Source organism: Magnolia sinica, chromosome 7 (assembly GCF_029962835.1).
Source record: "Magnolia sinica isolate HGM2019 chromosome 7, MsV1, whole genome shotgun sequence".
In the NCBI taxonomy this organism is placed as follows: domain Eukaryota; kingdom Viridiplantae; phylum Streptophyta; class Magnoliopsida; order Magnoliales; family Magnoliaceae; genus Magnolia; species Magnolia sinica.
Window position 1 is genome coordinate 51,763,425 of NC_080579.1, and position 144,179 is coordinate 51,907,603.

A 144,179-nucleotide genomic window follows, 5' to 3' on the forward strand; every position below is an offset into this window, starting at 1 on the left:
TTGATTAAATAAAAAATGCAATTTTATAGATGTTATATGCATGATTATGGTTCATATGTTGGCCAAAGTAATGCTTAGTATCATCTGATTCAGTTCTATTTTTAGTTTTTGGACATTTTAAACTTTGGGCCACTATTTTGACGGTTTAAATTGATTCAATTGTACCTATTCTGGGAATAAATGTGTGTGTGTGTGTATGGATCATGGTAGTATGCTTACTACAAAATAATTTCTACTTGCTGTGTACTAAGGAGTAGGGGTTGAGATCTGTCAGGGGGAGTAGCCAATCCGTTTCCCCTCCTAAACATTGTAACAGTGGTACTTGTGGTGGGATGGTTGCAATACCACAACACCCAAACGGCCAACTTGTTGGGTATGGGATTGGCGTCTACACCCAAACCACCTGACCATCCACCGATGCCAATAAATGCACCTGACAGGGTAATTCCATATGCCTCATTACACCCAAAGCCATTTTCCCAAATAGGCCCTAAATTTATTGTCAAATCCCTAAACCTAAACCTAAATCTAAACCTATAACCTACGACATTAACATAAACTTATAACCTAAACCTATAACCTACAACATTAACCTAAACCTATTCTCAAATCCCAAAACCTATAACCTAAACCTAAACCTTAACCTAGACCCAAACCTATAACCTAAACCTAAACCTTAACCTATAACCTAAACCTTAACCTATATCGTATAACCTATAACCTAAACCTATAACCTATAACCTAAACCCAATTCCCTAAACCTTAACCTATAACCTAACCTAAACCTAAACCTATAACCTACACTTATAACCTAAACCTAAACCTAAACCTAAAACCTAAATGTATTCTCAAATCCCTAAACCTAAACCTAGACCTAATCCTAATCTCAACTCCCTAACATAAACCTAAACCTAAACTTGAAAACCCAAACCTAAACCTGATCCCGAACCCGAACCCGATTTCCTAAACCTAAACCTGAACCTATTCTCAATTCCTTAAAGCTATAACCTATAACCTATAACTTAAACCTAACCCTTAACCTAAGCCTATAACCTAAACCTAATCTTTAACCTAAACCAAAATTATAACCTAAACCTAAACCTATGACCTTAAACTAAACCAAAACCTATAACCTAAACCTTAACCTATAACCTATAACCTAAGCTTATAACCTATAACCTAACCTTAACCTAAACCTAAAACCTATAAGGTGATAAGGATCACCTCTCATATGTTCTCTCTCTTTTCATTTGTTTTTTTTTCCCCATAGGATTGTTTATTTTATGTTGTCTTCTCAAATATATGTACAACATTTTATCATGTTAATATAATTATAAGTGGCCTAATCTCACCTTTCTAAAAACAACTAATAATAATTTCTACCTGATGAGAAATCACCGAGTACCATTAGGCTCAATCAAAAAGATAAATCAGCATTTTCTTTCTTTCTTTTTCTTTTAACATACACTCACACACCAGAGTCACTTACGGCCACAATGGGTACTTGAACTCGTGACCTTATATTGAAACTATTTTGAATCTACCATGAAGGCATGAGTAAGGACCTAGGTGTGTATGCACAATCGACGATGTGTTCACCACACTGAATTTTGTGAGCTGCACCAGGAAATAGGCTATGAATAATTTTTTATATTTTATTTATGATGTTAAAGATATATGTATTTATGCGTGGATGAATGTGATGTGGATAACATTGTTTGTGTTTGGATGGATGTAGTTTATGTTTGGATGAATGTAGTTTATGTTTGGATGGATTTATGTAGTTTGGGTTTAGATGGATGTGAACGTGAATATGATGAAATATATTATATAACAGGTGTATATCAGGAAGAATATAATGTAACAGGTGTATATCAGGAATTTTGTGCTGGAATATTGGAAAAAAAAAAAACAGAGACTTTTACCTATGAAATATTTCGTAGGTACAAGTCTCATCCACGTTTTTTACCTACGACAATATTTGTTGGTAAAATTTAGCGTGATAATTTTCTATCTTAAAAATATATGAGTTTTACTGACGAAATGTTTCATCGGTAAAAGTGGTTTTGTTATTTTTACCGACGAACGTGTTCGTCGGTAAAAGTCTTAGTGGGAAATTTTCTAAGTGAAAAATATAACACTTTTACCAATGACAATTTTCATCGATAAAACCATTATTCCTGATGGTTTTAGTTCGTTGGTAAAACTCAGCGCGAAAATTTTCAGGGCAGCGAGAAATTTTCATAGTTAAAAATTATATCATTATTCCTGATGAAAATATTCGTCGGTAAAAGTGGTTTTGTCATTTTTACCAACGAAAGTGTTCATCGGTAAAAATCTTAGTGGGAAATTTTCTATCTTAAAAATATAACACTTTTACCAACGAAAATTTTCATCGGTAAAATCATTATTCCCGACGGTTTTAGTTCATCGGTAAAACTCAACGCGAAAATTTTTAAAGTAGCGGGAAAATTTTCTAAGTTAAAAATTATATCATTATTCCCGACGAAAAATTTCGTCGGTAAAAGTGTTTTTGTGCTTTTTACCGGCGAAAATATTCGTCGCTAAAACTCTTAGTGGAAATTTTTTTTATCTTACAAATATAACACTTTTACTGACAAATATTTTCGTCGGTAAAAGTCGTTTTGTGCTTTTTACCAATGAAATTATTCGTCGGTAAAACTCAGCAGGAAACTTTTCATCTTTTTGGTTTTTCAAAAATTCAAAACACCCTTTAGCGACAAAAATTTTCGTCGGTAAAGATGGCTTTTACCGACGAAATTATATTTTGTCGGTAAAAGTAAACTTTTTGATTTTTTTTTTTTTCAAAAATTCAAAACACCCTTTACCGATGAAAATTTTCGTTGGTAAAGATGGTTTTTAACTACGAAATTATATTTCATCAGTAAAAGTAAACTTTTACCGATGAAAGTAATTTTTATCGGTAAAAGTCATTTTTACCGACGAAAAAAAATTTCGTCGGTAAATGTTTCATTGGTAAAAACCATATTTCTTGTAGTGAGATTTTGAGTTGATCCTGCCATGTATACAACAACCTCTCCACTTCCTGACAAAGCAGTTGCTGGAGTGGGACAAGAGTGCATCGGTGTTCACAACCCCAAGTGTAGGGTCGGAATGTATTAATAATCTCAGGAAGACCGAGGTCAAATCCACAAGGACTGAACTTGTGTCTTCTGAATTTAACTATAACTAGAAGTAGATGAAGAACTAAAATTAAATCTGAATAATTGAAAGAGTAATTGTGATTAAAGTGATTAAAATTAAGAATTCAAAGGTGAGAACTAGCGTTTCCAAGGATCCACTTGTAGAGATCAGGGAGCCCTCTTACTTGATTCAAGTCACACGATTGGAATTAGAGTCTTATCCTATCCAATTGTAAGATATACAATAAAGATCAATCTGAACTTTCCTTGACCTAATTCTCAATGGAGGAGAATTGTGATAATTAAAAGAGATTCCATCACCAAACCATGCCCATGGGACAATGGCTAACAATAGTATTTAGCATTCTCACAATCTTAAATCAGGAAAAGAAGATACTCAAAGCTATTGCAGATCTACTGTAATTTGAGTCACAATAAACTATCAAGAACTGATAGTATTCCTTTAGAATCGAACTAGAATTAAAGAAGGTTCAACATAAACATGAATTAAAGTAAAAGAAACATCCAATCACGCTACAAGTTTCACCTATTAGCCCTATCTAAGAGGTTTAGCCAACCATAGACATGATTGAACTAAAGTCTCTTAAGAAAAGCATAAAAACAAGCTAAAGAAGAAGAAGAAGAACTCACGGATGGCGGCTCCACCCTTTTGCTCCACTCTTCAAACCCTAAAAAATGCCTAGGAACATCTTAGGAACTCCTATTTATAGTTGTGCATCACCTCCTTGCGAACCGACTTGGAAAAATTCAGAAACTGCCTCAAATTTACGCAGTCCGTGCAAAATCTGTGTAACCTTCGACTGGTCAAGGATGACGAGATTTTAGAGGATTTTGATCACTTGAGTTCGAGTCAAAGTTCCTTTAACTAGTCGAGGCAAAGCTTACACTGGTCAAAGAAGGGCTTATTGAAAAGGTCTAGCTATATGTCCTAGGAGGGAGGAGGGGGGGTGAATAGGACTATGCCAAATTAAAATGATAACGGTGGAATTTAATCAATTAAAGGAAAGATAGCACTTTAAACAATCACAATACAAAAATGTAAAGCAACCTCAAATTTCTAGTATTGAGAGGTTGATACCAATGTTGTTTTAAGGACAACCTTACACCATAAAAACCAAGGGTTTATGGCAGGATGACCTTACTAGAACAGTTTTTGTATCAAAAACTCAAACTGAAGAGGAATAAAAAGGAAATAGCTTGAAAGGAAATATAAGCTATTACAACATTCATCACAATGCTTGAAATGTAAACGATTACAACATTCACATCCACAAATACATCCCAAAAACTTGAATGATAAAAGATATAGAAAATAAACCACACATCCAAACACAAAGAATTATAGTGGTTCGCCTGTGTGTACACCAACTGCTAAACAATAGCCACATAGCTACTCCACTCCTAATATCGTCACATAGTGGATATTAGCATTCACTATCAAAATAGATTTTTCCAGGTTCACCTAAAACTCTCACAATTGTGTCTTTCAAATGGGCTTACACCATTCAAAAAACCCACACTCTGAGTTTTCTGGATCTCCTCAGATAACCAAAATAATGAGATTTTTTTGGCTTAATCTCAAAAGAAGCCAAAAACAGAAGATTTACACAAATGTAAAATACCTGGATATTCTCCTTTTGTTGCAGCCCGGAAGAACCAAATCGTAGTAGAAGTTCGAATAGAATTTCAATGTCCACACTCACAATTGAAATGGTTCTAGATTCTAAATTGATTTTAAATTAAATCAAGTTGGGCTAGATCTATTTGATTTTGATTCCAAGAAGTGAGAACTCTTTAATCCCTCTTTCAAATCAGATTAGAATGCAGAATACAAAATCAAATATTAAAAGCTAATAAAAGAGAATATTAAATAAGCACAATATAGCTTAAGAAGTTTACAAACTTCTCTCTAAGAGTGATGCCTTAATTTTACTTGAATTGAATATCAAACTCTAAAAATCGTGCTCTATTTATAAGTGCAGAAGTCACATTTACGACTAGTCCGGTGGATACCACGACTGGTTGTGGGACCAACAGATTTTTTAAAATTTGAGCACAATCGGATAAAACCGTTCCACAACTGGTCGTATGCCATCCATGACCAGTCGAGGGACCTCCACGACTAGTCGTGCAGTGCTGAAATAATCGCTGGAGTTCGAGTTGTAACTACAGGACTGGTCGAGGACGAGTCGTGCACTGTTCACATGACCGGTCGAGCAGTCTCCAGGACTGGTCGTGGCTCAACAAAAACTTTTAAAAATTTGCAACAAACTTAGGACTGGTCTTGGAATTTCTTAGAATAGTCGAGCTAGTGGTAGGACTAGTCGAACGGTGTTCAGGACTAGTCTAAGAATAGGTCAAATACTTATAAAATGATTCAATTTGAGTTATGTATCCGAAATAACCTACCTTAAGGTCAATCTAAGGTCTTTCATACCTTGAACATGACGTATGAACATTGAACCTTCTTTTCTTCAGATGATAGATGATCTTTGAAGTTCATGAAGCTTGATATCGTGACATATAATGAGCTTGAACTTGTGATCTTTTGAAGCTTGATTTTGTAGTACTTGAGTTGTACTTCATCTTGATCTTGAGTATGAACAGTTCACTTGTCTTTTGATGTCGCTTTAAGACATTGAGCTTTGAAGCTTAAAGGAGTGAATAATGTACTTGATCTTACATTTCTTTTAAGTAGATCTTGTTCTTGTCTTAAAGCATTGTCCTTGTACATGTGATGCATTGCCTTGAACACATATATCAATGTGCTACACAAGACACATATTATGGTTTTGGCACTACAAAATTTATCAATCAAAGGAGCTTGAGACCATAGTACTTACAATCTCCCCCTTTGTCAAATTTGTGACAAAATACACTACACAATAAACTTAACCAATTTACACAAAGAATCATGCACCAATTATCAATAGAAACCACTTACAGCCTGGTTAAAGAATCATACACCAGTTATCATCAACTTGCATCAACACTACTCCCCCTTACTTAACTCCTCCCCATTTCACAAATTAAAAAAAAAAAAAACTACATATCCACAATCCATATATAATCCACATATTCCACATGCCAAACATATATACCATAAATCACCACATTCTCCATATAATAGGCATGCCAAACTTCTCCCCCTTTTTGTCACAATATGACAAAGGAAGGAATCAGGATATGGAAGATGAAAAGTAAACAAAAGAGGAATAAGAGAGCAAGCTAGTCAAGTTATAAGCAAATATTGTGCATATATAAGAAACCAACAAGAATCTAGTTCATCCAAAGTCAGTCCCACAAACTGAAAGAAAGCAAAGTATCATAAGAGTTATTACAGGCCATATGAGAAAACACTTAATTAGATCCAGAAGAGGGAGCAAGAATAGATGGATCAATTTGGTGTAAACCCATTTTAATGTGCCTCATACATTTGCACATATAAGCAAATTGAGAATCTTGGGTTACATGAATCTAAGCCACCTGTTCCTCAAGAGAATGTAACCTCTCAGCAAAATCAAAAGGCTGATAGGCAGGGTCAGCGTCAGAATCTGATTCCAACTCATTAAATATATCATCCATGTTCATATCATCAGGTAAACTAACTTCTTCTTCATTCACTGCTTCAGTTCCACCACCACCCATGTTCACTTGGCCATCAACCAATCTCAAATTCATCTTGTTTATATTTTTGTTGTTGAAAATAAGGTGTTGAATGGGTGCCTTTCCAACAGGCATAGCCACTAACATATTGGTGGCCAACATAGTTATAAGGTATACAAAAGGAATATTGTTGTGGCTAGGATGGAGACAGAATTGGATAATGGAATGACAAATTAATGAAGGAAGACAGACATTAACACTAGATATGATGGAATGCAAAATCCAAACCATGAAAGAAGTGAGTTCGATTTTGTTACTAGATCGGGGATAGACATTTGAAATAAAAATCATATGAAAGACTCTATATTTGGGTAATAAGTACCTTGAAGCAAGCGCATTCCCATTCTGACTCCGTTGCGCATCTATATTGCATAAGCCCTAGTAAGCATACGTTTTTCTAATTCAGATGGTTTTTCAACTAGAGAACTAATAGGAATACCCTCATCATTGACAGGTAAGTCCATTAGGCCAGATATCAGATGACGATCAACTTCAAATGGGCCTTCTCTAGTAGCAATTTTAAAATTTAAATTTTTTGTAGAGAAATCATAAATGCATGCGAACATAGGCTACCCAATAGACCGGTATGCCGGCCCACCCTAATGTAGAATGTTATCCCATCCTACAGATTGGAGAGGTTGAAAGAGATAAAAAGAAATAAGATATACAACATCTACAGGTCACTCAACTATCACATTGCGCAACCACAAATCCCGCACATAGGAGAGATCATCTTCGGGTGATTGAAGGTGGTGCCATGTGATAGGTGTTAATCTAGATGTTGACGGACCACGAGAAATTTTCTTCCTACCTCTAGCATCCATTTGCAACTAATAATATTAAAAAAATCAAGCGATTACAAAGGATGTAGAGTAGGCTTTCCTAGATCAGATTTTACAAAAGAAAACCCCAAAAACCTCAATGAATCACAAAATAAATAACTCCAAGAGTGAAAATGAAGTGATATGGACTTGAATCTACAAGAAAAATGCAAATAATGCACTAACCTTGAAGATTTAGGAAGTGGGTATGACTGGTCGGGCGTAGGCTCATTGGAGAAGAAGAGGGTTTTTCCTAAAATTAAAAGCACTAGTGCACTACACGACTGGTCATGAGATGTCCTCGACTGGTCTTGACATGACTGGTCGAGTACGTCCTCGATTGGTCATGCACAAACAAAAACATGCATTTTTCTCATAAATTCAAAATTTAAACAAATAAATTAACAAATATATAAACTATAATACATAAATGCATAAATAATCAATTTAAATTGAATATTCCAAGCTCAAATTTCAATTTATTAAGTCTGCTTTTGTCGAGCAGTTTAGTGAAAATGTCAACAAGTTGAGTCTCGGTCGGAATGTATTCCAGTGAAATTGTCTTTTCTTCCACCAATGTCAATGTGCTTGGTTCGTGAATGTTGTATTGGATTTTTAGATATATTAATTGCATTGGAATTATCACAATATAAAACCATTGAATCTTGTGCAATTTCATAATCGTTTAACATTCTATTCATCCATATAAGCTGAGTACATGAATTTTCAACTGCGATGTATTTAACCTTAGCAGTTAAGAGCGATACGAAACTTTGTTTCTTGCTAAACCAAGATACTAAACAGTTTCTAATATAGAAACAATCACCACTGGTTGATTTTCAATCATCGATATTACTAGCCCAATCAGCATCTATATAACCAGCCAATTGAACACTAGTATCATATGGATAGCAAAGACCCAGATTAGCTGAACTTGTGACATATCGCATAATCTGCTTAACAGTAGTTAAATGAGACTCTTTAGGGTCAGATTGATATCTAGCACAAATTCCAATGCTAAAAATAATATCAGGTATACTTGCAGTTAAATAAAGTAAACAGCCAATCATACTACGATATAATTTAGGATCCACACTTTTACCTATAGAGTATTTTAAGAGTCTTAATGTTGTACTCATAGGAGTATCAAAAATTTTCTCATTCTAAAATCCAAAGTTTTTAATTAAGTTCAGAGCATATTTGGTTTGAGAAATAAAGATACCATCAAGTTGTTGTTTTACTTACAACCCTAGGAAATAATTCAATTCCCCAACTATGCTCATTTCGAAGTTAGATTTCATAAGATCAGCAAACTCAACATTCATGATAATATAGGTAGATCCATAAATAATATCATCAACATAGATCTGCACCATTAAGATATGATCGTTATGTTTCTTAATAAAAAGAGTCTTCTCAACACTTCCCATTAGAAAATTATAACTTAGTAGAAACTTAGTCAAATTTTCGTACCATGCCTTGGGAGCTTGTTTCAAACTGTAAAGAGCCTTTTTTAGGCGATAGACATGATCAGTATTCTTAGGGTCTTCAAAACCCGTTGGTTGTTCAACATACACTTTTTCATGCAGATCGCCATTTAAGAAAGCACTCTTTACATCCATTTGATATATTTTGATCTTTCTAAAGTACGCAATGGAAATAAATAGTCTGATTAATTCAAGAAGAGCTACTAGGGCAAAGGTTTCATCATAATCAATGCATTCAATTTGAGGGTACCCTTGTACAACCAGTTTATCCTTGTTTTAAATTATATTACCAATTTCATCAGACTTATTTTTAAAAATTCACTTAGTTTCGATAATATGTTTATCTTTAGGTCTAGGAACAAGATATCATACATCATTTCTAATAAATTGATTAAGCTCATCATGCATTACAACTATCCATTTTTCGTCAGTAAGAGCTTCTTTTACATTTTCTAGTTCTATCTGAGATGTAAAGCACACGTAATTACATATATCTTCTAGTTGCCTACGAGGGCGCACACCAGCGAAAGGGTTTCTAAGAATTTGAGTGGTTGGATGATCTTTGACAGTCCTTAGTTCAGAGTTATTTTGACTTGATGAGGTATCTAGTTTGTCAATTAGAAGAACATCATTATCTAAACTTGAGGCAGGTGTATTCAGGTGATCATCAATGACCACATTGATGGATTCTTGAATTACACTGGTCCTCTTATTCAGTACTCGATACGCTCGACTATTCAAAGCATATCTTAAAATGATCCCTTCATCACTTTTGGTGTCAAACTTACCCAGATTTTCACGGTTATGTAAAATATAGCACTTGCTGCTAAAAACTTGAAAGTATTTGATAGTAGGCTTCTTATCAAACCACATCTTATAAGCCATTTTATTTTTTGACTTACTTGTGTAAACCCGGTTGATTATATAGCAGGCAGTATTTACGGCTTCAGCCCATAGATTTTTAGGGAGCTTCATACTATTCAACATTACATTTGCCATTTCTTAAAGCACTCTATTTTTTTTCAACAATTTCATTTTGTTGTGGTGTTTTGGGTGCAGAGAATTCATGTAGTATTCCCTGATCAAAACAAAATTTCTCAAAACTCCTATTCTCAAATTCTAATCCATGATTGCTATGGATCTTACTAACTTGAGAACCTTTTTCCATTTGAATTCGTCTGAGAATCCTTTTTACTTCATCAAGGGTTTTTGATTTATCCCTTAAGAAGGCTACCCAAGTGAATCTGGTAAAATCATCCACGATTACTAGTATTTATTTTTTACCACCTCGACTCTCTGTCCTGGTTGGTCCTATAAGATCCATGTGGATGAGTTCGAGTGGTTTTGATGTGGCATTGGAGTCCACCTTTTTGTGAGTACTCCTAGTTTGTTTACCAATCTGGCATTCGCTACATATTTTGTCTACTTTCTATAATTTAGGTAGACCTCTTATCAGTTCTCTTTTGCTCAATTTATACAAATTGTGGTAGTGTACATGTCCAAGGCATTTATGCCATAACACAATTTCATCGATATGGACCATGTAACACGATTGTTTAGATGAGATAGAATCACTTACGATGTAGCAATTTTCAGAAGTTCTATGACCAGTTAATATTACTGCACCATTTTTATTTAAAATTTCACACCCTAGGTTATAAAATTTTATGCTATGATTTTTATTGCATATTTGAGAAATGTTTAACAAGTTGTGTTTTAACCCTTCTATATATAAGACATTCTCAAATAAAGGGAGGTTAGAAAGTTGAACCATACTTTGGCCAATAATCCTGCAGTTACTACTATCACCAAATGTGACTGATCCATCAGTCATGTCTTTAAGAGTGGTGAACAGACCTTTGTCACCAGTCATGTGCTTGGAGCATCCATTGTCTAGGCACCACTTTAAATGGCTTAATGCTTTGAAAGTAGTGTGGGCAACCAAGCAAGTAACCTTAGGAACCCATTTCATAATTGTTTTAGGTTTAGGAGTATAATTGGTCTTCTTGTATTTGTAGTTGTTGTGAGAATGACCTACTGAGTTACATTTTAAGAGCTCCTTAAGTAAATCAACTATTTTCTCAATTAAAGGGTTTCTGTTCTGATTTTTATAATTGATATGGTTGCATTTGGGTTTTAAAGATTGAAAAGTTTAATCATTTTTATAAACATTTTGATTTTAACTATTCCCTTTTGAGTTTGAAGATTCTCATTTCACAAACTTAGGAGGAGTATACTTCTGTTTAGGAGGAACATTTTTATCGTAGCCCAAACCAGATCGGTCGCCACATTTTCTTGATCCAGAGTAAAGCTTTTCTAACTTTGGATCACCTTGGGCATACCTCCATGTGTCCTTTAAACTTAAAAGTGAAGAGACTTCAAGTTTAAGTTTTTCATTTTCAGATTTAAGATTTTCAATAAGGGAGGTTTTGAAATCTAAATCGCATTTTGATTTTTCAAAACAATCTGAAATATGATATTTTTTTAAAACAAGAGAATCAAAATTTTCTTTAAATTTTAAAAACTTTTCTTTTTGAAGTTTTAGTCTAACAACAATTTTACAACTTTCCTTGTATAGGGCATTATAAGCGTCTTGAAGATCTTCTTCATTTTCATGATCACTATTCAGATTTTCTTCGCTAGCTGAATCTTCATGATCTGAAAAAGTGAACTTGGCTAGAGTTATAAGGGCTTTGACTTCATTACCCGACTTGGCTTCAGAATCTTCTGATTCAGAAGAAGCTTCAGTGCCAGAAGATTCATCCCAAGTAACCAACATACCTTTCTTTTTAGGTTTGCCCTTATTAGGACACTTGTTTACTAAATGCCCATATTCTTGGTAGTTGTAACATTGACTATCTTTTAAAGATTTCTAGGTTTTAGATTTGGATCTTTTCTTATCATTAGATTTTTGAAAATCAACCCTCTTTTTACTTTTAAAAATTTTGTAAAACTTTTTAGCTAAAAGGGCCATATCATCTTCAGAATTTTGTTAATTAGAATTATTACTATTTTCTTGAGAAACGTTTTTAGAAGATTTAAGGGTGACAGATTTACCTTTAGGAGCTTTAAAAGTTAACCCATAAGTCTGTAAAGAGCCAACTAATTCTTCTACCCTCATATTGTTTGTATCACAAAGTTCCTGAATCGCGGTCACCTTTGAGTTGAATCATTCAAGTGGTGAGCGTAGTAACTTTACACACACTTTACTTTCTGGGATTTTATCGCCAATACCCCTCATAGAAATCACAATGTCATTTAATCTTATATAGAAGTTCATAAACATTTCATTTTCTTCCATATCTATTTCCTCAAATTTGGTTGTGAGGATTTGGACTTTAGATTTCGTGACAATTGATGTACCCTCGTGTGTCATTTCTAAAATATCCTAAGCTTGCTTTGCAGTATCACAGGATATAATTATTTTTAATTCATCCAGTGATAGTGTGTAAGTGACTCCAATTAGTGCTTTTGCATTGGCACTGCTCTCATTTTTCTGAAGAGTGGTCCATGAGAAATAAGGTGTTACTGTCATAAATTTTGATCCATCGATACCAGTTACTTCAGTGGTAGGAAGGGTCCATTCAGTTACTGTGGCTTGCAACACACTCTCATCCATGGATTTTAAGAAAATTCTCATCCTGGCTTTCCAATAGGCATAATTGGAACCATCAAATAGTGGAGGCCTAGTGACTGAAAGGCTATTAAAATTTGACATCTTATATAAAGCTTAGATCGATTAGCTCAGGAAATTAATCTAAAAAGAAATAACAATTAAAATGAGCTATTAGGCTTTGATACCACTTGAAAAGGCCAACCTATATGTCCTAAAGGGGAGAGGTGAATAGGATTATGCCAAATTAAAATGATAACGGCGAAATTTAATCGATTAAAGGAAAGATAGCACTTTAAACAATCACAATACTGAAATGTAAAGCAACCTCAAAATTCTAGTATTGAGAGGTTGATACCAATCTTATTCTAAGGACAACCTTACACCATAAAAACCAAGGGTTTATGGTAAGACAACCTTACTAGAACAGTTTGGGTATCAAAAACTCAAACTGAAGGGGAATAAAAAGGAAATAGCTTGAAAGGAAATATAAGCTATTACAACATTCAACACAATGATTGAAATGTAAACGATTACAACATTCACATCCACAAATACATCCTACAAACTTGAATGATAAAAGATATAGAAAATAAACCACACATCCAAACACAGAATTATAGTGGTTCGCCTATGTGTACATCAACTGCTAAACAACAGCCACATAGTTATTCCACTCCTAATATCCTTACACAGTGGATATTAATGTTCACTATTAAAATAGGTTTTTTCAGGTTCACCTAAATCCCTCACAATTGTGTCTTTCATATGTGCTTACAAAATTCAAAAACCCCACACTCTAAGTTTTCTTGATCTCTTTAGATAACCAAAACAATGAGATTTTTCTGGCTCAATCTCAAAAGAAACCAAAAACAGAAGATTTACACAAATATAAAATACCTGGATATGGATATTCTCCTTTTGTTGCAGTCCAGAAGAACCAAATCGAAGTAGAAGTTTGAATAGAATTTCAATGTCCACACTCACAATTGAAATGGTTTTAGATTCTAAATTGATTTTAAATTAAATCAAGTTGGGCTAGCTCTATCTGATTTTGATTCCAAGAAGTGGGAACTCTTCAATCCCTCTTTCAAATCAGATTGGAATGCAGAATACAAAATCAAATATAAAAAGCTAATAAAAGAGAATATTAAATGAGCATAATATAGCTTAAGAAGTTTACAAACTTATCTCTCAGAGTGATGCCTTGATTTTACTTGAATTAAATATCAAACTCTGAAAATCGTGCTCTATTTATAAGTACAGAAGTCATGTTCATGACTGGTCATGTGGACACCACGACTAGTCGTAAGACCAACAGATTTTTAAAATTTTGAGCGCGATTGGATAAAACCGTTCTATGACTAGTCATAGGCCATCCATGACCGGTTGAGGGACCTCCACGACTGGTCGCACAGTGCTAAAATAGTCGCTGGAGTTTAAGTCGTAGCTGCAGGACTAGTTGAGAATGAGTCGTGCACTGTTCACACGACCGGTCGAGCAATTTCTAGGACTGGTCGTGACTCAACAAAAAATTTCAAAAATTTGCAACAAACTTAGGACTGGTCTTGGAATTTCTTAGACTGGTCGAGCCAGTGCTAGGACTACTCGAATAGTGTCCAGGACTAGTCTAAGAAAAGACCAAACATTTATAAAATGATTCAATTTGAGTTATGTATCCACAATGACCTATCCTAATGTAATGACCCGAAAAATTTTATGCCAAGACCCAAGTACTGCCTCTATTTTCCTTAGAAGCTATTTGTGGGTTACTTAGTGCTAAACTCGATTGCTTGTGAAATTAGCATCAATCACTTTAAATTTGATCTGCATTACTCAAAACCTGTAGAATCATTAGCGCTATGTTACTCTGAAATCTGGGATTCATCGTTAAATCCAGTTGCTCTTGGAAATTTTTATAAGCTTTGGATCAGACTTGGACCACGCGTCGAAAGTCCGATAGCGATGATCTTAGGTAGTTGTGGTCACCATGTTGGACTTGACCATCACCTCAAAAATTAAGTCCAGATGATGTCGATGATGTCCTGGGTCGATTTGATTGAGTCCGGAGTGAAGAGTGTGAGAACGGTGAGAAATTTAATGTGCTATTATAAAATCTGAGTCGTGTCGCTTGCGTAATGATTTTAAGCAATCTGACCATTGGATTCTGACCCAATTTCACCCTCGGATCAGGGAAGATGGTCCAGGCAGGTCATAGTACTTGTGGACCTGATCGAGATTCGGTGACCGTTAAATTGAGTGTGGTCCACCACGGCTGATCTGTAGATCCGATCAGTACAAAAACTCAGCTTGACCTAAATCTATGGTCAGTGAGCTTAAGTCCGACCTCTCGTGGAAAAAGGCCCACCAGAAGTGTTCCGTTGGATCGAGAGAGGCCTTTTTTGGTTATAACCTAAGTATACTTTGGCCCTGGGGTTATTTTCATCAATGTTAGGCCTATATATAGACCTTAAAACCCTAACTCTCTTTTCCATACGAATTTCCTAACCCTAGCTAAGAAAGAGAGAGGAAAAGAGAGAGAAAGTGAGAGTGAAGTTGGTGAATCATCCTTAGATTCTTTCTTGTTACTCTACATCCTTAAACCATCACCTTTGAATCATTTTTTCGACGATTCTAAGCTCATCTTTGGGTAAGTTAACCTAACCCTAATCTATTTTAGAGCTTAGAATAGTTTATGTGTGTTGTAGCTCATTTCTATTCTTGCCTTAGGTTGTCTAGTCGCCATTAACGAAGACATATCGTCTGAATCAGTTCGGTGTTCTATTTCTAGTTTAAGGTGTGGACTTTAATCGTATAGGTTATGGTTTTCAAGGCTTTCAATGCCAGTGAATGGTTTATTCTTGTTATGGATGAGATTTCACATGCTAGATGCAATGTTTATTTTGCATTCCTGATATGCATGTGTTATATTGAGATTTGTGTATTCTATGTGTATGTAGGAAGTACCGTATACGTATAAAATATGAACATATACTTGCCATGATTATCTGTCGTGTACCTATGCTAATTGTATTTGTGACAACTCATTGGTAAAAGGATTGTTCAAATGCATGTATTTTAACATGCGTCATGCATGTTGAACTGTGTATTCTAAGTGTTTGTAGAAATGTCTGAATGATCTAAAGTGTAATATATTTACCTAATTACGGGCGTTGAGAAGCGATTCTCAACACTCCTATTGATGTGTATGATTTACCACATGCAAGTCATATTCCTTGTTGTTTAAGTTCAAGTATTACTTATGTGAGAATCCATGTTAAGTTGATACTCTTCAAATGCTTACATACCACATGATTTGAGTTGTTGTTCCATTACTATTCTAAATTGTTGATATGAATATCTGTTGTAGTGGAATGTGTTTGGGACAATGGAATAGTCCAGGAAATCGGTAATCGGCCTTGAGTTCATGGCTAAGGTTTCTTTTGCCATGAAGGACGCGATTTGACGAACCCGAGTCGTATTAGTGTTGTCGGCAGTAGTTTGGCCACACGGAGTGTTTACGCACTCTATGTGGTTCAACCCAACGTGCGCTCATGCTAGTCGAGTTCGTCAAGTAACCCGATTGTCCGATGTATGTTCACCATGTATGGACGCTATTGTTTGAATCTAGGGTACTAAACTTATCGATGAAATCCTATTAACCGTTGTACCTTGATCTTCTAAGACTCATGAACCGGACATAGTGGTATGGGATACCGTGGTCGAGCTGTCGGCCTACGATGGGTTGACGAGCCTCCCCGTAATGACCAGTGAGCAACCAAACTCGTGACCCAATTATGGTGGTATGGGACACTATATTCGTGCTGTCGGCCTACATTGATTAGTGACGAGCCCTTTGTAGTGACCTCGAGCATACCTGGATACCGCATTGAGGTGACGAGCCTTATTGTAGTAACGAAGGTATGATAGGCGTGCATTGATTGGTGACGAGCCCTTTGCAACGACCTAAAACCATATGATCGTATGGGATTGTCTAGGACTGACGACCCTAGAATGGATCACTGTTTAGAAATTGATATGAGGAAGGTACCTTAGCTTCCCAATCCTACCGTATGAAAAGGACTAATAACAACTTGGTAATCATGTGCATGCACCGCATTGCATGTGCCTGGAAGAGGTGGAGCACTTTGAGGTGATGTCATGCGTAATGTAAGATGAAGATGCTGAGGGTGTACGCGCGAGGGCACGCATCATTCTACATACATCCTTGCATTAACAAGAGTACTTAGGACATGTTTGATTGTTCTGCTTTATCATTACTGCTTGATTGAATTGATAACATGTTAACCTTTGCTTTATTGTTCCACTGAGTTGATCACTCACTCCCACGTTCTGGGGCGGTGTTTAAACACCCACCAGACTGTCTTAGTTGCAGATGCTGATGCGACCTCTGAGACAGAGCAGGAGTTTGAGGATGATGAGGCTGCATTTTCTTTCATGCAGTTTTCAGGCCGGTTCTAGTGAGCCATGTCCTGATGTGCGTGGGATTTTGGAATTTCTTTTTGGGAATAAATGATATAATTTGATACTTGTAATTTTGATAGCAACACTTATAATACGACCTGGTATGTATATGTATTTCAGGGATTTGCACATGTATACATATATTTCTTTAAGTCTTCCGCTTGCGTTCTTCACTTATCCCTGAATCATATTTGCAGTTTGGCTTAATCTATTCCATGTTTTATGCACTCATACAGACAACATACATCCATCATTCAATATGTTGCATAAGTGATGTTTTGAAACTCAGGAGCTGAGTTATGCTCGACCCCCGAATTTCAGGGCGTTACAAGTTGGTATCAGAGCATGAATTGGATTAAACCGGACCTGCGTTATGGTCACACACTGCACGCTGTCACCACCTTAGTGTATTTGGGTGCGAGTTTATCGTAGAATTTGTGTATGTGTCCTGTTGCTTCTATCGGCGAAAGTTTACTGAAAATGATCACCGAGATCGAGTCTGTCCGCACTCCTGATTACACACAGTGACCCAAAATCTCTTCTAGACCATCCCTTGATGAGTCTAGATGGTTTATCTTCCCATCTCAACCCTTCAATTGTCAAGAAATCTGTGTTTGCATCAGATTTTAACCCGAGTGGCCCGATAGGGGTCGAATCAAGTAAGGGGGCCGATCGGGGCATTTTCAGGGGGACCCAGGGGGGACCCACATCATTTTCCACATAGGGGGCTAAGAGACCGGAGATGTCCTCGCCGATCAGCGGGACAGGCCGGGCGGGCCGGCTCGGGCCAACGACTTTGTGACCTAGTGTAGCCCACCCCTCCACGGTTTACTGATTAAAACCTTCCCTAAACTCTACTTCCTTCACAAAACACCCTCCCTAGCTCTCCTTTTCTTCAAGTTCCTCTCAAAACTCCACCAAAACCCTTCCCAAATCTCCTTATTCTTCCATTTTCGTGCACACCCAACCAACCCATCTCAAAACCTCACCCCCAATGCTGATTTCACCCTTTTTTTCTTCTCATTTGAGCTCCTAAATCCTTCTTTGGGATCTCAAGTGTGTGGAAGCTTCACCATCCTTCCTATTTCTCCCTTTATCTCATTTTTCATGGCCTTGTTTGAGTTTACCACGGCCATATTTTCCATCTCCACTCTTCTTTCTTTGATGGGGAAGAAGAGAGCCCCCATGGATGAAGCCGAGCCTAGCCGCCCAACCCGTGCACGGAGGCCGAGAGGTGCTGCCGCGAGCACGACCGCCACTCGTGAGTTTCAGACCAAGCGGGACCTTGATCCTCAAGCTCCCATTGGAAGAACCTTGTTGGTGGAGTTATCGCATGGAGTCTATGAAGGCCGTAGGGTCCTTTTTGAGGCTCATGTTGATCCGCGGCTATTTGACGAGTTTCTATTGTTGGAGCGCCTGGAAGGAGCTGGTTGGTGTCCCTTGTTTGAGGGCGAGTATCGCGCCAATGCAAGCACTGTTCGAGCTTTTTATGCCAACATTTGTGATCCTTCGCTGGAGCCTCTGCAGTTCAAGATTCCTTGTGGTAGTGGTCGGGAGGCCACGGTCAACGTCGCTTTGATATCCTGACTCCTGAATGTGCCACTTGGAGAGGTGCATGCCAGTGAGAAGAATTTGAACAGTATGCGCGAGAGGGATCGTCGCACCTGGCTCTTGTGTGGTCATCTGGTCGAATGGTAACCTAATAGAAGTCTTCTAGCTACCAACATAACGGATGATTTCTGCTTGCTTCACCACATGTGTACATTTAATGTATATCCAAGATGGAGCAACCGCAGCGAGTGTACCGCCTGGTGGTAGATTTTTTGTATCAGGTGGGGCAAGGAGCGAAGCTATGTGTGCCGACGTACATCTTGCGTCAGATTATCCTTATCGTTCGTTCGACTAGAAGGACTGAATCGCTCCCATTTAGCCTACTCATTTGTAAGCTTGCACATGAGTTTGGCTATCGGCTTGGGGCAGAAAAGCCGGTTCCTGTTCGTCACATTAATCTGACGACCCTTAAGCCGATAAAAATTAGTCCTTGTCGACAGGCCTCAGAGAGTGAGGATGAGTCAGAGAGTGATGAGGATGAGAGTTATGCTGAGGGTGGAGCTGAGATTGAAGAAGAAACAGAGCAAGACGAGGAAGAGGTTGAGGCACAGGATACAAGTGAGAGTTCTCCTCCTGTGGCACCAGAGCAGAGCGCAGATCAGGTTACCAGGGATGCTCGTATCGCTCGGCTTGAGGAAGGGCAGGCTGTTCTACGCCAGGATATCATGGATCTTCGAGGCCTTGTGAAGCATAAGTTTAAGAAGGTGACTCAAACTCTGAAGTCTATCCTGTGTTGTTTATAGGATAAGGGTGTCCCACCTCCATCTCCTGATTCTGACGAGTAGTTGTCGTTGTAGTCGTCCTTTGCTTTGTTTGGTTGTTTGCTCTTGTGTGTTGCCTTTGTTGGCATTAGTAATTGGAAGTTGTTTGTTGTTGTTTAAAGTTTTAGATGTTTAGTTCACATGCTTTCCCTGTCGTGATTCGTGTAATGCTGAACTTCTTGTATTGCAAAAATTTTGTTAAATGGAATGCATGTTGTTTATCGTTGAAGTTGTGCTGTGATTGCTGTATGAGTGGATTATGTGGATGTTGAGTATGGCTAAATCGGCGTTTGAAAGCACGCCTGTAGTTTGGGAGTTTGAAGATGTGTTTGAGTCAATTCCTAGATTATCTCCTCAGCGCGAGATTAATTTTACCATCGATCTCATGCCTGGTGCGGCGCCCATTTCTTTGCCCACCTATCATATGCCTCCGAGTGAAATGGAGGAATTGAGAAAGCAGATAGATGGTTTGTTGAATTTGGGCTTTATTCGGCCTAGTGTGTCTCCTTGGGGAGCACCTGTCTTGTTTATGAAGTAGAAAGATGGTTCCTTACGATTATGTATTGATTATCATAGGTTGAATCTGGTAACTGTGAAGAATAAGTACCATTTGCCCAGGATTGATGATTTATTTGATCAGTTGAAGGGGGCACGGTACTTTTCGAAGGTTGATTGCAGTCAGGGTATCACCAGTTGCGCATCAAGAATGAGGACGTGCAGAAGACTGCTTTTAGGACTAGCTTCGGTCACTATGAGTTCCTTGTGATATCGTTTGGTCTTACGAACGCACTGGCCGTGTTCATGGATCTGATGAGCAGGGTGTTTCGGCCATTCTTGTTCCGATTCGTCATTGTCTTTATAGATGACAACTTTATATATTCTGCGAGTCGGGAAGAGCACGAAGAGCACTTAAGAATGGTCTTGGATGCTCTCAGGAAGAATCATCTATTTGTGCAGTTCAAGAAATGCGATTTCTAGAAAGAGGAAGTCAAGTTCCTGGGACATGTGGTGTCTAAGGAAGGGATAGCTGTTGATCTCGCTAAGGTAGCTACAGTGCAGGACTGGAAGCAGCCCGGTTCGGTTACTGAGGTGAGGAGCTTTCTGGGTCTAGCAGGCTATTATCGACGCTTCATACAAGACTTCTCGAAGATAGCCAGACAGTTGTCTCAGTTGACATGGAAAGATTTGAAGTTTGCTTGGATGAGAGGGCGGAGGTAGCTTTTCAAGAGCTGAAGGACAAGTTGATGTCCGCCCCTGTGTTAGTATTGCCAGAGCAAGGGGTTAAGTATACGATATATACTGACGCCTCTCGCGTTGGTCTGGGTTGTGTCCTTATGCAGAAGGACATGTTGATTGCTTATGCTTCGAGACATTTGAGGAAACACGAAGAAAATTACCCTACACATGACCTGGAGTTGGCAAATGTCATTTTCACATTAAAGCTTTGGAGACATTACCTCTACGAAAAGGAGTTTGAGCTCTTTTACGACCACAAGAGCCTTAAGTATATTTTCACGCAGTGTGACTTGAATATGAGGCAGCGCCGATGGATGGAAACATTAAAAGACTTTAAGTTCGATATTTCTTACCATCCGGGCAAGGCGAACCTTGTGGCAGATGCATTGAGTCGCAAGAAGGCTATAGAATTTGCGGCTCCGCTAATGATAGCAGAATGGGACATGTTGGAGTTTGTGCGAGACTTTGAACAGAAGCTTACGGTGAGGTTATCGCACACATTCGTGTACAGCCCCTTATTGATGAGAAGATCATTACAGCTCAGGCAGATGATGAGCTTTTGGCGAAGATGAGAAAGCGGGTTGGTACATATGAGAACTCCGAGTGGAGTGTTGGTTCTGATGGGGGCCTACGATTTCTTAGCCGGTTATGTGTCCCAGACATTCCTGACTTGAGACGGGAGGTTCTCAAGTCAGCTCATACTTCTAAGCTTGCGATGCATCCAGGTAGCACGAAGATGTATCAGGATATGAGAAGATCATATTGGTGAGACAGCATGAAGGTTCATATTGCTGAGTTTGTATCTCGTTGTCTCACGTGCCAGCAGGTTAAGGCAGAGCATCGCCGACCTCCTGCGTTGCTTCAACCCATGCCCATACCAGAATGGAAGTGAGACTTCATCTCTATGGATTTTATTTCTGGGTTGCCGAGAACGAAGAAGCGACATGACTCTATTTGGGTGATCGTCGACCGATTGACAAAGTCGGCTCATTTCTTACCGATCAGAGTCACAAATTCTGCAGACGAGTTGGCTAGGTTGTATATCAAGGAGGTTGTACGTCTGCATGGAGTTCCCTTGGAGATTGTGTCTGACAGAGACACGTGTTTCACGTCTATCTTCTGGACTCGTATCTAGGAAGCGATGGGTGTAAAATTGAAGTTCAGCATCGCGTTTCATCCGCAGACAGATGGGCAGACGGAACGTGTGAATCAGGTTCCAGAAGACATGTTGCGAGCTTGTGTTTTGGATTTCAAGGACAGTTGGGATGATTGTCTCCCTTATGCAGAGTTCGCATATAATAACAGTTTCCAAGCGAGTATTGGCATGGCTCCCTACGAGGCATTGTATAGTCGCCCGTGCAAAGCACCGCATTGTTGGGCAGAAGTTGGTAAGCATAGTTTGGTTGGCCCAGAGTTGGTGCAGGCGACTTCAGAGAAAGTTGACATTATTCGACATCGACTTCTGACAGCTCAGAGTAGGCAGAAGAGTTACGCTGATACGAGGCGGCGACCGCTTGAGTTTGAGGTTGGAGACCATGTGTTTCTTAAGGTTTCCCTTATGAAGGCAGTTCTACAGTTCGGTAAGAAGGGAAAGCTTACGCCAAGATTTATTGGTCCATTTCAAATTCTGGATCGAGTGGGAGCGGTAGCATACCGCCTTGCTTTACCCACACCTCTTGCGGGCGTGCATAACGTATTTCATGTTTCTATGCTGAAGAAGTACATTCCTGATTCTTCGCATATTATCAGTTGGGAGCAGGTGCAGTTGAGCGAGGATGCCACATATGTACTGCGACCGACGCATATTCTAGACAGGAAGGAGCAGGTGTTGCGTAGTAAGGTCATCCCTCTTGTGAAAGTTCTATGGACGCATCATAGTGAAGAAGAGGCTACTTGGGAGACCGAAGCTGAGGTCAGAAAGAGCTACCCTCAGATCCTTGAGGAATATGAGAAGGTATGAATTTCGAGGACGAAATTTTCTTTAAGGGGGGTAGATTGTAATGACCCGGAAAATTTTGTGCCAAGACCCGAGTACTACCTCTATTTTCCTTAGAAGCTATTTGTGGGTTACTTAGTGCTAAACTCGATTGCTTATGAAATTAGCATCAATCACTTTAAATTTAATCTGCCTGACTCAAAACCTGTAGAATCATTAGTGCTATGTTACTCTGAAATCTGGGATTCATCGCTAAATCCAGTTGCTCTTGGGAATTTTTGGAAGCTTTGGATCGGACCTGGACCGCGCGTCGAAAGTCCGATAGCGATGATCTTAGGCAGTTGTGGTCACCATGTTGGACTTGACCATCACCTCAAAAATCAAGTCCAGATGATGTCCTGGGTCGATTTGTTGAGTCCGGAGTGAAGAGTGCGAGAACGGTGAGAAATTTAATGTGCTATTATGAAATCTGAGTCGTGTCGCTTGCGCGACGATTTTATGCAATCTAACCGTTGGATTCTGACGCAATTTCACCCTCGGATTAGGGAAGATGGCCCAGGCAGGTCATAGTACTTGTGGACCTGATCGAGATTCGGTGACCGTTGAATTGAGTGTGGTCCGCCACGGCTGATCTGTAGATCCGATCGATACGAAAACTCAGCCTGACTTAGATCTATGGTCAGTTAGCTTAAGTCCGACCTCTCGTGGAAAAAGGCCCACCAGAAGTGTTCCATTGGATCGAGAGAGGCCTGTTTTGGTTATAACCTAAGTATACCTTGGCCCTGGGGTTATTTTCATCAATGTTAGGCCTATATATAGACCTTAAAACCCTAACTCTCTTTTCCATATGAATTTCCTAACCCTAGCTAAGAAAGAGAGAGGAAAAGAGAGAGAAAGTGAGAGTGAAGTTGGTGAATCATCCTTGGATTCTTTTCTGTTACTCTACATCCTTAAACCATCACCTTTGAATCGTTTTTCTGGCAATTCTAAGTTCATCTTTGGGTAAGTTAACCTAACCCTAATCTATTTTAGAGCTTAGAATAGTTTATGTGTGTTGTAGCTCATTTCTATTCTTGCCTTGGGTTGTCTAGTCGCCGTTGACGAAGACATATCGTCTGAATCAGTTCGGTGTTCTATTTCTAGTTTAAGATGCGGACTTTAATTGTATATGTTATGGTTTTCAAGGCTTTCAATGCCAATGAATGGTTTATTCTTGTTATGGATGAGATTTCACATGCTAGATGCTATGTTTATTTTGCGTTCCTGATATGCATGTGTTATATTGAGATTTGTGTATTCTATGTGTATGTAGGAAGTACCGTATACGTTTAAAATATGAACATGTACTTACCATGATTATTTGTCATGTACCTATGCTAATTGTATGTGTGACAACTCCTTGGTAAAAGGGATTGTTCAAATGCATGTATTTCAACATGCGTCATGCATGTTGAACTATGTATTCTAAGTGTTTGTAGAAATGTCTGAATGATCTAAAGTGTAATATATTTACCGAATTGCGGGCGTTGAGAAGCGATTCTCAACACTCCTATTGATGTGTATGATTTACCACATGCAAGTCATATTCCTTGTTGTTTAAGTTCAAGTATTACTTATGTGAGAATCCATGTTAAGTTGATACTCTTCAAATGCTTACATACCACATGATTTGAGTTGTTGTTCCATTACTATTCTAAATTGTTGATATGAATATCTGTTGTAGTGGAATGTGATTGGGACTATGGATAGTCCAGGAAATCAGTAATCAGCCTTGAGTTCGTGCCTGAGGTTGCTTTCGCCACGAAGGACGCGATTTGACGAACCCGAGTCGTATTAGAGTTGTCGGCAGTGGTTTGGCCACACGGAGTGTTTGCGCACTCTATGTCGTTCAACCCAATGTGCGCTCGTGCTAGTCGAGTTCGTCAAGTAACCCGATTGTCCGATGTATGTTCACCATGTATGGACGCTATTGTTTGAATTTAGGGTACCAAACTTACCGATGAAATCCTATTAACCATTGTACCTTGATCCGCTAAGACTCATGAGCCGGACATGGTGGTACGGGATACCGTGGTCGAGCTATCGGCCTACGCTAGGGTGACGAGCCTCCCCGTAGTGACCAGTGAGCAACCAAACTCGTGACCCGATTATGGTGGTATGGGACACTATATTCATGGTGTCGGCCTACATTGATTGGTGATGAGCCCTTTGTAGTGACCTCGAGCATACCTGGATACCGTATTGAGGTGACGAGCCTTATTGTAGTAACAAAGGTATGATAGGCGTGCATTGATTGGTGACGAGCCCTTTGCAATGACCTAAAACCATATGATCGTATGAGATTGTCTAGGACTGACGACCCTAGAATGGATCACTGTTTGGAAATTGATATGAGGAAGGTACCTTAGCTTCCCAATCCTGTCGTATGAAAAGGACTAATAACAATTTGGTAATCATGTGCATGCACCGCATTGCATGTGCCTGGAAGAGGTGGAGCACTTTGAGGTGATGTCATGCATAATGTAAGATGAAGACGCTGAGGGTGTACGCGCGAGGGCACGCATCATTCCACATACATCCTTGCATTAACAAGAGTACTTAGGACATGTTTGATTGTTCTGCTTTATCATTACTGCTTGATTGAATTGATAACATGTTAACCTTTGCTTTATTGTTCCACTGAATTGATCACTCACTCTCACGTTCTGGGGCGGTGTTTAAACACCCACCAGACTCTGTCTTAGTTGCAGATGCTGATGCGACCTCTGAGACAGAGCAGGAGTTCGAGGATGATGAGGCTGCATTTTCTTTCATACAGTTTTCAAGCGGGTTCTAGTGAGCCATGTCCTGATGTGCGTGGGATTTTGGAATTTCTTTTTGGGAATAAATGATGTAATTTGATACTTGTAATTTTGATAGCAACACTTGTAATACGACCTGGTATATATATGTATTTCAGGGATTTACACATGTACACATATATTTCTTTAAGTCTTCCGCTTGCGTTCTTCACTTATCCTTGAATCATATTTGCAGTTTAGCTTAATCTATTCCATGTTTTATGTACTCATACAGACAACATACATCCATCATTCAATATGTTGCATAAGTGATGTTTTGAAACTCGGGAGCTGAGTTATGCTTGACCCCCGAATTTCAGGGCGTTACACCTAAGGTTAATCTAAGGTCTTTCATACCTTGAACATGACGTATACACATTGAACCTTCTTTTCTTCAGATGATAGATGATCTTTGAAGTTCATGAAGGTTGATATCGTGACACATAATGAAGCTTGAACTTCTGATCTTTTGAAGCTTAATTTTGTAGTACTTGAGTTGTACTTCATCTTGAGTCTTGAGAATGAACAATTCACTTGTCTTTCGATGTCGCTTTAAGACATTGAGCTTTGAAGCTTAAAGGAGTGAACAATGTACTTGATCTTTGATTTTTTTGAAGTAGATCTTGTTATTGTCTTAAAGCATTGTCCTTGTACATGTGATGCATTGCCTTGAACATATATATCAATGTACTACACAAGACAGATTGTGGTTTTGGCACTATAAAATTTGATAATCAAAGGAGCATGAGACCATAACACTTATACTTTTCACTAGTCGAAGCAGGCAAATTTTAAGGCTCTTTTTCTTCACTTCAAGTCTTCAATTTTCTTCATTTCTCACTTGGTTTTCTTGGATCTTTGGGTTGTGAATTCTTCATTCTTAGTCTCACAAGATCCATCCTTAGCCTTGATGATTCCTGAGTATTAAATCCATGCTTTTAGCATCCTTTTTAATCCAAGCTCTTAAATTCACCTTGCAACACAAACATGATTAAAATCGAACATTAAGCATTATCATGTTCATAAAACCAAGTAATAAATGGGGGATAATATACAATATTTAACCCTCAAAAATCAGCATGAGAGGGCTTAACAAGAGAGGACTCGCATTCGATTCTTTGATGCTTCCATGAGATTCAGTTGATCTTAATATAATTTGAGGAGGTATCATTCGCGGAGATGCGGCAAGTTCTTCGGAGGATGATACATCTTCTACGGTCAACTTTCCTTTCTCTTTTCTAGTCCATTGGATGTTTACAATAGGCAGGGATGGGAAGTCCTGTGATGTGAAAGAGCAAGGGGATTTTCCTATATATAATGCTGACAGTGCGAGTGCTGGATTTCGTCTCATAGCATTTCTTGTTACTGTTAATACTCAAATATTGCATATTTCCCCCCATTTATATCTTGGTTTTAGGAACATGATAATGCTTAATGGTATATTTTATACATGTTTGTGTTGTAAGGTGAGTTTAAGAGCTTAGATTGAAAAGAATGTTAAAAGCATGGATTTAAGGCTCAAGAATTTCCAAAGCAAAGAATGGATCTTTGGAGACCAAGATTGAAGATTTCAAGACCCCAAGATCCAAGGAAACCAAGTGGAGAAGGAAGTCGAAAGAACTAATCACTGAAATTCACTTTACTATCTATGTCATCGACCATTGTTCAATGACATCGAAGCCATCGTTTAATGACATCCAACCCAGCTCGATGACATCAAATTTGTAACACCCCAAACTTTTCAATACCCGAATATTGAAAGTTCTCGAGTGTTACCATGAAGTTTAACTTAATATGTACATGCGTGTAATACCAATCTAGCTATCCTACCCATACATCTATCTCCCAACTTAAACTTGACCATTGGGAATGACCTCTTTACAATAGACCAAGCCATATGACCGTTGATTTTAAGAAAAGACCATCACTCATATGGGTCGATATAGGAACCTTCCCTTAAATATATTTGTAAATAACTCCTTATCCATAATGATCTAAATGTAAGTTCTTTTATAAGAATTGTGTGAAAAGGTTCATATAACCATGTAGAACCATTAGATTTCACAAAACCCTTAGATCAGAAATAATTACGAAAATGCCATCAACCTATACTCCTAAATTTCAAATCATATGGTTCTCATGATCTGTTGTAGGTGAAATTTTATACCAGGCCTAATTATCATAAATTAACCATACACATTGAATTTTAGTCCATAGATCATAGTAAACTAGCTACTTGACCTCTACATTCGTCCTTACACTTATCATATCAAGATTCTGATCCGTTCATCTTGTTCACCCCATATGAATATGCTTAACTCACCATTAGAATTATAATCCGAGGAACTTACATATGTAAACAAGAAACTTTAATCTAACGATACACATGCTCTACCTCTAATCACTCCAAAAACCCACGTTATGTCCATCCGTTTACTAAATTGACCATACATTCACCTACTTACATGGCCAGAGTTCTAACCATCAAGTCCCCTTATTTTTAGCAACTTGTTTGACCATCCGTCATATTTAGATCCGCCAAAAGGGCCACACGAACATCACAATAAACTGATCATCATGAATATCTTAGGGTCTAGGTCCATATTGCCTGGTAACTTGTCAATCATAGGTGTACAAATATTATTTTGGAATTTTGAAATATATTAGTCATTAAAAGAGCATCTTAGTCATTCTCCAGAGATTAGTGTCCAAACTGGGGCGTTAGAAAGAGCGTGGAAAATAACAAATAGTGGTGAAATTTCATCTCATTTGGACAGTGCAATCAAGAGGTATGGATGACACAAGTTATGATAAAGGAAAAGGGCGAGGTTGTAATTATAAGCTTAAAGCTTCTATACACAGCAACATGGTTTTACGAAGGTTTTTAACCATGAGTTTCACCCACACACTTTTGCAACATATGGTTGTCACACCCCCAAACCCAGAAATCAGATTCAAAGGAATCCTGATCACCGAATTCATTGCCGACAACCTCCATAGTACCCCATTCTCGGCTCCTAGTGTCCATACGCCAGATTTCGATCCTGGGATCCTACAAGAAGGATTTTTTTTCAATGTACATTTAACTCATAATAAGCACAACCACCAAATTACCCAATTCACAAAGGCAACATCATCATCACATATCCACTAATATAATCATTTGAGTATAATGCTGAAAGGAAAATACATAAATCGAAAATCAAGCTCCAGAAGACTGCTGCATGCTCCAAGCTCAACACTGCTGCAACCTAACATCAGCTGCACACATCTATCATGCATAAGCTTATAGAAAGCTTAGAGGGTGGTGTAAATGTGTGCACAAGGTAAGTGCCAAGTATTTAATACAATGTCATCATCATGCAATATCAAAAATACTGGTAATCCATAAATCATACAAAATTGGAATAAGCAGAAATACTGACAAGATCATGAATTATTTGTGTAAACAGAAATACTGACAAGATCATAAATCATACGGTAATAGATTAAGCAGAAATACTGACAGGTCCATGAGTCATATGCCTGCAGATGCAATATGTGATGCAAATGAAATGACCAAGCAGAAGTGTGAGGTCGGGATGGTAGTACGTAGTATCGCAGACTGCGGGGTCCATCACATGGGACTTCTATCTAAACCAGTCTCATACCTAAATTTGGATAGTCAAACTCAATGTGGTGAACTCCTGATCTCAGGTTAGTCGCGCGCCCAACCGAAATCCTGGCTATGCGAAGGTACACGTAACAAATAGTTGCGCACCACTAGCCCAAGTGGATAGTGAATGAATGAATGAATGTACAACTCCTGCTCAATAAGTTCACATATCAGTACAATTCCACTTTGAGATCATCACCGGGATTTAGTACACTCCAAATGGCACTGCCCCTCTCCCAGCAGCACAATCCAAGTGACGCAAGAAACCTCACTATCCGCCTGACCAATAGCCTGCCAATACCTATCCAGTACGTCGATTGCGGACCCATTTACGAGCTGATCAAACTTAACCTAGTTATACCCCTTACCCTCAGGCGGGTAAGGCCACACCCCCTCCCAACCAACTATGACACAGTGGGAGATGCGGCCTCCTGGTATTCAGCACTCGGGCTCTCATATATCCACTCGGTCTCGACATTGGGGTGTCCTCTGGTACTAAGAGGGTTTAGAGATTTTTACCCAAGGCCATCTATGGCAGCCCGATGCTAAAACAAATTTTCGGTGTCCCGTCTGGCCATCCACGATGTGCCTGTGGAGGCTACGACCCTGATGTCGTTAGGGCGTACAGTAATCATAATGCAAAATGCATGAGTCATACAATCCAGTCATGCATCAATCCTGCGCATACCGTGCGCTCATGTGAGATAACCTCCGCCTATCAGGGAGTCTCATAACATCCTGCCCAATGACATATGTAATGGTCAATCTCATTTCATAATAAACATGCAGATGATGCATATGGGCATATATCATGATGTTATGCTATCACATACTCATAATCGGTATCGACAATGTGGACATTTAACCAACATTGCCCCCAAGGAATGGCCCACATAGAGTCAAACATATAATGGGCCCATGGCCTCACACAAGGGCCTAATATACATCACAATGGGCCTTATTCAAAGGCCACGTATACACAACAGGTGAGCCCTGCTCATGGGCCTCAAATACATAACATAGGGGCCCTACACATGGGTCTTGAATACATCAAATGGGTCACGCATCATGGGCCTAATACATATCACAATGGGCCTTAACTACGGGTCGCATGTACAGCATATAGGTCTCGACAATCGAGGTCAGCCTCAACAATCAAAATCGACACTCGAAATTGGCCTTGATACTTAGCCTCGACAATCAAACTCGGCCTATACAGTTAGCCTCGACAATCGGAGTCAGAATCGACAATCGGCATTGAAATTGATAATCGACCTCGACAATTGGAATCAGCAAATCGGCCCAGTTAATCGGAATCAGCAATTGGCCATGACAATCAGAATCAGCAAATGGGTTAGAACAATCGAAATCTGTAAATTGGTCACGTCAATCAAAATTGGCAATCGGTCATGATAAACGGCCTTGATTGCTAATCGGTAATTAGCCACAACAATCGGAATCGATTGATAATTAGAATTGGCAAATCGATCACATCAATCGGCATCGATAATCAGCATCGATAATCAACACCGATAATCAGTAGATAAACAAAGCAGGGTCCGTAGATGATCAGTCGATCAACCATAGTATAAAGATTGGCACTTGGCCGTAGTTATATTAACTCCGATAGCACGGAGCCATCCGTCTACAGCAAATGGGGCCCACTTATTTGGGTTAACCCACTAAGGGAATGATGAGAATGGGTCTAACAAGGCCTAAGGGAAGGTCACAATGTGGACATCCAACCATCATTGCCCATCAATGTGGACATCTAACCAACATTGCTCCCAAGGAGTGTCCTACATAGGGCCAAACATATAATGGGCCCATGGCCTTACGCACAATCACGATGGGCCTCATTTATGTCACATAGGCCTCATCATATGGGCCATCATACATCTCATCAGGCCTTGAATACAGAACAAGTGGGCCTCATACCTGGGCCTCAAATGTATCATAATGGGCCTCTTATGTCAAGCGAGCCACATCACATGGGCCGCATTATATGTGCCGCACCAACGGGCTTCATGTATATCTAATAGGCTGCACTGATGGGCCTCATTTATATCAAGTCGGGCCGCACCAATGGACCTCATATATATATCAAATCAGGCCCACCCTTATGTATTTTTGAGATCCGACCTATTCATACGTTAACATGAGATAGATGAAATGAAAATAAATATTAACTAATTGGAAACTAATGTGGCCCTTAGGAGTTTGAACGGTGGATGTCACGGTCCACTATTTAAATGGTGGGGGGGTCCACTTGAACTTTAGATCTGACCCATCCTTTTTGCTCCTACCATAAAATGATATCTCAATATGGTTGGGCAGTTTGGATACAACGTATGCATCATGGTGGGTCCCACCGTCCAAGGGCTGGACGGTGTGGATATAAGGCTCATACATCATGATTTAGACCCACATACTTGCTGCGCCATTACAACAGCTATATATAACTGGTGTACGGCACCCAGCCAAATCACTTTCCCACTGCTGGTGGGTCCCACCGTCCTAACCTGATTGATGGTGGATGCAACACAAGCATCAGGTGTGGCCCATCTAAATGGATGGACAACATGGATGAGGCCCCACAGACCTTGCTGATGTCAATAAGGCAACTATATAGCTGCCTGCTTCAACAGAGCAGGTGGGTCCCTCATAGGGCCCACCACCATATATATGAATACAATATATATATAATATTAAATTAATATAATTTTAACGTCCAGGCCCTATATGATCTAAATGGCTAGGATATAACACATATCATGGTGGAGTCCCCACCGTCCCAACCTGATGGACGGTGTGGATTAAATCAAACATCAAGGTGGACCACGTGTATAGGGTCCACGTTCAACACATCGACGGGATGGCGTGGATTAAATACTTACATCATGGCCAATCTCACATACAGATGGACGATGTCACGCTCCAAATCTAAAAATCGGATTCACAGGAATCCCGATTGCCGAATCTGGTGCCGACAGCCTCCGTAGTACCCCATTCTCGGCTCCCAGCGTCCATACGCCAGATTCTGATCCTGAGATCTTACAAGGAGGATTTTTTTTTTGTTTAACTAGCAATAAGCATAACCACAAGATTACCTAATTCACAAAAGCAACATCATCATCGCATATCCACTAATATAATCAGTTGAGTACAATGCTGGAAGGAAATACATAAACAAAAACCAAGCTCCAGAAGACCGCCGCACGCTCCAAGCTCAATATTGCTGCAACCTAACATCACCTGCACGCATCTATCGTGCATAAGCTTATAGAAAGCTTAGAGGGTGGTGTAAGTGTGTGCACAAGGTAAGTGCCAAGTATTCCATATCAGAGTAATCAAATTAAGCGGAAGTACTGACAAGAGCATGAATTATCATAGTAGACAAAATATTGACAAGATCATAAATCATAGGATAACAGAGTAAGCGAAAATACGGACAAGTCTATGAGTCAATCAATGTCAGAATATGCAATGTAGAACAACTATGTAAAGGAGGAATCATAGATAGCCAAATATCGGATGCAAAGGGTGCAATACAATATACATTCTTGATGAGTAACACAAATAGCGTCAGCCGTACCTAGACCATACAAATGCAGGGATACAATAACCCAAAATGTCGTATGCCGCGAATGTCATGCAATATGCGGTGCGAATGGAATGACCATACTGGAGTGTGAAGTCGGGATGGTAGTACGTAGTATCGCGGGCTATGGGGTCCATCACAAGGGACTTCTATCCAAACCAGTCCCATACCTAAATTTGGATAGTCAGACTCAATGTGGTAAACTCCTGATCTCAGGTTAGTCGCGCGCCCCAACCGAAATCCTGGCCATTGCGAGGGCACACGTAACAAATAGTTGCGCACCACCAACCCGAGTGGATAGTGAATGAATGAATGCATGAATGAGTATGCAACTCCTGCTCACTAAGTCCACATATCAGTACAGTTCCTCTCTGGGATCATCACCGGGGTTAGTACACTCCAAATGACACTCTCTCTCCTAACAGCACAGTCCAAGTAAGCGTAAGAAACCTCACTATCCGCCTGGCCAATAGTCTGCCAATACCTATCCGGCATGTCGATAGCGGACCCATTCACGAGCTGGTCAAACTCAGCCTAGTAATGCCCCCTACCCTCAGGCGGGTAAGGCCACACCCCCTCCCAACCGACCACGACACAGTGGGAGACGCAGCCTCCTGGTATTCGGCACTCAGGCGCTCATGTATCCACTCGGTCTCGACGTTGGGGCGTCTCCTGGCCTCGGAGGTTTAAGGATTTTCACCCAGGAACATCTATGGCGCCCGTATGCTAGAACCAAACATTTCCAGTGTCTCATCTGACCATCCACGATATGTCTGTGGAGGCTATGGCCCTGATGTCACTAGGGCACACAATGCAAGATGCATGAGTCATACAATCCAGTCATGCATCAATCGTACGCATACCGTGCACTCATGTGAGATAACCTCCGCCTATCAGGGAGTCTCATAATAATCTGCCCAATGACATATGCAATGGTCAACCACATCTCATAACAAATATGCAGATGATGCGTATGGGCATGTATGATGATGCTATGCTGTCACATACGCATAATCGGTGTCAACAACCGGCATCGACAATCGACCTCGACAATGTAGACATTTAACCAACATTACTCCCAAGGAATGGCCCACATAGAGCCAAACACATAATGGGCCCACGGCCTCACACAAAGGTCTGATATACAACACAATAGGCCTTACTCAAGGGCCACATATACACAACAGGCGGGCCCTGATCATGGGCCTCTAATACATGACGTGTGGGCCCTACACATGGGCTCGAATACATCAAATGGGCCAGGCATCCTGGGCCATGAATACATCATAATGGGCCTTTCTCATGGGCCTAACATACATCTAATGGGCTCCATAGCCTGGTCTTCAAATGCACCCCAATGGGCCTCATCGCATAGGTCTCATATACATCATATTAGGCCTTAAACACGAGCAAAATACACATTATAACAGGCCTCAAATACGAGCCACATATACATTATATTGGGCTGCAAACACGGGTAGAATATACATCACAATCGGAATCCACAATCGGCCACGATGATTGACCTCGATCGATAATCGGTCAATCGGCCGCGACAATCATAATCAATAATCGACCACGATAATTAACCTCGATTGATAATCAGTCAATCGGCCATGATAATCATAATCAGAATCGGCCTCGATCGGTAATCGGTCAATCGACCACAACAATTATAATCGGTAATCGGCCACAATAATCGGCCTCGATCGGTAATCGGTCAATCGGCCACGATAACCGTCCTCGATCGATAATCGGTCAATCGGCCATGACAATCATAATCGGTAATCGGTCATGATAATCAGCCTCGATTGATAATCAGTCAATCGGCCATGACAATCATAATCAGAATCGGCCTCGATCGGTAATCGGTCAATCGACCACAACAATCATAATCGGTAATCGGCCACAATAATCGGCCTCGATCGGTAATCGGTCAATTGGCCACGATAACCGTCCTCGATCGATAATCGGTCAATCGGCCATGACAATCATAATCGGTAATCGGTCATGATAATCAGCCTCGATTGATAATCAGTCAATCGGCCATGACAATCATAATCGGAATCGGCCTTGATCAGAATCGGTCAATCGGCCACAACAATCATAATCGGTAATCGGCCACAATAATTAGCCTCGTTGATTGGTCGAACATAGCCTATGGGAAGGTCACAATATAGACATTCAACCATCATCGCCCATCAAAGTGGACATTTAACCAACATTGCTCCTAAGGAGTGGCCCACATAGAGGTGAACATAAAGTGGGCCCATGGCCTCGTACAAAGGCCTAATACACATCACTATGGGCCACATCACGTGGGCCTCGAATACATCATATGGGCCGAAATTACTATATCTATATATATATATATCAAGGTGGGCCTTAACAGATGGCCACGGATACATCAAGATGGACCTTATAAATGGGCCGCTCCAATGGGCCGAGTCGAATGGGTTGAGTCAAATAGGACGAGTTAAATGGACCGGATCAATAGGCCAATTCAAATGGACCGAATCAAAAGGGCCAAGTCGAATAGGTTGAGTCAAATAGGGCGAGTTAAATGGACCGATTCAAATGGACCGGATCAATAGGCCGATTCAAATGGACCGAATCGAAAGGGCCAAGTCCAATTACCATAAGTACGCTGTTAGATACCATTGAAGAGCATAAAAATGAATCATGTCCGAATGATCATTTGGACCATACCACAAATGACAATGGTATTAAATTTCAATGACCGACCATAGTCTTTATCATCCATCCAGTCTGTGCATAAGGTTACAATGACCTGGATATAGAGGAAAAACAAATATCATACTAGTTCAGAGCCCCATAGTCCCAAAGGGTTTTCAATGGTGGGCGTTTATCCCACTGTTCTCTACAGCGTGGTCCACTTGATATTGGATCTACTTTATTTACTTATTTATTTATTTTTTATTATTATTTATTTATTTATTTATTTATTTTTTTGTCTCAAGCCGGGAGACAAGATCGCCAAATGGATAGACAGTAGGGATACATCCCATACATCATGGTGAGGCCAATCATCAAATGGATGGACGGTAGGGATACGGCACACACATCATGGTGCGGTCCACGTAGTGGCCTAGTATAACATATATCATATAATATATTATAATATGATATAATACCATATAATATAATATGATATAATACCATATAATATAATATGATATATTATATTATAATATAATATGGCATATAGAAGAAGGCCACTGTCCAGAGACTCTCTGATACTCTGGACGGTGCTGATCTAATGCACGAGATCATGGTGGGGCGCATAAAGCAGATCAACAAGATGGACGGCGTGGGTGAAATAGATGAGACCCGCAGAACTAGCTGACATTGAAAAAGAGAGAGAAAGAAAGAGAGAGAGAGAGAGAGACCAGCACGTGGCTCTCTTTTTTTTTTTTTCTTTTTTTCCTTTTTTTTTCACTTCTTTTTTTGTAAGTGCTGAGACAAAACAGAAGTGGGTCCCACGTAGGGCCCACCACAGTAGCATGTATTATAATATATTATAATATAATATAATATAATATAATATGATATATATTATATACATCAAACGTCCAGGCCGTCCAGGGCCTAGACAGTACACACATCACGGTGCTGCCCCCACACGTGGGGTGGGTCCACTCCACACGCACCACAGTGTGGCCCAACAAGTGGATGGACGGCGTGGAATAAGGTGGGTCCCACGGACCCTGGTGATTTGGAAAACCAAATTTCAAAATGATTCAAAACTTCAGCGTCCCAAGGGTTTCAATGGCGGACGCTCAACCCCACTGTTTACTACCGTGTGAGCCACCCGATTTATGGATGAAGCCGATTTTCGGAGGGGCCTCACTTTAGGAAGTGGCCCACCCAATAAAAGGTGTGGATAATCAACATACATCATGGTGGGGCCCACGGCTGGGCCCGTTGGCTGCTGCCTGTCCGTCCGTCCGCCCGTGTGCAGGACTTCTGACAGCAGCAGCGCCTGCTGCTGCTGCATCATTTATTTTATTTATTATTTTTTTTTCATATTTCATATGTGGGGCCCACATATTGAGAATCCACTCCGTCCAATGGATTCTAGGGCCCAAAACACACCCAACAAGCCCAATAATCGAGCATTTTGGTGTATAGAAACAGTAGGGTGGGTCCTGATATCCTTGAATGGTAAGAAAACACAAATTTCTATGGTATGGCCCGCTTGATCATCCGATTGACCTCATTTTTCGGCTCAACGCCTAAAATGAGCCAAGGAATATGGTGGACGGCGTGGATTAGATCAGTGAATCAAGGTGAGGCCTGTAGGAGTGGCCCACCCAAAACTACTCTTTCTCTTTCCCTTTTTTTTTGTTACGTTAGCACACCCCATTGTCCTCAGACTTCACTAATAACGTCCAGCGTCCCTGGACGCTGGACGATTGCATATTCATCAAGGCGGGTCCCACATGGGCGTGGCTCACTTGACCGTTGGATAGTTATGTTTTTTTTTTTTTTTTATCACCATTAAGTAGGGCCCATTTCACTTGGACGGCCGTGGGGATCCATTTGAGGAACGGCTTGAACATCACATACACCAAGGTGAGTTACATCCGGGTGAGCCACACGGCTACATCACTACACCAAAGTATTGAAAGAGGGAGGGGGAAGAAAGAGAAAGAAGCACCTACCTCATAAAAATGGAGAAATCTACCCTAAAGATGCTGCCACCTTCCTTCTTTTTCCTCCGTAGTGCTCCAAAGCTCCAATGAGGCACCTACAACGGTGGAGATGGACTTCCAATGGTGGGATTGAAGGAGATCTAAGGTAAATGTGACTAGAAATGGGAGGGCTGCCATGGACATTTTCACCTTCTCTCTTGCTAGGAAGAAAAAAAATGAAGAAGAAGAAGAGAGAGAGAGTAATTAATTTATGTAAAGCCATAAATGCTAGGGTTGACTCATGGGGAAAATAAATGCATTATTGCTTATAAGCATTTATTACTTGGCATGGGGTGATGACATCACCCCATGATAACTTAGAAAATGGTGCCATTGTGATATGTGGGCCCTGCAAATGTGAGGTCCATAGCTATTACAATACGCGAGCTACATCTCATGATCTAAGCGTCACATTGACGCACGAGATGCGGCGTTGGAATCGCGGCATCGGCGCGGTCGCAATGGTATAAGTCTCGGGTCGAGCCGACTCAGATATACGGGACACATCCCAAGGTCGCGCGCAAACGCCGATAACCGATTGCGGGTCCCCAGAATTCAACCGGGATGACCGGCGAAGCCTACGGAATAGTTCGGACTAAGATATGGGTCTTACAGACGACGTGGCTAGAATACATACATCAGGGCCCCTGCTGGACAGACAATGTGAATATACAACATATGCATTATGATGGGGCCCATTGTCCACGCTAGACTGAATGGTGTGGATCAAAACTGATGCATCACCGTAGTGTCCCACCATTTAGAACGGATGGGCAGTTGCGATGAAACACTCACATCTCACGTGGGTTCCTCAGCAGGGATAAAACACATACATTGACGTGGTCCCACACCACCTATCCAGGTGGATGGTGTGAATACAACACACCTTCAAGGTAGGGTCCACCATAACGTTATTTGCTATCCAACCTATTCATACGATCACAAAGACCTGAATCCATAGGAAAAACAAGTACTATATTGATCCAAAACTTCAGTACTCTCAAAGAAAGTTCAATCTCTACTATTCTTGGCAGTATGGTCCACTTGATAACTAGATCTGTCTTATTTTTAGTCTCAAGCCTCATGGTGATCTCACCAAATGGTTGGATGGTTAGGAACTAATACTTACATCGTGGGAGGGCCCACGCAGTACCATCCAAATCCATGGTGTGCGTATACAGTACATACATCTTGGAGGGCCTTTCAACGGAAGGACGGCGGAATACAAAACATGCCACAGGATGCGTCCCACACAACACACTCACGCGACTGCAGGGGGGGTCCCACCATCCCCAACAAATGAACGACTAAATTGTAGGGCACGTACATCAAGATGAGTCCCATCCCACACGTACAGTACGTGTGGGGTGGGCTCCACTCAATCTGAAAACAAATGGACGGTGTGTGTGAAACACATACGTCTTCATGGGATCCACTGTCCTGGACAAAGACAGAGTGCATATGCAATAAATACATCATGGTGGCTCCCACGTTGCTGGGTAACGTCAGTACAGTAGCTAATCCGTTTCCTCACAGTGGGTTCCACATAGGGCCCACCATCTAGTGTTATATATATTATAATATATATTTGAAATGGGAGAGAGAGATCCAGCGTCAGATGGGCAGTTGGATAGAATACATCGGCTAACGGCCCACCGTCCCAACAGATCTGGACAGACGACTGGGATGGAAGGTGGGTCCAACCGTCAGGACAAATGGATGGCTTTAAATACGTCACATACCTCATGTGGGATCCACACCTATGGACCCAAAGCTTTTGGGAAAGCTGATATTTATGTTTACCAATGCCGAGTAACAACAGCTACTGGACAGTGTGCATTCAACACATGTAGATGGAGGGGTCCACATCAATGGACGGTCGGGATACCACACCCCGCATGATGGGGCCCACCACATTGATGACTTCAACACAGTGCCGCTAGCTATCCAGCAAATGGACAGCCCACAGCCACTCAAATATAAAGGAGGGTCCCACCATCTAGGGGTGTGGATGGTGTGAATAAAACACATACACCAATGTGGGTCCAACGTGGGGCCCACCATAACGTTCATCTTCAATCCAATCTGTTGATAAGGTCACGCAGACCCAGATGAGGAGGGGAAACAAATTTCACAATGATCCAAAACTCCTGTGACACCCAAAAGGGTTTCAATGGCAGACGTTCAATCCAACTGTTTCCTGTGATGTGGGCCGCCTGAGTTGTAAATATAGCTGATTTTTTTTTGGGGGGGTTGTCCCAAAGGGGACCGAACAAATTCATGGTGTTAATGAACAACACACATCACAGTGGGGCCTACAAGTGGGACCTATGTCCTTGGCATTTACGCCCAAGGTAGGAGCGCAGCAGGACGCTGTGCAGCGTCCTCTAGCGCCAACAGCAGCACCTGTTGCCTCTTGCTCATTTATTTTTTTCTAAAAAATAGAGCTTTTCAGAGGTTTTTCCCATGTGGGGCCTGCATCAGGTGAATCCACTCCATCCATTGAATTCCATGGCTCGATACCGTCCAAAAGAGCCCAATATCCAGTATGTTTTAGCGAGTAGCACATCAAGGTGGGTTTTCAATAGTAACAATAGTATTTTCTATGGTATGGCCTGCCATGAAATCGGATTGGGCTCATATTTTGGCTCAACGCATAAAATGAGCTGGGGAATGGAATGGATGGCATGGATTACACCCATACTTCAAGGTGGGGCCTACATGAGCAGCCCACCCAAAAGCTTCAAACCAAGCTGATATTTTTGTTTTCACATGGCACGTCCAGACGTGCATCCCACTATCTGGTCACCCCTCACTACACGTCTAACATCCAGGGATGCTGGACGGTGTGAATAAAACTCATTCTAGGTGGGTCCCACATGGACAACGTGGATCACCATCAAGGTGGGCCACACCTCATCAGCAACATAAAAAAATAATAAAAATAAAAGAAAGAGAGAGAAAGAGAAGCACCCCTAATGCTCCAAAGCTCCAATGGGGCTCCTTCAATGGTGGAGATGAGTTTTTGATGGCAGGATATGGGAGATCTAAGGTGAGAAAGGGCTAGGAATCTTGGAGAGCTTGGGATATCAAAGGTCTTGCTACAATGGTGGAAATGGAGAATGAAAAAGGGAAGAAAGAGATGAAGGATAGAGAGTAATGATGATAGCTCTATCTCTCTCTTAGCTAGGCAATAAGTGTTTTGGGGAAAAGGGAGTAATTATGGGCTAGGGTCATTATTGTTTGACTAGTAATTATGGATGGCTTAGGGTGATGCCACCCTAGCCTTGGGAAAAGTGTCATTGTGATAGGTAGGTCCCACCAAAACACAATCAATGGTCCAAATAGAGCACGACCTATAACTTTTGATGTACAACTCAAATTGCCGCATGAGACGTGGCATTGGAACCATAGCGACGATGCGGTCACAATGACATTGGTCTTAGGTCAAGCCGACTCAGAATTATAAGATGACACTCAAGGTCATGCGCAAATGCTATCTATGGGTCGCATGTCGTCGAAATTCAACCGGGAGGACCGCGGGAGCCTATGGAACGGTACAAGCTAGGATATGGGTCTCACAATGGCCCACCTAAAGGTCAGATCGATTTCAAATTTGGACTCATGTGTCAACATGACCCGACCCAAGTAATGAATGGGATGGATTTTCACAATAACATCGGGGTGGGACCCACCTGATTTTGCCCTAGCCGTTCATGAAAGCCAAGAAATTACATGAAATCAATGCATGTAACTGACTTCCCTAGTTCAACGTGAACACAGTCCCACATTGATTAAGGTGTAGCCTACCTAGGACTTGAATGTGTTTCATATTTGGGCCCCTAGGCAAACACAACATGAGGAAGCTAATGAAAGGAGTGGATTTTCCTAAACGTCATCACAAGTGGACCCACCTATTTAAAAAACAACCACTCCTTCAGCATGCTGTAACAACAGGCATTAAAAACATGGTTTTTACCCATCTCCCTGCTCCACATGTGGGCCACCTGATCAACAGATCCACTCCATCTTTTGGCCCATGGCCCAACTTGACCACCTCATGCTAATGAAGGGAGTAGATTTCCCTAAGCAACGTCACAAGTGGACCCCACCGAAACACCAAACAAATTAACTAAGAACGACCCGCGCAACAGTAACGCATGATGAAATCGCGGGTGTGATATCTCTCTTTCTTATTACACCTCCTTAAGCAACTGGTTGCACATCCCAACCATCCAAACTCCTCCAGGGTGGATTTCAATCCAACCCTGGAGATCCAGAAAGATCGAGATGGCCGCACGCACGGACAATCGATCTCGATGGACGAAGTTGCAACAGCATGAATAGATGTCGTCTAAGAAACTCACCATAAGAAAGAAACCTGGACCATCAATCCGATGGCCAAATAGCACCGATATTCCAACCCAGACTAACTAGGTGAATCGCTTCAAAGATCAGATGGCAGTGACGTGATCTGCCATTGATGCAGACCGTCCTCTATGCAAGGAAGAAGATGACCATAGAGGATCATCCGACCTCCACCTTCAAATCAAGACCAATCACGATGAAGCCACTCCAACTTGCAGGCTACTGCATTACATAGCAGATTTATTTGATCAAACGATGGACCATCTAAATCCAACCCAACTCTAAGAAAGAAGGAAGGAGAGAACCATGACCCTACTTTTCCATTTGTGCAAAAGTTACTACATAAGATTTTATGCCAACTTCCTTGCTGCATAAACCAAAATACGCAAAGGGGGTTTTAATGTGAGTAGCCTATAAAATGGCTCTACTGTTCTCTAAGAAAGAAAACAAGAAAGAAAGAAAGGAGAATAGAAGAAGATGCCTCTGCTGCCTGAGGATGTCCACAACAGAACAGAGAAGAGGAAGAGTGAGAGAGAGAGAGAGAGAGAGAGAGAGAGAGAGAGAGAGAGAGAGAGGAAGAAGAGCCTACTGCTTCAAGCAGTGGAAATCGGCCCAGTCCAAGTTGAGGGACTTAAGGTAGGCCCACGTTTAATTCTTTTCCTTCCTAGATTTCCTTTCTTTCTTTTGTTAATCCAAATCATGTCGAAACCCTGTCAGTTTAACTCAAGCTAACCACTCAAAAGAAATTGCTAATAATAGATTAAAGACCTAATCTTTCGGTGCTCACCTATGTTCAGGGAAAGAATAAAGGTGAGGCTTTATTCCTTTAAGTTTACAGTAATTTAAGTTGATATGTTATTATCTTGCCTTTTACATATGATGTTTCAAGTTACTGTAAATTCTCTCTGCCATTATATGTTTTACCATCAATTATTTACCCTCTATAGTATGATGTTGATTACATGAGATCTTTATGAATTTATATGAGGCGATGGATATAAATCTTGCCCTTACCTTTATCAATCTTGTTGAGTAGGCCTTTGCCACTCTCCTCTTTATTGAGTTAGTCATTACCACTCTCCTTATTATTAAGTTGGACATTGCCACTTATCTATTTGTTGAGTTAACCATTGCTACTCTTCTTTTACTGAGTTGACCATTGTTACTCTCCTATTGTTATGTTGGCCATTGCCACTTTTATCTTTATTGAGTTGACCATTATCACTCTTCTCTTTATTATATTGGCCTTGTGTTATTTATTTTTAAGGCTTTGGAATGTGTCTTGATATTACAGAACCTTCATAATTCAATTTATCTCTCTATAAGTACAAGTAATGTGTTAAGATGTATCACAACTAGTAATTCGAATGTTTTATCATGGACATAATGCGTTCTAGGTAGAGACACTCTTAGTCGATGCATAATTCTATGGGTTTTGGATAGTGGTACACAAATTGATGTGTGTAATTCACAGATATATTGTCACATCACTTTCAGGATTGGATGTCACAACTAGTTGCTCCATGAACAAATTATGTCACATAATTCATCTAACTCATGTGTTGTGCCACCTTGGAGTGTTCTCGAAAATTCACAGTAGTATTGGCCATGTCGGTGAATATCCGTAGTTATGGGATGTGGGTTAAGTCAGTTATCTATAAAATTATATTCCATATTATGATGATCACTATGTATGATAAGCCGCATACGCTTTACTAGGCAAGCATCTCATGTAGGTTGTTTGCACATGTTGATACCCTCATATTAGTGAAGTATGAGAAGTATCAGAACCCTTACATTACTTTTATAAATCTCTTGAATTATTGTTAATATTAAAGGATAACCATCACTATGGGTAGGGTGTTGACTCTCTCCAACCGTAGAATGATACAAGTGATGTACAGATTGAAGACCTAGAGGACAATCTCCCTATGAAAGATTATGCTGAAAGAATAAGAAGATCACTTTATAATTTAGTTTTATACTTTCACTGCGAACTTGATAAATGTAATAAGCTCCCATTAAGAGGGCATTTGATTATTTATTGAATTCTTTTACGATGATGAAATAATCAATACAATTGATTTTATTCTCATGAATGTTACCTTCATGAATGTATCTGGATGTGATCCAAATGGAAAAAAAAAAGGTGCAATTTTTAAAGCATCCAATTTATACATTATTAACACCTGATTTTCTCAAGCAGGAGTACAAACTTTGGCTGTGAAAATTCGGGGCATTATAGAATTTCTTTATGAAAATCAAGTTGGTTGTTGGACATACTGGTGTAATTATCGATGAATCGAAGTCATGTTCAATGACTCAAAGAAAATTCTCGATGACATTAAAGTCTATTCGATGGCATTGAATTTATTAAGAAAATTGAAGCAACTCGCTGGACTATTTTCGACACTTTTTCGATTACTCGAAGATCATTCGATGACATTGAAGGCAGTTCAATGACATCGAAGGAAGGTTCGATGACACAAGAACTTATGTAGTGCAGAAAAAGATACGCAGAGCGAAAAGGCGTGACTTACTGATTCAAATCCCTTCGATGACATCGAAGGCTATTTGATGTCATCGAACGCGTTACGTAGAGTTGCATGAACTACGTAAATTGAGGCGATTTGCAATTTTGCATGGAATATGCTATAAATATGGGTTTCCTACGGACTTTTTGAGATATTTAGGGTTTGGAGGAGCAGAGAAAAGGGGTGGAGCCATTATCCAAGAGTTCTTTCTTCCTTTCTTCCTAGTTTTTAATGCTTTCTTTTAGGGTTTTGATTTCAATCGTGTCTATAGTTGGCTAAACCTCTTAGCTAGGGCTAAGAGGTGAAGCTTGTAGCATTTTTGGGATGCCTTTCTTATTTGATTCTTATTCTTAGTTTTTAATGGATTGTTGTGACTCAAACTACAATAGATCTATAATAGCTTTGAATATGTTCTTTTCCTACTTTGAGATTGTGAAATTAGGAATCTTGTTGTACATCATCGTCCTTAGACGTGGTTGGATGATGGAATCCCTTCTAATCTTCATAATTCTCTTATGATTGATTGTGGGATTGGTATATCTTGTTGTTTGCCATTGTCTCCTGGGCATGGGTAGGTGATGGAATCACTTCCAATCCTCACAACTCTCATCTATTGACAATCAGATCCATGAGAAATTTAGAGTTTTAACAATCTCTTCTTTCCAATTAGATAGGATAAGACTCCAATTCTAGTTGCATTCCTTAAATCAAATAAGGAAACATCCTGATAGCTGCAAGTGGATCCTTGCAACCTTAGTTCCTACCTTTAAATTCATTAGTCTCAAATACAAATTCACAATTACTCTCTCTAAAATTTTAGATTTAGATTCACATCTTCTTCTAGTTACTTTCAGATTACACACAAGATTAGTCCCTGTGGATTCGATCTCGATCTTAACGAGATTATTACAACATCGCGACCCTACACTTGGGGTTGTGAATAAGTTTTTGGTACCATTGCCGGAGACTAATGGTTGCGTTTTTCTGAAATTAATTAGTTTTAGAATTAGGTTAAGATTAGGACTAACTTTTGGTTTTGTTTTTAGGTTAGGATTTTTTCTAAATTTTTTAGGAACTAACATTATTTTCTATTTTATAAGATCCCCATATAGAACTTTGATCCGGTAACTACCTTCTAACTTCTTCCCTTCAATTACTCTCCATATTGCTATACAATTTTCTTTTAGAATTATATTGAGAATTAGGGTTTCACCATGTATATGCAAGAGTGAGAATGTTAGTAAGTTGAGTTAGTTGTAGAGAATGCAAGATATTGTGAAGGGATGTCAAATAATTATGTTAGGAAACAACCTATGTCTCAAGATTTTTCTGAAACCATCATTGGGTACCAACTGGAATACAATACTCCACCGGTTAAGAAGTCTTTAAGTGATCATATGCAAGAGTATAATTACACTTTATAGATTAAGAAAATAGTACGTGATTATTGGAGTGAGAACGATTATCACCCATCAGACTAAAAAAATATCCCGTGACTATATAATGGATGATAATGTGTACCAACAACCATCCAACTTTCTCGCCTATGCCCCGTATGACTATGATCAGTGGAAACATCAAAATTGGAGAGATGAACCAATAATAGATTATAATGACCATTCTCTTGGATCCCATACCTATGAGATCCTACCAGAAGTGATCCAAGACGATTCACTTTATAATTTTCTTCTTCACATAGAAGCTCAAGAATAATTCCACCAATTCATCAGACAGTCATTCGTTGACATTAGAAAAACATTAGAAGCAATTGAATCCTCTATTCAAAGAGCTGAATCATTCCTCAATGATGCAGAAGAGGCTAGTTCTAGAAACACAATGCGAGGAAAGTGATCATAACTTGCTTATGAAGGGTACTGTAACACCCTGTACTTTCTAGTACTCGAGTGTTACCATGTAGATTAATTTAATATAAACAAATATATATATATATATATATATATATATATATATATAGATATATATATATATATATATATATATATATATATATATAGTGCAACCTAAATATATACACTATGAAATGTATATATGTTGTAAAGATTTAAAATTTTATGCTAAAATGATATGTATGTATTTAATGAAAATAAGGTTACATTAAATAAACATAATGAATAATAAATTCACAACATAAAATCAAAACTTTAATGTAGCATTGAATATCTTTTATATGTATACAAAAATCATTAAGTACTTTAATGGAATGGAATATTATTTAACAATATTATTAAATACAAATATAATTTTAATTAAATTATATATATTAATGAATGTGTGAACAGCAACATGTAATTAGTAGTAAGTTAATATTAAAATTTTATTTATATATATGTATGAGATTTTAATTATTTTAATTACAAAAAATTTACAAAAGTGAGGAAGTCTATATTAATAGTAGTACTGGTTGGTAATATATGATGGACACCATGCAAATGGCCCATTAGGGCCCTTTTAGCCGTTGGAGTCTGATCTCGAGGTGATCCGATCATCGGATCTATGTGAATCCACAAGTAGGAATCAAAATTCAAGTTGTATGGGCCACCTGAGCCTTGGACCCATCGGATATCCAGCCAAGGGCTTCAATTGGGCCCTCCAAGTGGGGTGGACAGAGTGGATCCCCCACAAGCATCATGGTGGATCCCACTTCGAGTCGTGAGTGCACAGGAGAGGCATGCACTCAATGTGCACTAGTAAGGGCCACTCGGTCAAGTGCTGCTGACCTGCACTCCTCTAAAAAAAAAGAGGAGAGATTTCATTCTCATTTCAGTTACGCCAACCGACGGACAGCGACCGCTGAGGACACGCTGTGGCCCACCATCAAGCACCACCTTGATGATCTAAACGGTCCATTCGGAAGGGAGTCCTCATGCGTCCAACACCTGGTAAATTTTGCGTGATTTCACATGCGTGCCTGCCCACGATTCTTGCTGCAAGTGAGTCCCGAAAGAACAACCTTCCAAAAATAGAAACCGACTTCTGTTGCGAGGTTAGCAATCCGCATGAAGCCGGATCCGCCCATCCTAGCCGTCCCTTTGCTGGAACATCTCAGTCATCCACTCGTTTAGGGGGTTCCAAGTAAAATAGGGTTGGTTTCAGTCCCTACCCACTGTTTTGAGGGGCAGTTTCCACCAGATGTGATCTGGTTCATTTACTAATAAATGGATGGCTCTGTGATGCTAGGGTTAAACAAATAAAAGGAGCTGGATCAAGCAACAAGAACTCGCCCTCCATTCTGGCCGCCGCAACTCGAAACCGACAGTTTTCCTTCTCCTTCCAAACCCATCCCCTAGACCTCTCCCAAGCTTCAAAACTTCATGTGTGTAAGCTCTTAGGGGTCCATATGGACCGTCTGAAGGGAGCCGATTAGAGGAGGAAGTCTTTGTTTGAGATCCACCGTTAATGGTGGGTCTCCTTCTTCGTTGTTTAGTCGCACCAACATGACTCAGATCAACCGAGCTTAAGTCAGGCCGAGATGGGCCGAGTCTACTGTGTTGGACCACCTCTGTGATGGGTCCAGCCGCAATGTCTAGAAAGAAGAAGGTAAAAAAGCAGAAAGAGTGTAAGGTAGAGTGGTGGGAGGATGCCATGGTGTCGCACCAGCGGTCTTGATTCCATCTCGACTGCGGCTCGAACCGAGCCAAGTCAGCTGCGTTGAGTTCGCTTAAGTCCAGAGGGGACTATTATAACAGCTACTGCAGAGAAAGAATGTGGAGGGAGAAAAGGCTGGAGGATGCCCTGTGACATTAACGATTCGTCAATCCTATACACTGCCCTGATCTCATCTCCCTCTCTTCCCAATCCCAGTAGACCCCTTCCTCTACTCAGATTATCATCAGTCTTCATAGGGGTTGTCATCCTAACATCAATAGGTACTTCCAAACCTCTTTATAACATCTGTTTGCTGTGTAAGGTGGGCTGCACCATTCAGATAGCCCGGTGCAAGAATTAGGGCCGTCTACTCATCAGTCGGGCCACCTTGCTCTTTCAGCATAACATGGATGATAAGTGGACTAGGCTGATGTTTTTGCTTGGTCATCAGATGATCGAAACCTCCATATGCATGGCTCAGATGCACTACTACATGTGGGGCCGTCAAACTGCCATCCTTTTTTCGTATCTGGTCCACCGGATGTTTAGTAGCACCACACCATAAATCACCGTGGGCCCGCCTAGTGCAGATCTTGGTGGGCCACAACACCTTCTGAATGGGCCGCACCTAAGATCAAAATACACATGGGCCTCACGTACCGATCAGAGGGGCCATGTTGTATCAGCTAGTTCAGGCTTTGGTTAAGAGTGATTCCAGGCCCAAATCTGGGCCATTTGTTGGGATGAAACCAAGTGGGCCTGGTCGTTCTAACGCGGGCCCAGTTGACCTTGTTTGTGGGCCCTTACAAATTCCCCTCTCAACTTCTATAGTTAGATTGATTTAGGCCCTGGGACTTTATTGAGATCGATTGGTTAGCCATGAATAGATGGTTTGTACCCAATCTAGTTATTGCAAACAAAATTTTAATAATAGTATTTCATTTAAACCTCCTTAAATATCATCCTTAATGTTAGATCATAACTAGATTCATTAAATGATAACTACTATTATTATCATTAGGAAATACCATTATTAGTAAAGATTTTATCATTATTACTTTTATTATTTAAGAGGTTATTAGTCATCATAAGAGGATTAGATAAGGTCGGTATATTTAAAAATAACTTGTGAACCATCATTATTAGTGTTGATGGATAAATGATAGCTCTTATGAGTATTATTTGATCTGTTGTATAATAATAATGAGAATAATAATAATAATAATACTACTTTAGGATTCAAATCCTAAGACCCAAGTGTAGGACTAAACCCTAGGGTGAAAACCCTGATTCTACATTTAAATCCTAAAAAATAACCCTAGGTAGTATGTTGAACTTGGATCTAATTGTTCAAGTTCCTGATTTATGGTAGGATTCGATTTTTAAGGGAACGCGCATTCCCTAGTGCTGCTGGTAAGCGATGCAAACCATGAGGTGATGATTCTTCCCCTTGAGCTTTTCATTTTCCCATTAGCTTAAGTTATAGTTTTTATTTCAATTTATAATTGATATATCCATTTCATAGTCATATATGTTAATTGTTGAAATTGAATTGGTACATTACATGCTAAATATTAACGTGCATATTTATTCATGCTAGTGGATTATTTGTGGATTTCTTATGAAACTTAAATTGGTACATCAGTGGGAAACCCCCACCTTTTAATGTACACCCATACTTGGGATGTAACCCAGCTAGTTGTGATTGTAATAGACCTTCAGCTTAATGGTTATTGAATGGTGGTTTAAATTAACCGTCAATGTGGGCCTACCATCCAGGGTTGTTGTATCCAATGGTTTTCAAGGATGGTCTTTTGTCGCATGGTTTTGATACTCGCCCTATGTGACCTATTTTGATAATTTCCCTTTGTGGCTTATTTGATGTCATCCTATGTGGCTCGTTCTGGTATTTTCCTTATATGGGTTCGGTGTTTTATATCGTGTTACCATGCGATGCTAAGCCCCATATACTTAATATGATTAGCCACTAGTCGACGGGTTTCCATTAAACTCCTAAGATGGTAGTCTCATGAGCTGGGGATGGTAGTATGGGACATATGCCCGAGCTACGTAGTGACCTTTGAGCTTAATTAAATTGGTTGAGCCCATTGTCCGCACAGATGAGCATCCCCGGGGTGTTGATTGCATACTTCATGCATCCATGCATCTAATAAGACCTACATCATGTATTGTTTTGTACACTTTAATTTATAACTATGCGTACCTAATGTGGCGGTGTGTAATCTTGAGAAGAATTCACACTGAGTTGGCCACTCACCCATCAAATATACAACCATACAGGTAGTACAGGTGTCTTTAGTGATATGCATGTTCATATTTGATGAGGAGAAGGGTACGATCGCCAGGGATGTATGACTGTATTTGCCTGGAGGAGTTGCATGATCTTGTGGTATAAATTTATATGCTTTCTGATATTATTCATGTATTAAATCATGTGCTTGTTAAATTCAGAGGCATTGGTTTGTATAAGTCATTATGGGCAACCTCTTGTATATTCTAAATGAAATTTGAAAATTTTCTTTTATGCTTACTTGTCTATTCTACGCTCATCTGCTTACTTTGATAGTTGAAATATATATATATATATATATATATATATATATATATAGACACACACATACACACACAGACACACTTGAATTTGACCATCCTTTAAGGTTAACACTCGGGTTTTTGGGAAACGGGTCGTGTACTCGGGTCCTGAAAACTCAGGGCGTTACAGTTGGTATCAAAGCATAGTTTGGACAAACTTAGCCTTGGGAAATGATCTTATACAAACCTTAAATGTCTCCAGTTAGGATATTTAGAATTATAAATTTGAACTTAAGTGAACTTCCCTTAGACTTAGAAGAGTTTTGAGAATGTAAAAACTAAAACTTAGGTTCCCATAGAATTATTAGAGCAACTATTGAGAAATTCCTCTGTAGCTAGGAGGAATTGAGAACATAGGAAATCAAAATGTTAAGCACCTGGACAGTTGTTTAGAAAACCATGGAACTTAGAAATGGACTTAAGTTCCCTTTGAAATTGTTGGAGTGCCATTCAAACTTATGTGAGGTTCTCTTGTGTTAAGGAAGGTTGAGAACTTAGGAACTTAAAACTTTAGGCCATTTGAACATCTCAGGTTTAGTCATACTTTGATTTCCATAAAAACTACCAGCATCGTTGTTTAGGCTTAGAAATTAAAATCATGCACTGTGGAAGAACGAATACCCAACGAATGTTTTAGAAATTTAAGATCCAAACCATTTCTGTAATTTCCCTTAGTCAAAGATAACATGGTCACAACACCTAGGGAATGAAGAGAACTTACGCTTCGTAGGAAATTCCATAATCACTAAATTACAGACTTGATCAAACACAAGTGTTTTCTAAGTTTGAGAATCACAACGGGAAATGTAGTTTGAATACCTTAACACATCTCTTTACTTAGAATTAATATTCCCAACAAATTGTAGCACATGAAATTAATTAGAAGTGAAGTTATGGGGTTTTGGGTATGTGGTTAGCCCTAGACTGAACATATTGAACCTAGATTCGAGAAATGGGATAAGGTTAATGGCTTAAAAAAAAAATATTTTGAAACTCTTGTCTTGAAATTTGTGTTGAGTACTTAGGTACTCAGAGTGCGCAGTGGAAGCGTAATGGGCCACATGGCGATATCCGTTATGGAGATAGAAGACTACATGATATTGCAGGAGCCAAGGATAATCAAAATCACGGGTTGATGGAACCAGATTTAAGCGAAGTTACGTTGTTTGAATCAAATTCCACATCCTAGCAAATTCTAATGATCTCAATGCCCTGATCAATAAGAAGATCAAGGTTTACCAGGATTAGAAAATGATATAGTAAGTGTAATGCCCTGAAATTCGGGGGTCGAGCATAACTCAGCTCTCGAGTTTCAAAACATCACTAATGCAACATATTTAATGATGGATGTATATTGTCTGTATGAGTACATAAACCATGGAATAGATTAAGCCAAACTGCAAACATAATTCAGGGATAAGTGAAGAACGCAAGCGGAAGACTTAAAGAAATATATGTGTACATGTGTAAGTCCCTGAAATACGTATACATACCAGGTCATATTACAAGTATTGCTATCAAAAATACAGACATTAAATGGCAATATCTATTCCAAAAGAAACCCAGAATTCCCGCGCATCAGGACATGGCTCACAAGAACCCGCCTGAAAACTGCATAAAAGAAAATGCAGTCTCATCATCCTCGAAATCCTACTTTGCCTCAGGGGTCGCATCAACATCTGCATCTAAGACAGAGTCTGGTGGGTGTTTAAATACCGTCCCAGAACGTGGGAGTGAGTGATCAACTCAGTAGAACAATAAAGCAAAGGTTAACATGTTATCAATTCAATCAAGCAGTAATGATAAAGCAGAACAATCAAACATGTCCTAAGTACTCTTGTTAGTGCAAGAATGTATGTAGAATGATGTATGCCCTCACCGGTACACCCTCAGCGTCTTCATCTTACGTTACGCATGACATCACCTCAAGTGCTCCACCTCTTCCAGGCACATGCAATGTGGTGCGTGAACATGAATACCAAGTTGTTATTAGTCTGTTTCATACAGCAAGATTGGGAAGCTAAGGTACCTTTCTCATATCACTATCCAAACAGTGATCCATTATAGGGTCGTCAGTCCTAGACATCTCATACGATCATATGCTTTTAGGTCGCTGCAAAGGGCTCATCACCAATCAATGCACGCCTATCATACCTTCGTTACTACAATAAGGCTCATCACCTCAATACGGTATCCAGGTATGCTCGAGGTCACTACAAAGGGCTCGTCACCAATCAATGTAGGCCGACAGCACGAATATAGTGTCCCATATCACCATAATCGGCTCACGAGTTTGGTTGCTCACTGGTCACTACGGGGAGGCTCGTCACCCCAGCGTAGGCCGACAGCTCGACCACGGTGTCCCATACCACCATGTCCGGCTCATGAGTCTTAGCGGATCAAGGTACCATGGTTAATAGGATTTCATCGCTAAGTTTGGTACCTTAGATTCAAACAATAGCGTTCATACATGGTGAACATACATCGGACAATCGGGTTACTTGACGAACTCGACTAGCATGAGCGCACATTGGGTTGAACAACATAAAGTGCGCAAACACTCCGTGTGGCCAAACCACTGCCGACAACTCTAATACGACTCAGGTTCATCAAATCACGTCCTTTGTGGCGAAAGCAGCCTCAGCCACAATCTCAAGGCCGATTACCAATTTCCTGGACTATTCATAGTCCCAAACATATTCCACTACAACAGATATTCATATCAACAATTTAGAATAGTAATGGAACAATAATTCAAATCATGTAGTATGTGAGCATTTGCAGAGTATCAACTCAACATGGATTTACACATAAGCAATGCTTGAAGTTAAACAACAAAGAATGTGACTCGCATGTAGAAAATCATACACATCAATAAGAGTGTTGAGAATCGCTTCTCAACGCCCGCAATTAGGTTAATATATTACCCTTTAGATCATTCAGACATTTCTACAAACACTTAGAATACATAGGTCAACATACATGACGCATGTTGAAATACACGCATTTGGACTATTCCTTTTGCCAAGGAATAGTCACACATACAATTAGCACAAGTACACGATAGATAATCATGGCAATCATATGTTTATATTTTATACGTATACGGTACTTTCTACATATACATAGAATACACAAATCTCAATATAACACATGCATATCAGGAACGCATAATAAACATAGCATTTGGCATGTGAAATTTCATCCATAACAAGAATAAACCATTAGCTGGCATTGAAAGCCTTGAAAACCATAACCTATATGATTAAAGTTCGCACCTTAAACCAGAAATGGAGCACCGAACTGATTCAGACGATATGTCTTCGTCAACGGCGACAAGATAACTTAAGACAAGAATAGAAATGAGCTACAACAACACAAATTATTCTAAGCTCTAAAACAGATTAGGGTTAGGTTAACTTACCCAAGGATGAACTTAGAATCGCCGGAATAACGATTCAAAAGTTATGGTTTAAAGATGTAGAGTAACAGGAAAGAATCTGAAGATGATTCACCAATTTCTCTCTCACTTTCTCTCTCTTTTCCTCTCTCTTTCTTAGCTAGGGTTAGGAAATTCGTATGGAAAAGAGAATGAGGGTTTTAAGGTCTATATATAGGCCCAACATTGATGAAAATAACCCCAGGGCCAAGGTATACTTAGGTTATAACCAAAACAGGCCTCTCTCGATCTAACGAAACACTTCCGGTGGGCCTTTTTCCACGTGCAGTCAGACTTAAGCTCACTGACCATGGATCTAGGTCAGGCTGAGTTTTCGTACCGATCGGATCTTCAGATCAGCCGTGGCGGACCACACTCAATTCAACGGTCACCAAAACTCGATCAGGTCCACAAGCATAATGACCTGCCTAGGCCATCTTCCCTGATCCGAGGGTGAAATTGGGTTATAATCCAACGGTCAAATTGCTTAAAATCATCGCGCAAGCGACACGACTCAGATTTCATAAAATCACGTTTAATGTCTCACCGTTCTCACACTCTTCACTCCGGACTCAATCAAATCGACCCAGAACATCATCTGGACTTGATTTTTGAGGTGGTGGTCAAGTCCAACATGGTGACCACAACAGCTTAAGATCATCGCTATCGGACTTTCGACGCACGGTCCAGGTCCGATCCAGAACTTCTAAAAATTCTCAAGAGCAACTGGATTTAGCAATGAATCCCAGATTTCAGAGTAACCTAGCGCTAATGATTCTACAGGTTTTGAGTCATGCAGATCAAATTTAAAGTGATTGATGCTAATTTCACAAGCAATCGAGTTTAGCACTAAGTAACCCACAATTAGCTTCTAAGGAAAATAGAGGTAGTACTCGGGTCTGGGCACAAAATTTTTCGGGTCATTATAATCTACCCCCCTTAAAGAAAATTTCGTCCTCGAAATTTGTACCTTCTCATAGTCCTCAAGGATCTGAGGGTAGCTCTTTCTAACCTCAGCTTCAGACTCCCAAGTAGCCTCTTCCTCACTATGATGCGTCCATAGTACTTTCACAAGAGGGATGACCTTGCTACGCAATACCTACTCCTTCCTGTCTAAAATACGCGTCGGTCGCAGTACATATGTGGCATCTTCGCTCAACTGCACCTACTCCCAACTGATAATATGCGAAGGATCAGGAACGTACTTCTTCAGCATAGAGACATGAAATACGTTATGCACGCCCACAAGTGGGCAAAGCAAAGCGGTAGGCTACCACTCCCACTCAACCCAGAATTAGAAATGGACCAATAAATCTCCGCGTTAGCTTTCCCTTCTTACCAAACCGCAGAACTCCCTTCATACGAGAGACCTTAAGAAATATATGGTCTCCAACCTCAAACTCAAGCGGTCGCCGCCTCGTATTAACGTAACTCTTCTGCCTACTCTAGGTTGTCAGAAGCCGACGTCGAATAATGTCAACTTTCTCTAAAGTTGCCTGCACCAACTCCGGGCCAAGCAAACTACACTCGCCAACTTCTGTCCAGCAATGCGGTGCTCTGCATGGGCGACCATACAATGCCTCGTAGGGAGCCATGCCGATACTCGCTTGGAAGCTATTATTATACGCGAACTCTACATACTGGAGACAATCATCCCAACTGTCCTTGAAATCCAAAACACAAGCCGCAACATGTCTTCCAGAATCTGATTCACATGTTCCGTCTGCCCATCTGTCTGCGGATGAAACGCGGTGATAAACTTCAATTTCACACCCATCGCTTCCTGGATACGAGTCCAGAAGATAGATGTAAAACGCGTGTCTCTGTCAGACACAATCTCCAAGGGAACTCCATGCAAATGTACAATCTCCTTGATATACAATCTAGCCAACTCGTCTGCAGAGTTTGTGACTCTGATCGGTAAGAAATGAGCCGACTTCGTCAATCGGTCGACGATCACCCAAATAGAGTCATGTCCCTTCCTCGTTCTCGGCAACCCAGAAATAAAATCCATAGAGATGAAGTCCCACTTCCATTCTGCTATGGGCATGGGCTGAAGCAACCCCAAAGGTCGGCGATGCTTTGCCTTGACCTGCTGGCACGTGAGACAACGAGATACAAATTTAGCAATGTGAACCTTCATGTTGTCCCACCAATAAGATCTTCTCATATCCTAATACATCTTCGTGCTACCTAGATGCATCGCAAGCTTAGAACTATGGGCTAACTCGAGAATCTCCCGTCTCAAGTCAGGAATGTCTGAGACACATAACCGGCCACAAAATCGTAGGCCCCCATCAGAACCAACACTCCACTCGGAGTTCTCATCTGTACCAACCCGCTTTCTCATCTTCGCCAAAAGCTCATCATCTGCCTGAGCTGCAAAGATCTTCTCATCAATGATGGGCTGTACATGAATGTGTGCGATAACCTCATACGGCTCTTCCACCATAAGTTTCTGCTCAAAGTCTCACACAAACTCCAACATGTCCCATTCTGCTATCATTAGCGGAGCCGCAAACTCTATAGCCTTCTTGCGACTCAACGCATTTGCCACAAGGTTCGCCTTGCCCGGATGGTAAGAAACATCGAACTTAAAGTCTTTGAATGTTTCCATCCATCGGTGCTGCCTCATATTCAAATCACGCTGCGTGAAAATATACTTAAGGCTCTTATGGTCGCAAAAGAGCTCGAACTCCTCTCCGTAGAGGTAATGTCTCCAGAGCTTTAATGCAAAAATGACAGCTGCCAACTCCAGGTCGTGTGTAGGGTAATTCTCTTCATGTTTCCTCAACTGTCTCGAAGCATAAGCAATCACCCTGTCCTTCTGCATAAGGACACAACCCAGGCCAACGCGAGAGGCGTCAGTATATATCGTATACTTAACCCCTTGCTCTGGCAATACTAGCACAGGGGCGGACGTCAACTTGTCCTTCAGCTCTTGAAAAGCTACCTCTGCCCTCTCATTCCAAGCAAACTTCAAATCCTTCCGTGTCAACTAAGACAACGGTCTAGCTATCTTCGAGAAGTCGCGTATGAAGCGTCGATAATAGCCTGCTAGACCCAGAAAGTTTCTTACCTCAGTAACTGAACCAGGCTGCTTCCAGTCCTGCACTATAGCTACCTTAGCAAGATCGACAGCTATCCCTTCCTTGGACACCACATGTCCCAGGAACTTGACTTCTTCTTTCCAGAAATCACATTTCGTGAATTGCGCAAAAAGCTGATTCTTCCTAAGAGTATCCAAGACTGCTCTTAAGTGCTCCTCATGCTCTTCTTGACTCGCAGAATATATCAAGATGTCATCGATAAAGACAATGATGAATCGGAATAAGAATGGCCGGAACACCTTGTTCATCAGATCCATGAACACGGACGGTGCGTTCGTAAGACCGAACGACATCACAAGGAACTCATAGTGACCGAGGCTAGTCCTGAAAGCAATTTTCTACACGTCCTCATTCTTGACGCGCAACTGATGATACCCTGACTGCAGATCAACCTTCGAAAAGTACCATGCCCCCTTTAACTGATCAAAAAAATCATCGATCCTAACAAAGTGTACTTATTCTTCACAGTTACCAGATTCAACCTGCAATAATCAATACATAATCGCAAGGAACCATCCTTCTTCTTCGTAAACAAGACAGGTGCTCCCCAAGGAGACATACTAGGCCGAATAAAGCCCAAATTCAACCAACCATCTATCTGCTTCCTCAATTCCTCCATTTCACTCGGAGGCATACAATAGGTGGGCAAAGAAATGGGTGCCGCACCAGGCATGAGATCGATGGTAAAATCAATCTCACGCTGAGGATGTAATCCAAGAATCGACTCAAACACATCTTCAAACTCCCAAACTACAGGCGTGTTTTTAAACGCCGATTCAGCTATACTCTCCAACAGAGAAGTATAATAAGCAAGACGAAAAGGGTAACTGACCTGAACTGGGAAAGTAACTGTCTCGCCCTCAGGTCCATGAATTGTCACCGACCTTGCTTCACAATCAATCTCTGCTCGTATCCTCATGAGTCAATCCATACCCATAATAACATCGTAATGGAAAAGAGGTGTGACAAAAAAGTCAATAAGAATCGATCCACCTCCTAGATCAATCAAACAATCCAAACAACGCTTGTTCATAGCAGAGGAGATCCCCGTAGCGGTAGTGAGCGTCACTCTTTACATAGAAACAGTGCTCAAACTCAGACGCCTAATTGCCGCATACGATATAAGAGAGGTAGTGGACCCTGTATCCACTAACATAGAAATGGGAATACCTTCAATGTGCGCTGTAACCTCGAAGGATCTCGGCACTAAGTCAGACATAGGCGCTTCAGCTGAGAGCGCATGAACTCGAGCCTACTGCGATGATTCGGCGAAGGAACCATGGGCCGCTGAGGTGGCCTGAAGTTAGGTACAGAAGGTCTGAAGGATGGATGAGCTGGCGCTGAACGAAGAGGTGGAGGTGAAATAACCTGAGGCATCGGACGGCTGATCCTCTGTGGTGGAGTAAATCCACTATCCCACATACGCGAAAAGCAAGAACGATCCAAATGTCCCATCTTTCCACAGTACGAACAGCGAAGATCAGCTCGCACCTGCTGAGCGGGCGGCGCTGAACGCCTTGGAGGAGAATCTGCCCGCGACCTCTTGCCGAGAAAAGGTGCACTCTGAAAGTCAGGTCGCGGCCTAGGAACCATGGGTGCTCGCATACGGGACGACCTGTCCCCGTCCTACTCTGCTCGCAAGGACATGCTCACCAACTCCGCATACGAAGATATGCTAGCACAGCACATCTTCGATCAGATCTCAGGCCTCAATCCCTCAGAAAAATGCCGTATCCTCATCGGCTGATCGCTCAGAATCAAGGGAGCATAGTGACCTAGCTCAGTGAACCGGTTCTCATATTCCGTCACCGACATCCCTCCCTGGCGGAGGCGAAGGAACTCACTCTCTTTCTCATATCGGTACGTAACCGGGAAATACTTCTCGTGGAAGGGTGCCTCAAACGCCTGCCACGACCACTCATATCCTTCCTCAAGAGTGTGAAGAACACTGTCCCACTATAAACTGGCTTCCTTCTCAAACATAAAGGAGGCAAGCTCGACCTGCTCAACCTCTGAACAGTGCAATGGTCTCAGCATCTTAGAGATGTGATCAATCCAGTACTCGGCCTCCTCGGGTCTATGAGAACCCGCAAATGTGGGAGGTCGTAAGCGTTGAAATTGTTCAAATGTGCCGCTCGCACTAGCGCTCCCAGATGGGGGCATAGGTGAAGCAGGTGGAGTCGCCCCCACTGACTGAGCAAAGATGCCAGCCATGGAAGACAGAAACTGCTGCTGCTGCTGAATCTGCTGCTGCTGCATCAACCGCATCATCTGCTCAAACCTATCAGAACGCAGAGCAGACGCAGACGCACGGTTCGGCTCAGGAACCGAAGGTGTGACTAGAGGAGCCATAGGTGGAATCACCGGTGTTAGCCCAACACCAGCATGAGACAGGCCCGACTGTGGATCCGTCTGGCTATCGCTCAGGGGAGGAACCCCAACAAGCGACTCAACCAAGGAGAGACGGGCCGAAGTCTTCTAACCCTTAGGAGGCATACCCTACATTCAACAGAGGATGTAACCTGTAAGATTCAACATCCACATAATCCACCCACACAGCATTCACAGTATAACTTCAACGATAAGCAATATGCATTCCATTTAACAAAATTTTTCACAATACTAGTCCAGATTACATGAATCACGACAGGGAAAGTGATAAGGGTCGAATATTGCATATCAGACCCTAATTAGTGTATGATTTTACGTACATGATAATGCTTAATGGAATATTTTAATTATATTTTTGTTACAGGATGAAATCAGGAGCGTTGATGGAAAAAGAGTACTACAAGCGTGGATTTGATGTTCCAAAGTCACCAGAGCAAGGGATGCACTCGAGAGAACTAAGACTGAATAATTCACATGCCAGGGACCCGAGGAAATCAAGCCGCTCACATTAAAAAGGCCCGAAAATGGTCTAGAATGCAAGATCACATGGTTCCCGCCATCCGATTGGCTCGAAACTTCATGCATAGCCTGGATGCCATAAATAAACTGTACATATTAAATTTCAACCATTGGATATCTCGAGAAGTGGGTCAATGGACACATCAGCCCATTAATCTCTAATTTTAGGCCCACCTACAATCTGGATATACTTCAAATTTGACTTAAACGGTTTAAAGAAGATGAGCAATAGGATGGACGGATTGGATTTCTCGAAATCATCACAGTGGACCCATATCTATAGCGTGTGTACACAGTGCACATGTGCACTGCCTGAGCACCGAACGGACTTAAGTCGGTCAGCGCTGCTGACCCGACTCTCTTATTTCAAAAATGGAAATTTCCGTTTCAGCGCGTGTAACGGACGGAAAGTTCGTTTTTACGGATCGACGTGGGGCTCACCAGCACCACAGCGGACGGAATCCGCGTACCCTGTTTTAGCGCGCCGGACGCTGTCCGATTTTTGTAGCAGTTTTGGCCCACCATACTTGATCGTATGTACAATCCAAGCCGTCCATCATGTAGACGATTTAAAAACGTCCTAAGGGACGGTCTTTATTTGGAAACCGAGCAAGGAAAGATGGGGCTGTTTTGCATCCGAACTCGGCAGCGAAAGGGAGTCCGCACGCGGCTGTTGCTGCGACAGCGTTTCCACCGTCCTTCCAGCTGCTATAAGAAAGAGAGAGAGAGCTCGTTTTGAAGGGGAAGCCAGAGGGAAAAAGGCTAGAAATCGAGAGTTTTGAGGAGATCAAGAGAAAGAGAAGAGAAAGAAGAGAAAGAAAAGAAAAGAAAAGAAAAGAGAAGAAAAGAGAAGAAAGTTTAGCAGGATGTTTTCATTCCATCATTGTTATTTTTCTTACTTTTTAACTGATCACATGGATAGCTAAATCCTTTAGCTAGGGCTGAGATGAAGCCTCCAACTTGAATAGTCCTTGTTTGTTGATTTAATCCTAATTTAATTGATTTGTTTCTTTCTCTAGTATGCTTAATTGAAAGTTTTGTGCTTCTCCATTCTAGGAGTTTAACCAAAGACTAGTTATGAATGTTGTTTGGAACATTATCTAGGTGCTTGTGTCTGACCATGAATAGGTTCCTATAGAGGAAGAAACAGGAATTTACATCTCTTCATGCCTGACCATGGATGGAAAGTTGTAATCCATATGCTTTAAGGAATTATACATTCTGTGTGCCCGACCAAGGACATAGAGTGCACTTTATTTATTTTGATATCAATCTGGATTAGGGTGAATCAACAGGCAGAACAAGGTTTATGATAGTTAGGGGTGGATTCGAAAGTCCTAGTCTTCTCTTTGATTGAATTTTCCTCATTATTCTTGGTTATTTTTCCATTGATTTTTATTTAGTTTATTTAATTACTATCGCAAATATCTGTTGGATTAGTTAAGAAGAGTCTTTAATTTTGAATTGTGACGACCAGTCCTCGTGGGAATGATCTCGTAATACGTACCATATCTACATCTGATTCGTATACTTGCGAGTTTAAAAATCATTTAAATCAGGTTGGTTTAAATAAAACATCAAGTTTTTGGCGCCGTTGCCGGGGACTGTTTCGGTCCAATTGGATTTAGGATTCTCTCTTATCATAATTCATAGTCTTAGGTTTTTTACTAACTTTAGGTTAAATTTTTTTAGAAACTAACCTATTTCCTGTTTTGTAGGGACCTGACATAAACTACTAATTTGGTAATCTCTTTCCAAATTTTCTATTTTTTTTCTAATTTCTATTTTTAGAATTAAGGTTTTATTTTTTTTAGAAAGTTTCTATTTCTAGGCTATTTTATTTTATTTTTAGAAATTTCCTATTTTCTAATTCTAGATTCTGATTCTTCTTTCAAGTAACTTTCTATTTTCTAGTTTTAGAAATTTTTTCCCTTTTTAGAAACTAACTTAGTTTTTATTTCTAAGATTACAAACTTTCTTTTTTAGAAATTAACCGTTGCTTAGGATTTTTTCTAGCATTATTTTAGGAATTTAATTTATTTTTATTTTCTTTTTGTTTACAGGAATTGAGGAATGAAGCTGCTAAATAACATTGTCTTCAAAAGGAGGAGCTCTCAAATCTTCAGACATTCATCATCTCCTTTTCTCGGGTTCTTCCTTCCAATTCTCGTTTACATAGCTTTCTCTTGTTTTTAGGAATTCATAACTTTTTCCTTTAGTTTTATTCATCTTAGGTTGCATCTTAGTTTAGTTTTCTTTCTTATATTGATAACATAGTTTATGCTAGGACGTAGATCTCTGAACATAAAACTAGCACATTTTGATCCTGAAATAGAAAGAACCTTTCATAGAAGATTTAGAAACATCCTGTTTGAAATGGCGGAAGAGAATGGAACTAAAGCTCTTAGAGATTATTCAGCTCCTGTCCAATTCAATGCGCCTTCATGTATAGTGTTGCCTGCCACCACAGCAGCACACTTTGAACTTAAACCTGAGGTCATACAACTGTTGTCATCCTTTTATGGTTCAGATAAGGAGGATCCATATCATCATGTGAAAGAATTCTTAGACATTTGCTCCACCTTTAAGTTCCAAAACTTTTCAGACGATTCGATCCGTTTGCGTCTTTTTCCTTTTTCTTTGAAGGATAAGGCGAAAGCATGGTTGAATTCTCTAGGAGTTGGGATATCACTACATGGGACCAACTGTCTAAGAAGTTCTTAAACAAGTTCTTCCCAGTTCACAAAACTAATGCTCTCCATAGAGAAATTACGAATTTCACACAAAAAAAGGGTGAGCACTTTCATGAATGTTGGGAAAGATGGAAGGACTTACTTCTTAAATGTCCACACCATGGTTTTGAAAAGTGGCAACAAGTTCAATACTTCTATGACGGTCTGACACCCCAAAACCGTCGCATGGTTGACGCCACTAGTGGAGGGTCATTCATGACCAAAAGTGATGTTAAAGCGTGGAATTTCTTTGAGACCTTATGTGAAAATTCTCAGCAATGGGACTACTCAAATAGAGGTGAAAGGAGTCCCCAACCACAGAAGAAAGGTGGTATATATGAGGTAGGAGTCACGCCAGATCTTTATGCCAAAATTGATAGCCTGACAAAGAAAGTGGATGCTTTAATGTTAAATAATGGACCTCCACAAACAACTCAAGTCGAGTCATGTGCCATATGTTCTAGTCTCGCCCATCCTACGCAGTCTTGTCCATCTAGTTCAGCATTTCCAGAATTTCTCTCTGAACAAGTACATGTTATGAACACCTTTCAGAGAACTGAGAATAATCCTTACTCGAACACCTACAATCCAGGGTGGGCTAGGCATCCAAATTTTTCTTGGGCAAAAAGACCACAACAAGGAGGACCATCTGGAAATCCTCCTATGCAACCTTACTCCCAAGTTGGCAGTCAACAACCTCAGCAGTTCTCACAGTATCAACAAGTGCCTCCACAATCTAGGAAACCATCTCTTGAGGATACACTCAATCTTTTTATGCAGAGTTCACTTCAATTTCAAAAAGACACCCAACATACTTTACTAGCTAACCAGCAGAGTTTACATGCAAATGCGCAATCCATTGCCAAGCTGGAAGTACAGTTGGGTCAACTTGCTGTCACATTGAGTGAGAGAGAGAAGGGCAAGTTCCCTAGTCAACCTGTGGTAAATCCAAAAGGACAGTATGAGATTGGCTCTAATTCAAACCAAGAACAATATCATGAGCAAGCCAAATCAATCATTACCCTTAGGTCCGGTAAACAGATCGAGAACAAAGTAGAGATGCCTAAGGAAGAATCAAAGTCCAATGCGGAAGATCAAAATGAAATAGAGAGACATACTAGTGCGTCCAAAGTCCAACAACACTCTAACTCTCCAGGAACCACTCATGTGCCATCTTATGTGCCTAAAGCACCTTTTCCTCAACGTCTGGCACCGGTTAAGAAAGGAAACAACTTTAATGAGATATTGGACATGTTTAAGCAAGTGCAAATCAACATTCTGTTGCTTGATGCTATCAAACAAGTTCCTGCTTACGCTAAGTTTCTTAAAGATTTATGCACTCAAAAGCGTAAGATGAATGTTCATAAGAAGGTCTTCCTTGCGGAGCAACTCAGCTCCATGATTCAACACAACACCCCTCCTAAATTTAGGGATCCAGGAGCGCCTACCATTTCTTGCGTCATAGGAGATCATAAGATTGAGAAGGCATTGCTTAATTTAGGGGCGAGTGTCAATTTGTTACCATATTCTGTGTATAAGCAGCTAGGACTTGGTGAGCTAAAATCAACCAAAATAACACTCCAACTAGCTGATAGATCTGTCAAGGTGCCCCGTGGTATTATTGAAGATGTGCTGATCCAGGTTGATAAGTTTTATTTTCCAGTGGATTTCATTGTTCTAGATACTCAGCCTGTCCAGAATCCTACAAGTCAAATCCCAGTTATCTTAGGAAGTCCATTCTTGGCCACATCCAATGCAATCATAAATTGCAGGAATGGAATTATGAAGTTGTCCTTTGGTAACATGAGGATCAAGCTTAACGTTTTCAATGCTGGACAACAAATGTCAGACTCGGATGATATATTTGAAGTGAACATGATTGAGAGTCTAGTGCATGACTCTTTCCTTGAATCTTCCGATGACGCTCTTGAGACTTGTTTAGCACATTTTGGTAGAGATTTTGACATAGAAAGTTCCATCCAAGAAGTCAATGCATTGCTTGACTCTAATCCAGAAATGAATACAACAAAATGGAAAGCTAGAGTGGAACCCCTTCCACCATCTGAGTCTAAACTGGTCCCATCTATTGAGAAACCACCCAAAGTCGACCTTAAACAATTATCTGAAAATCTCAAGTATGCATTTTTAGGACCTTCTGAAACCCTGCCTGTCATCATAGCTACTAACCTTGATAAAGAACAGGAGGGTAAGTTGCTTAATGTTATTAGAGAACATAAGGCAGCTATTGGGTGGACAATAGCGGACATAAAGGGAATAAGCCCCACGGTGTGTATGCATCGTATTCATCTTGAAGAAAACGCAAAAACATCGCGTGAAATGCAAAGGAGGCTTAACCCTAACATGAAAGAGGTCGTTCGGGCTGAGGTGCTAAAATTGTTAGATGTTGGTATCATTTACCCCATTTCTGATAGCACATGGGTCAGTCCAGTTCAAGTTGTTCCTAAAAAGTCTGGGATTACGGTGAAAAAGAATGAGGATAATGAGTTAGTACCAACGCGCATGACTATGGGTTGGCGAGTTTGTATTGATTACCGTAAACTGAACCTGGTCACAAGGAAGGATCACTTTCCTCTTCCTTTCATAGATCAGATGCTTGAGAGATTGGCAGGGCATAGCTATTATTATTTCCTGGATGATTGTTTCGGGTATAATCAGATTCCCATTGCTCCCGAGGATCAAGAGAAAACCACATTTACATGTCCTTTTGGCACATATGCCTATCGGCGTATGCCATTTGGATTATGTAATGCGCCTGCGACCTTCCAACGATGCATGATGAGTATTTTTTCGGACATGGTTGAGCATTTTCTTGAGATTTTCATGGATGATTTTTCAATTTTCGGCTCTTCATTTGATGAATGTTTATACCATCTATCTCTTGTCTTGGAAAGATGTGAAAGAACGAACTTGGTATTGAATTGGGAAAAATGTCATTTTATGGTTCAAAAAGGGATTGTACTCGGGCATGTTATTTCAAGTAAAGGCATTGAAGTTGATAAAGCCAAGATTGATTTAATTTCTAGCCTTCCTCCACCCAGAACAGTTAAGGAGATTAGATCATTTTTAGGGCATGCGGGATTCTACAGGAGATTCATTGAGGATTTTAGCAAAATTTCTCGACCCTTATGCAATTTACTAGCTAAAGATGTTGCTTTTGTCCTTAATGATGAGTGTCGGCAAGCTTTTGATAAGTTGAAGCATTTACTGACTTCTGCTCCAATCATCCAACCACCTAATTGGAATTTACCTTTTGAGCTTATGTGTGATGCTTCGGATTATGCTGTTGGAGCTGTCCTAGGACAGAGATTGAACAAAATGCCTCATGTCATTTATTATGCTAGTAGGACTCTAAATGATGCACAGCTTAACTACTCTACCACTGAAAAAGAATTATTGGCGGTGGTATTTGCTCTAGACAAATTCAGGTCGTATCTCATAGGATCAAAGGTTATAGTGTTCTCAGATCATGCTACATTAAAATATCTTCTTTCTAAAAAAGACGCTAAACCTCGATTGATTCGGTGGATTCTCTTGCTATAAGAATTCGATATTGAAATTCGGGATAAAAAGGGTTTTGAAAATGTAGTAGCCGACCATTTGTCTAGACTTGTCTTAGAGTCCACAGCGGATCTTTTGCCAATGAATGAGTCTTTCCCTGATGAACAACTTCTAACTATTTCCCAATTACCTTGGTATGCGGACATTGTAAACTATCTTGTTACAGGTCAACTTCCCTCTCATTGGACTAAACAAGATAAATCCAAATTTTTTGCTGAGGTTAAACATTTCTTTTGGGATGACCCATACTTATTCAAAATTTGTCCTGATCAGATTATTAGGAGATGTGTGCCTGAGAGTGAGTTTCATAGTATAATCTCCTTTTGTCATGATCATGCATGTGGCGGTCATTTTGGTTCAAAGAAAACAGCTGTGAAAGTCTTACAAAGTGGATTTTATTGGCCTACATTGTTTTGCGACACCCATGCCTTTTGCTCAACATGTGATAGATGCCAACATACGGGCAATATTTTCCACAGGAACATGATGCCACTTACCAATATTCTCATTGTTGAAATATTTGATGTTTGGGGTATTGACTTCATGGGCCCATTTCCCCCGTCATTTGGTTATGTGTATATCCTTGTGGCCGTCGACTATGTCTCTAAGTGGATTGAAGCAGTGCCATGTAAAATGAATGATCACAAAGTTGTGGTCCGTTTCTTAAAAGAAAATATCTTTTCTCGTTTTGGCACTCCTCGAGCAATTATAAGTGATGGAGGTACTCATTTTTGCAACAAACCGTTTGAATCTTTAATGAAGAAATATTTCATCACTCATAAAGTTGCAATGCCATATCATCCACAAACAAGTGGTCAAGTTGAGGTGTCAAATCGGGAGATTAAACAAATTTTAGAGAAAACGGTTCGCCCCGATCGTAAGGATTGGTCACAACGGTTGAATGATGCTCTTTGGGCATATCGTACGGCTTTCAAAACTCCGATTGGAATGTCTCCGTACAAGCTTGTATTTGGGAAAGCCTGTCACTTACCTGTGGAATTAGAACATCATGCTTATTGGGCCATCAAAACTTTTAATTTTGATTTGCACAAGGCCGGATCACATCGTAAACTTCAACTCAATGAGTTAGAGGAAATTCGAAATGAGGCATATGAGAATGCAAAAATTTACAAAGAGCAGACAAAAATCTTCCATGACAAGTCGATTCTTCGCAAGACATTTGAACCGAACCAGAAAGTATTATTGTACAATTCCAGGCTACGCCTCTTTCCTGGAAAACTACGTTCGCGGTGGTATGGTCCGTATCGAGTCGTAAAAGTATTTCCTCATGGAGCAGTTGAGATTCAAAATCTAACAGACGGGAATATCTTCAAAGTAAATGGTCAACGGCTGAAACCATATTTAGATTATTTGGTGAACAAAGATGTGGAGGAAATTTATTTGGCGGACCCAGGTTATCAAGATTGATTAGTTCATGGTCCACTCTTGTCTGGCTGAAGACATTAAACTTAGCCCTTCTGAGAGGCAACCCAGTTTTTCATTCCATTTCACTTTTCTCATTCATGAGTTCAATGTTTGTGGGTAGCATTGCTGCAAACCCTCACGAGACTACAACTCGTCCACTAGGGGTAACCTAGGGGTTTAAAGGCTTGTTGCATACGCTAAATGCAATCGAGAGCACCTGCGAAAGTGGTATAGATAGGATTTTCTTTTTACATTTTTACCATTTTGCTTTTGTTGATTTCTCTCTTATGCTGACTTGCTCTTACATGGATATTTTTTTTGGAAAGCCTCTAGATTCTTTCATACATATACTATTTGTCCATCACTCCTCTTTTATTTTCGTTGTCCCATATGTATTGCATGCTTATTTCTTTTACATTGAGGACAATGTCGATTTTAGGTTGGGGGTGGGCGATTAGATTACCTCATCAGTCTTTTCTTGGTCCTGAGTACAAATTGTGAAAATTTTTAAAATTTTTTCTGGAATTTCTTATGTATTTGAAGTGATTGTGAAGGATAAGGGTGATTTTAACATTACAAGGTACAGAATGTCGGTAATTTATAACTCTAGGATTCAGCCATCCGTTAGATTTCACAGTTAAGTTTGAATTGTTAACCCATAATTAGAACTTTTAAACATTGATTGAGTCATGATCTAACATATCACATCTCGGTTGCACATTAAGGTTCCGTTTCAACATTGAATGATTAACTTAGTAATCACTAAGTATGAAAGAAACCAGCCTGAAATTTTTAGCTTCGGTCTATAACTAAGAATTGAGAGAAAGCATAAGTCATATAATCTTCATCATAGGTTTGCTCCCTATAGATGAAGATTTGATTCCCCATGGTTGACATGAGAAAAGGGTTAGGTGTACAATCTTTACCATAGGTTTGCTCCCTATAGGTGAGGATTTAATTCCCTTCCTTGGCGTTACTGTTCATAAAAAAATCAAAGGCTGATAGAATGAAAAGTTAACCTATTAGGCAAGTGTTGGTTTCAGTTGTCATGCATTTCGTCGTTAATTACTAATGATATCATGAAATTGACAATTGGATCTCTTAATGAGAGTAAACCGAGATGACACTATACACTCATGGAACTCAATATTTAGAATATTCTAATTAATGGATTAATATTTTGAAATTGATTATGAAGTTTATCGTGAGCTTGATTCTAGAAAGAAAAATTCTGTGCACCATTCATGAATCTTAGAATTCTCGCGCCTCGACGATCTGTTCACAAGTCACTCGGGTTCACAGGAACTGTTCTTTATTTCTAAAATTATTTTTCGCATGTTTTGCTCGGGACTAGCAAAATGCTGGTTGGGGGTTGTGATAAGGGTCGAATATTGCATATCAGACCCTAATTAGTGCATGATTTTACGTACATGATAATGCTTAATGGAATATTTTAATTATATTTTTGTTACAGGATGAAATCAGGAGCGTTGATGGAAAAAGAGTACTACAAGCGTGGATTTGATGTTCCAAAGTCATCAGAGCAAGGGATGTACTCGAGAGAACTAAGACTGAATAATTCACATGCCAGGGACCCGAGGAAATCAAGCCGTTCACGTTAAAAAGGCCCGAAAATGGTCCAGAATGCAAGATCACATGGTTCCCGCCATCCGATTGACTCAAAACTTCATGCATAGCCTGGATGCTATAAATAAACCGTACATATTAAATTTCAACCATTGGATATCTCGAGAAGTGGGTCAATGGACACATCAGCCCATTAATCTCCAATTTTAGGCCCACCTACAATCTGGATATACTTCAAATTTGACTTAAACGATTTAAAGAAGATGAGCAATAGGATGGACGGATTGGATTTCTCGAAATCATCACAGTGGACCCATATCTATAGCGTGTGTACACAGTGCACATGTGCACTGCCTGAGCACCGAACGAACTTAAGTCGGTCAGCGCTGCTGACCCGACTCTCTTATTTCAAAAATGGAAATTTCCGTTTCAGCGCGTGTAACGGACGGAAAGTTCATTTTTACGGATCGACGTGGGGCCCACCAGCACCACAGCGGACGGAATCCGCGTACCCTGTTTTAGCGCGCCGGACGCTGTCCGATTTCTGCAGCAGTTTTGGCCCACCATACTTGATCGTATGTACAATCCAAGCCGTCCATCATGTAGATGATTCGAAAACGTCCTAAGGGACGGTCTTTATTTGGAAACCGAGCAAGGAAAGATGGGGCTGTTTTGCATCCGAACTCGGCAGCGAAAGGGAGTCCGCACGCGGCTGTTGCTGCGACAGCATTTCCACCGTCCTTCCAGCTGCTATAAGAAAGAGAGAGAGAGCTCATTTTGAAGGGGAAGCCAGAGGGAAAAAGGCTAGAAATCGAGAGTTTTGAGGAGATCAAGAGAAAGAGAAGAGAAAGAAGAGAAAGAAAAGAAAAGAAAAGAAAAGAGAAGAAAAGAGAAGAAAGTTTAGCAGGATGTTTTCATTCCATCATTGTTATTTTTCTTACTTTTTAACTGATCACATGGATAGCTAAATCCTTTAGCTAGGGCTGAGATGAAGCCTCCAACTTGAATAGTCCTTGTTTGTTGATTTAATCTTAATTTAATTTATTTGTTTCTTTCTCTAGTATGCTTAATTGAAAGTTTTGTGCTTCTCCATTCTAGGAGTTTAACCAAAGACTAGTTATGGATGTTGTTTGGAACATTATCTAGGTGCTTGTGTCTGACCATGAACAGGTTCCTATAGAGGAAGAAACAGGAATTTACATCTCTTCATGCCTGACCATGGATGGAAAGTTGTAATCCATATGCTTTAAGGAATTATACATTCTGTGTGCCCGACCAAGGACATAGAGTGCACTTTATTTATTTTGATATCAATCTGGATTAGGGTGAATCAACAGGCAGAACAAGGTTTATGATAGTTAGGGGTGGATTCGAAAGTCCTAGTCTTCTCTTTGATTGAATTTTCATCATTATTCTTGGTTATTTTTCCATTGATTTTTATTTAGTTTATTTAATTACTATCGCAAATATCTGTTGGATTAGTTAAGAAGAGTCTTTAATTTTGAATTGTGACGACCAGTCCTCGTGGGAATGATCTCGTAATACGTACCATATCTACATCTGATTCGTATACTTGCGAGTTTAAAAATCATTTAAATCAGGTTGGTTTAAATAAAACATCAGAAAGTATGTGAACCAAAACATCTAAAACTTCAACCAACAAACAACTTCCAACTACTAATGCCAACAACGGCTACACAAAAGCAAACAACAAAATAAAGTAAAGGACGACTACAACTGCAACTACTCATCAGAATCAGGAGATGGAGGCGGGGCACCCTTATCCTGCAAACAACACAGGATAGACTTCAGAGTTCGAGTCAGCTTCTTGAACTTATGCTTCACAAGGCCTCGAAGATCTATGATAGCCTGGCATAGAACAGCCTGCCCTTCCTCAAGCCCAGCGATACGGGCATCCCTGGCAACCTGATCTGCGCTCTGCTCTAGCGCCACAAGAGGAGAACTCTCACTCGTATCATGTGCCTCAACCTCTTCCTCGTCCTGCTCTGTTTCTTCTTCAATCTCAGCTTTACCCTCGGCATAACTCTCATCCTCATCACTCTCTGACTCATCCTCACTCTCTGAGGCCTGTCGATGAGGACCAATTTTCATCTGCTTAAGGGTCGTCAGATTAATATGGCGAACAGTTACCGGCTTTTCTATCCCAAGCCTATAGCCAAACTCATGTGCAAGCTTACAAATAAGTCGACCAAATGGGAGCGATTTGGTCCTCCTAGTCGAACGAGCGATAAGGATAATCTGACGTAAGATGTACGTTGGCACACATAACTTCGCTCCTTGCCCCACCTGATACAAAAAATCTACTATCAGGCGCGTACACTCGCTTCGGTTGTTCCACCTTGGATATACATTGAATGTACACATGTGGTGAAGCAATCGGAAGTCGTCCGTCATGTTGGTAGCTAGAAGGCTTCTATTAGGCTGCCATTCGACCAGACGACCACACAAGAGCTGAGTGTGACGATCCCTCTTGCGCATACTACTCAAATTCTTCTCACTAGCATGCACATCACCAAGCGACACATTCAGGACTCGGGATATCAAAGCGACGTTGACCGTGGCCTCCCGACCGCTACCACAAGGAATCTTAAACTGCAGAGGCTCTAGTAAAGGATCACGAATGTTGGCATAAAAAGCTCAAACAGTGCTTGCATTGGCGTAATATTCACCCTCAAACAAGGGACACCAATCGGCCCCTTCCAGATGCTCCAACAACAGGAACTCGCCAAATAGCCGCGGATCAACATGAGCCTCAAGAAGGACCCTACGGCCTTCATAGACTCCATGAGATAACTTCGCCAATAAGGTTCTTCCAATGGGAGCTTGAGGATTAAGGTCCCGCTTGGTCTAAAACTCATGAGCGGCAGTCGTGCTCGCGGCGGCACCTCTCGGCCTCCGTGCACGAGTTGGGCAGCTAGGCCCGACTTTATCCACGGGCGCTCTCTTCTTCCCCATCAAAGAAAGAAGGGTGGAGATGAAAAATATGGCCGTGATAAACTCAAAGAGGGCCATGAAAAATAAGAGAAATGGGAGAAATAGGAAGGATGGTGAAGCTTCCACACACTTGAGATCCCAAAGAAGGATTTGGGAGCTCAAATGAGAAGAAAAGAGAGTGAAATCAGCAATGGAGATGGATTTTTGAGATGGGTTGGTTGTGTGTGCACGAAAATGGAAGAAGAAGAAGATTGGGGAGGGATTTTGGTGGAGTTTTGAGAGGAACTTGAAGAAAAGGAGAGCTTGGGAGGGTGGTTTGTGAAGGAAGTAGGGTTTAGGAAGGGTTTTAATCAGTAAACCGTGGAGGGGTGGGCCACACTAGGCCACAAAGGTGTCAGCTTGAGCCGGCCCGCCCGGCCTGGCCTGCTGGGCAGCGAGGGCTCGCTAAACCGGTGAGGACATCGCCGGTCTCTGGACCGTCCGGCAATGGCTCATCGTTTGGGCGAGGTCCTCCTGGTCCCCTATGTGGAAAATGATGTGGGTCCCCCCCCCCCCGGGTCCCACTGAAAATGCCCCGATCAACGCCTTTGTCTGATTTGACGCACATCGGGCCACTCGGGTTAAAATCTTTTACAAATAGAGGTTTTCTGACAATTGAAGGGTTGAGATGGGAAGATAAACCATCTAAACTCATTAATAGACGGTCTAGAAGAGATTTTGGGTTGCTGTGTGTGATCAGGAGTGCGGACAGACTCGATCTCGGTGATCGTTTTTAGTAAACCTTCGCCGATAAAAGCAACAGGACACAAGCACAAATTCTATGATAAACTCGCACCCAAATACACTAAGGTAGCGACAGCGTGCGGTGTGTGACCATAATCCAGGTCCGGTTTAATCCAATTCATGCTCTGATACCAACTTGTAACGCCCTGAAATTCGGGGGTCGAGCATAACTCAGCTCCTGAGTTTCAAAACATCACTAATGCAACATATTTAATGATGGATGTATGTTGTCTGTATGAGTACATAAACCATGGAATAGATTAAGCCAAACTGCAAACATAATTCAGGGATAAGTGAAGAACGCAAGCGGAAGACTTAAAGAAATATATGTGTACATGTGTAAGTCCTTGAAATACGTATACATACCAGGTCATATTACAAGTGTTGCTATCAAAAATACAGATATTAAATGACAATATCTATTCCCAGAAGAAACCCAGAATTTCCACGCATCAGGACATGACTCACAAGAACCCGCCTGAAAACTGCATATAAGAAAATGCAGTCTCATCATCCTCGAACTCCTGCTCTGCCTCAGGGGTCGCATCAACATCTGCATCTAAGACAGAGTCTGGTGGGTGTTTAAACACCATCCCAGAACGTGGGAGTGAGTGATCAACTCAGTGGAACAATAAAGCAAAGATTAACATGTTATCAATTCAATCAAGCAGTAATGTTAAAGCAGAACAATCAAACATGTCCTAAGTACTCTTATTAGTGCAAGGATATATGTAGAATTATGCGTGCCCTCGCTGGTACATCCTCAGCGTCTTCATCTTACGTTATGCATGACATCACCTCAAGTGCTCCACCTCTTCCAGGCACATGCAATGCGGTGCATGAACATGATTACCAAGTAGTTATTAGTCCTTTTCATACAATAAGATTGGGAAGTTAAGATACCTTCCTCATATCACTATCCAAACAGTGATCCATTTTAGGGTCGTCAGTCCTAGACATCTCATACGATCATATGCTTTTAGGTCGCTGCAAAGGGCTCGTCACCAATCAATGCACGCCTATCATACCTTCGTTACTACAATAAGGCTCGTCACCTCAATGCGGTATCCAGGTATGCTCGAGGTCACTACAAAGGGCTCCTCACCAATCAATGTAGTATGTGAGTATTTGCAGAGTATCAACTCAACATGGATTTACACATAAGCAATTCTTGAAGTTAAACAACAAAGAATATGACTCGCATGTAGGAAATCATACACATCAATAGGAGTGTTGAGAATCGCTTCTCAACGCCCGCAATTAGGTTAATATATTACCCTTTAGATCATTCAGACATTTCTACAAACACTTAGAATACATAGGTCAACATACATGACGCATGTTGAAATACACGCATTTGGACAATTCCTTTTGCCAAGGTATAGTCACACATACAATTAGCACAAGTACACGATAGATAATCATGGCAATCATATGTTTATATTTTATACGTATCGGTACTTTCTACATATACATAGAATACACAAATCTCAATATAACACATGCATATTAGGAACGCATAATAAACATAGCATTTGGCATGTGAAATCTCATCCATAACAAGAACAAACCATTAGCTGGCATTGAAAGCCTTTAAAACCATAACCTATATGATTAAAGTCCGCACCTTAAACCAGAAATAGAGCACCGAACTGATTCAGATGATATGTCTTCGTCAACGGCGACAAGATAACCTAAGACAAGAATAGAAATGAGCTGCAACAATACATAAACTATTCTAAGCTCTAAAATAGATTAGGGTTAGGTTAACTTATCCAAGGATGAACTTAGAATTGCCAAAATAACGATTCAAAAGTGATGGTTTAAGGATGTAGAGTAAAAGGAAAGAATCTGAAGATGATTCACCAACTTCTCTCTCACTTTCTCTCTCTTTTCCTCTCTCTTTCTTAGTTAAGGTTAGGAAATTCGTATGGAAAAGAGAATGGGGGTTTTAAGGTCTATATATAAACCCAACATTGAGGAAAATAACCCCAGGGCCAAGGTATACTTAGGTTATAACCAAAACAGGCCTCTCTCGATCCAACGGAACACTTCCGGTGGGTCTTTTTCCATGTGCGGTCGGACTTAAGCTCACTGACCATGGATCTAGGTCAGGCTGAGTTTTCGTACCGATCGGATCTTCAGATCAGCCGTGGCGGACCACACTCAATTCAATGGTCACCGAAACTCGATCAGGTCCACAAGCATAATGACCTGCCTAGGCCATCTTCCCTGATCCGAGGGTGAAATTGGGTCAGAATCCAACGGTCAGATTGCTTAAAATTGTCGCGCAAGCGACACGACTCAAATTTCATAAAATCACATTTAATGTCTCACCGTTCTCACTCTTCACTCCGGACTCAATCAAATCGACCCAGAACATCATCTGGACTTGATTTTTGAGGTGGTGGTCAAGTCCAACATGGTGACCACAACAACCTAAGATCATCGCTATTAGACTTTTGACGCGTGGTCCAGGTCCGATCCAGAACTTCTAAAAATTTCCAAGAGCAACTGAATTTAGCGATGAATCCCAGATTTCAGAGTAACCTAGCGCTAATCATTCTACAGGTTTTGAGTCATGCAGATCAAATTTAAAGTGATTGATGCTAATTTCATAAGCAATTGAGTTTAGCGTTAAGTAACCCACAATTAGCTTCTAAGGAAAATAGAGGTAGTACTCAGGTCTTGGCACAAAATTTTTCGGGTCATTACAATAAGTCCTCTGTTCTACGTAGACAATGGACCTATGTATCAGGCTCAAACCTACTACAACCATCTATTCGTGATGGCTCGAACACAAGAAACTAGAAAATTGTAGTGTACTTTAGGTATTAGGCACTATTATTAAAGGTAAAAGAAATTAAAATGCTTAGTGAAAATTGGTATTCTAGTCTAGATGCTTAAGGAATGTGGTACGTTTAAATATAGCTTATTAACAATACAAGACGCGATTGCTCAAATGAGAAATAGAGTCCACTATTGAAATGAAATTATTACTTGTAATGTCAACACTTAGGGATACACATAACAAATCTTGGGACGAGATTTCTGTTAAGGGGGGTAGATTGTAACACCCCGTACTTTCTAGTACTCGAGTGTTACCAGGAAGATTAATTTCGTTTAAACAAATATACATATATATATATATATATATATATATATATATATATATATATATATATATATATATATATATATATATATATATATATATAGTGCAACCTAAATATATACACTGTGAAATGTATATATGTTGTAAAGATTTAAAATTTCATGCTAAAATGATATGTATGTATTTAATGAAAATAAGGTTATATTAAATAAACATAATGAATAATAAATTCACAACATAAAATCAAAACTTTAATGTAGCATTGAATATCTTTTATAAGTATGTATATAAAAATCATTAGGTACTTTAATGGAATTGAATATTATTTAAAATATTATTAAATACAAATATAATTTTAATTAAATTATATATATTAATGAATGTGTGAACAACATCATGTAATTAGTAGTAAGTTAATATTAAAATTTTATTTATATATATGTATGATATTTTAATTATTTTAATTACAAGAAATTTACAGAAGTGAGGAAGTCTATATTAATATTAGTATTGGTTGGTAATATATGATCGAAACCGTGCAAATGGCCCATTAGGGCCCTTTTAACCGTTGGGGTTCGATCTCGAGGTGATCCAATCGTCGGATCAATGTGGATCCACAAGTGGGACTCAAAATTCAAGTTGTATGGGCCACCTGGGCATTGGACCCATCGGATATCCGGCCAAGGGCTTCAATTGGGCCCTCCAAGTGGGGTGGATGGAGTGGATCCCCCACAAGCATCATGGTGGACTCCACTTCGAGTCGTGAGTGCAAAGGAGAGGCATGCACTCGATGTGCACTGGTAAGGGCCGCTCGGTCAAGCGCCACTGACCCACACTCCTCTAAAAAAATAAGAGAGATTTCACTCTCTCTCTCTCTCTCTCTCTCTCTCTCTCTCTTTCTCTCTGTCTCTCTCTGTCTCTCTCTCTCTCTCTCTCTCTCTCTCTTCGGTTACGCCAACCGACGGATAGCGCCCGTTAGGGACGCGCTGTGGCCCACCATCAAGCACCACCTTGATGATCTAAGCCGTCCATTCGGAAGGGAGTCCTCATGTGTGCGAAACCTGGTAAGTTTCGCATGATTTCACAAGTGTGCCTGCACACAATTCTCGCTGCAATCGGGTCCTGAAAGCACAACCTTCCAAAAATAGAAACCGACTGCTGTTGCCAGGTTGGCAATCTGTGTGAAGTCAGATCCACCCATCCTAGCCATCCCTCTAGTGGAACATCTCAGCTGTCCACTCGTTTAGGGCATTCCAAGCAAAACAAGGCTGGTTTGATTTCCTACCCACTGTTTTGAGGGACGGTTTCCACAGGATCTGATCTGGTTCATTTAATAATAAATAGACGGCTCTAGGATGCTAGGGTTAAATGAATAAAAGGAGTCGGATCGAGCAACAGGAGCTCGCCCTCCATTCTGGCCACCGCAACTCAAAACCGACCGTTTTCCTTCTCCTTCCAAACCCATCCCCCTGACCTCTCCCAAGCTTCAAAACTTCATATGTGTAAGCTCTTAAGGGTCCATACAGACTGTTTGAAGAGAGCCGATTAGAGGAGGAAGTCTTCGTTTGAGATCCACCATTACTGGTGGGTCTCCTTCTTCATTGTTCAGCTGCACCAACATAACTTAGATCAATCGAGCTTGAGTTAAGCCGAGATGGGCCGAGTCTACTATGCTGGATCACCTCTGTGATGGGTCTAGCCACACCATTTGGAAAGAAGAAGGAAGAAAAGTAGAAAGAGTGTAAGGGAGAGTGGTGGCAGGATGTCATGGTACCGCACCAGTAGTCTCGGTTCCATCTCGAATGCAGTTCGAACCGACCCAAGTCAGTTAGGCTGAGTTCGCTCGAGTCAAGAGGGGGCTGTTGTAGCAGCTGCTATAGAGAAGGAATGTGGACGAAGAAATGGTTGGAGGACGCCCTGTGGCATTGATGATTCATCAATCCTATACATTGCCCTGATCTCATCTCCCTCTCTTCTCAATCCCATCAGACCCCTTCCTCTGCTTAGATTATCATAAGTCTTCACAACGGTTCCATCCCAACATCAACAGGTACTTCCGCACCTCTGTATAACATCCGTTCAGTGCGTAAGGTGGGCCACACCATTCAGATAGCCCGGCCCATGAATCAGTGCCGTCTACTCATCAGTCGGGCCACCTTGCTCTTTCAGCATAACATGGCCGATGGGTGGACCAGGCTGATGTTTTCGCATCGTCATCAGATGGTTGAAACCTGCATATGCAAGGCTTAGATGTACTACTACATGTGGGGCAGTGAAACTGCCACCCTCTTTTCATATCTTGTCCACCAGATGTTTGGTAGCACCACACCATAAATCACAATGGGCCCGCCTGGTGCAAATCTTGGCGGGCCACGACACCTTCTGAATGGGCCGCACCTAAGATCAAAATACATATGGGCCTCACATACTGGTAAGAGGGGCCACGGTGTATCAACTAGTGGACTATCGGGTTAGGGCAAATCGAGCCCAGGCTAGGCCCAGTTCGAGCTTTGGTTAAGAGTGATTCCAGGCCAAAATCTAGACCATTTGTTGGGATGAAACCCAGTGGGCCTGGTCATTATAAACTAGGCCCAATCGATCTTGTTCGTGGGCTCGAGCTGTTGGCCGGGGATGGTGGAATATGACCTATGCCCGAGCTGTCGGCCTACGCTGGTGACAAGCCCCCGTAGTGACCTTTGAGCTTAATTAAATTGACTGAGTGTAATTGGATTAATAACGGACTGGCTAATCATGCATACATGACACAGACCATCATCAATTGTTATCGTACGTGATGTACGTATTATTCCGACAGGATGATGTTTCACAGGTTCAATGATTGCATGGGTGACAAGCCCACTGTCCACACGGATGAGCATCCCCGGGGCGATGATTACATACTTCACGCATCCATGCATCTATAAGACCTGCATCATGTATTATTTTGTATGCTATGATTTATAACTATGCTTACCTAATGCTGCAGCGTGTAATCTTGAGGAAAATTCACACTAAGTTGGCCACTCATCCATCAAATATACAACCGTACAGGTAGTATAGGTGGCTTTAGTGATATGCATGTTCATATTTGATGAGGTGTAGGGTATGATCGCCAGGGATGCATGGTTGTATTTGCCTAGAGGAATTGCGTGATCTTGTGGCTTATATTTATATGCTTTTAGCTATTCTTCATGTATTAAATCTTATACTTGTTAAATTTAGAGGCATTGGTTTGTATAAGTCATTATGGGCAACCTCTTGTACATTCTAAATGAAATTTGAAAATTTTCTTTTATGCTTACTTATCCATTCTACGCTCATCTGCTTACTCTGATAGTTGAATATATATATATATATACACACACACACACACACACACTTGAATTTAACCATCCTTTAAGGTTAACACTCGGGTTTTTGAGAAACGGGTCGTGTAATCGGGTCTTGAAAACTCGGGGTGTTACAGTTGGTATCAGAGCATAGTTTGGACAAACTTGACCTTGGGAAATGATCTTATACAAACCTTAAAGGTCTCAAGTTAAGATGTTTGAAATTAGAAATTTGAACTTAGGTGAACTTCCCTTAGACTTAGAAGAGTTTTGAGAATGTAGAAACCAAAACTTAGGTTCCCTTAGAATTATTAGAGCAACTATTGAGAATTTCCTCTTTAGCTAGGAGGAATTGAGAACATAGGAAATCAAAATGTTAGGCACCTGGATAGTTGTTTGGATAACCATGGAACTTAGAAATGGACTTAGGTTTCCTTTGAAATTGTTGGACTGCCATTCAAACTTATGTAAGGTTCCCTTGTGTTAAGGAAGGTTGAGAACTTGGGAGCTGAAAACTTTAGGCCATTTGAACATCTCAGGTTTAGTCATCCCTTGATTTCCATAAAAACTACCAGCATCGTTTTTTGGACTTAGAAATTAAAATCATGCACCGTGGAAGAACGAATACCCAACGAACATTATAGAAATTTAGGATCCAAACCATTTTTGTAATTTCCCTTAGGCAAAGATAACATGGTCACAACACTTAAGGAATGAAGAGAACTTATGCTTTGTAGGAAATTCCGTGATCACTAAATTGTAGACTTGATCGAATACAGGTGTTTCCTAAGCTTGAGAATCGCAACGGGAAATGTAGTTTAAATTCCCTAACACACCTCTTTACTTAGAAGTAATATTCCCAACAAATTCGAGCACATGAAATTAATTAGAAGTGAAGTTATGGGGTTTTGGGTAAGTGGTTAGCCCTAGACTGAATATATTGAGCCTAGATTCGGGAAATGGGTTAAGTTTAATGCCTTTTATAAAAAAATAAAAAATAAAAATAAAATTTATTTTGAAACTCTTGTCTTGAAATTTGTGTTGAGTAACTCAGAGTGTGCAATGGAAGCGTAATGGGCCACATGGCCATATCCGTTATGGAGATAGAAGACTACTTGCTATTGCAAGAGCCTAGGATAATCGAAATCACCGGTTGATGGAACTAGATTTAAGCAAAGTTACATTGTTTGAATCAAATTCCACATCTTAGCAAATTCTAATGATCTCAATGCCCTGATCAGGCAGAAGATCAAGGTTTACCAGGATTAGAAAATGATATAGTAAGTCCTCTGTTCTGCGCAGACAAAGGACCCATGTATCAGGCTCAAACCTACTGCAACCATCTATTCGTGACGACTCGAACACAGGAAACTAGAAAATTGTAGTGTACTTTAGGTATTAGGCACTATTATTAAAGGTAAAAGAAATTAAAAAGTAAATGTAAAATATTATCATTAGTGGTCGCCTAACTCTTAGTAGCTGCGATAGGATATTAGATGTGGATAAACCTTTAAATGAATTCTTAGTGTTGGTAAATGTTAGAGTGGTTTCAAATGCTTAGTGAAAATTGGTATTCTAGACTAGATGCTTAAGGAATGTGGTACGTTTAAATATAGCTTATTAACAATACAAGACGTGATTGCTCAAATGAGAAATACAGTCCACTATTGAAATGAAATTACTGCTTGTAATGTCAACACTCAGGGATACACATAACAAATCACGGGACGAGATTTCTGTTAAGAGGGGTAGATTGTAACACCCCGTACTTTCTAGTACTCGAGTGTTACCATGTATATTAATTTAATATAAACAAATATATATATATATATATATATATATATATATATATATATATATATATATATATATATATATATATATATATATATATATATATATATATATAGTGCAACCTAAATATATACACTATGAAATGTATATATGTTGTAAAGACTTAAAATTTCATGCTAAAATGATATGTATGTATTTAATGAAAATAAGGTTATATTAAATAAACATAATGAATAATAAATTCACAACATAAAATCAAAACTTTAATGTAACATTAAATATCTTTTATAAGTATGTATACAAAAATTATTAGGTACTTTAATGGAATTGAATATTCTTTAACAACATTATTAAATACAAATATAATTTTAATTAAATTATTTATATTAATGAATGTGTGAATAATAGCATGTAATTAGTAGTAAGTTAATATTAAAATTATTTATATTAATGAATGTGTGAGATTTTAATTATTCTAATTACAAGAAATTTACAAAAGTGAGGAAGTCTATATTAATATTAGTATTGGTTTGCGATATATGATGGAAACCATGCAAATGGCCCATTAGGGCCCTTTTAACCGTTGGCGTTCGATCTCGAGGTGATCCGATCGTCGGATCAATGTGAATCCACAAGTAGGACTCAAAATTCAAGTTGTATGGGCCAATTGAGCCTTGGACCCATCAGATATCTGGCCAAGGGCTTCAATTAGGCCCTCCAAGTGGGGTGGACGGAGTGGATCCCCCACAAGCATCATGGTGGACCCCACTTCGAGCCGTAAGTGCAAAGGAGAGGCGTGCACTCGATGTGCACAGGTAAGGGCTTCTCGGTCAAGCGTCGCTGACCCGCAATCCTCTGAAAAAAAGGAGAGATTTCACTCTCTCTCTTCGATTACACCAACCGACGGACAGCGTCCGCTGGGGACGCGCTGTGGCCCACCATCAAGCACCACCTTGATGATCTAAACCGTCCATTCGGAAGGGAGTCCTCATGCGTCCAAAACATGTTAAGTTTCACGTGATTTCACACGTGTGCTACACATGATTCTCTTTGAAATCCAGTCCCGAAAGCATAACCTTCCAAAAATAGAAATCGATTGCTGTTGCTAGGTTAGCAATCTGCGTGTAGCCGGATCCACCCGTCCTAGCCGTCCCTCTGCTGGAACATCTCAGCCATCCACTCGTTTAAGGCGTTCCAAGCAAAATAGGGCTGGTTTCAGTCCCTACCCACTGTTTTAAGGGACGGTTTCCACCGGATCTGATATGGTTCGTTTACTAATAAACGGACGGCTCTGGGATGCTAGTGTTAAACGAATAAAAGGAGCTGGATCGAGCAACAAGAGCTCGCCCTCCATTCAGGCCACCGCAACTCGAAACCAACCGTTTTCCTTCTCCTTCCAAACCCATCCCCCAGACCTCTCCCAAGTTTTAAAACTTCATATGTGTAAGCTCTTAGGGGTCCATATGGACCGTCTGAAGGGAGCCGATTAGAGGACGAAGTCTTTGTTTGAGATCCACCATTAATGGGAGGTCTCCTTCTTCATTGTTCAGCCGCACCAACATAACTCAGATCAACCGAGCTTGAGTCAGGCCAAGATGGGCCGAGTCTACTGTGTTAGACTGCCTCTTTGATGGGTCCAGCTGCACCGTTTGGAAAGAAGAAGGAAGAAAAGTAGAAAGAGTGTAAGGGAGAGTGGTGGCAGGATGTCATGGTGCCGCACCAGCAGTCTCAGTTCTATCCCGAGTGCAGCTCGAACCGAGCCAAGTCAGCTGGGCTGAGTTCGCTCGAGTCTAGAGGGGGCTGTTGTGACAGCTGTTATAGAGAAGGAATGTGGAGGGAGAAAAGGCTGGAGGACGCCCTATGGCATTGACGATTAATCACACTACCCTGATCTCATCTCCCTCTCTTCTCAATCCCATCAGACCCCTTCATCTACTTAGATTATCATCAATCTTCACAGAGGTTGCCATCCAAACATCAATAGGTACTTCCGCACCTCTGTACAACATCCGTTCAGTGCGTAAGGTGGGCCCCACCATTCAGATAGCCGGCCACAAGAATCAGTGACGTCTACTCATCAGTCGAGCCACCCTGCTCTTTCAGCATAACATAGCCAATGGGTGGACTAGGCTGATATTTTCGCCTGGTCATCAGATGGTCCAAACCTGCATATACATGGCTCAAATGTAATACTACATGTGGGGCTGCGAAACTACCACCCTCTTTTCGTATTTGGTACACCAGATGTTTGGTAGCCCCACACCATAAATCACAGTGGGCCAGCATGGTGCAGATCTTGGCGGGCCACGACACCTTCTGAATGGGCGGCACCAAAGATCAAAATACATATGGGCCTCACGTACCAATCAGAGGGGCCACGTTATTTCAGCTAGTGGGCTGTCAGGTTGGGGCAAATCGGGCCCAGGCCAGGCCCAGGCCAGGCTTTGCTTAAGAGTGATTCTAGCCCAAATCTGGACCATTTGTTAGGATGAAACCAAGTGGGCCCGGTTGTTCTAACGCAGGCCCAGTTGACCTTGTTCATGGGCCCTTACAAATTCACCTCTCAACTTCGATAGTTAGATAGATTAAGGCCCTGGGAATTTATTAAGATGGATTGGTTAGCCATGAATAGATGGTTTGTACCCAATCTAGTTATTGCAAACAAAAGTTTAATAATTGTATTTCATTTAAACCTCCTTAAATATCTTCTTTAATGTTAGATCATAACTAGATTCATTAAATGATAACTATTATTATTATCATTAGGAAATACCAATATTAGTAAAGATTTTATTATCATTACTTGTATTATTTAAGAGATTATTAGTCATTATAAGAGGATTAGATAAGGTCGGTGTATTTAAAAATGAACTTGTGAACCATCATTATTAGTGTTGATGGATTAATGATAGCTCTTATGGATGTTATTTGATCTGTTGTATAATAATAATGAGAATAATAATAATAATAATACTACTTTAGAATTCAAATCTTAAGACCCAAGTGTAGGACTAAACCCTAGGGTGAAATCCCTGATTCTACATTTAAATCCTAAAAAATAACTCTAGGTAGTATGTTGAACTTGGATCTAATTGTTCAAGTTCCTGGTTTATGGTAGGATTCGATTTTTAAGGGAACGCGCATTCCCTACCGCTGCTGGTAAGCGATGCAAACCATGAGGTGTTGATTCTTCCCCTTGAGCTTTCCATTTTCTCATTGGCTTAAGTTATAGTTTTTATTTCAATTTATAATTGATATATCCATTTCATGGTCATATATGTTAATTGTTGAAATTCAATTGCAACACATGCTAAATATTATCCTGTATATTTATTCATGCTAGTGGATTATTTGTGGATTTCTTATGGAACTTAAATTGGTACATTAGTGGGGAACCCCCACCTATAAATGTAAACTCATACTTGGGATGTAATCGGACTGGTTGTGATTGTAATGGACCTTCGACTTAGTGGTTATTGAATGGTGGTTTAAATTGACTATTGATGTGGGCCTACCATCAAGGGTTGTTGTGTCCAATGGTTTTCAAGGATGGTATTTTATCGCATGGTTTTAATACTCACCCTATGTTGCCTATTTTGATAATTGCCTTATGTGGCTTGTTTGACATTGCCTTATGTAGCTTGTTCTGATATTTTCCCAATATGGGTTCAATGTTTTATACCGTGCAACCATGCGATGGTAAGCCCTATATACTTAATATGATTGGCCACCAGTCGACGAGTTTCCATTAAACATCCTAAGATGGTAGTCCCATGAGCCGAGGATGGTGGTATGGGACCTATGCCCGAGCTGTCGACCTACACTGGTGACAACGCCCTGTAGGGACCTTTGAGCTTAATTAAATTGGCTGAGTGTAATTGGATTAATAACGGACTGGCTAAACATGCATAAATGACACAGACCAACATCTATTGCGATCGTACGTGATGTACGTATTGTTCCGACAAGATGATGTTTCCTAGGTTCGATGATTGCATGAGTGACGAGCCCACTGTCGGCATGGATGACCATCCCTTGGGCGATGATTGCATACTTCACACATCCATGCATCTAATAAGACTTGCATCATGTATTGTTTTGTATGCTTTGATTTATAACTATGCATACCTAATACGGTAGTGTGTAATCTTGAGGGGAATTTACACTGAGTTGGCCACTCATCCATCAAATATACAACCATATAGGTAGTATCGATGGCTTTAGTGATATGCATGTTCAGATTTGATGAGGAGCAAGGTGCGATCGCAAGGGATGCATGGCTGTATTTGCCTGGAGGAGCTACGTGATCTTGTGGCTTATATTTATATGCTTTCTGCTATTATTCATGTATTAAATCTTGTACTTGTTAAATTCAGAGGCATTGGTTTGTATAAGTCATTATGGGAAACCTCTTGTATATTCTAAATAAAATTTGAAAATTTTCTTTTATGATTACTTGTCCATTCTACGCTCATCCGCTTACTCTGATAGTTGAATATATATATATATATATACATATATATATATATATATATATATATATATATATATATATATATATATATATATATATATACATACACTTGAATTTTACCAACCTTTAAGGTTAACACTCGGGTTTTTGAGAAACAGGTTATATACTCGAGTTCTGAAAACTCGGGGTATTACAGGTGGCATTAGAGCATAGTTTAGACAAACTTGGCCTTGGAAAATGATCTTATACAAACCTTAAATGTCTCGAGTGAGGATGTTTGGAATTAGAAATTTGAACTTAGGTGAACTTCCCTTAGACTTAGAAGAGTTTTAAGAATGTAGAAACCAAAACTTAGGTTTCCTTAGAATTATTAGAGCAACTATTGAGAATTTCCTTTGTAGGTAGGAGGAATTGAGAACATAGGAAATCAAAATGTTAGGCACCTGGATAGTTGTTTGAATAACCATGGAACTTAAAATGGACTTAGGTTCCCTTTAAAATTGTTGGCGTGCCATTCAAACTTATGTGAGGTTCCCTTGTGTAAAGGAAGGTTGAGAACTTAGGAACTTAAAACTTTAGGCCATTTGAACATCTCAGGTTTAGTCATACCTTGATTTCCATAAAAACTACCAGCATCGTTGTTTGGGCTTAGAAATTAAACTCATGCACTGTGGAAGAACGAATACCCAACGAACGTTTTAGAAATTTAGGATCCAAACCATTTCTGTAATTTCCCTTGGTCAAAGATAACATGGTCACAACACTTAGGGAATGAAGAGAACTTACGCTTCGTAGGAAATTCCGTGATCACTAAATTGTAGATTTGATTGAACAAAGGTGCTTTCTAAGCTTGAGAATTGCAATGGGAAATGTAGTTTGAATTCCTTAACACATCTCTTTACTTAGAATTAATATTCCCAACAAATTCTAGAACATGAAATTATTTAGAAGTGAAGTTATGAGGTTTTAGGTAAGTGGTTAGCCCTAGACTGAACATATTGAGCATGGATTCGAGAAATGGGATAAGTTTAATGGCTTTCTTAAAAAAAAAATTATTTTAAAACTCTGTCTTGAAATTTGTGTTGAGTACTTGGGTACTCAGAGTGCGCAGCGGAAGCATAATGGGCCTCATGGCCTTATCTGTTATGGAGATAGAAGAGTACTTGATATTCCAGGAGCCTAGGATAATCGAAATCAAGGGTTGATGGAACCACATTTAAGCGAACTTACATTGTTTGAATCAAATTCCATATCCTAGCAAATTCTAACGATCTCAATACCCTGATCAGGCAAAAGATCAAGGTTCACCTGGATTAGGAAATGATACAGTAAGTCCTCTGTTCTGCGCAGACAAAGTGTCACGCCCCAAACTCGGAAACCGGGCTCACAAAATTCCCGATCGCCGAATCTGGCGCCGACAGCCTCCGTAGAACCCCATTCTCGGCTCCCAGCACCCATTCGCCAGGTTCCGATCTTGGGATGCTACAAGGAGGATTTTCAACATCAGTTTGATTCGTAATAAGCATAACCAAAGGCATAACCCACAAACAACAACCAAAAACTCCATCACATTTCCACTATAATCAAAAACTTTACAAATACAATGAGCATAAGGGAAATACAATGAAGGTAGACCAAAACTCCAAAAGAAGATCAGCCACGCGTCCAAGCCTCAGCGCTGCTGCGATCCAACGTCACCTGCACGCAACGGTCGTGCATAAGCTTATAGAAAGCTTAGAGGGTGGTGAAAGTGTATGCTCAAGGTGATAATGTAGTCATGCAGTATCAGAGTAATGCGGAAAATGCTAATGAATGCTAAGAATCCCATTAGCCGTACCAAGGCCATGCGGTGCAAAGAATGATGTCGGCCATACCAAGGCCATGCAATGCAAAATGCAAGTCAAGCATACAAATCCTCATCTAAGTCCACATGTCAATACGGCTCAAATCTGGAATATCACCGGGGTCTAGTACACTCCAAGCCAGATTGCCGCCCCATCGCGCGCAATAAGGTGAGTGGAAAAGACCTCACTATCCGCCTGCCAATATCGGGCTCGGCTCGTCAATAGCGGACCCATTCCTCGAGCTGGTCAGACTCAGCCTAGCATTGCCCCCTACTCTCGGGCGGGTAAGGCCACACCCCCTTCCAACCGACCACGACACAGTGGAAAGCGCAACCGTCTGGTAATCGGCACCCAGCGCTCATGCACCCACTCGGTCTAGACGTTGGAGCAACCTCCTGGTACCATAAGGGTTTAGGGACTTTCACCCAGGGATATCTATCGCACCCCATGTAGAACAGTATTTCCGGTATCCAATCCTGCCAACCACGATACGTCTGTGGAGGCTACGGCCCTGATGTCGCTAGGGCGTACAGTAACCACACCCCACAATGCGAATGCATGAATCACACTATTCAGTCATGCAGCAAATCCTGCGCGTATCGTGCGCTCATGTAGGGCAACACCCCCTGTACGGGAGCCCCTAAACAATCTGCCCGAAGGCTATGCTATGATCAGTCATTTCTCATATCAAGCATACGTATGATGCATATGATCATGAATCATGGAATTAAATATGTTATATGGGGTGGATGATGTTCATAATGAAGATGGGCCTAGACGGCCTACACACTACACATATGGGCCTAACAGTGGGCCCAAGGGAAAGTCATAATGCGGACATTTAACCACACTACACTTACAATGTGGACGTCAAACCAACATTGCTCCCAAGGCACGACCGTCGAAAACATCGTCGCATACATCATGGTGGAATCTTAATCAGATGGACCGGTTCAAATGGGCCGAATCAAATGAATCACCATAGACCTCACATGTGGGCCTCATATTCAACAAATGGGCTACACAACTTAGGCCTTGTAAGTGCCAAATGGGCCACGAATCTGGGCCTAACAATACAAACAGGTGGGCCCCGCTCATGGGCCAGAATGCATCCTGATGGACCTTATGGATGGGCCGTACCCATGGTCTTCAAGCGGCTTGGACCACACCAAAATTATTTCAATAGTTGTATGTGTAACATGTCTCATTGTACACTATATATCCATGGGGTCCATGGCCCATCAATGAGGACCAACGCTGCCGAAACTCTGTCCATATACACCAACACAATCCAAAATTTTGTCCAGGTGCATTAGCACTTTCAATACATTGCCCCATGTGCATCAGCACCATCCTTACATTGACCAGGTACGGGTCCCACCATTAGGACGGCTGGTGTATTCATACATCTCACGTGGGACCCATAGAACGGCTGACGTCAGTCCAGCAGTGGGTCCCACCCTCATAATGGTTGGATGGCTATATACATCATATGGGACCCATGGAATGTATTGACGTCAACAGCAAGTGGGTCCCTCATAAAAAAAAACGGGTGGACGGCATAGATAATACCCATGCATCTGGCTGGGATCCACCGTCAGGATGGATGAACGGCTTGCATAAAACACATGCGTAATGTGGGACCTACCACCTGCTGACCTAATGGACAGTGGGCCCCACCAGTTAAACGGTCTGGATATGCATACGTGGGGCCATACTTTTGCTGACGCCAAGAGGCAGCACCCTGCTGCTGGCCGTCCATACATGGATGGCCCAGATTTAAAAGAAATGGATGAACGGGGTGGGTATGACCCATACACCACGGTAATTCCACCGCCAGAATGGCTGGATGGTGTGGGTATGATCCGCACGCTAGGTGGGTCCCACCGCCTATCATCTGGACGGTGCACGGACACCAGCCGAACCACTTTCCAAAGCAGGTGGGTCCCCACGTGGGGCCACCATAGATATATATATATATGTATACATATTAATGTATAAATATATATATTACATTATTATTATTATCATTATTTAATTATTATTATTATTATTTTTTTTTTTTAAAGGTAACTGAGACATCCAGCGTCCAGATGGACGACTGGATGAAATGCATAAGCTGCAGCCCACCGTCCCAGCAGATCTGGACGGACGGCTGGGATGGAAAGTGGGTCCCACGTACATGGACCTTGTACATTAGAAGTGGGTCCACACGTGTGGACCCACAAGCTGCGGAGGAAACTGACATTTGTGTTTTACCCACGTTCAGCAGCGACTACTGCTGTACGGTGCGTGTACCACCCATGTAAACAGTGGGGTCCATACCCATGGATGGCGTGGTTAAGGTCATGTGGGCCACCAGCCATCACACAAGAGAGAGAGAGAGAGAGAGAGAGAGAGAGGGAGAGAGGGAGAGAGAGAGAGAGGGAGAGAGGTCAGCGATGATAGAGGGGCCCCGCCACTATGGGCCCCTCTTGTATACAAACATACATCAAGGTGGGTCCCATTACAAGTGGTCCTAAGAAATCGAAATCCATGATGGGGTCCATGGAGAATGGCCCCATCATGGAATGATCATGGTGATCCAAGTGGGCCATTGGCCACATCTTAGGGTCCAAAGTGAGATCCGAACCATTGATCGGTTGGCCTCACTTGGCCCATCTTAAAAACATCAAAAACTATCCTATCCAAACACCCACCACTTGATCTTCTTGCTCCCTTGGCTTCCTTAGTTCCTTGTGCTACCCTTTGATGGAGGAAGATGGGAAATGGATGGTTGAGATGAGAGATGAAGGGGTGGGAAAGGGGGCCTCACAAATGAAATTTTCTCACCATGGGAGGACCATACGTATGGGACTCTCTCTTGGATTGGATTTTTGAAAAAAATGAATAAGAGAGATAGTTGTAAAGGGAGAGAAAGAGATGGGTGATGGAGTGATGGGGGATGGTTTGGGTTGAAAATTGTGAAAAGGTGTATGGTTGTTGTTGAAATTTGGAAAAGAGGAGTGGTGAGGTGGAAAGAATGGTGGACTTTTGAAAAAGGTGGAGATGGGTTGTTGTACTTGAGGTATGGGATGCTTTAATGGTTGATTGATGGGACTAATAGTAGAGATTCCCTCGAAATCCGCAACGCGCGGTGTTTCTTCGGAATAAACGCTGATCGGCATCTTCTTGCCTGGGTATCGGTTCAGTACGCAAGTCACGGCGTTGGAACCGCGGCGATGACGCGGTCGCTATGATATAACTTTCGGACCAAGCCGACGTCGGTGCGCGGGACCTGGCTTAGGATCATGCGCAAACACCGAATACGGTGCGAAGGTTGCCGAAATTTGACCGGAAGGACCGCGGAAGCTAACGGAACAGTACGGATTAGGACACGGGTCTTACACAAAGGACCCATGTATCAGGCTCAAACCTACTACAATCATCTATTCATGACGGCTCGAACACAAAAAACTAGAAAATCATAGTGTACTTCAGGTATTAGGCACTGTTATTAAAGGTAAACAAAATTAAAAAGTTTGTAAAATATTATCATTAGTGGTCGCCTACTCTTAGTAGCTACGATAGGATATTTGATGTGGATAAACCTTTAAATATTGAATTCTTAGTGTTAGTAAATGCTATAGCGATTTCAAATGTTTAGTAGAAATTGGTATTCTAGACTAGATGTAACGCCCTGAAATTCGGGGGTCGAGCATAACTCAGCTCCCGAGTTTCAAAGCATCACTTATGCAACATATTTAATGATGATGTATGTTGTCTGTATGAGTACATAAAACATGGAATAAATTAAGCCAAACTGCAAATATAATTCAGGGATAAGTGAGAAATGCAAGCGGAAGACTTAAAGAAATATATGTGTACATGTGCAATTCCCTGAAATACATATACATACCAGGTCATACTGCAAGTGTTACTATCAAAATTACAAGACATTAAATGACATCATCTAATCCCAGAAGAGATCCCAGAGTCCCACGCATCAGAACAAGGCTCACTAGAACCCGCCTGAAAACTGCATGAAAGAAAATGCAGCCTCATCATCCTCGAACTCCTGCTCTGCCTCAGAGGTCGCATCAACATCTGCAACTAAGACAGAGTCTGGTGGGTGTTTAAACACCGTCCCATAACGTGGAAGTGAGTGATCAACTCAGTGGAACAATAAAGCAAAGGTTAACATGTTATCAATTCAATCAAGCGGTAATGATAAAGCAGAATAATCAAACATGTCCTAATTACTCTTGTTAATATAATGATGTATGTAAAATGATGAGTGCCCTCACACGTACACCCTCAGCGTCTTCATCTTACGTTATGCATGACATCGCCTCAAAGTGCGCCACCTCTTCCAGGCATATGCAATGCGGTGCATGAACATGATTACCAAGTTGTTATTACTCCTTTTCATACAGCAGGATTGAGAAGCTAAGGTACCTTCCTCATATCACCATCCAAACAGTGATCCATTCTAGGGTCGTCAGTCCTAGATCATCTCATATGATCATAAGGTTTTAGGTCACTGCAAAGGGCTCGTCACCAATCAATGCACGCCTATCATACCTTCGTTACTACAATAAGGCTCGTTACCTCACTGCGGTATCCAGGTATGCTCGAGGTCACTACAAAGGGCTCCTCACCAATCAATGTAGGCCGACAACACGAATATAGTGTCTTATACCACCATAATCGACTCACGAGTTTAGTTGCTCACTAGTCACTACGGGGAGGCTCGTCACCCCAGCGTAGGCCGACAGCTCGACCACGATGTCCCATACCACCATGTCCGGCTCATGAGTCTTAGCGGATCAAGGTACAACGGTTAACAGGATTTGCACTGGTAAGTTTGGTACCCTAGATTCAAACAATAGCGTCCATGCATGGTGAACATACATCGGACAATCGGGTTACTTGACGAACTCGACTAGCCCAGCGCACGTTGGGTTGAACGACATATAGCGTGCAAACACTTCGTGTGGCCAAACCACTGCCGACAACTCTAATACGACTCGGGTTCGTCTAATCACGTCCTTCGTGGCGAAAGCAACCTCAGCCACGAACTCAAGGCCGATTACCGATTTCCTGGACTATTTCCTAGTCCCAAACACATTCCACTACAACAGATATTCATATCAACAATTTAGAATAGTAATGGAACAACAACTCAAATCATATGGTATGTAAGCATTTGAAGAATATCAACTCAACATGGATTTTCACGTAAGTAATACTTGAAATTAAACAACAAGGAATATGACTTGCATGTGGTAAATCATACACATCAATAGGAGTGTTGAGGATCGCTTCTCAACGCCCGTAATTAGGTTAATATATTACACTTTAGATCATTTAGACATTTCTACAAACACTTAGAATACATAGTTCAACATACATGACGCAAGTTGAAATACACGCATTTGGACAATTTCTTTTGCTAAGGAGTTGTCCCACATACAGTTAGCATAGGTACATGACAAATAATCATGGCAAGTACATGTTTATATTTTATACGTATACGGTACTTCCTACATATACATAGAATACACAAAACTTAATATAACACATGCATATTAGGAACGCAAAATAAACATAGCATTTGGCATGTGAAATCTCATCCATAGCAAGAATAAACCATTAGCTGGCATTGAAAGCCTTGAAAACCATAACCTATACGATTAAAGTCCGCACCTTAAACCAGAAATAGAACACGGAACTGATTCAGATGATATGTCTTCGTCAATGGCGACAAGATAACTTAAAGCAAGAATAGAAATGAGCTCCAACACACATAAACTATTCTAAGCTCTAATACAGGTTAGAGTTAGGTTAACTTACCCAAGGATGAACTTAGAATCGCTGGAAGAACGATTCAAAAGTGATGGTTTAAGGATGAAGAGCAACAGGAAAGAATCTAAGATGATTCACCAACTTCTCTCAGTTTCTCTCTCTTTTCCTCTCTCTTTCTTAGCTAGGGTTAGGAAATTCGTATGGAAAAGAGAGTTAGGGTTTTAAGGTCTATATATAGGCTAGCATTGATGAAAATAACCCCAAGGCTAAGGTATACTTAGGTTATAACCAAAACAGGCCTCTCTCGATCCAACGGAACACTTCCGGTGGGCCTTTTTCCACGAGAGGTTGGACTAAAGCTCACTGACCATGGATCTAGGTCAGGCTGAGTTTTCCTATTGATCGGATCTACAGATCATCCGTGGCGGACCACACTCAATTCAATGGTCACCGAAACTCGATCAGGACCACAAGCACTATGACCTGCCTAGGCCATCTTCCCTGATCCGAGGGTGAAATTGGGTCAGAATCTAATAGTCAGATTGCTTAAAATCATCGCGCAGGCGACACGACTCAGATTTCATAAAATCATATTAATTTCTCACCGTTCTCACACTCTTTACTCCGGACTCAATCAAATCGACCCAGAACATCATCTGGACTTGATTTTCGAGGTGATGGTCAAGTCCAACATGGTGACCATAACTGCCTAAGATTATCGCTATCGGACTTTCGACGCACGGTCCAAGTCCGATCCAGAACTTCCAAAAATTTTCAAAAGCAACTGGATTTAGCGATGAATCCCAGATTTCAGAGTAACCTAGCGCTAATGATTCTATAGGTTTTGAGTCATGCAGATCCAATTTAAAGTAATTGATGCAAATTTCACAAGCAATCCAGTTTAGCACTAAGTAACCCACAATTAGCTTCTAAGGAAAATAGAGGTAGTACTCGGGTCTTGGCACAAAATTTTTCAGGTCATTACACTAGATGGTTAAGGAATGTGGTATATTTAAATATAGCTTATTAACAATACAAGACACGATTGCTCAAATGAGAAATAGAGTCCACTATTGAAATGAAATTACTGCTTATAATGTCAACACTTAGGGATACACATAACAAATCTTGAGACGAGATTTCTGTTAAGGGGGGTAGATTGTAACACCCCGTACTTTCTAGTACTCGAGTGTTACCATGTAGATTAATTTAATATATATATATATATATATATATATATATATATAATGCAACCTAAATATATACACTATGAAATGTATATATGTTGTAAAGATTTAAAATTTCAAGATAAAATGATATATATGTATTTAATGAAAATAAGGTTATATTAAATAAAAATAATGAATAATAAATTCACAACATAAAATTAAAACTTTAATGTAACATTGAATATCTTTTATAAGTATGTATACAAAAATCATTAGGTACTTTAATGGAATTGAATATTATTTAACAATATTATTAAATACAAATATAATTTTAATTAAATTATATATATTAATGAATGTCTGAACAACAACATGTAATTAGTATTAAGTTAATATTAGAATTTTATTTATGTATATGTATTAGATTTTAATTATTTTAATTACGAGAAATTTACAAAAGTGAGGAAGTTTATATTAATATTAGTATTGGTTGGTAATATATGATGGAAACCATGAAAATGACCCATTAGGGCCTTTTAACCGTTCGCGTTCGATCTCGAGTTGATCCGATCGTCGGATCAATGTGAATCCACAAGTAGGACTCAAAATTAAAGTTGTATACGCCACTTGTGCCTTAGACCCATCGGATATCCGGCCAAGGGCTTCAATTGGCCGCTCCAAGTGGGGTGGACAGAGTGGATCCTCCACAAGCATCATGGTGGACCCCACCTCGAGTCGTGAGTGCACAGGAGAGGCGTGCACTCAATGTGCACTGGTAAGGGCCGCTCGGTCATGCGCCGCTGACCCGTACTCCTCTAAAAAAAAGCTAAGTTTTCACTCTCTCTCTTCGGTTACGCCAATCAACGGACAGCGTCCGCTGGGGACGCGATGTGGCCCACCACCAAGCACCACCTTAATGATCTAAACCGTCCATTCGGAAGGGAGTCCTCATGCATTCAAAAACTTTAAGTTTCGCGTGATTTCACAAGTGTATCTGCACACGATTCTCGCTACAAGCGGGTCCCCAAAGCACAACCTTTCAAAAATAGAAACCGACTGCTGTTGCCAGGTTGGCAATCCGCGTGAAGTCGGATCCGCCCATCCTAGCCGTCCCTATACTGGAACATCTCAGCCATTCACTCGTTTAGGGCGTTCCAAGCAAAACAGGGCTGGTTTCAGTCGCTACCCACTATTTTGAGGGACGGTTTCACCGGATCTGATCTGGTTCGTTTACTAATAAACGTATGGCTCTGGGATGCTAGGGTTAAACGAATAAATGGAGCTGGATCGAGCAACAGGAGCTCGCCTTCCATTCTGGCCGCCGCAACTCGAAACCGACCGTTTTCCTTCTCCTTCCAAACCCATCCCCCAGACCTCTCCCAAGCTTCAAAACTTCATATGTGTAAGCTCTTAGGGGTCCATACGGACCATCTGAAGGGAGCCGATTAGAGGAGGAAGTCTTCGTTTGAGATCCACCATTAATGGTGGGTCTCCTTCTTCGTTGTACAGTCGCACCAACATGACTCAGATCAACCGAGCTTGAGTCAGGCCGAGATGGGCCGATTCTACTGCGTTGGACCGCCTCTGTGATGGGTCCAGCCACACCGTCTGGAAAGAAGAAGGAACAAAAGCAGAAAGAGTATAAGGGAGAGTGGTGGGAGGATATCATGATGCCGCTCCAGCGGTCTCGGTTCCATCCCAAGTGCAGCTCGAACCGAGCCAAGTCAGCTGGGCTGAGTTCGCTCGAGTCCAGAGGGGGCTGTTGTAACAGCTGCTACAGAGAAGGAATGTGGAGGGAGAAAAGGCTGGAGGACGCCCTGTGGCATTGACGATTCATGAATCCTATACCTTGCCCTGATCTCATCTCCCTCTCTTCTCAATCCCAGCAGAGCCCTTCCTCTGCTTAGATTATCATCAGTCTTCACAGAGCTTGCCATCCCAACATCAACAGGTACTTTCGCACCTCTGTACAACATCCGTTCAGTGCGTAAGGTGGGCCGCACCATTCAGATAGCCTGGTGCAAGAATCAGTGCCGTCTACTCATCAGTCGGGCCACCCTGCTCTTTCGGCATAACATGGCCGATGGGTGGACCAGGCTGATGTTTTCCCCCGGTCATCAGATGGTCGAAACCTACATATGGATGGCTCAGATTTACTACTACATGTGGGGCTGTGAAACGGCCACCCGATTTTCGTATCTGGTCCACCGGATGTTTGGTAGCACCACACCATAAATCACAGTGGGCCCGCTTGGTGCAGATCTTGGCGGGCCACAACACCTTCTGAATGGGCCGCACCTAAGATCAAAATACATATGGGCCTCACGTACCAGTTAGAGGGGCCACGTTGTATCAGCTAGTGGGCTGCCGGGTTGGGGCAACTCGAGCCCAGGCCAGGCCCAGTTCAGGCTTTGGTTAAGAGTGATTCCAGGCCCAAATCTGGACCATGTGTTGGGATGAAACCAAGTGGGCCTGGTCATTCTAACACAAGGCCTAGTTGACCTTGTTCGTGGGCCCTTACAAATTCCCCTCTCAACTTCGATAGTTAGATAGAATAAGGCCCTGGGAATTTATTGAGATGGATTCGTTAGCCGTGAATACATGGTTTGTACCCAATCTAGTTATTGCAAACAAAATTTTAATAATAGTATTTTATTTAAACCTCCTTAAATATCATCCTTAATGTTAGATCATAACTAGATTCATTAAATGATAACTATTATTATTATCATTAGGAAATACCATTATTAGTAAAGATTTTATTATTATTACTTGTATTATTTAAGAGGTTATTAGTCATCATAAAAGGATTAGATAAGGTCGGTATATTTAAAAATGAACTTGTGAACCATCATTATTAGTGTTGATGGATTAATAATAGCTCTTATGAGTATTATTTGATCCGTTGTATAGTAATAATGAGAAGAATAATAATAATACTACTTTAGGATTCAAATCCTAAGACCCCAGGGTAGGACTAAATCCTAGGGTGAAAACCTTGATTCTATATTAAAATCCTAAAAAATAACCCTAGGTAGTATGTTGAACTTGGATCTAATTGTTCAAGTTCCTAATTTATGCTATGATTCAATTTTTAAGGGGACGCTCATTCCCTAGTGCTGCTGGTAAGCGATGCGAACCATGAGGTGATGATTCTTTCCCTTTAGATTTTTATTTTCCCATTACCTTAAGTTATAGTTTTTATTTCAATTTATAATTGATATATCCATTTCATGGTCATATATGTTAACTATTGAAATTGAATTGCTACATTACATACTAAATATTATCTTGCATATTTATTCATAGTGGATTATTTGTGGATTTCTTATGGAACTTAAAATGGTACATCAGTGGGAAACCAACACCTATAAATGTACACCCATACTTGGAATATAACCTGACTGGTTGTGATTGTAATGGACCTTCGGCTTAGTTGTTATTGAATGGTGGTTTAAATTAAACATTGATGTGGGCCTACTATCCAAGGTTGTTGTGTCCAAAGGTTTTCAAGGATGGTCTTTTATCGCATGGTTTTGATATTCGCCCTATGTGGCTTATTTTGATAATTGCCCTATTTGGCTTGATTGACATCGCACTATGAGGCTTATTCTGGTATTTTCTCTATAAGGGTTCGAGGTTTTATACTGTGTAACCATGGGATGGTAAGCCCCATATACTTAATATAATTGGCTACTAGTTGACAGATTTCCATTAAACATCTTAAGATGGTAGTCTTATGAGCCGAGGATGGTGGTATGGGACCTATGCCCGATCTGTCGGCCTACGCTGGTGACAAGCCCCCGTGATGACCGTTGAGCTTAATTAAATTGGTTGAGTATAATTAGATTCATAACAGACTAGTTAATCATGCATACATGGCACAGACTAATATCTATTGTTATCGTACGTGATATATGTATTGTTCTGACTAGATGATGTTTCCCAGGTTCGATGATTGCATGGGTGACGAGCCCATTGTCCGCACGGATGAGCATTCCCAGGGCGATGATTGCATACTTCACGCATCCATATATCTAATAAAACTTGCATCATGTATTGTTTTGTATGCTTTGATTTATAACTATGCTTATCTAATGTAGCGGTGTGTAATCTTGAGGGGAATTCACACTGAGTTGGCCACTCATCCATCAAATTAAAACTGTACTGGTAGTACAGGCGGCTTTAGTGATATGCATGTTTAGATTTGATGAGCAGCTGGGTACGATTGCCAGGGATGCATGGCTGTATTTGCCTGGAGGAGCTACGTGATCTTTCGGCTTATATTTATATGCTTTATATTATTCTTCATGTATTAAATCTTGTACTTGTTAAATTCAGAGGCATTGGTTTGTATAAGTCATTATGGGCAATCTCTTGTATATTCTAAATAAAATTTGAAAATTTTCTTTTAGAAGAGTAAGAGAGCATGTTTCCTTCTATTATAAGAGAAAACGATGGACTCTTTGGGCAAATCATCATAGACTTCAATTTAGAGAATGAGTCCCTCTCAACTAAATCTCTTAACTTTTTGGAAGATTGTTGACACACTTTACAGATTCTAATGATGCCATGATATAAGACATAGTGCTTGCAATTCAATACCTCAGTAGTTGTTATTGATCGAGAAAACCCTTATTCTGAAGCCCCTCCTTTCACAGATTCTCAAAAATCATCATCAAAGGAGAGAGAGCTAACAATTGAACAGAAGGCTAAAACTTCAGAATTTGTTTAGACAACACCACTTATTGAGAGTCTTTCTGAATTTCATTTACTTGTAGTCTCTGATTCACCATGGTATACTAACATTGAAACTTTTTTTTGTCATAGGTGAATCATATATACTTTGGACACCTCAGGGGATTAAAAGGAAACCTTATGCTGAGGTCCATAAATTTCTCTGGAAATTTATGCTCCAGGGCATCCAAACCAATTGTAAAAGGGGCTTTTGGATGATCTTGTTGATAAACCTACTGAGGAATTTTTCAAGATATTGGCCGGAGGAGGAACCTTGCAGCATGATTGAGTAGCTTTTCCTTACTTTCATAGTTTAGGTTTATTGCTTTCTTATGATTTAAGACTATGATAGTTTTCTTTCAATTATTTAGTTTTTGTGCTAACCCATTTTATGCTGGGATTCGTGGAAAAGCTTCAAATTTCCTTCCTCTAGGTACTATCTTTCCATCACTACTTCCTTTCTTTTTGTTACCTCATGTGCATTACATGCTTACTTCTTTTACATTGAGGACAATATAGATTTTAGTTTGGGGGGTGTGGATTAGGTAAACTAATTAATGTTTTCTTAGTTTATGAGCAAAAATTTTAAAATTTTTCAAATTTTCAAATTCAAAACTTGTTTGGAAAGTGATAGTTTTTGTACTTGAGAATATTTTGAGTACGATAAGATAGAGATTGAATTTTAAATTGTTGGATTTTGATCAATTAAGTAATCTATCTTCTAAGTTCTTCCACTCAATGGATTAAGAGGAATTTTGGATATCATGTTGATTCAAATCACAAAGATATGTTAAATTTGCTTTCTCAGGATATGCTAGAATTTCTGATTGTTAATATGTGAATCATTGATAGATGTTGAGAATTGAGTCTGGAGAATTTTATCCACCTTAAAAGAAGAAAAGCCAGTTAAAAAATAGGAGATTAACAAAAAAGTAAAAAACGAAAAGAATAAAGAATGACAACGTCTTTGAAGGGAATGAAAAATGTCTTTGAAAAGAATATAAAAGTCTGAAAAGAATGAATAAGAGTGACCATCGATATAAAAATAAAAAAATGGAATAAGATGGAGAAGGGGATAAGTTCGGAATCAGTACTTGAATTTTTAAACTACTCTATATATGATGAACATGACTAACATTATGAAACGATAGTATTCTTATGAGAAGTAAGTTGATATTCATTGAGTATATTGAAAAACTTGATATATGAACTTATGCTCTGATTTAATCGAGAAAGAACCTATTTGGTTGATTACTTATATGATTCAACTTTAGGTTTTCAAAATCCCACTTTCTCACCTTAATTCTACTCATTCATACTTGATTGTACAAAAGATTATTTTCTGAAAAAGGGTTTTGAGCTTAAGATTGGAGATTATTTTAGGCATGTTTTCGCTCGAGACTAGTAAAATGATTGTTGAGGAGTGTGTTGAGACTCAAATATTGCATATTTTTCTCCATTTATATCTTGGTTTTATGAACATGATAATGCTTAATGGTATATTTTATACATATTTGTGTTGCAAGGTGAGTTTAAGAACTTGGATTGAAAAGAATGCTAAAAATATGTATTTAAGGTTCAAGAATTGCCAAAGCAAAGAATGGATCTTTGGGGACCAAGATTGAATATTTCAAGACCTCAAGATCCAAGAAAATTAAGTGAAGAAGGAAGGAAGTCAAAAGAATAAAGCACTGAAATTCACTTTACTATCTGTGTCATCGACTGGTGTTCGATGACATCGAACCCAGCTCGATGACATCGAATTTCTTATGAAAATCAAGTTGGTTGCTGGACATATTGGACGTAATTATCGATGAATCGAAGTCATGTTCGATAACTCAAAGAAGATTCTCGATGACATCGAAGTCTGTTCGATGCAATCGAATTTATTGAAGAAATTGAAGTAACTCGCTGGAGGGTTTTGGACACTTTCTCAATTACTCAAAGATCATTCGATGACATCGAAAGCAATTCAATGACATCGAAGGAAGGTTTAATGAAACAAGAACTTAAGCATTGTGGAAAAAGATATGCAGAGCGAAAAGGCGCGACTTCCAGATTCAAATCCCTTCGATGACATCGAAGGCTATTCGATGTCGTTGAACGCGTTACGCAGAGTTACGTAGACTGCGTAAATTGAGGCGGTTTTGCAATTTTACGTGGAATAGGCTATAAATATAGGTTTCCTATGGACTTTTTGAGATATCTAGGGTTTGGAGGAGTAGAGCAAAGGGGTGGAGCCATTATCCAAGAGTTCTTTCTTCCTTTCTTCTTAGTTTTTAATGCTTTCTTTTAGGGTTTTGATTTCAATTATGTCTATAGTTGGCTAAACCTCTTAGCTAGGGCTAAAAGGTGAAGCTTGTAGCGTTTTTGGGTGCCTTTCTTCTTTGATTCTTATTCTTGCTGAAGCTCTTTGATTCTAATTTAATATTTAAGGAATACTTTTAGTTTTTAATGGTTTATTGTGACTCAAATTACAATAGATCTGCAATAGCTTTGAGTTTGTTCTTTTCCTGCTTTGAGATTGTGAAATTAGGAAATCTTGTTGTTCACTATCGTCGCTTGGGCGTGATTGGATGGCGGAATCCCTTCTAATCTTCATAATTCTCTTATGATTGATTGTGGGATTGGTATATCCTGTTGTTTGCCATTGTCTCCTGGGCATGGCTAAGTGATGGAATCACTTCCAATCCTCACAACTCTCATCTATTGCTAATTAGATCCATGAGAAATTCAGAGTTTTGACAATCTCTTCTTTCCAAATGAATAGGATAGGACTCTAATTCCAATTGCGTTCCTTGAATCAAATAAGGAAACGTCCTGATAGCTGCAAGTAGATCCTTGCAACCCTGGTTCCTACCTTTAAATTCACCAATTTCAAATACAAATTCACAATTACTCTCTCTAAAATTTTAAATTTAGATTCACATCTTCTTCTAGTTGCTTTCAGATTACACACAGGATTAGTCCCTATGGATTTGACCTTGGTCTTACTGAGATTATTACTACATCACGACCCTACACTTGGGGTTGTGAACAAGTTACTGGTCCCCTGATCATCTATGATGGGACTAATTTAATAGTTGCGTGAACTCGGGTCATTGATCTCCTAGGGGACAACAATCCATTCATCACCATTATCTTGTGCTATTGACAATACATATATTACTCCAGTATTGGCTAGTGATTTATTTCTTTTAGTCAGAGCCAGTTGGCTATTTCAGATGGGAGATTGATTGTGTTTATATTCTACTATGAACCCAGTTGGTACGAAGTAGAAGATTGTCTCATTTGCGAAGGTTGCCATTGATTGCATTTTGAACGTATGTATTGTATTGTAATTCCTGTCAGGTAATGTAGGACATTGTAAGTAAATATTTAAATAAATTTATACTTTATCGTAGAGATGAAGGGGGGATGTTCCCATGGGGAGTCACCATTTTAGTATCGTTATGACGCCAAACAATGATGAAGTTCTCAAAATATTTTCTAAATTAGTATTGAGTAAGAAAAGTTCCTAGCAGAGTCACCATTTTATTTCGACTAGCAACGATTGTATTTGATTTGGGGATTATCTCATTCAATAATAACAAAGAGAAAAGAAGAGAACAATCATCTTGATATATTTTATTGATTCTAAATTCATTTACATCCCCTTTTATCTCTTGATTCCAAGATAAGGCATATATAAGAATCAAATAAGTTTAAATATCAATTTTAACAGCATTTCGGATCGTGATGTAATCTTCTGATCACAGAAGTTGTTGTGCTTCATTATCTCGATTGATCTTGTAGACTTGAATTACTATACTCCTGTGGTCTTTCATGGTATTCTAAAATGAATATTTCATCATCTAAAATTTACTGTCTGCGCAATGGACATGTTGCGCAGATAGTTCATTGATCTTGATTTTTTTTTTTTCACACGGACACCTTGTTGTGCATCGCACAACAGGTACATTGGGTACCTAAGTCTTCTGAAGTGTTTAAAATCTTATCTCTCACTCCCGAAATCTTTAAATGAATCAAATGAAGAGGGTGGAGGGGTATTTATAGGTTTTTGCACGTGTGAACCTTTGTATTTGTGCAACACATCTTCACGATGTGAAAATCATTGTGTTAACACTTCCATTGCGTGGACGTCTCACTTCCAATGCACGTCGCGCAATGGATCTCTCACAGTCCTATAACGCATCGTGCAACCAATTGCTATTAGTTTATCAATTCCTTCAATTTTCTTCATTTCTTAATTTTTATGCTCCAACATTCCCTGCCCTAGGATAGATATTAGACATGAAGAAGTGATGAAGAATGCAATATTTTAGAAGTAAATTATAAGTGGGGAGAGAGTTACTAGACTGCCATTTGTCTTCAAAACTACATAACACCTAGGTAAGACAGTTTCTTTCATTATTATTCATATCATTAGATAGAGTAGGAATTGGTAACCCATTATCTGCCATCTCAATGTCCATGACAGACAATATGATGGAGGGTGTTACTGTGATAGTTTCTTCCATAAATTGAATATTAAAAGTCAAGTTATCTGAAGAAACTTCATTAATGGATGCATACACTCCTTATGCAATGGACCGGTAAGTCGCCTTGCCCATTTCAAAATTGCCTCCCATCCTAACTCAGAGAGTAGTTCAACTCGACCATATTGAGTGATGTGATCGACATTAACTAATCACTCAATAATAATTCTCCGAGAGTGGAATTCCCATACATTTTCTGGATTATCCTCTGGCGCGCGAATGGTCCGCACAACCCAGGAGTGGAGCAGGAAGAGGAACCAGAATATGGTCTTCGAACAGTGCATTTGTATCTTAGTTCCATAGAATAAAATGAGCAAGAAATAGAAAAATGGGTTTGAGTAGATCGGATTTTAGAGTAAACCCACTAAAAAATAAAGATTTAGATTTAAGATAAATAAAAAATACTTGAATAAAATGCAAGAAAGAACTTAAATCTAGAAGGAAAATGCAAATAAACCACTTACAAGGAAGCTAGGGTGATGTATTGACCGAAGGAAGCACCGGCTAGCCTAGGAAGATGAAGTGGAAATGAAGTTATTTGGGGTTTTTCCCCATCTTTTACCCATTCCATGCTCAATTTGGCTAGCCCTAGCACATGCTTGGCTAATCGAATTGGTCGATCAGTTATAGGTTGGTCGAACAACCTATAAATTTTGCAATATTCCAAATTTTCTTTTACGCAAATTTTAATAAAAATAAGAATTAATAAAAATGCAATAAAGAAAGATTATTTAAAGACATAATTAATTAATGCAACATAATCCAATGTTATATTTTAAATTATTAAATTTGACACTATCTAGGGATTTTATCAAAATATCTGCAAGCCGTTTCTCAGTGTAAATGTATTAGAGCATAACAGTCTTGTCTTCAACTAATTCTTGAATATAATGATATTGTATGTCATCGTGTTTTATGCGAGAATGTTGAATAGGATTTTTAGAAATGTTTATCACACTGGTATTATACATTATAGATTCATAGTGTCTTGATCAATACCATATCCTACTAACATGCGTTTCATCCACATAAGTTGCATGCAAGCATTCCCTGCTACAATATATTCAACTTCTGTGGTGGATAATGACTCTAAATTTTACTTCTTGTTCATCCACAAAACAAGGTAGTTTTCAATATAAAAGCATTTACCACTTGTAAATTTTCTATCATCAATATTATATGCCCAGTCAACATTAGTGTATCCAGTTATTTAAAGTGAAGTGTCATGTGGATACCATAAACCAAAGTTAGCAGTACTTGCAACATATCTTATAATTCTTTTGACAACAGATAAATGAGATTCTTTTGGGTTATATTGATATCTAACATATATCCTAACACTAAAGAAAATATCAGGTCTACTGGTTGTTAAGTACAACAGATTACCAATCATGCTATGGTAAAGACGAGAATAAACACTTTTGCCCGATTCATCTTTAGATAGTTTGAGTGTTGTAGCTATGGGTGTTTCAAATTTTTTACCATTTTCAAAGCCAAATTTCTTCATTAGATTCATAACATATTTGGTTTGAGAGATAAATCTCATCTTTAAGCTGTTTCACTTGAAGACTAAGGAAATAATTTAGCTCACCAACTATATTCATTTTAAATTCTGATTTCATCGAATATGCAAACTTAACGGAGAGGTCAGTACAAGTCAGTACAAGTTGTACAATCAACATATCTTCATTACAATTTTTGATAAATAAGGTTTTATCAACACTCCCCATTTTAAACTTTTGACTAAGTAGAAATTTATTTAGTTTTTCATATCATGCTCTTGGGGCTTGTTTTAAACCATATAGAGCCTTTTTAAGACAGTATACACTATTAGGAAGTTTGGGATCTTCAAAGCCCTTAGGTTGTTCTAAATAAACTTCCTCGTTTAAGTCGCTATTTAAGAAGGCACTTTTAACATCCATTTGGTATATTTTAAAATTTTTATGGCATGTAATGAAAATAAATAATCTAATATATTCAAGACAAGAAACTGGTGTAAAGGTCTCATCATAGTCAATCCCTTCAATTTGAGTGTAACCTTGTACAACCAATCGTGCCTTATTTCTTATAATATTACCTAATTCATCAAATTTATTTTTAAAAATCTATTTAGTTCCAATCACATTTTTGTCAGAAGGTCTAGGAACTAGATACCAAAATCATTTCTAATAAATTAATTTAATTCATCTTGCATAACTAAAATCCAACTTCCATCATCTAGGGCTTCATTTACATTAGTTGGTTCTATCTAGGAAGTGAAACTAACATGATTACATAAGTTTTCTAAGTGTCTTTTGGTTTGAACACTAGTGTGAGGGTTACCAAGTATTTGATTAGTCAATGATCTTTGACTAATCTTATCTCAGTTAAATCTGATTTTGATGATGGTTTAGGTTGATTGACGACAATAATTTCATCATCTTGATCAAATTTGGATGTGATAGTTTGATCATTAATAACAACATTTATAAATTCTTGTATCACCCTAGTTCTTTTATTTAGGACATAATATGCTCTACTGTTTAGAGCGTATCCTAAAAATATGCCCTCATTGCTTTTAGCTTCAAACGTTCCCAAATGTTCCCGATCTCGTAAAATGAAGTACTTGCTTCCTGAGGTACGAAATTATTTTACAAAAGGTTTTTTATTAAACAAAAGTTCATAAGTTGTTTTATTTTTACTTGCTCTTATATAATATGGTTAATAATATAATACGTGGTATTAATAGCTTGAGCCCATAGATTTTTAACTAATTTTAAGCTATTAAGTATAACACTCACCATTTGTTCTAGATCTCTGTTTTTACTCTCAACAACTCCATTTTGTTGAGGGGTTTTAGGAGCAATAAATTCATGTAATATTTCATGGTCATTGTAGTACTTCTTAAAATTTTTATTCTCAAATTCAATGTCATGGTCACTTCTTATTCTGATTATAAAAAGTTCTTTTCAGTCTGGATGCGTTTAATTAACTTTTTGACTTCGTCAAAGCATCTAACTTTTCTCTTAAGAAGGTGACCCATGAATATCTAGTAGTCATCTACTAAAACTAGAAAGTATTTCTTTCTGCCTCTACTCTCAGTTTGAGTTGGTCCAACTAAGTCCATATGGAGTAGTTCAAGAGGTCTTGTAGTGGTTAAAGAGTTCACCTTTTTATGACTACTCCTGATTTGTTTGCCTATTTGACAGGCACCACATACTTTATTTTTTATTTTTTTTTTCAATTTGGGTAGACCACGAAGATGATCTCTCTTGCTCAATTTATATAAGTGTCTATAGTTTACATGTTCAAGACATAGATGCCAAAGTTTGGTTTCATCTATTTGGACCATGCAACATGAATGATTTGTTGAGTAAGAGTCATCAATGATATAGCAATTTCAAAGGTTATTCAACCATTTAATATTATATGACCTTGATTGTTAATTATCTCACATCCGTGATCTGAAAATTTTACACCATGATTATTATCACAAATTTGAGATATGCTCGGCAAATTATGTGTTAATCCTTTAACATATAGCACATCTTTAAAGATAGGTAGATTTGGAAGTTTTACATTACCTCTTTCGATGATCTTGCAGTTGCTACCATCTCCAAATCTAACTGAGCTACCATCATTTTGATTGATGTCTGATAGAGTTTCCTTATCACCTATTATATGTCTAGAACATCCACTATCTAGGTACCATCTTAAATGCCCACTTGCTTTGAAAGACGTGTGGATGACAAGACATTTTACCTTTGGAACCCATTTCATTATGGTTTTGGTTTTAGGAGGATATCTTACTATTTACTATGGTTGAGAGTAAGAGTTTTCTTGTTTCTATTTACTCTAGTATTACTAGAGTTGCATTTCAAAATCTCTTTAAGCAAGTCCACTATCTTATCTACTGGAGGAGAATAAATTCTCCTTCGGTATTTATGGCAGTTGGCATTAGTTTTTATATTAGAAGTTTTTTTAAAAAATATTTTTACATTCTTGTTCACTTCTTTTGGAGCTTCCCTTTAAGACTTTGAATATTCTCCTTTTACAAATACAAGAGCAGAGTTTTTATATTTTTTAGTGCAACTTTTGATATAACCCAAGCTAGATTTGTCACCACTTCGACATGATGTAGTTAATTATTTTTCAAGTTTCTAGTTTCTTTGGGTATATATCCAAGTATCTTTTGAAGTCTTAAGGGAAGAAACTTCTATTTTAAGATTCTCATTTTCATATTTGAGATTTTGAATTTCAGAAATCTTTAAGTTTAAATCTAATTTGGTTTTCTCAAAGTAATCAGAAAAATGAGATTATTTCAAAATGGCTTTTTCAAGTTCTACTTGAAGCTTGACACATTTTCCTTTTTGAATTTGTAGTTTAGCCCCAATTTTATAACTTTCTTTATATATGGCATCATATGCTACTTAAAGATCATCTTCATTTTCAAAATCACTTTCAAGAGTTTCATAATCAGAAGTTTCACATTCATCTAAAGAAGTGATTCTATCTATAATCATAAAAGCCTTTTAATCTTTCATAGTTTCTTAGTCTAATTCGTTAGTTTTTTTTATTTAGATTTAGATTTTGATGATTCATCCTAAGTGTCAATTACCCCTCTTCTTTTAGATTTATCCTTCTTAGGACATTTCAAAGTTAGATGCCCAAATTCAGAATAGTTGAAGCATTAGGTGTCTTTAGACTTAGATTTCCAAAATTTCGAATTTCCTTTTCTTTTGTTAAAAGGTTTTTGAAAATCTAATCTATTTTTATTTTTAAAAATTTTATAAAACTTTTTAGCCAGCATTGCCATATCATCCTCATTATCATCATTAACAGAATTTACATTTATATCTTTGGATTTAGATTCAGAGGATTTAAGAGCTATGAAGTTATTTTTGGAGCTTTGAAATTTAGCTCTTAAGTTTATAGAGATCCAACTAATTCCTCAACCTTCAAAACATCTGTATCTCTCACTTCTTGTATAGCACTGACTTTAGAATTGAACATGTCAGGAAGTGATCGTAGTATCTTAGCGCAAACCTTGCTTTTAGGGACTTTTTCTCCGAGACCCCACAAAGAATTTACAACGTCGTTTAGTTTTGTATAGAAGTCCATGAATGACTCACTTTCTTCCATATGAATTTTCCCAACTTAGCTGTGAGGATTTGAATCTTAGACTTCTTGACAATGTTAGTCCCTTCATGTGTCATTTCGAGAATATCCCATGCTTATTTTACTGTATCACAAGAAATAATTCTTTTGAATTCATCTAGTGATAGAGCACAAGTAATTACATTTAATGCTTTTGCATTAGCGCTGCTTTCAATTTTTTGAACGGTAGTCCAAAAAGTATAAGCGGTTTCTTTCATGGACTTAGTTCCATCATTAGCTAATACTTTCATCATTGGAGGGGTCCACTTAGTTAAAATAGCTTGCTACATACTCTCATTAATAGATTTGAGGAAAATCCTCATTCTGGCTTTCCAATAGGAATAATTTGAGTCATCAAAGGGAGGTGACCTGGTAATGGACAGACTATCGAAATTTAACATTCTAATATCTCTGGATCTTGCTCTAAAAAGTTAATCCCAAAAAGAGCAACCTCTCTCTGATACCACTTGTCACACTCCAGACTCGGTGACCAGACTTAAAAGGAACCCGATAGCCGATTCTGGCTGTAACAGCCTCCGTAGTACCCCATTCTTGGTTCCTAGCTCAGGTTTTGATCCTGGGATCTCATAAGGAGGATTTCCATAGTATAAATCTAATCCAATAGAGTATACCCAAGATCATAATAGAGTAATCTAAGAAAATAACCATAGGAACGCATTGTAAAATCCACTAAAAATTTAAACTTTTACAGGTACATAAGGCTCAAAAGGAAATACATAAGGTAAGAAAGGAAGAGAAAAGTCTGCAACGGGTCCTCAGCATGCTCCAATACATTGCCCCATCGCTACTGCGCCGACCTAGGATCACCTGCATGCATCAATCATGCATAAGCTTATAGAAAGCTTAGAGGGCGGTAAAGATGTGTGACAATGGTGCTCAGAAGAAATAGGAGGATGTATAAGGAAACATGAATGATACCAATGCCACTAGCCGTACTGAGGCTAAGCTATGAATGTAGTAAGCTGTACCAAGGCTATGCAATGCAATACATGAGTACTGGGCACCATACCAAGGTGATGCAACATAAGGTTTATACAGCTGTTGCCAATGAAATGCAAAGTAACGCCAGTTCCATATCCAATCCACATATCAAGTATAGTTCCATCATAAGGAATCCACCGGGGTCAAGTATACTGCAGGATGACTGCCGCTTTTCAGACCTGCACAGTCAAATGAGCGTAAGAGACCTCACTACCCGCTTGTGAATAGCCAATTACTAGCTAGGCTCGACAGTAGTGGACCCATTTCACGAGCTTGTCAAACTCTACCTAGCTATGCCCCCTTCACTTAGGCGGGTAAGGCCAAACCCCATCTCAACCAACCTCGCAATAGTGGGAGTCGCGGCCTAACTGTATAAGGCACTCAGCACTCATGTTTCCACTCAGTCTCGGCGTCGAGGCGTCTCCTCGGTACTGTGGAAGTTTAGGTGTTTTCACCCAGGGACATCCTATGCACCCCAAATTTTCAAGAATTATTTTCAGCGTCCACACGGCCATCCACGATATATCTGTGGAGGCTACGACCCTGATGAACCAAGGACGAATATCCACATGCTATGCAATGCCAAATACATGATTCACACAACCATCATGCATCAATCATAAGCACCCATCGTGCTCAAGAGGGTAAACTCCATCCCTTGGGGAGATACCAACATGTCCTACACAATGACACAACCATGGCCAATCATACCTCAACCAACGATGCATATGATGCGTATGGGAGTGGGCCATGAATATGAATAAGGGTGCCAATGGGGTGAATGAGAAGATGACTCTATCTATCCAAGAAGGGTCTAGGTACTTTACCAATCCTTTATGAGGAGTATGACCTCAAGTGGGGGCCCATTTACTTGGGGTATCCCATGAGACAAAACACACAAAAATATGGGCTTACGTAATAAAGAAGTGGGTCTAGCAAGAGACTAAGGTGGGCATTCAACCATACTTACATACAATGGGACTAGAGGGGTCCCAATGGGGACTTTCAACTACCATTTCCCCAAGGCATCTAACCACAAACCATAAGCTACAAAGCTCGAGGCCTAACATCCAAACCACATGTACATAAGTCCCAAAAAGGCATAGAAGATGGGCCCAATATAAACTCCAACCACATGGGCCCAAAGAGGGAAATCAGGCCCAAAGCCCAAGTCCCAAGGACCATAAAATCCTAGCATTTAGATGGACTTAATGAGCAGCCCATGTACACAATTACATAGCCCAAAAACACATTTAAGTTGGGTGAAATGGGCCCTACTACATCAACCAAATAATTAGCAATTTAAGTGGGTATTCAAGGGCCCAAATTCACCTTTTTCCTTAGCCCATAAGTCCAGCAAATGGTGGAAGGTCAGCCCAACATATGGTTGGCCAAGGTGGGACATCCTAGCCCAATTTGGGCCCACTAGAAAGTCCTAAAATCTAGTATAAGTTTGGGTCCCACAAGTGGTCATTGATGGGTGGCCCAATCATGCATCAATTGAGCCCAAAAATTATTCTAAGAAATAGGTGAGCAATAAGTACCCAAATCCATCTATGTGGTGGGCCCCCAATTCCAATAAAAATTCAGCCATGCAATGTATACTTAATGCCCAATGGCTGGACTTTCAGTCTACTTAATATTTTGGGCCGCTGAATCCCAAAAACTAGTCAAAATAGGTGGGAATCAATCCTATAGGGGCTGGTAATAATCAAAAGGGGCCCCACCAAATGGAGGAAAGGAATTTACCACTCAATACCAGTAGGCCTATTGCTGGAATGCAAGCCCAGCAGCAGCCCAAGCATGGGCGTCCCAAGGGTGGGACGACCTAAGACCATTGTCGGCCTGGCCACATACATCAAAGGTGGGCTCCACATGTCCAAGGTGGGCCCCACATTGGACATCCACTCAGGGTGGACCCAACCTCCATGTGGGCCACACCCAAAGGGGAGCACGGTGTGGATGAAAACATACACCATGGTGGGCCTAGCTAAGGACGACCAGCCATGCTGGATGTCCACCTGCTGGACGTCTAGTATGGTTCGCTAGTCTAGCTGGTTGGCCTCACCACCATGGCCCCTGTGGTCCTTTGAAACATTACAATGTGGGCCCCACAAACATGTATAAAAGCCCCAATGGGCTGAGCCCAATAAGTTCTACAATTACAAAGAAGACAACAAGGTAGAAACAAAAATTCTGTAACATACATGTTGCTATCCTGATTTTGGGTTCTCTAATGGAGTGGGTCCAAGGCCTCCAAAATTTCTAAAATTGAGGGCTAAGGTCCCTCTTCGTGTCTACAATAAGGTGGGACCCAAAAAGTTGGCCCACCATCAGAGAAAATATTTTTAAATTAAGGTTTACAACAGTTTGTATTGCTGGACTGTACAGCAGAAATTTATTTGATCACTCATGTTGGCCCACTCTTTCGGAGGCTCAAAAGGGGTCAGTTGGGGCTGAAATTTGGTAGGGTTTAGACGAGATATGTAACTTCAAGAATCATGTATTAGATAGTATCAATCTCCCCACCAAATGACCAAAAGAAGGCCCTAACATGGCCCAAAAATCTTTCTGGACAGCTCTGGATAGCAACATATGTATGATAAAAATAAATTGTAAACATTAATTAAGTGGGGATTTAACTCTAGAAAATCATGGTGTGGTCCACCCAAGTGGGCTCCACAAACATCCAAGCCATCCCACCATCTAAAACATCCTTGCATGCACCCCTTTTTGGTGCATTTAGGGGCCACACGTCCAAGGGATGGACTATCCAAAAACGTCCTCCCACTTGGGATGGTTTAGATCTTGTTGGTCCATAAGGTGGGCCACACATTCATGATCAGAGACTTATTAGAAAGAAAAGAAGAAGATCGGCCACAAGGGTAGGGTCTCCGCCTCATTGAGGCCCTTCCCTTCATCACACAAGAAACACTATCTACTATTACATGATATATACAAAATCTACATGATCAAAGGCTATTAACTTGGGATCTATGGTGGAGATCCAATATCCACCAAGGATCAAGGGTCTAGATGACCCAAGGATCCCTAATCTAAGGAAGGGAATAACATGAAGGGATCCATGGAGAATGGTCCCTCACATGCACATGCATGCAATGTAGGATAGGCTATAAACAATATCCATGGAGTCTTAGGGCCACCATCGTCACTTGATGGGTCCCATAAGCTCCATCAATGGAAGAAGAGTGAAGAACAAGAAGGGATGAAAGGAAATCTAAAATTTAGACATACAAGCACACCCACCTAGCAAATCAACTCCAAAGCTACACCACAATGCTCTAGAAGCTCCAAGGATCAAGGATCTAAGGTTGAGATTGGTTGAAGAAGGATGAATTAGGAGTTGTTTGGGAGTTGAGAGGGATAGAAATGGAGGGGAGGTGGGACATTTGGAGGGTTACAAGAGGGAGAGGAGAGGGAGAGGAGAGGGAGAGGTAGAGAGAAATGAGAAGAAAGAGAGGAGAGAGAGTTGTAGAGAGATCATGATGACTCTCTCTCTCTCTCTTTGGTTATAGAAAACTATGATAGCCTATGGTGATCATAATAAAGTGGCTAGGCTAGGTAGGTCTTAGGGTAGTAAGTTAATAGGTCTTTTAGCAACCCGATATTAGGGGTAACATCATCACCCACTTGCACCTAGAAAAACGTGTGGGGTGGGGTCCACCACCACACATCAAAGGCCCAAATCAAACATTGCCCAAACTTAATGATGTATACATTGGATTTATGCACAGGACGCGGCATTGGAACCGCGAAGCTGATACGGACACAATGGGATAGGTTTCGGGTCGATCCGAGTTAGGTCAACGTTGTAAGTGCTATAGTTTGTATCCTCCTTAGGTTGTCAAAATTTGTGGTGCCAAAAACACAATGTCTCTTGTGTAGCATGTTGTGTTATATGTTTAAGACACTACATCACTTTACTTCAAGTCAAGAATAAAGAACTACTTCAATCCATGCTAGTATAAGCTACATCAAAAGAAGCGACCTTATTCAAAGACTCAATGTATACAATTCAAGATGAAAAGTAATTCAAGCTCTAGAAGATCTCAAGTTCAATGCTACATAAGTACAGAGATCTCAAGCTTTACAATCGTCAAAGGTCAACTATCATTTGAAGAACTGAAGTCTCAATGTTCATACCTCACTTTCAAGGTATGATTGACCTGAGATTGACCTTAGGGTAGGTCATTCTGGATACATAATTCAAATTGAATCTATTTACATGTAATTGGTCTGTTCTAAGACTAGTCGTGAACCCTGTTTAACTAGTCTTAACACTGACTCGATCTGTCCAAGAAATTTCAGGACCAGTCCTAAGTTGTTGCAATTTTTTAGAATTTTTTGGTTGAGCTACGACTAATCCTAGAGACTGTTCAACCAGTCGTAGGAACAGTGTCGACTCCAACCTGGACCAGTTGTGAAGATATGACTCAAACTACAGTAACCTTTTTTGGTGTCTCACGACCGGTCTTAGGGTGTTCACGACCAGTCATGGGAGGCATACGACCGGTCGTGGACTACCTTCGACTAGTCGTGGAACGGTCTGATCCGATCGCGCTTAAAATTTTTAAAATTTGTTTCATCTACGACTAGTCGTGGAGTACTTAGGACCAGTTATAGACAAGATTTCTGTAACTATAAATAGACGACGAATTTTGGATTTTGAAAATCCAATTCAAGTAAAATCAAGGCATCACTCTGAGATAAGTTTGTGTTCATTTTTAAGTTACATTGTGCTTATTTAATATTCTCTTTGCTTAGCTTTATTAATTTGATTTTGTTTCTACATTTTAATTTGAATTGAAAAGAAGAATTGTTGCATTCTTTCTTCTTAGAATCAAAATCAAATATAGCTAGCCCATCTTGTTTAATTTAAAATCAATTAGAACTTGGAACCATACCAAAGTGAGTATTGGACATTGAACTTCTACTCCGATTCGTTCTTCCAGGCTGCTTCAAACAAAAGGAGAAATCTAGGTATTTTACATCATTGTAATTTACATTCTTTTTGGTTTCTTTTGGGATTCGCCAGAAAAATCTCATTGTGTTGGTTATCTGAGGAGAGCCAGAAAACTCAGAAAGAGAGGTTTTTGAATTATGTAAGCCCATTGAAAGACACAATTGTGAAGGTTTTAGGTGAACCCGTGAAACCTATTTTGATAGTGAACGTTGATATCCCCTGTGTGAGGATATTAGGAGTGGAGTAGCAAGCTGTGTGGATGTTTTATAATAGTTGGTGAACACACAGGCTAACCACTATAACTCTTTATGTTTTGTGGATGTGTGATTTATTTTTCCTATCTTTTATCATTCAAATTTGTGGAATGTATGTGTGGATGTGAATGTTGTAATATTTACATTTCAAGCATAGTGAGGAATGTTGTAATAATTTAGATTTAAATTCTTGCAATTTATTTCAATTCCTTGCTATTTATTCATTCCTTTTCAGTTTGAGTTTTTGATACAAAGAACGTTCTAGAAATAAGGTTGTCCTACCATAAACCCTTGGTTTTTATGGTGTAAGGTTGTCCTTAGAACAACATTTGTATCAACCTCTCAATACTTGTTTATTGAGGTAGCTTTTCATTTCAGCATTGTGAATTGATTTCCTTTATTTGGCTATCTTATTATTAAATTCTGCTGTAATTATTTTAAATTCGGTATAGTCCTATTCACCCCCTATCTAGGACATATAGCTTGGCCTTTTCATAAACTCATGAACTTGCCTATCCAATTCTTTACTCTTGGATTCATTTCCTGAGCTAACGATCTAAGCTATATATAAGATGTCAAATTTTGATAGCCTTTCAGTCACTAGGCCTCCACCATTTGACAACTCCAACTATGCTTATTGGAAAGCCAGGATGAGGATTTTCCTCAAATCAATGGATGAGAGTGTGTGGCAAGCCATAGTGACTAAATGGACCCCTCCTACCATAGAAGTAACTGGTGTCAATGGTTTAAAATTAATAAAAATTTCACTGTATTTCTCATGGACCACTCTTCAGAAAAAATGAGAGTAGTGCCAATGTAAAAGCACTAAATGCAATCACTTACGCACTATCACCGGATGAATTCAAAAGAATTATATCCTATGATACTACAAAGCAAGCTTGGGATAGTTTAGAAATGACACACGAGGGTACAACAATTGTCAAGAAATCTAAAGTCCAACTCCTCACAACCAAATTTGAGGAAATACATATGGAAGAAAATGAAATATTTATGGGCTTTTATACAAGATTAAATGACATTGCAAAACTCTATGTAGGGTCTTGGCCATAAAATCCCAGAAAGTAAATTGTGTGCAAAGATACTTTGCTCACTTCCTGAATGGTTTAATTCTAAGGTAACCGCGATCCAGGAACTTCGTAATACAGAAAATATGAGGGTAGAAGAACTAGTTGGGTCTTTACAAACCTATGAATTAAATTCTAAAGCTCCTAAAGGCAAATATATCACTCTTAAATCTTCTAAATGTATTTCTTAAGAAAATTTTGAAGATGATATGGCGCTTTTAGCAAAAAAGTTTTACAAGATTTTCAAAAGTAAAAGGAGGGTTGATTTTCAAAAATCAAATGATAAGAAAAGATCTAAAACTAAAACCTGGAAATCTTTAAAAGATAGTCAATGTTACAACTGCCAAGAATGCGGGCATTTAGCAAACAAGTGTCTTAAAAAGGACAAACCCAAAAAGAAGAGTATATTGGCTACTTGGGATGAATCCTCTAATTCTGAAGCCTCTTCTGAATCAAAAGATTCTGAAATCGAGTCGGGCAATGAAGTTAAAGCCCTTATGACTCTAGCGAAATTCACTTTTTTCAGATAATGATGATTCAACAAGTGAAGAAAATCTGAATAGTGATTGTGAAAATGAAGATGATCTTCAAGATGCTTATAATGCCTTATACAAGGAAAGTTGTAAAATTTCTGTCAAACTTAAGCTTCAAAAAGAAAAAATTTCAAAGCTTAAAGAAAATTTTGGGTCTCTTATTTTAGAAAAATTCCATATTTCAGATTGTTTTGAAAATTCTAAATGTGATTTAGAAATTAAAACTTCCCTTGTTGAAAAACTTAAATCTGAAAATGATAAACTTATGCTTAAAAACTCTTCTCTTTTGAGTTTAAAGGATCCATGGAGGTATGCCCAAGGAGATCCAAAGTTTGAAAAAATTCTATCCAGATCTAGAAAATGTGGCGACAGATCCGGGTTGGGCTATGATAAGAATATACCTTCTAAACAGAAGAATACTCCTCCTAAATTTGTGAAAGGAGAAACCTCTAACTCAAAAGGAAAAAGTATTAATCAAAGTCTTCTAAAATGATAAAACTTTTCAAAAACCTAAAAGAAATTATGTCAACTATAAAACTCAAAACCAAAACCCTTTAGCTGAAAAAATAGTTAATTTGCTTAAGGAGCTCTTAAAATCAATTACAAATACAAGAAGACCAATTATACTCCTAAACCCAAAACAGTTATGAAATGGGTTCCTAAGGTTACTTGCTTAGTTGCCCACATTGCTTTCACAGCTACAAGCAATTCAAAGTGGTACCTTGATAGTGAGTGCTCTAGGCATATGATAGGCCTCATGGCTTTATTCACCGATCTTAAAGATATGATTGATGGGTCAGTCACATTTGGTGATGGTAGCAACTGCAAGATTATTGGTTAAGGTATGGTTCAACTTTATAACCTCCCCTTATTTAAGAATGTTTTATATGTTGAGGGGCTAAAACACAACCTGTTAAGTAAGCGTGAAATTTTCTAATAAAGGTTGTGAAATCTTAAACAAAAAGGGTTCTATAATATTAACTGGTCGTAGGACTTCTGAAAACTATTATATTGTAAGTGATGGTAGCTCATCTAATCAATCGTGCTACATAGTCCATACTGATGAAACAGAATTATGACATAAACCTCTTGGACATGGACACTACCGTAATTTATACAGATTGAGCAAGAGAGAACTAATAAGATGTCTACCTAAATTAAAAAAAGTAGACAAAATATGTGGTGAATGCCAGATTGGCAAACAAACAAGGAGCTCCCATAAAAAGGTAAACTCCAATGCCACATCAAGACCACTAGAGCTTCTCCATATGGATCTTATAGGACCAACCAGGATAGAGAGTCAAGGTGGCAAAAAATACAGACTGGTAATCGTGGATGATTATAACAGATTCACTTGGGTAGCTTTTTTAAGAGACAAATCAGAAACCCTTGATGAAGTAAAAAAGAGTTCTCAAACGAATCCAAATTGAAAAAGGTTCTCAAGTTTGTAATATCCGTAGTGATCATGGATCTGAGTTCGAGAATAACAGTTTTGAGAAATTCTATAGCGATCAGGGAATATCGCATGAATTCTCTGCACCCAAAACTCCACAACAAAATGGAATTGTGGAGAGAAAAAATAGAGTGCTTCAAGAAATAGAAGATGTAATGTTAAATAGTATGAAGCTCCCTAAAATCCTTTGGGCTGAAGCCGTAAATACTGCTTATTATATAATTAACTAGGTTTATACAAGTAAGTCAAATAACAAAACTACTTATGAAATGCGGTTCGATAAGAAGGCTACTATCAAATACTTTCGAGTTTTTGGCAGCAAGTGTTATATTTTTGCGTGACCGTGAAAATCTAAGAAAGTTTGACACTAAAAGTGATGAAGGGATCTTTTTAGGATATTCTTTAAACAGTTGCGCATATCGCGTACTAAACAGGAGGACTAGTGTGATTCAAGAATCTATTAATGTTATCATAGACGATCACTTGAATACACCTGCCCCAAGTTCAGATACTGATGAAGTTCTTTTAATCAACAAACCAGATACTTCATTAAATCAAACTAATTCTGAACAAAGGACTATTAAAGATCATCCAACTACTTAAATTCTTGAAAACCCTCTCACTAGTGTGTGTACTCCTAGACAACTAGAAGATATGTGTAATTACGTGTGCTTTACATCCCAGATAGAACCAGCTAACGTAAAAGAAGCACTCACTAACGAGAATTGGATAGTAGCTATGCAAGAAGAACTTAACCAATTTGTGAGAAACGATGTTTGGTATCTTGTTCCTAGACCCAAAGATAAACATATTATAGGAACTAAATGGATTTTTAAAAATAAGTTTGATGAACTTAGTAATATAATTCGAAATAAGGCTAGACTGGTTGTACAAGGGTATACTCAAATTGAGGGTATTGATTATGATGGAACCTTTGCCCCAGTAGCTCGTCTTGAATCAATCACACTATTCATATCCATTGCTTGCTATAGAAAATTTAAAATTTATTAAATGGATGTGAAGAGTGCCTTCTTAAATGGTGATCTACATGAAGAAGTGTATGTTAAACAACCAATGGGTTTTGAAGACCCTAAGAACACTGATCATGTGTATCGCCTTAAAAAGGCTCTCTACGGTTTAAAACAAACTCCCAGGGCATGGTACAAAAAATTGATTAAGTTTTTACTAAATCATAAATTTCAAATGGGAAGTGCAGATAGCACTCTTTTTGTTAAAAAATATAACATTGATATCTTAATGGTTCAGATCTATGTTGATGATATTATTTATAGATTTACCTATACTAACATGACTGTTGAGTTTGCAGATTTAATGAAATCTAAGTTCAAAATGAGCATGGTTGGGGAATTAAACTATTTCCTAGGGTTGGAAGTAAACCAACAACCTGATGGCATTTTCATTTCTCAAACCAAATATGCTATAAACTTAGTCAAAAAGTTCAGATTTGAGAATGGTAAGAATTTTGATACTCCTATGAGTACAACTTTAAGACTCTCAAAGGACTCTACAGGTAAATGTGTGGATCCTAAATTATATCACAGTTTGATTGGTAGTTTACTTTAGTTGACTGCAAGTAGACCTGATATTGCTTTTAGTGTTGGTATTTGCGCTAGATATCAATCTGATCCTAAAGAGTCACTTCTATCTGCTGTTAAGTGGATTATTCGATATGTCGCAAGTACTATTAATTTGGGTCTCTAGTATCCATATGATACTAGTGTTCAATTGGCTTGGTACTTTGATGCTGATTAGGCTGGGAATATCGATGATAGAAAATCAACCAGTGGTGGTTGTTTTTATATTGGAAATTATTTAGTTTCTTGGTTTAGCAAAAAGCAAAGTTCTATATTGCTCTCAACTGCTGAGGCTGAATACATTCTAGCAAGAAATGCATGTACTCAGCTTGTTTGGATGAAACATATGTTAAGCAATTATGGAATGGCACAGGAATCAATGATATTATATTATCATAATTCCAGTGCAATAAATATTTCTAAAAATCCAATCCAACATTTACGTGCTAAGTATATTGACATTAGGTATCATTACATTCGTGAATTAGTGAAAGAAAAGTTGATTTCCTTAGAATACATTCCTACTCAGACTCAATTTACTGACATTTTCACTAAACTGTTCGACAAAAGCAGGTTTAATAAATTAAAATGTGACCTTGGTATGTGTAATCTAAATTGAATATTCATGCATATGTGTATCATAATGTAAATATATTTGATAATTTATTAGTTTAAATTTCAAATTTTTATGATAAATGCATATTTATGTTGGTACACGACCAGTCGAGGATGTGCTCGATCGGTCATGGTACGACCGGTCGTGGACGGGTTAAGACTGGTCGTGGAGCGCGCTGATCTCTTTTATTTGGGGAAAAATGTACTCTTCTTCATTTCTTCCTTCTTCTCCAATGGGTGTGGCATGACTAGTCATACCTAACTGCTTCATTCTTCAAGGTAAGTGCATCATTTCAGTTTTCCTTATAGATTTATGCTCTATTCACTCCATTTTCTTCCTTGGAGTGGTTGATTTCAAGTTCTCTTGAAGATTTTGGGGTTTTCTACTCTCAAATCTGATTTTTATAAACCCCACTCTATCCTTTTTGCATCTTCTCGATTCTTTGAGTTTTTTCATGCAAATGGATGCTATAGGGAAAAAGAAAACATCCCGTGGTCCATCATCTTCTAGATCAACTCCCATCTCTCGGTGCCATCTTCGATCACCCAAAGATGATCCCTCACATGTGCAAGATTTGCGTATGCACAATGTTATTGTTGAACGTCCTGTTGATCTTGAGCACATTGCTCCTTTCGGTATCCTTCTACTCTTCCAAGCTGTAGGATGGGCTAATATCTTACATTGCGGTGGGCCTGCATACCAATCTATTTCTTAAGCCATGTTTGCATGCATCTCTGAATTTTCATCTGAAAATTTAACATTTAAAATTGATGCCAGAGAAGGTCCATTTAATGTAGACCGCCATCTGATATTTAGCCTTATGGACATACCTGTCAATGATGAGGGTATTCCTATTCGTACTTTAACTGAAAAACCCTCGGAATCGAAAAAACGCATGCTCACTAGAGATCTCTGTAATATTGATGTGCAATGGACACATAAAGGGAATGCGCTCCCCTCAAAGTATTTGTTACCCAAATAAAGGGTTCTCCATAGAATTTTTATTTCAAACCTGTATCCTTGTTCAGGTAATAAAACTGAACTGACCGCTTTTATGGTTCGGATTTTGCATTCTATTATCTCTGGTACTAAAGTGTGTCTGCCTTCATTGATATGTCATTTCATCATTCAGTTTTGTCTCTGGTACTATAGTGATATTCCGTTTGCTTATCTTAGGACTATGTTAGCCATTAACATGCATGTTGCTGTGCCTGTTGGAGAGGCTCCAATCCATCATCTTATTTTTAACAATTCTAATATAAACAAGATGAAATCGGAATTGGCTCCTGGCCAAGTGGATGTTGGTGTTGGTGGAGCTGAAGCTGGAAATCCAGATGAGGCTGATGATCTTCCTCCTGATGATGTTAATATGGATGATATCTTTGATGAGCTTGAATTTGATTCTAGTAATATATGCACAAGTATCTTAGGCGCTTAAACAAGGGCCTTCATCGACTTGATCCTACTATTCCTGCTCCTTCATCTAGATCTGATTGAGCATTTTATCCTTTGGTCTGTATTAACTTTAATACTATTTTACCTTATGTTGGTGTGTGAACTTTATTTGGTTTGCTAACATTGGTTTAAACTGGTTAATAGTTTGTGGACTTTTAACTTGATTATATCTTGAGTAGTTCATCTTTTTATTACTCTTTTGTTTCTTATTCTATTCCATTTATGTGCTTCCTTTGTCATATTGCGACAAAAAGGGGGAGAAAATTTAGTTTGGATTGTTTAGAATGGATATGGGGTAGTAGCATTAGTTTTGTGGATATATATGTGTGTGTGTGTGTGTGTGTGTGTGTGTGTGTGTGTGTGTGTGTATGTGTGTGTGTGTGTATGTGTGTGCTACTCAGGGGGGGTAAATAAGGGGTGTTGAATTGTTTGTGATAATTAATGACAACTGGTGCATGATTCTTTATATAACTGGTGCATAATTCGTTATTGAGCATGTTGTGCTTCTCTTATTTTTATTAAAGTGTGTTTTGTCACAAATTTGACAAAGGGGGAGATTATAAGTGTTATGGTTTATATCCTCCTTACGTTGTCAAATTTTGTGGTGCCAAAAACACAATCTGTGTCTTGTGTAGCATGTTGTATTATATGTTCAAGACACTGCATCACTTTGCTTCAAGTCAAGAAAGAAGAGCTACATCAATCCATGGTAGTATAAACTACATCAAAAGAAGTGACCTTGTTCAAACACTCAATGTATACAATTCAAGATGAAGAGTAATTCAAGCTCTAGAAGATCTCAAGTTCAATGATACATCAAGTACAGAGATCTCAAGCTTTACAATTGTCAAAGGTCAACTATCATCTGAAGAATTGACATCTTAATATTCATACCTCACTTCCAAGGTATGATTGACCTTAGATTGACCTTAGGGTAGGTCATTCCAGATACATAATTCAAATTGAATCTATTTACATATAATTGGTTTGTTCTAAGACTAGTCTTGAACCCTGTTCGACTAGTCCTAGCACTGGCTCGACCAATCCAAGAAATTTCAGGACCAGTCCTAAGTTGTTACAATTTTTTAGAATTTTTTGGTTGAGCTACGACTAGTTCTGGAGAATGTTCAACCAGTCATAGGAACAGTGTCGACTCCAACCTGGACCAGTCGTGGAGATATGACTCAAACTACAACAACCATTTTTGGTTTCTCACGACTGGTCTTAGGGTGTTCACGACTAGTTGTGGGAGGCACACGACCGGTCTTGGACTACCTTCGACTAGTCATGGAACGGTCTGATCCGATCACGCTTAAAATTTTAAAAATTTGTTTCATCTACGACCAGTCGTGGAATACTCAGGACCAGTCATAGACAAGATTTCTGTAATTATAAATAGACAACGAATTTCAGATTTTGAAAATCCAATTCAAGTAAAATCAAGGCATCACTCTGAGATAAGTTTGTGTTCATTTTTAAGCTACATTATGTTTATTTTATATTCTCTTTTATTAGCTTTATTAATTTAATTTTGTTTCCACATTCCAATCTGAATTGAAAAGATGAATTATTGTATTCCTTCTTCTTAGAATCAAAATCAAATATAGTTAGCCCATCTGGTTTAATTTAAAATCAATTAGAACTTAGAACCATATCAAAGTGAGTATTGGACATTGAACTTTTACATTCGAACTTCTACTTCGATTGGTTCTTCCGGGCTGCTTCAAACAAAAGGTGAAATCCAAGTATTTTATATTATTGTAATTTACATTCTTTTTAGTTTCTTTTGGGATTTGCCAGAAAAAATCTCATTGTGTTGGTTATCTGAGGAGAGCCAGAAAACTCAGAAAGAGGGGATTTTAAATTGTGTAAGCCCATTGAAAGACACAATTGTGAAGGTTTTAGGTGAACTTATGAAATCTATTTTGATACTGAACGCTGATATCCCTTATGTGAGGACATTAGGAGTGGAGTAGCAAGCTGTGTGGCTATTTTATAACAGTTGGTGAACACACAGGTGAACCATTATAACTCTTTATGTTTTGTGGATTTGTGTTTTATTTTTTCTATCTTTTATCATTGAAATTTGTGGAATGTATGTGTGGATGTGAATGTTGTAATATTTACATTTCAAGCACAATAGGGAATGTTGTAATAATTTAGATTTAAATTCTTGTAATTTATTTTAATTCCTTACTATTTATTCATTCCTTTTTACTTTGAGTTTTTGATACAAAGAACGTTCTAGAAATAAGGTTATCCTACCATAAACCCTTGGTTTTTATGGTGTAAGGTTGTCCTTAGAACAACATTTGTATTAACCTCTCAATACTTATTTATTGAGGTAGCTTTCCATTTCATCATTGTGAATTGATTTCCTTTATTTGGCTATCTTATTATTAAATTCCGCTGTAATTATTTTAAATTTGACATAGTCCTATTCACCCCCCCTCTTAGGACATATAGTTTGGCCTTTTCAGACGTGACCCAACTTGAGGATGACCGTAAACACTTTCCTTAGGTCGTCGATCACTGGGATTCGACCGGTAGGACCGTGAGACCTAAAGGAATGATATGCACACATGGGTTAAGGTCTTACACCACTTGAAAGGATGAGATATAGATGTCCTAGAGGGAAGTGAATAGGACAATACAGAATAATTCAAAATAATGCAAAAAAATAAAATAAATATTCGTAATTGCTTAAAGTATTGAAATCTTGATTCTAAATAGTTCGTAGGACAACTTTAACCTAAAAGATTTAGGCAGGCCAACCTTATTTCACGACGTCTTTGAGATCAAAATATCAAACTTAATAAGGAGAATAATAAATAAATAAACATTCACTACCACTACTCAAGAAGTTATAGTGATCCAGTGCTTAACACCACACCAACTTCACTCTCAAAATTACTACCCTCATAATTTGGCTTTCACTATTTCAAGGTTTTCACAAGGTCACCTTAATAACCCGATACAGTTCTTGTGATTTTCACAGGCTATCATAACAAAAACCACTTGTGATTTTCAAGGGCTCACCACAAAACAACCCACTAAGATTTCTGGGCTATCTCATAAAACCTAAATAAAAATAAAAGTAAATACATTACTTATCTTCAAATGTCAAGTCAAAGATGTAACTATAGCTTGATTATAACAATCTTCTTTCTTGGGATATTGATGAAGATGTATATGTGTTCAACCAAAAATGAGTATATGGATTTAGTGTATTTTTAATAAATAAAAACCCTAATGCTACAGCTCAAGTAGAATATGGATTACTCTATTGAAAATGATTAAAGTTAACTTGAGAAAATAGAATAGAATAAGCTAAATTAAAATAAGATTTAATGCATAAATAACTTAAGAAGGCCTTGACTTTCTCTTCCTGCTTGACTATATTGCTCACATTTTTTCATTGTTGAAATGAATGAGAGAGGCCTCTATTTATAGCCAAATGTCTTGGAAACTCGACTGGCCATATTTTCGGTTCGGCTGGCTGAATTCCAACGATAATGTTCCAACGACACTAGGATTTTGCAGGATAAGATCTTTCAAAAATTCGGCTGGCGGAACCCCCAGTTAAGCTAGACGAATACAGGGTTCCCCTGGCCAAGTCTCCTTGAGATTCAAAAATTAAATGTTATTGGAAACTTGACCAAACACACTCGGGCTGGCCGAATAAACAAGTTTGGCTGGCCGAACCCATGGTTTGGCTAGACGAACTTGACGCATAAAATATTTATCTTGCTGTATACTTGCCTGAAATGTGTTAGATTAGCCGAAGGTAGTTAGGCTAGCCGAACCAGAAGTTGGGTTGGCCTAACTTCAGTGTATTTTACTTAAAATTATGTTCATTATGATATCAAGTGAAATACACCTAACCTAGGGTCATTATAAGGTTATACCACCTAATGGTTGACACAAACAGATGCTTCAAACTTTAAACTAAGAAAATTTAGAGCTTGCGATGATGAGTCTTCCTTGAGATGTTAATTCACTCTTTACATAGTCTTCATGAGTTCTTGTGATCCATTTAGGACTACGAAATTTGACAATCCTAACTGTTCTTTAAGTATAAGCACTTATAGAAGTCACGATTCCTTCCATGCGAGTTGCACATCAATCACAGTTGAGTCCATCCGAATTCACAGAGGCGATGTTGGCCAAACTTAAAGAGATAGACAAAGTCCGCATTAAAGCCTTGAATTCTATCATAGCAAATAAAGCAGTTGTAGATCATGATACAACAAAAGAGTTAAAGGAAAAGCTTTTAAGGAAGGAGACAATTTGGAAGATAATTCTTCCTGTTGGTCAAAAAGACCGAGCATTGGGAAAATGATCCCCTAATTGGAACAAACCATATACCATCAAGCTAGTCTTAAGAGTCGAGGCATATCTTCTTACAGATTTAAATTGTAATATTGCCCCAACACCTATAAATGGTTGGTTTCTGAAGCAGTATTTCCCCCTGTTGTGGGAAATCATCAAATATCAGTTTAGCCCATTTCAGTAAAGAGAATTATAGGTAAATTAAATAAAAGCCCTTAAATGAGGGACCTATCTAAGCTGTTTATAATAAAGGCCTGAAGGCAATGAGTTTGAAGTAAAGAGATATATATGTGTGAAAGAAAGAAAGAATAATGGTTGATTTGAAGAGGAGGACCAAACAGGTAAGTTATCCCATGGCCCACTTAGTGTGAGCAAAAATTTGGACAACAACGATTTTCGCATTCCTCTCCCAATTCTTTCTCTTACTCCAAGATGCTTGCGGACTTGCTAGATCGGCCAAAGAACTTTCTATGTAGGATAATCGGCTATCTAGAGCCAATTTTTCCATCTCGTCCGCCCTTTCCTCAGTTTCAATAATGGTGGTGTGAACCCTGTAGAGCTCTAGCTAGGCATCCATGAAGGCAATAAACTTAGAGCTCCCTGGCCTATCACTATCGGGAAATTGCTGACTGGTCTCAGCTAGGTCATGGAAAAGATGGTCGCGAGCATGGGTTATCAACCACAATATCTCTTGACTGAACTCGTTCTCACGAGTCCAATGCAGGTTATTCTTCTAGGCAGCTTCGAAGTGAACTGGCAAGCCACGACATTCTTCGCTGAGAGCTAGAAGTCATCTCAAAGCAACCATGCATTGGTTAAATTTGACATCTGCTTCAATAAATGTATGCCCGAGACATGAAGTTTAAGGAAAATGTTCAAAAGTTCAGAAAGAGGTTGTTCTTGCTCTAAGATCTTGCTTACATCTTGAAGAAAAGCCAACTAATCATCTTTCCCGAAGGACTGCAAGAACACCTTTATACCGTCGTCAACTATTTCATGCGGGAGCTTAAAGTAATCCATTGGATTATGATTTTCTCAAAGAAGCGTTAATTGAGGTTAGTTCCTTTTAGCCTTAAGTCTCTTCTTTTATATAGTCTAATATTAAAATGATAGTTAATGTGCACAATTAACTGAGTGGTGGTTGAGTTTTCGGTAATGGAGGAGATATTTCTGGAGTTATGGGAGATAGTCGAACAGTCGGAGCCTCATTAGGTGATAGTGGCCCAGGTTTTTAGGGTTTAAGAATCATGCCCATGGTCCAGGATGGCAAACTCGCATGTTTTGGAGTAAATGTTTACTCATGATGAAGATAGATGGTCCCAGTTCGAGGACCTAGATTCCTCTAAGATAGTGACTAGCCTGGATAAGCGCTATTGCATAATCAAGTTTACATACACACATCATATTAGTGGCCGATTATTTCAATGATCATACTCAAATATTAGGTTGATGTGTAAATATTTCGTTTTCACGAATTGTAAGGCAAACATTCATAAAATCAAAAGTTTTCAATTAAACATGCTTACATTACTTTGTCGGTTTCGAACCGCATGATTACATAAGATCTAAGGAAATTTTCCCTGATAATAAGGATGGCATCGAGGCTCGCACTACTTATTACAAGATACTTCAGTGGGAAAAGAAAACGGGGTCGGATATAATAGAGAAAAGGGCTAGGGCCACGATCGTGTGTTTCCGATCGGTCTTGTACCTTCCCTCTTTCTATGTTAAGGGGTGTTTCCCCTGAAGTAGTCCTACCAAAGACCCGATGCATTACGTTCTGTCAAGCCATTTCCTGACAGAAGTAGTGGGTCCCTGGGTGGCCTTATCCCCGGAGTCCTTCAGGTCGTTATATGATCAATCTCGCTGGAGATTGAAATTTTCGGTTGAAAGATCAATGGGAATCTGGTCAATGAGAGATTTCCCCTCAAGGATCGGAGAGGTTCGGTTCAGATACAGCTTGTGGACCTGAAATCGAGCCTCCTTATTCCTCATTTATAAAAGCCCTCACATATCCCTGGCCCTTCGTTAAAAGAGTCGCGTCCATAAGAGCTCTCTATTACATTGTGCCAAACTATTCTTGGATGAAACGAAGGCATCCCTTGACTTAGAGAAAGAAGAGGGATGATAGAGTGTTTGGGGTTCGACAGCCATAGGATCATCTTCTGTTATTTGGATTAAATGGGATGCCCCCATAGCTATCCATATCGGCCGGTCTTTCATATCGGCAATAGATTTTGGGAAGGAAAAAGTGAAGGACATGGGCCTAGGTAAGGTCTAGTATTAAAGAAGCTTTTCTGGTGTTAGAAGTTAACAATGGAAGATTAATCTTAACCAAGAACGAGCAAGGAAAGTCTTGGAGTTGTGAGTTTCATGGAGAGTAAAAGTCATCTGTTTATAGGCAGGATGAAGTGGAAGAGGGGTTAATGCACTTAGAATAAGGATGTCGTTTGGGCTTCTCGAGGTATGAACACAATTATGGCAGCACTTTAGAAAATGGTGAAGGTTGATGTAGTTTGACATGATATATCGCAACAAAGTGAAATGCGGTGGACAGGTGGCTAAGCGTTAGTAGGCATACCGTCAAGAACAAGTCTAGGGGATGTACGGGAGAATTGATTGATCTACACCTATGCATGCCTAGAGTATGAAACGTGATATGGCTAAGTATTGGCAAGGAATATTAAAGGGCATACTTTACTGCATTTACGATCATCGACCACATTATTACAAGCAAAAGGTGGAAACTACAAAAGTTATTCAAACTATATCTTCAAGTTTTCGAACTCTTTCAGAAGTGCCCACATCTCTGCATCATCTGTTTCCTTGGTGATTGCCCAATGATCTCCCCCTTTAATGTAGTTTGGCAGAAAACGGAGCAATTGATCAACACAAGTGGCCATCGTATAAAGTTCAGATTTAGTCGCTCTCCGTGCTTTGTAATTTGCTACTGACTGATTTTAATACATATTAATTTGTCTGTCTATGAATTCCAAATCTGACGAATTAATCATGTCTTTGGCGTAAAAAGCATTAGCTTGGTGTCGTAACTTATACGTCATGCCGGAGTGATATGATTATAAGAGTCGAAGCATCAACCGATTGAATTGATGAGCATGGACACATTAAATTTCAAGATATCAAGCTCTTTCATTATGGCCGTGTTTTTTGCTCAAGAAGACATTTAGTTACACCACTATGGCGGTGGAAAGCCCTCTCATAGCATTCCACCATAGTGATCAGTAGCTTCAGTTTCTGGAGAAGTTTTTCCAACCAATCGCTTGATTCAGCCAAAGGATTTCAGACGAGCGAGCACGAAGCGTCAGTAATAAACTTCTTCACACCGAATGATAGAAAAGAAAAAGTAAAATCCTTTAACCCTTCCTCCAAGATCTCTTGGAGAAAGGAGTCAGCACCTGCAATAAGAAGAAATATTTTTTCAGCCATTTCGTAAGGATAAATCAAACAGATCAATGGCTAATTTGAAGGATCATTATCGCTTAAATAACAAGACAAGTGAGGTTGCTATTTGTAAGTAGCATGATGCGAGGAGCTTATGCCTCTTAGTTTGTATGAGACGTGGATAGTCGAAGTTTAGTGCCCAGAAACAAAGAGAGAATGCGGGCAAATGTGGCTAAAGTGATTATTGAAAAGTAGTCTAGCCACAAAAAACTCAATATTAATTCATATGAAGAATAAAATTACAAGTTATAGGATAGAAAATTTCACGAGAATGTTTCGACCATTTCTAGTTTCTTGTTTGCAGCCCACAGTGATGCCCCTTCTTTTTATGGCGATCGAGATAATCGACTGGCATACTTGGCTCGGAGGCAAGCTGTAGGGACTAATTTGGAAATCTCTTCAAGCATCTTGTCATGCTCTGCTCGCTTATTAGACACGTGCTTTCTCAACGCGATCAGCTCAGCTTCCAACATCAGGATCCTAGCTTCCGAGCTTTCAATCTCCATCTCAGTGGCCTTTGCAGCAGCATTCTTGGTTTTAAGTTCTCGAGTAATTTCTTGTACCCTAGTGTAACACCCCGTACTTTTCAGTACTTGAATGTTACCTCGGGAACCTAACTTGGCATAAACATAAATCTAAATTAAGGGAATGATCACCTACATTCTAGCTTGATTAGACCGATACGAGAAATCTTCATCAATTCATTAAACCCTGTTAGAGACAAATCAAGCCATTCATTATCAACACCATCTCCTAGATCACTAAACTCACATTCAATCTTAAGGTAAACCATACAAATGTACTAGGACTTCTCATAGAAACATTATGTCGATTGCTCTATGTAACGCCCTGAAATTCGGGGGTCAAGCATAACTCCACTCCCGAGTTCCAAAACATCACTTATGCAACATATTTAGTGATTGATGTATGTTGACTATATTAGTGCATAAAACATGGAATAGATTAAGCCAAAACACAGATATAATTCAGGGATAAGTGAATAAAGCAAGCGGAAGACTTATAGAAAAATATGTGTACAAGTGTGAATCCCTGAAGTACATACACAAACCAGGTCGTGACGAAAGTGTTATTTAACAAAATTATAAGTATCAAATTACATCATTTAAATTCTTAAAAATAATCCCAGAGTCCCGCGCATCAGAACAAGCTCGCTAGAACCCGTCTGAAAACTGCATATAAGAGAAAGCAGCCTCATCGTCATCCATCTCCCGCTCTGCCTCAGAAGTCGCATCAACATCTGCAACATCAGAGCCTAAGACAGAGTCTGGTGGGTGTTTAACACCACCCCAGAACGTGGGAGTGAGTGATCAACTCAGTGGAACAATAAGGCACTGGTTAACATGTTATCAGTTCAATCAAGTAGTAATGATAAAGCAGAACATTTAAATAAATCCTAAGTACTCTTATTAATGCAAGGATGTATGCAAAATGATGCGTGCCCTCACGCGTACACCCTCAGCGTCTTCATCTTACGTTACCCATGACACCACCTCAAAGTGCACCACATCTAAAAAGCACATGCAAATGCGGTGCATGGATATGATTACCAAGTTGTTATTAGTCCTTTTCATACAGCAGGATTGGGAAGCTAAGATACCTTCCCCATATCACCATCCAAATAGTGATCCATTCTAGGGTCGTCAGTCCTAGACATCTCATACGATCATATATTTAAGGTCGTAACAAAGGGCTCGTCACCAATCAATGCACGCCTTTTATACCTTTATTTCCACAGTTCGGCTCGTCACCTCATTGCAGTATCCAGGTATGCTCGAGGTCACTACAAAGGGCTCGTCACCAATCAATGTAGGCCGATAGCACGAATATAGTGTCCCATACCACCATAATCAGCTCACGAGATTTGTTGCTCACTGGTCACTACGGGGAGGCTCGTCACCCCAGTGTAGGCCGATAGCTCGACCACGGTGTCCCATACCACCATGTCTGGCTCATGAGTCTTAGCGGATCAAGTTACCATGGTTATTAGGATTTCACTGGTAAGTTTGGTACCCTAGATTCAAGCAGTAGTGTCCATACATGGTAAACATACATCGGACAATCGGGTTACTTGACGAACTCGACTAGCACGAGCACACATTGGGTTGAACGACATAGAGTGCGCAAACACTCCGCGTGGCCAAACCACTGCCGACAACTCTAATACGACTCGGGTTCGTCTAATACGTCATACGTGGCGAAAGCAACCTCAACCACGATCGTGAAGCAGATTACCGATTTCCTGGACTAATGCATAGTCCCAAACACATTACACTACAACAGATATATGAATTGAATGTAGAACAGTAAAGGAAACAACAACTCAAATCATGGTACATAAGCACTTGAGGAATATCAACTTAACATAAATGTAGGCATAAGTAATGCTTGAATTTAAATAACATGGAATGTAACTAGCAAGAAGGAAATCATGCACATCAATAGGAGTGTTGAGAATCACTTCTCAACGCCCGCAATTAGTGTAATAAGTTACACTTTAGATCATTTAAGCATTTCTACAAACACTTAGAATACATTGTACAACATACATGACGTATGTTGAAAAACAAGCATTTGGACAATTCCTTTTACCAAGGAATTGTCATACATACATCTAGCATGTATACATGACAAATAATCATGGCAAACACAAGTGCATATTTTATACGTATACGGTACTTTATACATACACATAGAATACACAAATCTCAATATAACACATGCATATCAGGAACGCAACATAAACACAACATTTGGCATGTGAAATCTCATCCATAACAAGAATAAATCACTAACTGGCATTGAAAGCCTTGAGAACCATAACCTATACACTTAAAGTCCGCACCTTAAGCCAGAAAAGAAACACCGAACTGATTTAAACGAGTTGTCTTCGTCAACGGTGATGGAATACCCTAAAGCAAGAATAGAAATGAGATACAATAACACCAAGACTAATCTAAGCTCTAACACAGATTAGGGTTAGGTTAACTTACCCCAAGATGAACTCAGAACCGTCAGAATAACGATTCAAAGTGAAGGTTCAAAGATGTAGAAGAATAGGAAAGAATTCAAGATGATTCACCAACTTCTCTCTCACTTTCTCTCTCTTTTCCACTCTCTATCCAAGCTAGGGTTAGAGAAATTCGTATGGAAAGGAGAGCTAGGGTTTAAGGACTATAAATAGGCCTAATATTGATGAAAATAACCCCAGGGACAAGGTATACTTAGGTTATAACCAAAGCAAGCCTCTCTCGATCCAACGAAGCACTTCTGGTGGGCCTATAACCACGAAAGGTCGGACTTAAGCTCATTGACCATGGATCTAGGTCAGGCTGAGTTTTCGTACCGACAGGCTCTTCAGATCAGCCGTGGCAGACCACACTCAATTCAACGGTCACAGAATCTCGATCAGGTCCACAAGCACAAGGATATGCCTGGGCCACCTTCCCTGATTAGAGGATAAAATTGGGTCAGAATCCAACAGTCAGATAGCTTAAAATCATCGCGCAAGCGACACGACTCAGATTTCATAAAAGCTTATTAAATTTCCAACCGTGCTCACACTCTTCACTCCGAACTTAAGCAAATCGACCCAGAACATCACATGGACTTGATTTTCGAGGTGATGGTCAAGCCCAACTCGGTGACCGCAACAACCTAAGATCATCGCCATCGGACTTTCGACGCGCGGTCCAAGTCCGATCCAGATCTTCTAAAAATTCTCCAGAACAACTAGATTTAGCGATGGATCCCAGATTTCAGAGCAACATAACGCTAACTAATCTACAAGTTTTGAGCCATGCAGATACAATTTAAAGTGATTGATGCAAATTTCACAAGCAATCGAGTATAGCGCTAATTACCCCAAAAACAACTACTTAAGGAAAGATAAGCATAAAAATTTCCAAGGTCGTTACACTCTAACACTTGATTTCCCTGGTCCAACCATCAGATTATAGAAATCAATCTTTAAGTTGTGATTAGATAACCCCAGAAAGCATTAAAAATGCTCAACGTTGACTATAGCAGGCCCTAACCTTAAAATCAAAACCCAATTCATCAAATCTGTCGATCAACGGACCGTAACGCTAAAATTAAGAATTCACCTGTTAATCAAAACTATATGATAATATAAAAACCATTAAAATGCCTCTAGAATTTACTAATGAACCCTGAAGATAAGATTAGAGATGATCCAACCATCGGATCGAGAGAAATTCACAATTTAAAACGTAAAGACCAATTGGTATGGCCCACTTGAGCTTTGGGATCTCCCTCATCTTTAATCCCTTGTCATATATGGTCTTGCAAAATGAATTGATGGACTGGATTCATCAAAATCATCACAGTGGGTCTCAAATATAGGGTGTGTATACACAACCTGTGCACAACCTGTCACGCCCCGAACTCGAAAATCGGGCTCACAAAATTCTCGATCGCCAAATCCGGTGCCGACAGCCTCCGTAGAAACCCATTCTCGGCTCCCGGCACCCATTTACCAAGTTCCGATCTTGGGATCCTACAAGGAGGATTTCTAATATCAATTTAATTCATAATGAGCATAACCATAAGTATAACCCACGAACAATAACCACAAGAACACTATCACAAAATCCACTATCATAAAAAACTTTTAAGTACAATGCGTCTGAAAGGAAATACATGATGATGATAATAACAGAAACTTAAAAGCTCGACTCACGCTCCAACTCTGATGAGGCTACAGCTACGTCCTAGCATTACCTGCACGCATCGATCGTGCATAAGCTTATAGAAAGCTTAAAGGGTGGTGTAAGTGTGTGCGCAATATAAGCGTGCTCAGAATGAAAGGTCAGAGTAATGTGGAATCATGGTGATGAGTACATGAATGCAATCAGCCGTACCAAAGCTATGCGGTGCAAGATATGAATGCTATCGGCCATAACACGACCATGCGATGCGAGATACAACTCAAGCATGTCAATCCTCATCATATATCAGTACAGTTCTCATTCTGGATAATCACTGGGGTTTAGTACACTCCAAGTGGCACTGCCGCTCTCCTAGCCGCACAGTCCAAGTGAGCATAAGAAACCTCACTATCTGCCTGGCCAATAGTCTGCCAATACCTATCTGGCATGTTGATAGTGGACCCATTCACGAGCTGGTCAAACTCAGCCTAGTATTGCCCCCTACCCTCGTGTGAGTAAGGCCACACCCCTTTCCAACAGACCACGACACAGTGGGAGATACGACCTTCTGGTATTCGGCCCTGGTTCGCTCATATATCCACTAGGTCTCAACATTGGAGTAATCCTCTAGTACCATCGGGTTTAGAGATTTTCACCCAGGGACATCTATGGCACCCCGATGCTCAGTAACAATATTTTCGGTATCCAATCCAGCCACCCACGATGTGTCTGTGGAGGCTATGGCCCTGATGTCGCTAGGGCATACAATAATCATAATCACACAAATGCAAGTACATGAATCATACTATCAGACATGCAACAATCCTGCGCGTACCGTGCGCTCATGCAGGGAAACTCCGCCTATCAAGGAGTCCATAAACAATCTACCTGAAGGCATGTGCAATGATCAGTCAATCCTCACATCATGCATACATATGATGTGTATGATCATGAATCATGGATCTATACTAAGCATGTTATGTGGTGATGGGCTCTGATCAAAACGAAGATGGGCCTAGATGGCCTACACATTACAGGTATGAGCTTATCAAAGGGCCCTAGGGAGAATGACAATGCGGACATTTAACCAACATCATCCTTACAATGTAACATCAAACCATCATTGCTCCCAAAGCATAGCCCGCTTAAGGGTAGACACATATACCATGGTGGAATCACACTACAATGGGCCTTATGTACGTCCTATTGGGCCTCGACCCACGGGCCTCTAATACATCAAATGGCCTCATAACATGGGCCTTATATATATATCAGTGGATGGGCCATAACTACATTAAGATGGGCTTAATCATATGGGCCTCATATACGGGCCATATGTACATTGCAATGGGCCATAACCCATGGGCCTTGCACACATCACAATGGGCCTTATACAATTTAAGGTGGGCCTCAACAATGGGCCTCATTGCATGGCCTTAAAATAATTTCCAAAATGATTGGACGGTTTGGATGAAACACATACATCATGGTGGGGCCCACACTAATGGAGGGTGTGGATTACAATACATACATAAGTGGGTCCCATGTGGGGCCTACCATAATGTTTATTGTCCATCCAACCCATTGATAAGGTCACTCAGACCTGGAGCCCACAGTAATGTTTATTTTTCACCCAACCTGGGCCCACTGTAATGTTTATTTTTTTATCCAATCTGTTCATAAGGTCACGTGGACCAAGGCCCACCATAATGTTTATTTGCATCCAACCTGTGCATAAGGTCACGTGGACCAGGGCCCACGGTGAGTTTGTTGCCATCCAAACTGTTGATAATGCCACTCATACATGGGGCCCACCGTGATATTTATCTGCCATCTAAACTGTTCATAAGGTTCATAAGGTCACGTGGACCAGGGCGAATAGGAAGAACAAATTTCATATTTGATCCGAAACTTCTGCAAACCTAAAAAGGGTTTCAAGGGTAGACATTCACTCTAACTGTTTCTAGTGGTGTGGGCCACCTGAGCTTCTAATGAGGCTGATTTTTGGGGTGGCCTCCTAGTCCGAGGTGACCCATCAAATGCTTGGTGTTGATGGTCGACACACATCATGGTGGGGCCCACGGCTGGGACCGTGGGTCCCTACCAAGCCGTCCGCCCATCAAGTGCAGGCACTGCCTACGTGCGTTCTGTAACAGCAACGGCTGATGCTTCCTCTTTTTTTCATTTTGTTTATTTTTCTGCAATTTTTGGTAGGTGGGGCCCGCCTCGGACAAATCCGACCCAACCATTGGATTCCATGGCTTGGGACAGACCCATCGAGCCCGATATGCAGCGCGTTTTGGTGGATAAAAGCATCAAGGCGGGTTTTAATGGTTAACCCCACTATTTCCTATGGTATGGCCCGTTTGATTATCCGATTGACTCCATTTTCTGGCTCAACGACTAAAATAGGTTGAGCAATGAAATGGACAAATGGATTAGATACTTACATCAAGGTGGGGCCTGCATGAGCAGACCACCCCAAACAAACTTTTTTATTAGCTGTTCGTGCACGCCCATGTCAGTACATGCACTCCATGTTAGCCACACCCGTCCAGCGTCCATGGACGCTAGATGGCATGGATAAATACTGCATCATGGTGGGTCCCACACGCACGTGGCCCACCTATTCAAATCAACATGATTTTTATGCTTTTCCATCATCCAAGTCCACTAGATGGCCTAGATAAAACAGGTGGACAGCATCACTAAAATACATCCATCATGGTGGGTCCATGATCGGTGTGGATTTAGTGGGCCACACCCATCATAAAGGAGAGAGAAAGAGAAGGAGAGAGAAATAAGCGGAGTAGATGGAGGGACCCTGCCATTATGGGTCCCTCATATGATTGCAACACATACATCAAGTTGGGTCCCCTAATTATGAAATCAACGGTAGAAATTCAAAGATCACCCACCTCTAGGCCTCCTTCTTGCTCCCCTAGCTTCCTTAGCTCCTTGCCTTCAAGTTTGATGGTGGTAGATGATGAATGAACGGTTGAGATGTGAGATGAGAGGGTAGGGAAAGTGGGCCACACTTGTTGTTTGGGAGGGAGAGAGCTTGGACGTGGGATGGTGTGTTGATTGGGAAGTGAAGAGATGGAATGAGAGAGAGAAAGAGGAGTAGTGGCTTAAGGGATGGGGTGATGTGGTGGTTGTAAGGAAAAGGTGATAGGAGGTATGGTGGTGGTTGAAAATGGGGTAAAAGAGGGATGGTGAGGGGAGAGAGAGTTGACATAAGGGAAAAGGAGGGATGGGTTGGTTATACTTGGGGTAAGGTGTGACTTGACTTGAGTGATTGATTGACTGATGGGACATATCGTAGAGATTCCTTCGAAATTCGCAACGTATGACGTTTCTTTGGAACGAACGCAGGCCCACATCTTCTAGCCTAGGTATCGGTTCGGTGTGCAAGTTACGGCGTTGGAACCACGGCGATGGCGTGGTCGCTATGATACAAGTTTTGGATCGAGCCGATGTCGGTGTGTGGGACCCGGCTTAGGTTCATGCGCAAACGTCGGATACAGGTCGAGGATTGCCGGAATTCGACTGAAAGGACCGCGAAAGCCAACGGAATGGTACAGACTAAGACACGGGCCTTATAATTCTTTCCTCCAAATAAAATTTTTTTCTCAAAATTTGCACAATCATTGCAAGTAAACATAACTCAAAAAGAAAGAGGAAATATGCCAATTAATAACAGGAAATACGTCTGACCCATATTTTCTCAACATAGAGACATGGAAAATATTATGGACGCCAGACAACTGAGATGGTAAGGCAAGCCGATAGGCCACGACACCAATACGCTCAGTGATCTCGAAAGGTCCAATGAATCACGGGGCAAGCTTGCCCTTCGCTCCAAATCAAACTACGCCCTTTATGGGTGAGACCTTGAGATACACGTGGTCCCCTACATCAAATTTCAAAGGACGACGCCGGCAATCAGCAAAACTCTTCTGCCGGCTTTGAGCTATGCACATCCTCTGCCTAATGATATCGATAACCTCTGACATCTGCAGTACAAGCTCGGGACCTAGGAGACATTGCTCTCCGACCTCGGTCCAACAACTCAAAGATCTGTACGGTCTGTAATACAATGCCTCAAAAGGGGCCATGCCAATAGTCGCATGATAGCTATTGTTGTATGCAAACTCAACCAATCGCAAATGCTCATCCCAGGTACCCCCGAAGTCAATCACATAGGCCCGAAGCATATCCTTAAGGATCTGGTTGACCCTCTCGGTCTAGCCATTGGTCTGCGGATGGTACGTGGTGCTGAGATGCAAATCAGTGCCCATAGCTCTCTGAAAGATCCTCCAAAATCGGGATGTGAACCTCAGATCTCGGTTAGAAACGATCAAGACTGGAATGCCATGCAGTCTCACAATCTCCTCGATGAATAACCTTGTAAGCCGTCATGAGGCTAAGTCGCACGAATCGTAAGAAAATGTGCCGACTTTGTTAGACGATCGACGACAACCCATATGACATCATGACCGCGCTGAGTCCTTGGCAAACTCATAATGAAATTTGTAGATACGTGCTCCCACTTCCAGGTCGGGACACTCAATGGCTACAATAGACCAGGGGGTCTCTGATGATTGGCCTTGACACGTTGGCATGTGTCACACTCAGCCACAAAACTGACGATCTGACGCTTCATCCCTGCCCAAAAATATTGTCCCCTTATATCATGGTACATCTACATCGAGCCAAGGTGGATAGAAAACTACGATCGATGTGCCTCGGTCATATGATCTTTGAGCAACTCAGGAATATCCGAGACACATAATCAGCCTTTGAAGCGAAGTCCACTATCAGCACCAATCTGCAAATCTGTCTAACTCTCAAATGCTGCCTCTACTCGATAATCCTGTAACGACTGATCTATCTGTTGAGCCTCAATTACCCTTGCAACAAGAGAGGGTTGAATCGACTGGCTCGATAGCTGAATGATAGAAGACTGCAAACCAAACTCAAAGTTATACTCTACTATGTTCTCGCGCATCCTCCACTCCTGAATCATCATATGTGCCACCAGGCCTCATGGCTGATAGCTGAGGGCATCTGCCACTACATTCGCCTTACCTGGGTGGTACTGGAGGTCAAAATCATAGTCCTTCAGGAGCTCCATCCAACGTCTTTGCCTCATGTTCAATTCGGACTGAGAGAATAGATACTTTAAGCTCTTGTGTCGGAGAAGAGCTCAAACCTAACCCCATAGAGATAGTGTCTCCACACCTTTAGGGTGAAGACGACTGCGGCTAGCTCCAAATCATCCGTGGGGTAGTTCAGCTCATGGACCTTTATGTGATGAGACGCGAAGACTACAGGCCTGCTGTGCTGCATCAGGATAACACCTAAACTAATACGTGAGGCATCGGTAAATACAACAAATCCATCACTCCCAGAGGGAAGAGTGAGGATAGGAGTGGACGTCAGACGATCCTTCAGCTCCATGAATGCCTACTCATATGTGTTAGACCAAACAAAATCTATGCCCTTCTAGTCAACCTGGTCAATGGGGCTGCAATACGGGAGAAGCCCTCAATGAAACGCCGATAGTATCCCGCTAAACCAAGGAAACTGCAGATCTCAGACGCAGTCGTGGGATAACCCCACTGACGCACTACCTCAACCTTCGAGGGGTCTACTATGACACCCTCCCTCGTCACCACATGACCGGGGAATCTCACCTCCTCCTGCCAGAACTCGCATTTCTCCAGCTTCGCATATATCTGGTGGGAACGGAGGGTCTGCAAAGCAATCTCCAGATGCTGCATATGGTCCTCACGGGTCCTCAAATATATCAGAATGTCATCGATGAAGACCACAACAAACTGATCAAGATATGAACGGAAGACCTCATTCATCAACAGCATGAAGACCGCGGGTGCATTGGTCAATACGAAGGACACGACTAGAAACTCAAAATGACCGTAATGTGTCCTAAAAGCCGTCTTCGGCATGTTCTCCTCTTGAACCTGAATCTGATGATAACCAAAACGCAGGTCAATCTTCGAAAAGAACTGTGCACCCTTCAGCTGATCGTGACTCGGTTGAGCTCACGGTATCTATGCAGAGACTCAATGAACCATCCTTCTTCTTGACGAAGAGTACTAGTGCTCCCCAAGGCAGCTCGGATGAATGAATCCAACTCACGCAACTCATCCAACTGCTGCTCTAGCTCACTCAACTCCATCGGTGCCATACGGTAAGGGGCCTTCGAGATAGGCGCGGTACCGGGCACAAGATCTGTCTGGAACTCAATGTGACGGCGTGACGGTAATCCCAGAATCTCCTGGAGCACGTCGAGGAAATTACAAACAACCGGCCACTAATCAATACAAATGGTAATAGGCTCCTCAACGGCGTAGGACATCAAGCATGACAACGGCTCTCCTCTAGGCTCGGCAACGAACTAAAACTGTGGCAAGCCAGGTATAAAGAATGTGATGGTCCTCGCGGAACAGTCCAAAATGGCGTGGTACTCGATGAGCCAATCTATGCCTAGGATGACGTCAAAATCTAACATCAGTAGCATAAATAAATCTGTGGATAAAAAGATATCACCAACCAGAACCAGGCAAGATGAATAGAAATGGCCCAATATTGTGGTCTTCCCTAAGGGCGTCGATACGGTCAAACCCTCGCGAGCAGACTCTGTCGGCAATCCAGTCGAATGACAAAAATCCTCAGACATGAATGAATGCGATGCACCAGAATCAAACAGTACACGTGCAATACATGAGGAGACGGAAAGAACACCCTCAATGACTCCTCCAGATGATTGCGGATCTTGCTGAGCTGCTTAGAACCTAGCCTGAAGTGGCTGGGGAGGTGCCTGTCCCCTCTAAGGTCCCTGATGCTGGTGCTGCCTCTGTGGCAGCCTATACTGCTGTCTCTGCTGCTACTAGGGTCTCGGCGGCTGCGGTCGCTGCTGATAGAGTCATTGATGCAATGCTCTCGGCTACTACTATGAAGGCTGGTATGGTGCTCTCGTGGCTGTAGATGAGGGCGAGGGCACTCAGACAGGCAGTGCCTTGTCCCACCACATCTAAAACAAGCCCCTGTAAATGGCTGCTGGGGTGGCACTGGAGGTGCTACTGGGGCTGGTGGTGCTTTAGCAGGTGTGTGGCTCTTGTACCTCTGTGGTCGTCGATGCTGCTGGGAGCTACTAGAGGGGGCCAACCTCTTCTGATTCTATCCTCTCCTCTGATCTCGATCGCTCTGCGAGCTGGCCCACTCAATCTCGTAAATCTGAGTCCTCCGCACTACTGCCTGAAAAGTCAGGAGCTCGTGTCTAATCACATGGCCTAGAAGACCGTAATGTAAGCCATTCTCAAAACGGCGGGCCTTTCGCCCCTCATCATCAACCATATATGGCGCGAACCTTGATAGCGCCATAAAACAGGCCATGTACTGTGCCACGGTCATGTCCCCCTGCACCAAAGTCTCAAACTCTAGTGCTCTCTGACGTCGAATGTGGTCAGGGAAGTACTGCTCCTCGAATCGGTCGATAAAGTCTTCCTATGTCTAGACATAATCAGGTCCTGCAACACGGGTAATAGAGGTCCACCAGTGCTCGGCCTCTCCCTGGAGAAGAAATACAGCCAACCGGACTGGTTGCTCGGTCGTACATGACATGGTATCGAAGATCTTCTCCACATCGGAGCGTCATCTCTCGGCTACAGTCGGATTTGGCTCGCCCTGGAAACGCTGAGGATCAAGATGTCTGAACTCTCGAAGAAGGGCACTAGCGCACTCCTGCTCGGCCTAGGCTAGAGAAACAACTAGGCATCTGCCTTGCCCCTGAAGCGCAGCAGTCACAGCCTACAACATCTGCTGTAATTACGAGGCACTCACAGGCACGGTCGGATCCGCACCGGCATCAGGTGGAGGAACGTCATCCTCAGGTAGGGGAGCAGGGATCTCTGGCAGTGGAACGGGAGGCGCACGTGGTAAAGCTAGAGCCTCAAGTGGTGAAGTGGGATGTGCTCGGGTCACTCTCTAAGGTAGCATGTCGTATAGGAAAGAACAATGATGCCAACCAACCTTGAGAATCTCACGTTAGGGAACTCAAACGGAAGGTTACGCACCCAGAACCTAATCATCATAAACTCATAGTAAACATATGATGTTGTTCTCAGTTATTCCCAAGTTATGCTCTGATATCAACTTCTGTCATGCCCTGAACTTAGAAACCGGGCTCACAAAATTCCCGATTGCCGAATCCAGCGTCGACAACCTCCGTAGAACCCCATTCTTGGCTCCCGGCACCCATTTACTAGGTTCTGATTCAGGGATCCTACAAGGAGGATTTATAATATCAATTTAATTCATCATGAGCATAACCATAAGCATAACCCACGAACAATAACTACAAGAACACCATCACAAAATCCACTATGATAAAAAACTATTAAGTACAATCCGTCTGAAAGGAAATATGAGATGATGGTAATAATAGAAACTCAAAAGCTCGACTACACGCTCCAACTATGACGAGGTTACGGCTGCATCCTGGCGTCACCTGCATGCATCGATCATGCATAAGCTTATAGAAAGCTTAGAGGGTGGTGTAAGTGTGTGCGCAATATAAGCGTGCTCAGAATGCAAGGTCAGAGTAATGTGAAATCATGGTGATGAGTACATGAATGCAATCAGCCGTACCAAGGCTATGCAGTATAAGATATGAAGGCTATCGGCCATAACACGGCCATGCGATGCATGACGCAACTCAAGCATGTCAATCCTCATCATATATCAGTACAGTTCTTATTCTGGATAATCACCAGGGTTTAGTACACTCCAAGTGGCACTGCCGATCTCCTAGCCGCACAGTCCAAGTGAGCGTAAGAAACCTCACTATCCACTTGGCCAATAGTCTGCCAATACCTATCCGGCATGTCGATAGCAGACCCATTCACGAGCTGGTCAAACTCAGCCTAGTATTGCCCCCTACCCTCGGGCGAGTAAGGCCACACTCCTTTCCAACTGACCACGACACAGTGGGAGACGCGGCCTCCTAATATTCGGCCCTCATGCACTCATATATCCACTCAGTCTCGACGTTGGAGTCATCCTCTAGTACCATCGGATTTAAGAATTTTCACCCAAGGACATCTATGGCGCCCTGATGCTTTGTAACAATATTTTCGGTATCAAATCCAACCACCCACGATGTGTTTGTGGAGGCTATGGCCCTGATGTCGCTAGGGCATACAATAATCACAATCACACAAATGCAAGTGCATGAATTATACTATTAGACATGTAACAATCCTGCGCGTATTGCATGCTCATGTAGGGCAACTCCGCCTATCAGGGAGTCCATAAAAATCTACCCAAAGGCATGTGCAATGATCAATCAATCCTCACATCAGGCATACATATGATGCATATGATCATGAATCATAGATCTGTACTAAGCATGTTATGTGGTGATGGGCTCTGATCAAAACAAAGATGGGCCTAGATGGCCTACACATTACAGGTATAGGCTTATCAAAGGGCCCTAGGGAGAGTGACAATGTGGACA

At 40.1% G+C, this 144,179-nt stretch overlaps 1 non-coding gene across 1 annotated transcript; it reads right to left on the bottom strand.

Annotated features, from left to right (window-relative positions):
• Positions 1-62,945: 62,945 nt before the first annotated feature.
• LOC131252283 (small nucleolar RNA R71) lies at positions 62,946-63,052 on the bottom strand. Its single transcript, XR_009174316.1, has one exon. It is a non-coding gene; the product is annotated as a small nucleolar RNA R71 (small nucleolar RNA).
• Between the last annotated feature and the right edge of the window lie 81,127 nt (positions 63,053-144,179).